The sequence below is a fragment of the Anser anser genome (assembly GCF_964211835.1).
Source record: "Anser anser genome assembly, chromosome: 5".
NCBI classification, from domain to species: Eukaryota; Metazoa; Chordata; class Aves; order Anseriformes; family Anatidae; genus Anser; species Anser anser.
In genome coordinates, this window is record NC_139725.1 from 62,400,088 (window position 1) to 62,544,266 (window position 144,179).

Sequence of the window (144,179 nt, forward strand, 5' to 3'; positions counted from 1 at the left end):
ACTTTCAGACGTGTTCAAGGTGGCTGAAGCTTCTATAGTCCTTATCGCCTTGCCCATGCAGTGCCCTGTGTCTGAGGGGAGGCGAAGAGCAAAGTGTGGGTGTTCTTGGGGTGGCTGTTTTAGTCTGAGGGCACATCAGGGGCAGGTTGCTCTGCATGTCAGGGCAAGGGCTCTGGGTTCTGGTCTTAATGTAAGTCAAATGCCAGCAGGATGGACCCCAATTCCCTTATTTTAAACCTCCACATTTAAAACAGACCATCCCGGACATGTTACCACCAAAATGTCTGTTTATTTTGGTGAAAGATGCTGCTCGGCCCCTGGTTTACACCAAGGGAGCAGGCTGGGACCGGGATGAAGAGATGTGGAGTGAGCCCCTCCACCATGTCCCTGCAGAAGGACCTGGGCAGGCATCTCTGGACCATGGTCTCCAGCCAGAACACCGCTGCAACATGCTCTGAGCCACAGGGAGGAAAGGCAGTCATGGAAGGGATGATGATGCCTTCACCACACCTCTCTGAGCTCCATCTCTCCATCACACCCCTCCGCACATTGGCTGGTCCTCACCTCTGCTAGGTGGTGAGTGAACTCTCCATACTCCCTTTTGGATATCTCCTACCCCACTCTCCCCTCACACAGCAGCACCGTGCCATGGCCCCAGGTCCCACCACCAGCCTGATGGCCAGCAGGAAGGCCCTGCCATGGGGGTACTGGGAGGGACAGGGCTGCCACAGCTTCGGGATGCTGGCAGCACCACTTCGCAGCCTTTGGAGCCCAGCTCCTTCCTCTTCCCAATGTCCCCATCAGCAATTTCAGGGCAGTGTTATGCCCGGCATTGAGCAGTGACGAGGTGTTTTTGCAAAGTGCTTAGCATGGTGATTTCTTGCTCCCTGCCTTGCCACCAAGGGCAGATTTCTGCCCGGCATTGTTCTGCTGTCTAATCTTTGTCATGTGCTCTTTGGCATCCAGATTCAGAGTAGCAACCATCCAGCGCTTTGATATTTATTCTGTGTCATTCGATCAGTTTGGGGGTTGGGGGGGCAGCCCTTTCCTCCCCCTTTTCTGCTCGGCAGTGTGGTGGCAAATAGGCTGGATACAAGGAGCCAATCACAAAATTGCTGCTGGGAGGAAAGGAGGAAAAAAAAAAAAAAACAGAGACAACATATACAGCTATATTTTATTGAATGAACAGGGTGTTCAGCTGTGGACACATCCCTCTGATGACAAAGCCATGGAAACATTCACCTGCCACCCCTGCTCATTGCAGTGTCTCCTCGGATGCCACCCCAGCATGGTCCCCGCCAAGGCATGCGGTCAACCCCAGCCCTCGGCCAAAAACTTTTGTAGTCGTATCACAGGGCATGGTAATCTCCCGCATCCCGTATCTGTAACCCAGAAGCCTCCTCCCCCTAATATTTTACGTATTCCCGAAATTTGTTTGCAAGGGGGCAGGAGAGGAGATAACGGCGGTGAGTTGAGCCGAGTGGGAACTGCTGACTGACAAAGTGTGTAGTGCAGTACGGGTGCTTTCTGGCTCTCTAATTATCCTTTTCCTTCTTGACTCCAGTATCACATGTAGCCATGTGTAGAATCATAAAATAATTATGCAGTGTACAAGCTTTCTGGGAGCATGTACCACTGTTTTCCTAATTCTTTATCGCTCCCATTGATCGTGGCGTGTGTGCATTGATCCAAGTCGGCCATCTGGTTGGGGAAGATAAGCGTGCGAGTGTCTTTGCATTGCACTGTCACTCAGGGAGGGGGGTACATTTTGGCTGTAGGGAATTACAGGGGCAGGATTAGCCCTCTTCCTAGGAGTAAACTGAATTTTAAATGTAGTGTTGCAGCTGCATGGACCATGTTGCTAACTTCTGTTTTTGCCCATAGACTGGGTAGATTTTTATTAGTATTATTACTATTATTTCCTTCTCTTTCCTGCTCAGACTATATTTGGAGATAGATATATGGCTTGCATTAAATGGAGGGGAGAAAAGGGAAAAGGAGGAATGTCCTTCTCTGCACATATTAGGCTTGTGTGTGGCTGCTGTGTTACAGGATTTTTGAAATGGCAAAACCAGCTTTTAAATGCAGGTGAGAACCCACTGGATTGAATGCATTTCACAATAAGAATCATTGGTCCAAAAAAGGAAAAAAAAAAAGATGAAGTTATCAGCCTATGACAGGAAATTAGAGAGTGGATGTTAATCAGCTCTCTTAACTTCTACTAATCAAGACAAATAACCCTAATCATGCATTATCGGGATGTGTATGTACCAGCAACAAAACAATGGAGATTTTTTTTTTTGCTTCATTTATTTTTTCTTGCCTGCCAGCTTCCCCCCTAACAATGGCCGTATCCTGCAATCACTTCAACTTAGCTGCGATATTTTATCGAAATGGCCGTTGTGTGTGCGTGTGTGTGTGCTCACACCCCTGGTCGTCCTTTTGTAAACTGTGATCGTGGCCATTGTTGTCTCATATTCTGCAAATGTATGGAAGGTGCCTCAAAAGCCTTTCCCCTAAAATTGAACAATTCTGTCAAAAAAGATTAGTTCTATTTTGTCTGCTGCTTGCTGACTATTCATGAATGTAAAGAGAGAGGGCTTGGGTGTCATACTAAGTTGCTAAGGTGGCTGGCTTTCGGCTATTGACTTGAGGATACCAAACCAGAGCCTACAAAAGAGCAGCCAGAAGGAGAGGAGAGAACTGGTCTGCCATGTGTTTCAGCTATACCTTCTTTAGCTGCCCATTTATTTCTTTTGTTGCCACAACTTTTATTGTCATACAGTTGAAAAAAATGTTAGACACAGGCTTCAGGCTGCACCAAGCAGAAAAAAGGATTAGCATATCACTAGGATCATCTTACACTGAACCAAATTCTTTTCAGGATGTATAATTAGTGAATACAGTCTCTCCCCCCCCCGCCTTTTTTTTTTTTTTTTTGAGGGGGTGGGGGGAGCCTATGGATAGGGAAAAATAGCTCAGATCTCTGGGTAGGAAATGAGAAGAAAGGAAAAGAAAAAGTTCCCCAGTTTCAGGCAGGATTTTATGCAGGCTTTTTGCTGAAGTGATACTCGTGTGTCAGGTTTAAGAAGCATTTTGCACAAACGTGTGGGAGTTGATGTTTAAGAAAAATACTTTTTTTTTTGTACATGGGTGTGCACAGTTACCTTCCCAAGGGGACCAGGAGCAGGGCAATTGTTCGCAGAGCTGGCCCCAAATGGGAGCAGCCGGGGGCGGGCAGGGGTTCTGTGCCCATGCTCTGTGACAAGGGCTTGGTATAAGACATGATGCCGAGGATGTATTACATTTTTCTCCCCGTGTGTGTTCACAGCTCCCTTCTGCCATCTGGGAACCGCACTTCTCCATGCACTACAACAAAAAACTGCTGCTTCTCCTAATGCTTGGACTTGGATTGCTCATAAAGCTGGGGTTGCTACTGAGCTGTAACTTACAGTGGTATGTGAATTTTTATAATAGGAGGGAGCTGGACAGTGGGATTAATAGTCATTTTTTTGAAAGGGAATAGGCCATTTTCGGTGATGGCAGAAATAGGTGTGAACCGTGCAGCAGGACCATGTGTGGTGTGCTCCTTGTCTGCACAGAAATGGAAGAGCTCCCGGGTGCTCCTGATACCAATGGAAAAGGCATGGCTTTTGGCTGTTGTCTTGACAGTTCAACCCCCAGATGCTTGGCCCCAAAACTCACCAATTCACATCACATTTGCAGCACCGTGTGCTTACAAAATGTGCCTCTGGGTTGCGCTGCCAGGGGTAGAAGTGTGGCTCTGCATGAGGGTCAGGGTGAAGAGGTTGCATTCAGCTCTCTGCACCCATATCAAAGCTCCCGTGCAAGTCCCGCTCCATGCTGCCTCCAAAGCTCAGCTACACCTTTGCAGTGAGCAATTTGGGGGTGCAGGAGGAGGCCACCTGAGGATGTTGTTTCCTGCTCCAGCCAGAGCAAAATTTGAAAGCAGCATTGCCCTGGGGAGGGAACAGAGCTTCTCTTTCAGCTACAACGGCTGGTAATTTCACTGTGTTTAATCACGCCGCACGTTTGACATCATTGCCTTTTCAAACTGTTCAAACCAATTGTTCCACCAAAGTAGCAATTGGGCGTGAATATTCAGAAGCTGCTCTGGGGTGCTCGGTCATAATTGGTCACATCACTCACATGGTCTCCTTCTCATTCTGATTAGAAGAGGCTAGGAATTTGCTTCATGCGGATACTTAAACACCCACACATAAAAATCTCATTAAGCACCACTTTTTTTTTTTTTTTCCTGGGGGTTACTACAGCCACTTGAACATTTGCAGTCGGAGGGCACCAAAGGGGAACAAATGAAAGGAGAAGTCAATTAAAATGGTGAACACAGGAAAAATGGTTTCTTTCTTCACCCGGTTCAGTCCCTGCTGTTGGCCCCGCTGAAACGGGGGATCGTGCACAGGTTTTGTGTTGGATGGAGGCAATGCAGTTCGCTGGAGCCAGGTGAAAGGGAGCAGTTTTAGGCTATAACCCCAGCTGCAGCTGTACCAATGTTTTCAGGGGTCCAGAGGTCCTCCTGGGAGATGGTCATGGCAGCCCAGCTGGAGACATGAAGTTCAAGAGAGGGAGCGTGATGAATACCAAGTACCCCTCAGTGGCTGTGTAACTCCAGCACCGTGGAGCTAAAATAATGTGATTAAGATCCAAGAAATATTTAGGAGAAATCATCAGTGGGTGGGTATCATCATTTATCATTTATATAAACTAATCATCATTTTATGACTGGTGAGTAACATAAATAGTGGGCATCCATTGCTCATCTCTGTGGACCTTCTCTTGACTTCAAAGGGAGGATTTTTGGTGAGGGATGTCTGCGGAGCAGACCGTCATGTCAAGCAGCCTTGTCAGGTGCTGTGGCTTATGATCTTAATTATGATCTGCTACATGTGAAATTATGAACATGAGCAACTTAAAATTAACCATTCATTTAGAGTACAAAATAAAAAGCCCAGTGTGATGTTCCTAGACCAGAAAACATTACTCCTGGTGGCCACTTCATTTAGGAAGTGGGAAATAACCCAAGATATTCAGGCGAATCCAAGAGTCTTGTTTTGAAAGACTGATGAACATTTTTGGGTAGCTCCTCACTGAAAAGTCAGGAGTGGCTCTTTGTACTGAACTCCGTGAGCTCCTTCCTGCTCCTTGCCTTCCAGCAAAACCTAACTGAAGGAGAAAAAAAAAAAGTAAAGAAAAATCAGATAAAACTAAGGACAGAAACTGCAGAAATATTGGGATGATTGTAATCTACCTCCTGTAATTTTGCAGCCCTGCTAAAAATGCAGTCAGCTGGCAAATGACCTAATTTACCAACACCCAGGCTTAGCTCCGTGGTAGCACCTAATAAAAGCCAGGCTGCAGCAGTCACCTTGGAGAGGCTTGGTTGGGGCTTGGAGCTGTGTGTCCCTAAGCATGCCTGTGAGCTGGAGCAGCCCGCGGGGCTGCCTCTGAAGCCTGCGGGATATATTTTCTGTAAATAAATGCTGTTTAATAAGTATTCTATGTGCATTTTGTTATTAGCTTGGTGCTATAGAGCCACGCAGACCCAACCTTGATTTATAAAGCTGTTAAAATGTTTGACCTTGTTTAAATAAAAGCCTCAAGGTTAATTACAACAAGCATTCTATAGACTCCCTCCCTTTTTCAGTTGCCCTAACGATTTGTGGGAGGAAAGGGTAATAAATTCTCGTCTTTTAAAAGTGGCTGCAGTGCAAAAGTGTAAGAGTTTGCTTTTCTGCCATTTTCATGTTTTACCACACTTTGATATGTGATATATTGAGCGATGAGCTGTCTCTTCCTAGGCAGCACTAGAAATGTGATATTTTTACCTAGAGTCTAACAAGAAGCAAGTGAGAAAGGAGAAAAAAAAAAGCAATTGTTGGGAATAAAGAGTTGGAGCTTTGCTCCTGGATAGGATGTATTCATAATGAGGTAAACAAAGGGAATCTTGGTTTGTTTTTCTTTTTTTTTTTTTTTTTCCTTATTGCACTGGAAACAAATTTCACAAAATAAAAACCAATTTAAGTTTCTTTTAAAAGAACTAGGAAATATTCAGGAAAGTTAATTGAAGCACATTCAAATTACAATAAACACATACAGGCACAATTATCTTCTTTTGACTAGTGTGTGGCTTAGAGATGTTTTTATCTTTTGTTTATTGCACTATTAAAAATATGGAGAGGCACCAAGAAAGGGTAGATAGCCACCATATGGAATTACATATTTCCCCTATTTATATTTAAATAACTATCCATGAGAAATTATGCACAAATCATGCAATAATTCCCAACCAAAATGACTGTTTAGAAAATAAAAATTCTGAGGCACAATATTCTTTTCATATTAAATTGCCCATTTTCTGTACATCATATACTTTTATACAATACCAAAAAAAATGCTGCCTTACAGCCCAATACAATTTGTTCTCAATGCTAATGAAGATGGATAGAGGACATTGTAATACACTGTAGTAATTCATAAGCAGTGTGGGAAAACAAGACAAACAGGCTCAGAAAGCTGGAGCATAATTTTTTGTTCCCATTTTCAGAGTGAATAGTGGTAATTTTAATAACCTGCTGGTTTGACAGATTTAATGATGTCGATTAACTTTTATTGCTCGATTCATGCCACGCTCACATTTGGGGTGAATATTTGCACTTGCAAAGTTTGAGTGGCTGTTTTGAGGCAGCAAAAGAGAAGCTCCTAACACCCTGTGGAGAACTTGGCAAGCCTGAAAGCCTTGTGCTTGGGATGCCACCCTCTCCCCAAAGAGGTACATTTCAAGCCCACGTCTCACTTTGCCACAGCATCGTCCCCCCTCGTTTGGGGACACAGGGGCCAGCTGCACACCAAAAGGCTCCTGGACCTCACAGGAATATTAACTGAATATTCAGTTAGTAGGCTGAAACATGACTTGATTTCTCCAGGTGCAACTTCTGATGAACTGGGCCTAAGCTGTGAATGCCCAGAGCACTTTCACTTGTGAAAAAGCCCCCCCAGAAGGAAATATTTTATCAGCAAAATATCCAGCTGTAATTTATGCCTCCTTCAAAAAGGAAAACTATGAAATCTCTGGACTTTCTATAACAGGAGTGAAAACTTGCAAGTCAGCTAATGTGTCAGGTTCCTTACGTGCTCAAGACGTGTCAAATTGTGCTTGTCTGTCTGTCTGTCTGGTAATTCTTTTAATTTTTATAATTCATTCACATCTCCTACCCAAGTTCTTAAATTAATCAGGCTTCCCCAAGACCTGAAAATCAAAGGGAGGAGGAGGACAGGGAGCACCACTCCAAGGGACGCTGGCAGCTGCTGTGCACCCTGAAAAAATAAAAGACCTGCAGGGTCTGCTCCTTTCCCCATAGCCACTGCACATACCTGATGATGGCCGCAAGCATGAACCTGATCTGGAGGACAGCAGTGGTCACAGTAAAAATTTCTTTTAATTTCAGAGGATTTTAGGTTTTCTCTAAAAATTAATATAGTTTCAACTGTACATTAAGGCCCAAAGGGAACCTTGCATCAGAGCTGATTTACTGCAAGCATTTTATTTGTGTATATATGTACATACAGGTGTGTTTGTGTATCTTTTTTTATTTTTTCCTGCTGTGGTGCTGAGGCAGTGGTTTAATTTAGAGGAAACTCTTCCAAGAAATTTTTGGGTCTGTCAGGAATAGGCAAGAAAATTCAGAGAGTTCAATATGAGTTTTACGCCTCATTTTCTTTTTAAAAATTAGTTATATCTCCTCTTTGATACTGTCTCGTAGACCAAAAGGCTCATCTGCTGGGAAAACTCTACTTGTTTTCCAAGGGGTGCTTCTGGCTGGTATATGGGGAATCATAAGGAGTCCTTAGTATATTAGCACTAAGGAAAAGAGTTGTCAGTCCAGTAAAAAGTGGCTTTCATGGCTTGCTGCTGTCTGTCTTGTTCTTCTGGCAAAATACATCACTGTGCTCTGAAAAGAATGGCTGATAAAGGCTTCTGCTCCATGTTAAACTCTTAGTTTTCATCTTTTCCTTGTGCTTTAAGCTCTCGTTCATTTAATTCATGTTCTGCCTCTCCATTCATTCCCATCAGCTCAAACGTGAAGTCAGGCAGAAGCTAGGATCATCATTAAATGCTCGTATGAGGTGCTGCAAGGAGGTCCTCCCCGGGGCACAACTGTGCTGCGTGCCACCTTTGGGAACAGGGCACAGCACGGATGTGTTACGTGGAAGGGTGCACAGAAAAATGAATTTCTGAACTCACCCCAATAGCTTGCCTTTGGCCTCACCAGAGTTGTTCTCTATGCCCATCTGTAAAAACACCACAGCCCTCTTTCCTCCCACATTTAATTAGCAATTATCAAGAGTGTCATTATGACTATGGTGGTATAAAGAGGTAAATGGAACAAGGTTGTCACAAAGGAATAACACCATTTAGAGAGCAACTGATAACAGTTTTCAGTTTTAAAAGTTGCCATGAAACACTAGGAATTATTTTAAGAGATGACACCACAAAATGCGCAAAAAAAAAAAAAAAAAATTTGCCACAAGCTTTTAGACTTTATTTAGGGTATTTTCTATTTTGTTTTGGTTTATTACCTGTATTATTTAATTTGTATTTCAATAAAATCCAGAATCTTGTCTGCTGCAAAACTAATTTACTAGGGAAAGCATGTTTGGGTTGAAAAATTTGAACCAGCCTATACCAAATCTTGGGAAAAGTACAGTCAGTGTATTGCAGAATAAAACTATGCTTATGTTTTCATCTGCCTTTAATATCAATGAATGTCATGGGTGGAGAATTTCAGAGCTGCACAATGACAGTCCTGCCATGCAGCTGGATTCAGGCTGCATCTCTTCTCCTTCCTTCTCTCACATTGCCCACTAATGCTGATGATCCCATTACTGGTGGATGCAATGTAGTTTGGATGCAGCCTGAGCAAGTCTGAGTTCATTGCTTCACCTCTGTGTTCTTTGGTTTCTCCTGGGACCAACCAGGAGAACAATCTTACAGCACACCAGAAGCTCAGTGTAGCATCCACGGCTCATTTGGGAATGGCCCAGTGTGATGCTTTTGGTGGCCTTCGGGTCACCTTTGGGTGTGAAAAAAGCTTGGTCTGAGCAACAGTCCCGGCCTTTTGGTTCTGGTTTCTGCACTGCCTTCTGGCTAGAGAGCAGGCAAGGACAATTTGAGTGGGAGATGGTGATCGGGAACCTTCTCCTTCCCTCCACCATGGCAAGGACACAACAGCAGCATCTATAACACACTGCTCTTAACATCTTTGCTAGGCACACCTTATAGCTCAGCTTGGGAAAACACACAGGAGACAAATGCTGTTGGCATGGCATTGGCATCGGAAGGGCATTGGCATCACTTCCAGAGTGGTAGTTTCCAAAGAACTCCATGTGAAAAGTTGTCCTCACCCTCTTTTGGACTGTGGCCCCCTGCCACACGAGAAGGGGCTACGCCTGGTGCCATTCAGGCAGCGAAGGGACCAGGGCTGTCCTTTGGCACTGCCCACCAAACCTCCAACTGGGAAATGTGGCGGGACGAGCAGCCAGCATCCCTGCCATCCCCTTTCCATCCCAGCCCTGCAGGCGAGATACAACCTTCACGGGGTTTATTTAGCAGTTTATTCTATTTAGCATTTACCTTTTTATTTTTCTTCCCCGGGTTGAATTTTCTCTGTTCATCCACAGCTCTGTTAGGGAAGGACCTGTGTGCAGTAATTTTTAATGTTTCCCTGAACAAAATTAAATCCAAGAATCTGCCCTGCAGGGCACAGAGCATCTCGTTGTCCCGTGTTTGGGCAATGCAGAGCACAGGGGGGCCCTGGCCTCCAGGCTGGTCAATACAAATAAATAATATGAAGCCCTGGAATGACTCATTTGTCGGGAGCACACCTGCATAACCCATCCCACAGCTGTGGGGCTGGAAAGGCAAATAAAACAGCTGTAACCCAAGCCTGGAGGGTGCTGGGGACTCAGGGGAGGGAAGCTGTTCTTTCAAACTGTTTGTAACCCAAGGAAGAAAATCATCAGCCTATATGCCTTTCACAGCATTTGATGACAAAATGGTTTGTGGCTTAGCCATTGTTTGAGGGCCATTCCTCAAATTCCTTGTTTACTGTCAGCAGGGTGAGTTGTGGACTCTGTGACTTTAGCTGTTAATGGGCCTAAACACTTCTGCCAACAGATTAAGCTTTGCTGAAACATTAAGAAAATTGGCCCAAACAGAGGTAGGGAGGATTCTTGTTTAGCTGTTGTTTCATTTGCATGAGAATCATTGTCTCCAAACAATAGCATTTCCATATTGCCCAAAGAGCAGGCAATTGGGTGAAACTCATTCAATTTCTGTTAAATGACATAAATTGTTTGTTTGTTTGTTTCTAGAGAGAAGGAAAAAATGCTCATTTTCAGCTGCAAGGACGAGTAGATCAGAAGTGAAATCCAACCCCCAAATACCTCCAGCTCCTGAATGACTGGGAGCTAGCAGGCTGGGATGATGCTGAAAGAAAACATGAAAATCAACAGTCGTAAGTGTGCTTAAACCAACTGCTGGCTGTGGGAAAAAATAATAAGCAAAATTTGTTCATTTGTCTTTTGTTCACTTCTTCATTGAAGAACAAGAACAAAAAAAAAAAGAGAGAGAGAGAGAGATGTGCTTTTGCTATGACTCACGCTGATTAATTTCCCAGGTGATCCATTTCCTCCTGTTGTTTCCATAAATGCTGCCCTACCAGGTACTGCCACTGCCTGAATTTCTCCTGCGTTCACTGTTCAGGAGAGGGTCAGTTTGGTGCTCAGGCAGCATGTTTTCTTTCTCTCTGTTGTTAAAAATAATAGCCTGGATTCTACAACTATTATTTGAATTATAGCAGCACCTGGAGTCATCAGCCAAGATTGCAGCCCCCTTGCAGGAGGCAACGGCCAAAAAAATAGCAAGGTGGCTCCCCAGCAAGCTCCCTGTCCCCATGGGCATGGCCAGCAGAGAAGGAGCACCGTGGGGACACAGAGGGGTGGCTCCAGGCCTCCACCAAGCCCAGGGCAGGGGGAAGAAAGGCTGGAAGCTGCCCCAAGGCCAGGCAAATCTTTGCCCCAGGTGAATGTTTGTGGTCAAACTGCATGCTCCAGGCCAACACCTACCATGTGTTGCTGTAAGGAAGAGTAGATCAGCTCGATGCCTTGGACCCAATTTTATCACTGATTAGCACCATGAGATTTACTTAAATCACCATCCGGCATTTCCTTGCTTTGGGAGATCCTGCTGTTTTCTTTATTTTCTTTTTCTTCTAGACCTAATGCTTTTGGCCATCGCTGCTGTTATTGGCAGTTACCTGTGGCTGCTTTAAATGCCACCGGATGCGAGGGGATGTTTACATTTCCCCAATTACATTGTCTTTGAACGGTTCTAAACTTGACTTTGATTAAACATGCTAATAACAAGAGAGGTTCCTTTTTTTTTTATGAATGTCACTTGCTTGAGTTGAAAAGACATGCTCTTAATACTTGCTTTTCATCTAAATCAAGAAAGCAACACTAAGCAAAAAAGTATTTAACTGTAGCATATAGGATTGTAAAGATGGTAATCAGGGACACTGGTAATTGAAGCTTTTGGGGGAGAACCTTTTTTCTGAATCCTTCAGTCTGTTTAATAGGATAAAATTAGCTTGAGTGGCTTGGTGTTTGAAGAGGTTATGATATAATTGGAGCTGCCTCCTGGGTTTGCTGCTGGACAAGGCGATCAGGTGGAGACATGGGAGGGCATGGGAACCTCTGAAGTACAAGACTCAGCTTCTGCCATACTAATTAGCCTAAATTAGCTATGCCAGTTTTCTGCTTGCTTTTGAATTTCCCTGATAATGCTTTTATCAGGAGTGTAAGAAAAGGAATATGAAAACGCGCACAAAGTTCACTGCGGAATGGCAAAAGCGGTGGCGACTGCCGACATAAGTCGCAGGCTTATTGCTGCAAGCTTCAAAAAAAAAAAAAAAAACGGGGAAAAAAAAGATTGAATAGCATTAGGAAATAACAAATGGATATCAAGTACAACCCCTAGGGATTTAGAAAGTACTATGGCTTGCGCTCTTGAACACGAAAGTTTACAAAGCATCTGTAAGAAATTGATTATCTTGAGGATTATATACATATTACTTTGAGGCCAAGCCCGCCCCCCAACACCCAGCTTTGCTCTTGAGTGTCTAACCCAAGGTGAAGGAGGCAGGTCCTCCTCGAGGCAGAACCAGCTCAGGCATCCCGTTTTGTGCTCCATCATCTGCAAGGCCTGGGAGAAGCTATTTGTATTTTGTTAGCTGTTGCCATTTTTAAATTTTCACTTCCGACCCCAATTAATCAACTTTAACCATGCAAAAAGATTTGCGGCGCGTTCAGTATAGCTTGCACAAATCTATTTTAATTGAAAATGTGCGAGGGTGAAAGAAAATAAGGAGGGCTTGTTGGTTTTCTTTCTATCCTGGAAGGGGTGGTTCTGTTGCCAGTGGACAAAGCAAGTCAGGAGAGCACTTCACCTTTGAAAGGTATCTTAGGATGCACTTTTACAGGCAAAGAGATCTCTATCCCTGGGGAAATCTTGAGGTTCTCGTGAGCTACAGATTTTTCCTTCACAAAAAGCACCAGCCTTGTTTTGGAAAGTTGTATGGGGCCAGCATTGCCCACGCCTCTAATTGCACTTGTAGATATTAGACACACATAAAGCTCAATCATCAATGACTCATTGCAGGAGCAAGCCTCATATCTGCAGTCTGCTCTGCTAATAACCACTGGGGTCGATAGGCTCTCAGAAGCCTCCAGCAGCTGGATGAGAGGGTGAAGAGAGGTCCCAGAAGGTCTTCTGGACTAGCTCTGAGGGCCTTCTGGTTCAAGAGCTCTCAGGCAGGAGTTATTTTATGTTTTCTATCAGCCCTTCTTCCATCCAGTGCCATTGACTTCTCCCCATAAGGATGTCCTAGGAAAGTTTTACAAAGAGCTGTGTGAATTTAGAATTGGATTCTGACCTCATTTGAAGAACAGAATTTGCAGGGCTTACCCATCTTTGGCTTGGTCACAGCTTTCCACCACATCTCTTGGATTATCTCAGAGACCATTAAACAGATCTGTAACAACTTCATACTTCAAGATACAATGGGTAAGCTAGCAGAGTAGTGAGCTGGTCTGAGGGACGATTTGTATAGGGGTGACTTGTGCTCCAGAGCACAATTTCTAGAAAAACTAAATTTACTTAGATACAGTCTGCATCTCGGTACTAGAAAACCAACCTGAGGGCATTGCAATGTTACTGTTCATCACTGTCTGCTTTCCATGGAAAATCAATAGGGATATCAGGGTTTTAAAAGTCTGCTAAGCCATTTTATTGTATTTTACCTTATTCTTTCTGGGGAGGGAAGTGGTTGAGCTTGCATTTCCAGCCTTGGAAATTTTTCTGCTTTCCTGCTTGAAAGCAAATTTGAAGGACCTAAGAAAATAAGTTTGCTTCACTGTCCCCTTCATTCCCATGTACAGGATACTTGCAAGTGGGTCCCCCTCTTAGCTGGGGGATCTGATCAGTGCAAAATACTGTTCAGATTCTGCTTTTTTTGGTGGGCAATGAATCATTCAGGGAAAGAGATCGAATCTTGTCTTCTCCTCTTCAGACTCCCGCACTCTCACAGCACTTCTCCTGGCTTTTTATCAGGTGCAAACACCTGGGTCCTGTAAGCCCTTCAGCTCTGGCACACACACTTTATATATTCATTCGAGTGCCTGCACACAGACAAGTGTTCGAACAGCTTCATCTCCATCCCTGCAGGCCCCAAGGCACAACGCTGGGTATTGCCTGTTCAGCTCCTCCACGTGCTGTACTGAGGTCTGGATCTTGCAAATGACTCTTCACAGGAATAACATTACTCCTGTGACCAAGTCATCTCAACACAGATCTTGCAGTAGTGGATTTATATCAGTCCACTCAGTATCTTTACATTCACAGGGTTTTCTTGGCTTATTGGCTACTCCAACTGCAGAATAAATACAGTGAAATTGTTTTTAAAATCACCTCATTCCAAAATACAGGTTCTTAAGCTTGCTGCTCTAAACTCTACAAGGAAAGTATTCTGCTCTTGCAAAGTATTATGCTTAGATTAGAGCTTTGAGAGTTGAGAGGACTTGTTTTTAATTAGAGAAATCAGAACCAGGAGCTCTTCTGCCAGACTCTCCTCTTTGGAGCACTACCCTGGTCTGATAGAAATATTTAATAGGTAGGAACCATGAGGCAAACTCCCAAATGAAAGCTGAAGAAGGGACCTCAAGATGTCCTTGAAACCAGTGAAGAATTTCTCCCTGACTTCATGGGGCACAGAATCGAGTGTAGCCCGAGTCCAGACATTGTTTTTCTGCAGCTAGCCACAGTTCCTGTTCAGAAAGGACATCCTGTCCCACAGAGATGTGCAGCATGGAAAAAACATTCTACTGGTTAAAGGAATGGACCAAACACCCATCAGAGACAGCACAGAGCCTTTCAGCAGTCCCAATGGAAGAGGAGTCAGTGCCCAGACCCCTGACCACACTAATTTCTGCTGCAGATCTAGCAAAAATGTGGCTGAGCATGATGCAGAGCTGACCCAGTCTCACACCTATTTGAACACAGGGGGTTTTTGCTCTGTCCATGGCACAAAAGGGTTTGGCTCTTCAGCACTTTACTCTTGCACTTGCCCAGGAGAGACATGAGCTGCAGAGCACGAACCAGCTCTTCTGGCGAGCTCCCCTTCTGTGTTGGCAGTGCCTCCAGCTCCTCTGACAAGAGAAAAACATTTTTGCTGTGATTTGAGGACCTCTTCTTGCTTGTCCTTGCAATGACTTCTGCAAGGCAGATCTGCTTCTGTTCAGACAACGTGATACACAACCAAGCAATAGTCACTTCAGCAGTTTTTATCTACCTGTAACCTGAAGGCAAATCAAAATCACCCCCCAAACCTGGCAGCTGGGTCACCTGCATGAGGTCTGATCTGCAAAGAACATGCCTTTGCCTGGGATGTCCCAGGAGCATGATGATGTCAAGTAAGGATTTTTCTGGAAAACAGGAGAAAAAAAAAAAAGGGAAAAAAAAGTCAACACATTTCAGGCTAATAACACCCACACTCTTTGAAACCAGTCCTGAAGACCAGACTGTAGCTGCAGAAGGGCAGGAGATAGGGCTCTGCCTGGCAGCCACAGCAGCTTCCCTTCCTCCTGGAGGAGATGTCCCAGACCTCGCCTTCTCTCAACCACCCACAAGAAACAGCCAGATGAAGCTAGTTTCCATTTTACACAAGGTGTCTGCTGGCTCGTGCCCCTGGCTGCTCAATATCATTCCACCCAAGGCCTTTGAGAGACAGAGGTGATACATCACCCTGCTGCAAAATGTTCCCTGCTCCTTCCAGGAGCAAGGGGTTTCATTCACAGTGCACCAAACCTATTGGGTTGGGGGGAGAAAAACCCCTTCTGCTTAAAGCAATTCCCCCAGGTCTCTGAGAAGTCAGCCACAGCAGTCCCAAAGTGTCTGCTGTACCCCAGAAGCTTTCAGCTGAGCATAGCAGAGGGAGGGCTGTCTCAGGGAGCGCTGGCGACGAGAGTCTCTCTTTGGCTCCATCAGGCAATCCTGCAAACAAGTCATGTCTCACAGAAGAGGAAAAATCTATTTTAGAGCTCTCTCTTTTTCTGTGTGGGTGCTTATCTCTGGTCACTGCTGTTCACCACGTAGAGAAGTCTCTGTGGCACGCATTTCTAAGAGTGCAAACTGTCTAAAATTAGCTGTTAGTTTAAAATAAGAGACTGTATAGTTCTCCAGGGAGGGGCATTCATCCTCCAAAGGAAACTGTCAAGGATTGTTCAGGATTACTCTCCAGCTGTTCAGAACTGCTGCATCCTTTTAAATTATAATGTCAACATGTCGCAAATAATATGGAATGACAATGTCTAATTTCTGTCCTGTGAGAAATGAAAAGGAAGGAAAATTGCTAGCATACTAGATACATAGCAGATTTCAGAGATCATGTAACCTTTCTAGGTGGCTGTAGGAGAATAATTAGTCAAAATATTAACGGAAATGTAATTTTCTAGCTAGCCTCCACAATCTAGAGGCTTTACATTATGAATTCCAGGCAAACGCTCTCCAGAATGGATCGTGTCATCTCTGGGGCCAAGGGATGCAGCAACTTCTCCACTGACTGGACTCTTCATGTCAAGTAGCTGTGGGGTTTTTTTCTCCCAGAAATGTTTGTTCTGGTTCCACCAGCGCTGCTGGCTTTGAGGAAGGAATTTCAATGCCAAATTGCATGGGCATGTAAGGGGCCAGGCCAACGTCATAGTTATTCCTGTCTTAACACTCATGAGCAGTCTGCAGTGAACTTGTTCCAAAAAAACAGGATTGAAATAGCCAAATGATGGAAATAGCCAGCCTGACTACGTGGGTATACAACTGAAAGCCACAAGGTTATAGCAGTTCATGTGCAACTTTCACCATGCACATGCATATACGCTATCCAAATTTTAAAGTAGATCATCAAAAGGAGATAGATTTTTAACAGACACATTTTTTACCTATTTGAGGTAATTTTAGCTCTGAGGACTGTAGAAGGCACCTATTTGGGTTATATTTGGGTAGCAGTGACTTTCTAATGCGTGGTAAATCATGAAGCTGTGGTAAAGTGATTGCTTCAATCAGATGCCTACATCCAGAATTTAAATATTCTCATAAGCTTTCAGGGTGGCTGGCTATAAAATACAAACTATGCAATATAAACAAGAAGTGTCCCAAGGTATACATTTTAATGCTCAGATTCCATATGGCACTGTATATTTTTCATGTTAAGTTAAAAAAGTACATGAAACAGAAAGAATCCAACATTTTACATTCCCTTGCAACAGGAAGCTATTTTGATAAAACCTACAAATGATCTATATTGATATTATTCTTTCCTTTCTTTTTTTTTTGTTTTGTTTTGTAAACTTAATTTGAATTTAGAAAGTCTCTAAATGGTAATTGAATCACAAGTCTGGATTAGGATTCTAGCAGCAACACTTGACTTGGTCAAAATCACTGTTATGAAGAGATGCAATTTTTACACAGTACTTCACATTGATTAAGTAATGTGTGAAAATGGAAAAAAAGTGTTCGAATCTTAATCATAGTAATTTGCATGAAATAAAAGTCTCTGTCAAGGGAATGCACATTATAATAACTCCTGGGTGTTTTGGTTGCATCAGTGAGCAAAGAAGTTGTATGCTTTTTTTTTGTCCTAATACACAAGAATTTCCTCTATTTTTAGTGTACCTTTGATTATTCTAGAATTTAGCAATGTGTCATTGTAGTTAGTGAGGGACTCTGAGACAAACGGGTGTTTTAAGAAAAGCCAAAGTTCACAGATGACTGATAATGTATATACCCGAATTAATACAGAAACATAAAGCAGTATGTTGTAAACATGGGAACTCTGTTTGAAGCTAATTAAGGCTCATTTGGTTTTGACCTGCATCAAACAATAGCACTAAATCAGAAAAGCAGATGCATTTTGGAAGCTACTGAACTGAAGAACCTTATCTGGAGCCCAGTGGAGTCAGCAGAGACCTTCTCGCTGACTTCAGTCAATCAAACCTCAGAAATGTTTGAGTCTATTTGCACAAATTGGTCTGAAGTAGAAAGGGGTTTTAGATGTGGTCCCTGGCCCATTGCATGCGCACATCAATACTGCTAAATGCCGTGATGGTGTCACTGTTATCTGTTATTGAAGCAGACCCGAGATCTCAGGAGCATTTCTCTGGGCCAGTGTGACCATTGTGCAATCTGTTCTTATTTTAAAGAGCTGCTATTTCAAAAATCAATGAGCATCAGCTACTAATTACAGAAAATCTATGTCTTGTCCCTTCAGCAGGTTTTGCATTTTTCCCATTTGTCATAGTAGCTTTGCTATGGGTTGACAGCATGGTTTCATAGCAATAACCCATAGCCACTGCCACCCCCCAGGCTCCTTTTGCATTCACCCCAGGGTAGACTTTGCCATGCAGAGTTTCTGGTAATGATCTTTACCGTACCAGATCTCAGCCCCCACACTGACCTTGCAATCAAATTGGTGCTGTGTTTTCTGAGAATGTTTTTTTCTTTAAAAAACAAAAACAAAAACAGAGGCAAGCTTTCATTCATTATTGAAGACACTTCTCATGTTGAAGCTCATTTTCTCCAGAAGCATGGTTTGGGGTATGGGATACATCTGTTCTGAATGAGCATTTGAGATCTGAGACTCCTTCTCCACCTACCAATGATCACAGAATGGGACAGGGACTCCTAGACATTTATGAACGCTCAGGATAACACCTTCCTTACAACTTAACAGAGAACATAACAACTGGTTCAGATGCTCCTGGTCAAGGAACTGAGTTTTCTAGGCATGAGTTTTTGCTATTCCATCTCTTTCATTTCATCAAGTTTTGTTTACAATGGGAGACAGACTCAAAGACCCCTTTGAGGGCCTTTTTTTTTTTTTGAGGCACACTGTATGAAATCCATTGAGACCCACCCACAGAAGTTGGTGTGATATCTCCGCATCATATCAAGAGGGATATTCAGTTATCCCCAGCCACAACGTCATTTGGATAATTGCTTCTTGCAGGGGATCGAGTCAGGTAAGGGGGAAGAAAGTGCTGAACAACTAAGCTTGGAGACGAAATGTAGGCAGAAGTTTATCTCTCATTGCTGAAGCTGCCAGTAAAGCTAGGCCCAGGAGGGGGGTTTGTTTAGGATTTATTCTGGGGGAGAAAGGCCCTGCTGTCTTCAGAGTGAGATGAGATCAAGTTCTGTTTTCAATACCTCTTACATGTTACAGATGCCGGCCAGGAGATTTTTTACATCAAAATAAAGGCATGGATGGGCCTGCACTTATAAGAGAGTTGGCATTCCTACAACAAGCATGTAGGTTGATAAGGATTTTCTTTATTCTTTTCAAAAATAACCTTTCCTGTGAAATGCACGCTAAATAACATTATTGGTTACACAGAGAAATCACATGAAAGGCTGTATTACAATAATGAAGAAAAAAGATTCTGAGACCAGAGCAACAGCAAAGGTACTCAGCGCCTCCTTGGCTTGAGGTGCTACTTCTCTGCACAACTGATGTTTTAAAACCTTGTGTTTTTTTTTTTTTTTTGCAAAATCCTATTTGCAGGGAAACTTTGTGCACAAAAAAGCACACTCTGGGTGCGACACTGGGATCATTTGTTGCTTTCACCAGGAACATCCAATGCTTGGGGGCCTTCTTGATGTGTGGGATATGTGTTGTAGTGATGGGGCCATCTCAATTTATGGGATAAGGAGAATGGTAACACACCATCCTCTATCTCTCCTCATTTGAGAACATGCCCCATATTGTGTGCTATTAATGGGGAGGTGGTAGCTGTTGTCATATCCCTAGCCCTACAAGCACACCACTGGCGTTTTACCAAAGGGAAGCCAAACCTACCGCTCTCTTAAAACATCCTAAGGAAAACAGAAGAAGGAATTCATAAGAAATAATCCTATTAATTACGGCCCATATCCTGGTCCCTGTGCACAGCCTGGAGAAACATCGTGTGTGTGAGGGAGTGGAGGCAGCGGACGGGAGGGGAACACAGCCCCTCCTTGGCTCCAACCTCCCCAGCTCCGCTCTTCCCACCATGTTCGTGGCAGCTCCCACCAAGTGTCACCCACCCTCACAGCCAGCCCTGGGTTGTCCCCGTGGGAACGTGGCCATGAGCACGTGAGGAATCACAGTGACAAAATATTGGTTCTTCTTCCCAAGGCAGTGACGAACGTGTCCTTACGGAGACGGGCTGATACAATCTGTGCTTTCCTACTCTTATATTCTGTGTTTTGTTAACACTACTGAATTAACAGGAGCCCTGAACAGTGTCCAAGGACCTTGTGGGTGGATTTTAAGGTCAGGTTGGAGAAATATATATCAGGAACGGTTAGCTAGCACTAACCCTGCCCTAAGGCAGGGGATGAAAGAGGTGGCCTAATGAAATCCCCCTGGTCCTGCATCTTGGTCTCCCTGGTTTTGAGCATTAAGATACTTCCCCTATAAACAGAGGGAGATACCACCAAGAGCCTGTGATTATTGTTGTGATGACCTCTGGGCTGGCTGCCCTCTTGGAGTTATGGCTTTGTTTCTTCCTGTACATTGTCAGGAACTGTAGACCACAAAATGCTTGTACACCAGAGATGCTCTTAGATAAAATAGGTGTTAAAATGTTTTAAAACTGGCTAGGACTCATTCTACAACTGCGCCCCAAAGCCTAAAGAGGGGGAAAGGCTTTCTCAGCAGAGAGTCCTCTGCTGTGGAAATGAAACCTCCTAGCAGCCCATCAAAACTCACCCCGGTACAAGATGCCTCAGTTTCGCTGTGTTTGCAAAAACAATTCTGACCTGTGCCTTCTCCATCCACTATTTTTTAATCTGTGGTCCAGTTTTAACCAAATTGATGGATGTGCACTAGATCTTAGGCATACTCAGTCCTTACAAAGATTGTGTAATTTGCCAATTAGGACTGTCCATGGGGAATGCAAACGGGAGCCTCAGTGGAAAAGTGACCAAATGGGAAAGGGACCAAGGACATGGGGGACCAATCTGCAGGAATCCCAACTTCATTCCCTAGTTCCCAGGCTGAGGGAAGAGCTTCTTTAAATGGCTTTCCTTTAATTGCATGGAATTTCCACGAGTCCTGATTTGTTGGCAGCTGGATTTAGCTCAGAGAGTGATCTTTAACCATTTTGAACCATTTCCATGCAAGGAAATCATGGTCTTTAGATTCCCAGATCTGCAGTGCTGCCCTGCTATGGTTGCGTGTATTGCAGGAAGAGCACAAGAGCGATCCCTGTAATAAATAAATTACCCAGAGAATTTAAAGTCAGAGTGGCTATAGAAAAGGAGAAATACATCTTCCCTGTGCATAAATACAGACATGCTGTGAGAGCAGCCACACCTGCGTGGACATATATATGAGCAGCAATACATGCCCATGGCATAAAGAACAGCAGACAGAGTGCTGGTGATACTTGGCTTTTCGGTTTATATTTAGGAGAGCTGCATGTCTCATTCATAGCATCCATCTTTCTTTTCATACTCAATTTTTTCTTCTTTATACTAATCCACAGATTCCTCCCTTTGCTAAACCAGGAATCTGAGGCACATCCCTGGAGAATTGCTTGAGTCTTGGATCCTCAAGCAAATTCAAGCTGTAGTTTGCCGCAAGGGCAATGTTATCCCTACAGAGCTTTTAGCAGCATGCCTTCTAACCCTGTTTAAGCAGCTTCGTTTTTAAGTGATGCAGCTAGTGGTATTAAGATATTCCGAACCATCATTAGTTCTATTTACTGAGCCTTTAGATGTGTGAATCACTGCAAACATCTGGAATGAACAGGTGGAATTCAACCGCACTTACTGTACATTTCTGTTTTAATGGTGTTTGGCTTCTCTTTTAATTGAACACCGATTCTTCCTAGAGACCCAAATGTTACTACAGGCATATATGAATTTAATTTAATTGGCAATGAGTTAAAAATGATTATTTCAGAGGAATTTTTGATGTTAACTAATGAGGCATCATATTCAATACATATTCTTGCCATTTTAGCCTGCCTCCCAGAGGAAGCAGAGGCAATGCAATTGCATCGTCTGTCTGTCAGGTTGCCCTAGAAGCTTTTGACCTTGTAGGTGAGCAAGTTGGGGCCGGGGTGCAGTGAATCCTCTTCTTGCATGTGGGCACAGGGTGCAGCTGAGCTGGGGTGCAACCCATGCCGGGTCAGCCTTCCCTCCGACCAGCCCCGCTCTCTCCCAGGCAGCTCCCCTAAAAATCTCTGCCTCCTGCCTGCCCTCCCAACTCTCCTCCTTTCAGCTGCCCACAGGGCAGTCTCAAGGCTGTTTCACAAACTGATGCTGCCATTTTGCTGCAGGCACCGTGCTGCTGAGCACCACTGAGGGGGCTGAGGCACTGAGGAGGTCTGTGCCATTCTCCAGGCAGCCCATGCCCCCAGGGAACCAAGTCTGCATCTTTGCAGAGACCACAGGGGTTGGGAAAACCTGGTTCCTGAATTACAGGTCTCAAATGAGTGGCTAAAACCAGCAGGGCTGGCCCCATCCTAATCCACAACAGTATTTTCTGGTCTCAGGACACCTTTTCTTCCACAACTGTTTCAGTTGTTTGAAGCCTTTTGGCAGAGACTTGAGCCTGATGTTTCTTCCAAGGTGAAAGCCCTGATCCCGTGTCCATTGGTCCCACCAGGCTGAACTCAGAATAAATAATCCAAAACAGAGATGACCCGGTCTTCAAAATGTCATCTCAGATTCATTCATTTTTACCAGTTGTAATAATTTTGATTCCTACAGAAATAAGTTATATTATAAGTATAATAACTAGCAACTTATGAGAACTTCAGGCTCAAGTCCCTGCCAAAGTCCCTCCACTGCCTCTTCCCCTGCACAATAGCAACATTGGGCTACTCAGCACAGCCTGATAGATGTGTATGATAGCCAAAAGCCTACTTTTGAAAAGCAGGATTTGGAGGGGAAGGGGAAGGATGAGAAATGCAGCCATTACACCAGCATTTTATAACATCCATCCTGTAAAATTATCATTAGATGGGTAGCGCATGCGATGAAGCAGCCAGGAGGGTGCTGTCTGTCCTGCTGATGGGATGTTAGACACAACCTATGGGAATCTTCCTCCTGTTTGCAGTGTGCCTATTAATATCAAGCCCTCGGAAGTGCCGTGACACCTGATTAATTCATCGTACTAAGTTACCTTCAGATCTTCAGCTGAACAGTGCATGAGATGCAAAATATGAATCGCCGATGTGATAACAAGTTCAGATGCAAGGGGAAAAACATGAATCTCTGGCCTCTTTGCTTGGCTGGATTTTCACTGTTCAGTGAAAATCACCCATATGTGCTGAAGAACATACAAGTTTTCTCCCTGCAGATGACTCGCTTGAGTCATTTTTGGCATTCAGAGGAAACAATTATTTTTTCATGAATATTTCTTATCCTTATCATTGATTTTTATTTTTTATTTATTTATTTATTTTTGAATTAAATTGCCAGGTTTGCCACTTAGAATCATTTGGAATTCTGATTCTAAAAAGGATTCTTTTTTCACCCCTGCATACATAGTTCAGTTACTACTTCATGTATTGAGTTAATAACAGCCCCAGTTCACAGTTCCAGTTTGTTGCCTCACTTTGGCCAAAGGATTAAACTGCGGTGTCTCACACTGAGCACAGAAATAACTCACCAGTGGTCTTCAGAATTGGGCCCATCTTAGTTTCTCCTTGACATCTGCAGACTCAATTGTTTATTTGAAATAAATGACACTTCTAGGCTGGGTTGGGAGACCTCTAGCTCCAAGCCAATAGTTTGGCAGTCAGCACACTCAGCAGGCTGGGGAGACCCCAGTTTGTGTCTTTCTGCTGCCTAAATCAAGCTGAGGATTTGAGCCTGCAGGTTTCATGAGAAACTTCTGAAGGTGAAATCAAGAAAACCATCACATTCCCCAAGCTGGCTGCCAGGCAGATGTGAGCAGTCCCCCAGCACCCACACCTGCTCCCACACACGTCGATGCTACCCCAGCAGCCTGGCCGGGGAGGTATTTTTGTGTTTGCACAAAAAAAGGCGAGCAATTACCAGGCCACACCTCCGCACACAACTTCTCATGCCTCTAAAGTTTCTAAAACTCCCAAGAGTATCAAGTATCAGGTTCCCCAAATCCTTGCTGCTCAGGAGGGAGGCATTGCATGAGCTGCAGGGATTTTGGTCCCAGGTTGACAGAGCTGGGCTGCTGTGGGCTATACACTACTTCTGTACCATCATGACATTCATGCCTCTCTTTTTGCCCTTTTGCCTTGCATTTCAAGACCATCTATATGTTTAAGGCCATTAATTATGGTGCCTTTTTCCCGAATTTTCAGTGTAATGCCGTGTCAGGGCTCAATTCCTATATTTATATATTTATTTATTCATTTTTACCCATGTTTTAACACAAATGGTGTCCTTTCCTAGTAATAGCGATTGGCATCTGGTTTTCCATCTCCCTGAACCCAGCAGTGTTGCTGCTCCAAGACTCATCTGGTTGGAAACATATAGATGGCAAACATTTACATTCAGCACATCTAACATCATCAGGGACTTAAACCCACAACACTGGCGATGCAGACAGATAGATATTTAGTCACATCAAAGCTTTTTGCTAATTGCAGACACTTCATTCTTGTTTAATGTTTCGTGTGCAAGATTAGTTGGTTGATTTAATTGGTTCAGCAAAACTTATGTTTTAAGGCAAAACATTAGTTAAAACATAATGTATTCCCTCATGGAAAATTCCCATAAAACTGAACACATCAGAAGTCAGTTTGTGCTTTGTAATTCTGTATTCAGTTCTGTAGTCAGTCTGTCTTCAGAATTGGATAGAAAACTCCACTTTCCTACTGAATCATTTGCCATTTAATAGTAATCCAGCAAGGTATTAGATCTTGCAGGATTTTTATACATGCAAAAAAACATAGGGTACAGTTATAATTGTCCTTTACAGTCTGTTTTAGTTGGGTTTGTAATATATGAATGGGTTTGTAATAGAAGAGGAACAAAAGGAGCAAAAAGTAATTGCAGGTTGAAATTTTTATAATTCTTATTTGTGTACAACCAGACCTCCATATCGACATGAATATATTGAATTTATGCACAATGTTCATGTGTGTCTGTGTGATGTGGCATGTGTAGCATAAACATTTACACATGTGTATATGTCTCTTCATATATTTATGCCCATGAACAAGCTAAGGCCTGTTAGTGCAGGAAGTTAAGTTAGAGTTACGCAGACACCTCTCAGTGAGTCACTATTTCACCAGAAAATACCCCAAATCCTTCCCCAGCCCTTGGGCAGCAGCCCAGCAGCGGTGCTGCCCAACTTGCCACCAATTCAAGGATCTGGATTTCAGGCCTGGCTCCCACACAAAAGGGGATGAGCAATTCAACCCCAGCACAGGAGCTAATCACAAGCACTGAAACCACGGCATAGATGCCAAAAAACATTTAAAGATCTCCAATATGATTATTTTTACTGAAAAGCTCCAAGAGGTTTAGAACTCAGTTTGCTGCTAAGGGAACATTTTTGACGCCCAAACACTCTGTATGTTTGCATGTATATATAGGAATATTAAAATGTTACGCACAAGGACCACCAAAAGTTTGTTTAGCTTGAAATTAGAGATTTGTTTTGCTGAGAATTTAGTCTCTTGATACTTGGCTGATCTCTTTGTACTGGCTTTTATCTTAATTGCTTTCTAAACTATAATTATGGTGCCACATCCACACTGCTATAACACCACTGTAGCATAAGTTGAGTGTGTTTCTATTATAACTTTCATTTCTTTTTTTTTTTTCTTTTCAGTGCAGATCTAAAATTTATGTACTTCAGCCATGAAAATTAGCAAACAATCCTAAGTCGGGAAGAAAATCCTTTTTTACAGTATTTGATAAAATAAAATAGTTCGCTGAATATTAAATTAGAGGCAAAAATAATTAATGTAGTTCTCTCAAATGCTGCTGGAGTAAAAGAGGAAAAGACGTACCATTCAAATATCCAGCTGAAATTTTGTATGCTATTACCCCATAAATAGAGATTCATGCATAGGAGCATTTTAATGTGTATATACCAAAGCCATATTGACACTGCAGACTATCATTACTCCTTAAGGAAATGTCATGGGCTTTCCTTTCTTATTTGAACGAGAGGTGAATTTATAATTCTTTCAACCGGTTGGTTTTAATAATGTATCGCTCTGTTATTCGCGCTTTATCCTTTCTCTAAATACCTATTTGAAGACTAAACCATATCAATCCATTAGGCCAGTAACACAGCCCAGCTTTTAAAAAGTCCACGCAGGGCTGCTAACGTGGTGTCCTATCAGCGCTAATCCCCCTCTCGGCAGAAACATTTGTTCTTTTTCTTTCATTGGAGGCTAACATTTGAGGGAAAGAAAAACACGAGCTGCTGTTTTGTGGCATCCCTTTCTCCACGCAAACATGCACAAATAACATTAGGACTGTGACCGGCGTGGATGAAAGCGGCAGGCAGCACATTTCACCTGCCCTGCTTCATCCTCGGTTATTAATCCCGCGGGTGCGTGCACCATACGATTGCTGCCAAAGTCTCGGGGTAAACTGAGGTTTATCCAGCTATGGAGCTGGGCAGGGGGCTTCTGGCCACCGTAGCGTGGTCTGAAGAGCTGTGTGTAATGTTCTGTGCAACACTCCGTGCAGTGTGGGACCTGGCGCCGAGCAGATCCTCTACGTGCAAGCCCACTTAATATCGCATTTCCACGGTGAATGTGCTCCTGCCAGAATTTTACTGAAAAAAGGAGATCTGTTGGGCTCGTGTCCACTTAGGGGCCAGATCAGTTCTGAGAGAACAAAAGCTATTATTATTATTTTTATTATCGCACTAATTTAACGTTGTCCTAAGAGGTCCCAAGGTTATAGGCAAGCTCCCTGTTAGAGTTTTTTTTGCAAAAAACATGTTAAAAAGGAACGACAATAAATATTACAGGCCACACAAGTGAATGGGAAATCTCTTGTTGCACATGGTCTGTTCAGAGTGAAATGAGAACAAATACATCACCCCCATGTTTTCCTTCCAGCAGAAAATTACTCTGAGCAGCTTCTAACTCTCCCAGCCATTATTTTCTGTTCCTTATAAAAACAATTTGATTTTCGGAAAAAAAGGGAAAGGTGCCTTCCCTGCAAGCACGGGTCTCAGCAGAGCAAAAACAAAACCCTGGCCCCCCATGGCTGGAGCCACTTGCCCCAACTCCTCGCGGTACCGCGCTGGCAGATGACGGAGATCTGAAACCTTTACAACAACATATTTCTTGAAAGCGCCGTCGCTCCATAACTCTCCCAGCCATTTCCAGCCCCGCGATATTTCCCCCCGCCGCCACCTCCTTTGTGCTCCATTCAAGGTTTTCTGAAGTGAGACAATCTTTCCCATTTTTTTTGTCTTCTGTCTGCATCAAAGTTAGGACTTTGTTAGGGATTCTTGCTATCGGCATCTGTTACCTCTTTTTCTCAGGGGCTAAGGAGGAGGCTGCTGTATGGCTGAAAAAGGCTCTCATTCAGCCTGCAATTGCTTCTCTTTGCTTCCCTGTCACACTGTCAACCTCAATCAGAACGCAATGAAAGTGATACAGAAGCAAAGCTTTGCTGCCTCCTCCTAGAACAAAGAGCGTCCCATAGCCTAGTACAGATTTCACATCCAATTTAACTCTTTGGAAAAGGATTTCAGGAAATACATAGTCAAGAGTTGAAAAAATGGAGTTGGGTCTACTATAAAGGCTAAAAGTATTATCCTGGCTTAGATAAGCTACAAAGATAGGTTGATACTATTTTCTAGCATAAACCACATTAGCTGGCATTACACATTGAGCTTTCTTTACTCGTTAAGTTGCAAGGAGATTTGAGAGGAATTTAGCAGCTACATAAAATGACTCTTTCATGATTCTAGCTTTAACAGTCATTTTAGTTGTACAAGGTGCATGAATAGCAAGGACCTAAATCATGTTGTTTAACAAATCTGGTATTAGAGGGTTAGTCTCAGTTTACTTATTAAGAATTTAGTTGAGTAAAGGATTTTAGGACTCAGTTCTTTGTGTGGATGACAATGAAACAGGCCAGGACTTGTATTTTTGGGAACCTAAATCAGCTACACATGTTTGAACTATGCTTTCGGGCCTAGAGTTGCTGTTCTGCATCAAGAATATTTTTCTGTTTGGATTCGCACTTCTGAAAATAAGCCTCATTGGGTAGGTCATAGAATAAAGAGGTATTTCACCAGGTTATCTCAAGGCACTATTTCTCAAATTTACAATAGGCTTGGGGTCGGTCCATCAACTCCCCTTTGCCTTCAAACACAGTCTCAAGAGCAAAGATAAACTTTTTTTTTTCTTTTTTCCCACTGGTCCTACTGGGAAAAAAAAAAAAAAAAAAGGATGAATTGTTACTTCAATGCATTTTTCATCCTTAAAAATGGGCTTTCTTTACAGAGGCAAAGTCCACACTAAACATGTATTACCAATTTCTGCCAGGCAGTTCTTTCTAGCAGACAACCTTGATCAGCGTGCTTCAGCATAATAACCCAGCTGCTAATAACACAGTCCAGAGCAACTTTTAATGAACTCACAGAAAAAAAAAAAAAAGAAAAGAAGAAGAAAAAAAAGGAAAAAAAAACTTTCCTAGCTAATGAAACATTTTGCTGCACAAAGGTAGGAAGGGGAAGCTGCTTTTTTAGATTTCTGTATACAAACAGCCCAGTGTGTTCTCTGATTCAGCAGCTCTGCAATCAGTAAAATGTTTAAGGAATGCTGACATCTCTTCTCTGAATAACTGAGACAGGTTTCATACATTATGATTTTGATGGAAATGCCTCTCAAACAGCTTCTAAAAGTCATCTTGCTAGGAGAGAACACATCTCTTTAGAAATTCCCCATGAACAAGAGATGATTACAAGGAAGCAGTATGACAGACACCAACATTTCATCTCTGCATACAATTATGGTACAAATTAGAAATGCTATTATGTTAGTGCTCCATAATTAAGTAAGCAATTAAAAACAAAAACAGTTCATTAACAAATTGTCATAGCTGTGCAGACAAGTGCCCAGCAAGGTCATGATAGGCAATTGCCTCAGACAACTAAATGCTGGGAGTGAGCGGCAGAAATCTGAGCACAATGACATTTGTGGGGTAGAACTCGCATATTTTGCAAATTACTTTCACTTAGGCAGCATGAGATATATGAGAATATTTGTCATTATTCCTTGAGAGAGCTCAGTAAAAATCCAAATAGAGATTGTTTCAGAAAGTTACAAGAGCAACTGGTAATAAACCTTTTTCCCTACTAATTGTACACTATCTGGGGAGGAAGACCCTCAGGAAGCTGAAATGAATATGAGCCTGTTTTTCACCATACCTCATTGTTATCTTATGATTATCTGATAATTTAATAGATTTATCTGCTTTGCTGTATTAAAAAAAATGTTCCTCTGGATATTAAATTCATTAGCTCGTTGAATAAATGTAGTCGATAGGGTTGTAGGGTCTGATTTTTTAACCTTCTGCAACATCAGCATAATATTTTCTCTCATCTACATCAGATTTATTCTCCAATTCCTTTTAAAAATATTTTTAGCTACGTCAACAAAGGGACTTAAAAAAAGCCCTATCACTGCTAAGTAGATTTGGTAAAGAAGGACAATAAAACAGCGAAACAGTTAATCGCCGTGCTAATTATTTGTCCTATTTTTCTTAATACAAATTAAATGTTTCACTTGGTTAATGACAAGTTTGATCAAACAGTTTCATAAACTGATGGATTGACTTTGAAATGAATTCAGGGGGAAAAAAATGACATGATGCAGATTTGGCAGAGGGCCGTCTCTAGTGGGAACAGATGCCCAACAAATTTGGCGACTAGTTTTGTTCTCTTCTATCTGTTGCAGTTCACAATCCTAATGAATGTTATGTTTAAATAACATGAATAAAGATAAAGTGAAAATGAATTCAACTCCAGTTTGAGCAGCAGAATAGAAATGAGCAAACTGTATTATCTTCTGCCACCTAATCTGGGTTGAATTTCCTCTGTATCTTTTTTTGTTTGTTGAAGAATCCTTTTCTTGAGTCTCCTTGGCCATTGACAAGGTCTTTTGAGATGAATATGAAAAGATAGATTTAAAGGTTAAGGCCAGGGTCAGATGGTTGCAGATGTTTTGTGAGAGATTGTTCGGTTCAGTTGTGGTACTTCTCCTGACTAAGGTATTTCAAACAGGCAGAGTCATGGCCAGCAACTGTCAGTGAATTCTGTTTGTTTCACAAATGATCCGTGCAAACACAAACACAGATGAGATGAAGTGTTTGGAGGTTTGGCGTTGTATTTTTTTTTTTTCCTGAAGGCAGGCAATGGTTTGGGTGTATTTTTTTCCCCAAAGATTCGCCTGCGTCCAGAGCCCTTGCTGGTGTTTTGTTTCTGGGGAGAAAGGGAGGGGCGATGCCCAGCTACCCATTCGCACATCTGTGAAGATGCATTTAGAAATGTGCTGCCTGCTTCTGAAATTAGTTCAGCAGAGATGCTGGGCTGCCCCAGCCGAGGTAGGAAGAGGAGGTACAGAAAAGATGCACAGAGGCTAAACCCTCCCAAACTTCACTCAGGTGAGAAAATGCTGATTGCCCACAATTGCACCATCAGAGAAAAAATACTGCACTAAGGGATGCTGATTTGTAACTGTCACAAAGGAAAAAAATAATAATAATTAAAAGAAAAGCTCTATAATGATTTATTTTGATCAGCGGTGCTGAGCTATATTCCTGTGAGACCACGGCTCTTACTCAGCAGAGCTCCCAGTGAAGTCGGGGGGATCTGTGCTAGGATCCTGAGCCACCCATCCGACACTTGGATGCTACACAAATAGCTGGGTTTTGCCTGCTCTGAAAGTGAAGGCCTACCTGTTTGCTACAGGGTTTAAAATGAGTTCTTCAAGAAAGCATAAAGGCTTCTGTAATACTCGAGGACTAAAATTCTCCCTCCATATCATCGAGTTCTCGTTGCTTCAACAGCAGCCGTGTAATAATAAAGATTATTTTGAAACAAAACCAATTGATTACTCCCTTGAATTTCGTCTGGAGGCTGATCTTTCCTGCCCTTAAAAAAAAAAAATCAGTTCTATTTCTATTTCAGCTGCCTGATGCAGAAGAGAAAGGGAAGTTAGAGTATCAAAAGGTTCTGTTTTCTCAACACCTTCTTATAATATACTGTATGTTGCAACAGGTTTTAACCCCAGCCCTGCCAGCCCTGCTTGTCTGCACAACACAGGCAGTGGGTCCTGGGACAAACCTGTGCCACACTGGGCAGCTGCTCTCCTTTTCTCCAAGCTGCTAAGATGGATTGAATATCCATGTGGTTTCAGTATATGTTCCTAGCATGTCCATGGCCAGTACATATTTCCAGTAAAGTAAATATACTGAGGATATGCCTCCCTTTAACAGGGTATCTCCTGGCTTGCCAGATTGGAAATTAAAATTCTGCCTGTAACGCTCCCCTTTTCCTTTGGGCACAACCCCACCTGGGATGTGAAATACAAGTTTTTGTGCTTTTACTTGATTAAATACTGTTGCACAGCCTCTGTGTAGAAGTGGAACATCATTTGAAGTAGGGTTGATTTCTTTTTTTTCTGCTGTGCTAGATTCATAAAATGTATGTTTTTTAATCTGTAGCTCAAGTAGTCAACCGCTTGAAAAAAAACGTCACTGACAGTTGTGGGTTTTATGCAAGTGACAGCATTAAATAGCATTATTTAAATTTGCTTCTAAATACTTGTTTGATAAGTAGGGATATGGATGATTTATTCATATCATAATTTACTAAAGCATGTTAGCTGGTGGATATTTTTTTTCCTAATTTCTACCCCACTGTCACTCTGTTTTTATATATGTTAGTTTAAAAAGATTTGCCCAACATAAATAAGAACAATTACAGAATTACAGAGCAGGATTACTTCTGAGGGGGAAAAAAAAAAAAAAACACACAACTTGTATTCTCAGTGGCTATTCTATTTGACTTCATCATTAAGAAAAGTATTCAGAGTGTCTAAGGGGTGAAGAGTGGAGGAGTGTGTTTTCTTTTCGATATGATAGCTGCATTCAAGTTATTCTTTCCTTTACAATAGATTTTACCTAGCTTTATCTTCATAGGAAGCTGCTTTCAGTTGAAAAGCAGAAGTGAATAGGAGTGTCATGACATAGGATTAACAGTACAACCGGATAGTAAATCAAATGTTTGAGATGAAAAAATGTAGAATGTGACATGCATCAGGAGAATGAACCGGCAGTGTTTTCGGAGACGAGTGAAAAGATAATATATAATTATCTGTGGAGGTTCTTGAGACCTGTACTTTAATTCAACTTCCAGAAACACACAGCCCATTTTAACCAGTCAATCTCTGTAATGAATCTAATCACAATGTAAAACATTCCCAGGAACTGTGGGCCTTGCAGAGTGCTAATTACAGACGAAACTAGTCTAAGCCTTTAAAAAAAAAAAAAAAAAAAGGGGATATAAAGAAGGAAATCCACAGTGTTTAACTGGACCTCCAATTCCAATTCAGGGTGAGTAATGCAATTAAAAGAGATCCAACAAGTGCCAGAATTAAAAAATGAGCAAAATTAAGATTTCAAGTTTTATATATTATATTATTAGACAACTGCTTAATACCCTTGCAGAAACCAGAAATAATGACCTCTTGCTTTGATCAACAATATCTACCAGAAAATATATATTGCCAACAGATCCTTCTGCTACACGATGCTGCTCTCTCAGTAATGAACCTCCACCAAAGATAAATACATTTGGACGTGTATTTGATCTTGCTATATGATTTGAATGCATTTGCAATTCTGTACTTATGGTTTAAATTCACTGTAGAGAGCAACTTGCAATACTTTTAACAGGCTCTAATCTCTCTGGTTTCAGTTTGAGACCAAGAGGCATTTCATATCATCAGCAGTGGATTTATATTGTATGCTTAGAAAATAGAAATGGATTTCCAGGGGGGTTTATTTATCAATATCTAGTCTTTATAGGAAACATTAGTTTGCATAGGAAAAGGGGTTAAAAGGAGGTTTAAATTATGTCTCTAATATTTCCTGAAAACTTTGTACAAAAATATTCTATGCCACAAAAGCCCATTAAATATTCAAACTTTAATATACATTCCTCAGTAACAAATGTACAGTTAGATAACACATAAAGAATTGTGAATGACTAATTATATTTTGCATATTTACAGCAAAGACAATTAGCAAATAGCTTTTATATGCAAAATAAATGAAAAAGTAATTAAGATGCACTAACTAGAGCAGCAATATCAAGTCTGTTGTCTTGTGATTCATTCCTAACAAACATAATAATTATGCATTCATTGTCATATAATTAAAACAGCTCTGTCCTTTAGAAAACTGGTTATTTACTGTATAATAACCTGAAGAGTGGCAGAAGTTCCTCATAATGGTGAGAAGGATAATTAAATATTTCTTCCCGGTGTCTGCTCACTCAGTAGACTTTATTATCTTAAACTTGTGGGAGAAAACAGTTCCCCGGTGGTTCCAAGCCCTCTCCCAAGCTCACCTACTGACCGCTTGGGAAAGTTGTGCCTTTGCCATTCCCTGATCCCAAACCAACTGGTCCAAACCTCCACGAGTGCTGCCGAAGTGGGCACGGTATTACAACCCACCCCGGGATGAGAAAACTCAAGGGTCCAACCCCAGGAGGATGGGGATGCTCTGGTTGGCATCTCCGGGCTGTGACCTTGGTTGAACTTCTCTGGTGTCACTGCCGGAGGTGGCCACGTGTTCCTTTTTGTGCACGTGAACATCCCCTGGCCTGATCATGCCGTGCTCTGTGCCTGGAGGCACCAGCAGACCTCCGTCCTCGCAGGACCGGGGCCGCATTCACACCCCTCAGCTCCCAGCATTGGGGCACCCCTGCTCTCCCTGTCTCTTCCTAACTCCTTTCATTCCCCAGTTCCTATTAGATCTGAGTAAAATATAATAAATCGTCCAGCCTCAACTGGAACCGTTAATCACTACACAACACAGCAATAATATCCAGTACTGTAAGCTGTCTTTATAATACTAAAATCATCAACCACTCTTTTTCTTTTTTTTTTTTGTCTGAAAATTCCTTTTTTTCCTGTAAACCTCAACTGCAGAACCCGCCGAGCTGCAGTGGAGGGAGAGCAAAGTAATTGCTTGGCTGCACGTACAGCTGGCCTGGGTCAGTAATCGGATTTCAAGGGACTTGGTAGGTAAGGAGCAGGGCAAAGGGAGCCAGTCACCAACAGGAGCTGGGACGGACGGACGTGCTGCCAGACAGACTCCATCCTCCTCTCAGAGCCCTTGATGCTGGGCTCTTGCTCTTGTCCCAGCCACTTTCCCCCATTCCTCGCAATGTTTCTCTAACAGACAGCCTTTTCTCTTCTTGCTTGGGCAAATCCAGGTGTTTCGCTGGTGGAGGGGCACGGCAGGAGCAGGAGGGTCCCCACCAGCCTCCTGTGGCCCCACACAGAGGAAGCCGGGGTGGGTTTCACTGCCTGCAGTCCCCGCTCACCTCAGCCCATTGCTGGGAGTATTTGGGGAAACCTGATACTCGCCCCGAAGGGACTGAGATGCAAAATGCACAGAAAGAAAAGAAGAAAAGGACCACAGCTCCTGGACACACACTGGAGATAACACCGAGCTTTTCGCCTCTGCCAAGAGGGTGACTTTTGCACATAATTCCCAATACTCCAGTGGAAAAATGTTAAAGTCCTTACAGGCTTTGTTACTCAATCCATTTACTCAGACATCCCCACCTGCTCGTTTCCACGTCGGGAAGCAGTGGGACTTCACCTGTCTTGAACAGAGGGACCCCGCGCTGCACTCCTGCAGCACGAGGGATTTCTTTTAAGGGAATTACACATCCTTCTAAGCTCCAGTCCCAAGGAGGTCCCCGTTGCACCCTCTTTATAATTCAGCCCTTACAACACAGAAGGGGGATGGGGCGTATTCTGTATTACTTCCTACAGAGCAAATCTTTGCTGGGCAGAGATTTCAGCACGTTTGGGCCGTGCTTACACTCCCTAAGGCTGACCTGGTGCTTAGGTGCATTCCTCAGTGGTTCTGTCTTTCTCCTTTACCCCCTTCCTGCTGATGCTGAGCACCCAAGGTTTCCTCTCCTCTTGCACAGCCAATGCCTAGCCCACTGCCTGAGTCTGAGCAAGGATGGAGGGGAAATACATGTTAGTATGGGCAACACAGTTGAGTCCCCCTCGAGATATGACCCATTTTCCCCCCTTAACCCTTGCCATAGACAGTGCTGTAAACCATCTCTACCATGTGTGGAGGAACAGGGACCATTAGCCACCCTCTAAGGAGCATTAGCCATCCTATAGGGAGCAACAGCCACCCTATAGGGAGTATTAGCCATCCTATAGGGAGCATTAGCCATCCTATAGGGAGTATTAACCATCCTACAAGGAGCGTGAGCTCCAAGAGCCTGCAAGGTGTCAGGGCAGAGCAGCTCTGTGCCCAGCTCTGTGCAGAGCTGTCAGGAAAAGAGATTTAACCTCCCTCTGTCCCTGTTTACCCAAAGTAAGAAGATTGCAAGGCTTAGCTAATGTTTGTAAGTGCCTGAGGGTTCTTATATGCTAGGCGCTATGTACATGCAAGTGTATTATAATGCATGTCATAAGTAGAATTAATAAGCCATAATGTATTAATTTATAGGTAGCATGCACTCCTGCATGATGGCCTTTCTAGCTGCTTCTTTACATCTAGCTGCTTTTGCATACAGAAAATGACTCCTGAGTTAAAATCCGGTTAAGAAAAAAGAATATAGTCCATCACTCCTGGATAGTGAGTCAGTAAATATCACTTATATAAGATGAGTCACCAGTAAGAGCTTTGATAAAAACAGGTGTTAGGGAAAGGAGAGACAGATGTGACACACGCACTCATTGCAGAAGCTGTACTTCTCTTTCTGGAAATCTGGCCTTGATTTGGGGCACTTCTATTTTCTGCATGCCCATCTGAAATTCTGGGGATCCCAGCAGCAGCTGGACACAGAACCCGAAGGGGGGACTTTTTACCTCAAAGCTTTGATGAAGAGCAACCTGAGCCCCCAGGAAAGAGCGAGGTCCTCTGCGGCCTTATGTGAAGTCAGGGCACAAGCCCAAAGCCTTTTAAGCATTCCTGACCATAGAGGCATCAATGTGTTTTAAATACCTGGAGAAGGGGAAATATGGGCAAAGCAGGCTTGTAATGCAGTAGTGGCTGCACCTGGACCCCTTAAGTGAGGGGTGGCACTGGAGGAAGCCTGTTGCAGCCTGTTACCTGCTGCAGGAAGAGGCTGGATGCCCTAGGATTTGCCAGTGGCCCAGATTCAGGCAGGTGGTGACGTCCAAGCACGACTTCAAGCGCTGGAGGAGCCTGTGGAGAGCCTGGGGACCTCGCTGGTGCTGACAAAGACAAGTGCACGTGCTTGAAGACCTTCTCCAAGAGGAGCCAAGAGGCCAAGCCGCCAAGACATGAGTGCTCACCCTTGCACTGATGTGTTTTGCATGTGCAATTCACTCCCAAATGCAGAGCTCCTGAGGCTGACCTGCTACCTCTACCCCAGCAATGAGCAAAGAGGATGCAGCAAGGCCAGCTCCAGCTTTTTCTTCGATCTCGGCTTGAAGGCAGGAAAGGGGAATGGTTTCTTTTACCTTTCCAAGGTGCCACACCTCCGGCACCTCGCCTTCTGCTGCAGAAGCCACCCCAGCCACGTCCCCCCCAGGCATGATCTCAGCAGGGCAATGGGCCAGCAGCTGGGTTTGAACAGAGCAGCCTCGCAAGGGGAGAGGAAAGGTGTGCTTACGTGGAAGGGAATGAATGTTCTCGGGCAGGGGTGGGAGGCAAAGGAATAAAACGCTCTCTTTCTCTCGCTCTGCGTCAAAGAAAGAGAGTAAATAAAATTCCAGCAGCTACAAGCTGGCTACATTATGCTGTCATAATCCAGAAATGAACATTGATTCTGAAGAAGTCGCTTCTTCAAACTTTAACGCAACAATTAAGTATTCCATTGTCATGGCTCAATTAAATGGTATGGCCTGAGAAAATTGGGGATTGTAAAGTGAGGATGGAATGTGCTTTGATCCTCTTTCCAGGGTTATTGTTTCATTAATAAATGAACATGTCATTTGTCTCACCAGAGGGAGCTCCTGCCCTCCAGGCTTTTTCCCTTTTTTGTTCAGGTTTTATAAAGATGAATTTCCAGTGCTCTGAAATACCATGGATTAGTAGTTAAGCCTGACAGCACTTCGGGGAGTAGTGGGCTTAAAGTGCCTCACACAGGTCTCCAAAGCACTTGTTTACTAATAGAGGAAATCAGCGACCGTCTGCAGCTGCTGATATCGCATTACCATTTGGAAAGACAGTAGCTGAGATAACAAATCACACAGTTTTAATAATTACTCCTGCATTCCAGTTTTTTGTTTCCTGCGTAACTGCAAAGGCTGGATTTCTTCCAAATAAACAGATAAAAACAGTATGGAACTTTTATCTTTTAATGATAATGACAACACATCATGTTTCACTAAAAGTTTCCTGCTGAATTTTTTTCTGATTTCTAGAGTTTCAATAAAATGTAATTATACTTTATAATTCCACTCTTTTAATCTTCACTTCAAAAACTATTCACGGTTAGCAAGTTTGCTAGGCATGGAGAGTGGGTGAGAAGCGGGAGTGGACGTCCCCCACATCGGGCTGCTCAGAAATTCTGTCTTGGGGTAAACCTGTCAGAAAACAGCGCAAACCAAGCTGCTTTGCATTCAGATTAATACCTAGTTTAATTTGAATAGAAAATAGCTCCATTTATGTGGTTATTAAGGAAAAGTAGCAAAACCATTTGGCAGTGAATGGATGTTTAAGCTAGGGTACACTTGCAACCTATGCCTTTATAATTCTTGTTTCTTTTTTCTTCTTCTTTTTTAATCCTGAAGGGGATATACTTTGGTATCAGGATGCTTTCCTATCAAGGCATTAAAACAAAGCAATACCTATAAAATCCAACTGGTTAATATGTAGGGAGTCAGAAAGTTCCCATTACCCCAACACCAAATTAGATTTCAGGGGTTTTGTTCAAGTAAATCTTCACATCTTGTCCTTTGCTCTGTTCAGAGAAATGCCAGCAATTTCATTAAGAACTTCTGCTGCTAAATGATTTCATGGAGTTGTTTAGGAGGGCAGAGAAGAGGAGGAGGAAAGGAATGCCACAATTATACCTTCCTCTTCCAGCTCAGAAGGGCCAGACTTAAAGGTAAGGTAAACTTTTCTCACAGCTTTTAGTTTGCTTACCATCAGCCCATGTTCCACTGGGTGATTAAAGAAAGCTTTTTTAAAGCATTACTTCAGAATGATCTTAATTGGTGCAAGGTTGAGCCCTTTCTAGGAGGGGAGGGAAAAGGTTGAATAGCCTTTTCAAGTCACATGAAAGTTTCTAGGATGAATGTACGATAATTAGATTAATAAGTAGCTTAATTTATCACAGCTAAGGATTTCAACAGCCACACATTAGAGCAAGAAAAAAAAGATTAGTGTGGTTCCAGTTTGTAAAAAATTGTACTGAAACTTGATTAACCTTAAATACAAAGTGCCTTTCTTTTTGTGTGTAAATTCAGTAGTTAAGGGGGGGAAAAAAAACACTAAAATAATCAGAAAAGTCTTGTTCCATTCCTTTGTGTTTGCTGGCTAATGAGAGATATTGGGGCTGTACAAAACAACTTTTCCCTGTGAGGTTATTCTTCCCAGAATGTGGATTTAAATGAAATCTGCAATCCCTGTGCCCATTGTGGACCCTAAGGATCTGCGAGAGGTGTGAGACAGTACGTACAGGGGTGGAAAATACCTCTAGCATCAGCCTTTTTAATTTTAAAATAAAAGGAAATGAAGCAGCAAGAAAACAGGTGAAATAGATATTCTGTCCGAATGCGAAGTTATATTCACCTTGGTGCTGGCAATGAAAAGGCAACGGCACGGAGCTATGGAAAACAACTGTAGCCAAAGCTAAGGCTGAGTACGCAATTACCAACGCCAATTAGCCGTGCAGGATTCACCCACGCCTCCGAAAGAAGGCATCGCTTGGGTCATGCTCGCTATTAACAACCCAAAACCACACGTGGCAGAGGCAGGAGCGAGTCCACCCTGCTCTCCCTGCCACCGCCGCTGCTCCCGATGGGGCCATCTCCTGACGGGCAGCGAGCCCCGCTGCGCTTTTCGCCGTCCCCATCTGCGCCGAGGTCGCTTTTGGCGCTGTCGTTATTTAGCAGAGCTCACGTCAGGTTGCATTAACCCACCCCCCCGGCGGACAAAACTTCCCCCCGGTTTTTTTGGGAAGGCACCGGCAGCGCAGCCAGCAGCACCCGCCGACGGGCCTGGAGGTCAGGGTATGGCTCCTGTCACCGCTCACAGCCGTCGTCACTCGGAGGAGGCCCTGATGCAAGCCCAGCGGTAGCGAGCTGCCTTGCCTCTGTGCTCGTGACTCCCCGCGCTGAATCCCTCTTTGAAACAGGATGATAAGGGGAAGGTTTGTTCCTCCTCTAGGAAACCGCGAATGAAACGACTCGGAGCCTAAAAAAAATAATAAGGCTGTAATGAAACGAGAAAGGAGGACGGCTTCTTTTAATTTTATCTCGCACTTAAGAGATGCCTGTGAGTGCTAATGAAAGGGAGGGAGCGGCGAGTGTAATTACAGCCCAGATAGCGCGTATTGCACGCGCTGTAATGTCTGAAAGGTTAGCTCCAGCAAAGAGAGATCATCCAAATCAAAGTGGCTGAGGGCACTCGTGCATCAGCCTGTTTGATAAGATTGATAACTGCAACCAGTAGCTTAGGAGAATCGATTTCCACCGCCGGAGATCTCCCCGGATGCTCTCATGCTTTCTTCTGTTTATATGAAAGTGAAGCTTTAAAGATGCTTTATCATCTAATGGCAAATATGACACAGAGTTACAAACAGCATCTTTTTTTTTAATCTCAGAATGGAAAATTTAATCGGGGCAGTGATTTGCTTTAATTATGTATATTGAACAAATCTGAAGAGATGAGAAGAAACTTCTTTTGCAGCCCACTGAATCCAAGTGCTTGCCTGTAATCTAAAATGGATATCTAATTATTGTTTAACATTATTTATTTAGGAGGAGTTACGACCTCTAATTTGCCTTTAAATGATTAATTTAGTGTTTAAATAAAGCTCCTTTTATTTAATAATGTTTTCTTTAACCAATCTTCACTAATGTCAATAAACTCTTTGTTTAACCTTCTTAAAGGAAACATTTTCTCAGCTCTGAGACAATTACGAATTGCCAAAACCCATATAGAAGAAAGAGCTAAGTAATTATCTAACACTACTGCGGTGTGCTTAAGAAGAGAATATTCCACACCAGCAACATAAAGCAGGAGAGGGGAAACAAGCTCGTCTGAGCACCGAGCTCCCCACCCATGGGAGCAGAGCACCCTGCTGCTCCCTCACCGTGCAGGACCATGGTGGCGAGCTCAGACAAAGGGCAAGGGACAATCGGTCACTGCCCCGAAGCTCGGCTCCATTGCTCTCAATACAATGTGTCTGCAGAGCTGGGAAGATCACAGGTAGTGCAAATGAAGGAAAGTGGGTGTCCAGGAGGCCAGGCAGTGGCAGGAGGCAAGGAATGGGGGAGAGGAAGGAGACACGGGGCTTCTAGCAGGAGCCAGACGAAACAAAAAAGCCAAGAGTGGGAGAAAGTGGTGAGAAGCCACAAGGAGCAAGGTTACAGAGGGTGCAGAGATTGGAATAAAAGACTAAAATCCAGGGTGTGTGAGAGGTTCATGGGACCGCAAAAGCATTGAGGTTGTTAGAGGCATCCAGGAGCAGCCTTTCCCACCTCCTGCTCAGGTAGGGAGGCTACAGCAGGCTGCCCAGGACTGCCTCCAGTCTGGTTTTGAAGATCTCCACGGATGGAAACTCCACAACCTCTCTGGGCAGCACGATCCAGTGGTCAACCACCCACACGGCAAATAACTGTTTTCTTACTGATTTTTCTGTGCTCGTGGATGGGATAAGTTCCCAGTCTTTGACTTGTTAGATTACTGACCCAAAAGCTCACTGTGGGACCAAGGAATGTCCCCTGCAAGTGAATGCATGGCAGGCTCACTGTTATAGTGGGAGCACTGCCTGAAGCTGCTCAGGAGCTGTGGGCAGCACTGGGGTGGAAAGCCCTGTCTCTTCCAGGTGTGCTCTGGAGAAATGCCCTGTGTGGGAAAAGAAAGGATGGACAGATGGGCCACAAACTGGGAAGAGGAAAAAAATGTAGAAAACTCTCAAAAGAGAGCAATAAATACTAGGAGAAGCTGTGAGTCCTAGCCAAGCATCAGGAGCATAGCTACAGGAGGGACTGGAAGAAATGTAGGGCCTTTCCTTAACCACACTGATAATCACCTGGAGCTCAAATGAAGGAGGTCTGAACAAGAGCTATGATAATTTCTAACTTGGGAAACATTCTGCCTAGATTAAAAGGGTCTTCCCATTCAAAGCTGTACTCTTCCTACAGCAAAAGCAGCAGCAAAGCACGGATTTTTCTGTGCAATTACTCCTTCCAGGTCCTGTGAAGATCCCAGGTAGAAGAAGGGGAAGAAGTGCCCAGGTCTGAACAGGGCTGAGCAACAGAGCTGAGGGCAGCATGAAAGCCCCAGCATTGCAGATGTACGTGGAAGAGGGAAAGGAAAATGGCTGTGTAATAAGCATCAGTAGGAGCTCCTGGGATAGAGAAAGGAGAAAGAAAGATTGGGAGAGGAGTCTGGTGATCAAAAGACTGTATCTAAATGGTCCAAGAAGGGAGTTGAGAACAAGATTATCTGTACAATTCTTACTTCAGGGCTCCTGCAAGGTGTACTGGGGCAGGCTGGGGCAGGCCCCAGGTCAGGCAGGCCCCAGGCCCCAGGGGTGAGCTCATGGCTCCATGCTGGTGGTAATGTGCCCAGAGATATGTGCTGACACTACTCTGGAGTCCAGGAGGAGCAAAGCTACCTTGGTGGGGCTTGAAGCTCAGCAAGCATTAGGTGTCCATGGCTTATTGTCCTTTTTCTGCTTTGGGAGAGGGTGGGAGCCTGGGAGCAGTATGATGGCACTGGTTCTCTGCCTGCCAGAGACAAAGGAGTCCCCCGGGGGTGTCAGCACTGCTGCTCCCAGCACCTGAACACACCCTGCAGGTCCCTTCTCTTGCTCAGTTTCTCCCTTCTCTGCTGTAAAATATTCCCCTTTGGTTTCTTCTTTTCTTAACACTGGCAGAAATCTTCTGATTATTTTCTGAAGTTTTAAAGTAAGAGTTTCAAATTGTTTCCCAACAGTATGACCAAGACCTCATCCAAGTTGTAGATGGCTAAAACACATGAAATCTCTAACCCCTGATCCTTAGCTCGTTACAGTACAAACCTAGGTTGACTCACTGGGATTGCAAATTTGCCAGGGATTAGGTAAAAGGAATATCTGTGCTCAGCTTCTTCCTTCTCTTGTCCTGACACTTGTTGTACCCCACCCCTGGAAACTCAGAGCATCTGAGGCCACACAGCAACAGAGTCCAGCCGAAGCCATCAACACAACCAGGAATCTCTTTCAACACTCACCCGCACGCTGACCTCCATGTAAGTGATGAGACTGGGGACCCCCGAGCTCCCTCCCAAAGCCAGCAGAGTTGGGTGAGCCGCTGCCTTAGCATCCCCTCGACATTGGGCCAACACATCTGGGACAAAGAAGAGTTGACTCTTGCCTTCAGCTTCGCGCCTGGTTCTCCATATGGGCTTCTTTTCCCAGTGAATGCTGCTGCACACCAGTCCCGATGTTCAAAGAGGGACAAGGCTCCCACAGCCCCTGTGTGAAAGATGAATGAAAGGACAGTGAGAAACTATGACTCTTAAAATCTTCAGACTATGACCCACCATGAAGTGTTGGCCCTGCCACACAGCAGGATAGAAAGCATAATCTCAGCTGGATTAGAGGTAAATGAGCAGATGTGGTTGCCCTCAGGCAGCCTGAGGACACACCATCTCCTTCTGGACATGGTGTGTTAAAGAGAGACCTTCTTTAAAATAACTATTTACCTTCAGGCTGCTAACTCCGTGAACAGCCAGCTGCTCAAGAAATGCCTCGTTAAATGGAGGTCAAGAAGTGCCTGGTTAAAAGGTCCTGCCCCAACTTCCATGCAGCACGGCCAAGTCCCTTGGGACTTCCTTGGTAGCACGACATACAGAGCTGACTTGCAGTACTCATTCCTCCACTCGAGTCCTCCTGGTTTTAGAGACAACATGGCTTGCCCCAGTGGACATGGGAGGAATTTTCCCAAGAAACACCCAAAAACGTCTGCTGTGATGTAAAGAAAGCAAGTCATCTCTGCCAGCCTATGTACAGTCATCAAATAGAGATGGGATGCATCCAACCTTTTATTATTATTATTTAAAAACCAAGGCATTGTGCCTTCTTTTTTAATTTCAAAGAGTTTAGAATAAAGCAAAAGATTCCCTGCACCAACCACCTCTTTGCACAGCACTTTCAGCTGCTGGAGAGCCTCACTAACCTGAACTAAGTGAAAACTTACAAATGAAAATAAATTATAAACTGCCGGTTAGCAAAGAACTTACTTTGCTTTTTCCCTGCTGTTTGCTTTTCATCAGCCCTGCAGAATTCCCCCGGTTTGCAGCGCAGGCCAGTATTACCCCCCTACAGGAATGGGTGATATTGTTTGATGAATGAATAAAATATCAGGTCAAAAGTGTCTTGTTTTTCTGTATCTTCATTATCTCCTCCATCCTCCTGAACTAGTGTGTAGCTTGTGTCTGGGATGGTGTTTTTCCTTACTGGTTATTCACTGTTTGACTTGTACGAGCAGCTACTACCTGGGAGCCCTGGCCATAGGTTAAGGTTGAAGTTGTTTGACCTTGTGCAAACATCAAATAGAAAAAAATACTCCAGAATGAGTTCAGAGTTTTGCCACATTTTGTTTTTCCCTGAGCATCTTTCCTTGCTGGACCTTTCATACAAATATTAAATCTGAAGCAGGGAATGGTTCAGTTGAGAAAACATATTTTTTCCCTTTTTTCCTTTCATCTTACATCATTATTTAAAGTAACAACATTATGATTTTTGCTGTAGGGCTGCAAATTGATGTGGATTATGGTAGTCAACTTCTACAGTAAAATGCAGAACCTGTAGCTTTTTTTGGGGGGGAGCCAATTCTGGCAATGGGAGAGGAAGAGTTGGTAGAATATTTTTTAATAGATGGCCCTTCTAAAGATGAGCAAGATGCCTTAAGAATTGTAACCACTCTCACTAGAAGAGGTGTACAAGCATCCTTTGTTTCAAACCCCGATTTATTCTCTCCTTTTCCTGTGAAGGCAGGTAATCTCAGATTATTTACCAGCACCTCATTTCCACCTCACAAAAACAACCCTCAGAGACAGAAAAAAATACTCTCCGTGATGCTGTTTTTGTTTTGCATGTGTTTATTTTCATCTTAACATTAATTGCCCCATAACGTCTGCTTGGTTTTATCAATTAGCTTTTGCAGTGGGAAAATATTTTAGCGCCTAATACATCGTAATGATTTTTTTCCCTATTTGCCGAGGGGGTTATTAATAAATGTCCCCACTGGGGTTAGAACTCTGGTGCTCTGGTGTTTGCTTTAGGGGAAATGAGGGATTGGAGGAAAATCCTAACCAAACGGAGCTGTAATTAGAGGGAAAGCAGCTGCAATTAGAACTATATGTTAGACTACACCCACTGCACGTGGGGACAAACCTCCCCTTGACTCGGGCAGGGGTGGCAGCAGAACCTCTGCCATGGCAGAAAGGGGAAGGCTGTGGGTTTTCCTTCACTCCCAGATGTTTCACCGAAGACTCAAACCGTGCACTCAGCATATTCTCTCCAAGGAAGGCTTTTTCAGTGGAGGAAATCTGGCCTGGCAAAAACCAACGGCAGACTCCTCCGGGCTGGGATTTCACCCTGATCCCTCGCTCCTAGCTATTTATTTAGCCTGAACCGCTGCCACCAGCGCTGCTGGACTCTCTGGTGAGCTGCCAGCGGAGCAGGTCCTTCAAACGCCGCAGCTCGGTGCCCATCAGACACTCGCGTGATTCCCTGCCGAGCCCTCTCCTGCGGCTGCAGGTACTCCGGGGCTGGATGGGAAAGCCTGGAAGACCTCATTCTCCTCCCTGCTGCCTCAACGGGCTTTGTTCACCGAAACGAGGACCAGACGCCGCCGTCCCTTTGGCTTTTCTGGCTGTTACGAATCTACATTCATCATCGCCGGGAAATGAAGCAGCTAACAGGCTGTCCTAGCAAAATCCAATCTTGTCATAAGATACGGGTTTCTGGAAAGCCAAACTGGAAGAAGTTGTGCAGCCTGAGGGGAATTCAGGCTGAGCTAAAATATCCGCGCTTGATTTTATCAATTAGCCAAACAACACTTTTAACATTAACCACTTTCATATACCAAGGACACATACGGAATAAAAAAATGCAACAGATGTGCAATGTTGCTTAATATGGCTTTTAGCCTAATTCATCTCATTGCAGAAATCTGTAATTCTCATGGTTTTGTTTCTGAACACCAGCTACTGTTGTAACCTGTTGTCCTTCCCTGATTTTTTTTTTTTGTAAAAAGAAAAACACACCAAAACAATTACTATTATAGCACTATTAGCTTTAAGGATTTACAGCTTTACTTCTTTCACAGCAGAGCTCAGAAATAATATAATTTGCTCTGGGAAAACCTGGCCACGTCCTTACAAACCTCTATAGGGCACCTTGTTTTGGGGCTCTCTATAGGTGCTCCAGATAGCTATTTGTAGGAAAAGGGTTGCTGCCAGCATCAGCTGGCTGGCTACGGAGAACCATGTTTGAGTGAAGCCTCCATCCCATCACACCCTCAGAAATTAGCAGTGAGGTGCAAGGACTTGCCACTCTCCCTTTTTCCACCACCTACATGGGATAGAGGAGGATTTTAGTCCATCAGCAAGCTGCATCTACAAGAAAGAAGATCTTGCCAAGCCCCCAAAAGATGCAAGCTCATCCCTGCAGCTGTTTGAGCACCCGAAAAGTCACCTAGGAGAGGATGGGGCAGGTTGTTCCCTCTGAACAGGGACAGCAGCTCCTCCAGACCCTGAATCTCTGTGTTTTGACCAGAAGGAGAGCTCTGGTGGACCTTGGGATTACCAGTTTTCCAGCGTGGTAGAACAGAATGAGTAATCTAGAGATTCTTTGTGTTGCAAAACTCTCTGAGAACCTCAGTGTGACTCCGCAAGAGACAGCCCTTCCTGGCCAAACATCTTCTCTAGACAGTCCCTGAGACTGTGAGGGAGAAGTTGGCATCACCACCAGCATTTCTGAAGCAAGGAGAGCTGACCCTTTACAAATGTGTGTCGTTCATGCCCTACTGCTCTTCCTAGCAAAAGCATCTAGGCTTTGCACAGAGGAGGTGGGAACAGAACCACAGGAACAGCTCAGCGCCTTTTGCTATAAAGCAAAATTTTCTGTCCTGACAAAAGCAAAGACGATGTTTCTACCGACTTCACAAGGGCTCGGGCTCTGCTTGTATCTACTCTGATCCTTGGCCAGGCATTCACCACAACTAAGTATTTATTCAAAAGCAGAACCTTTCTGAATTACTGTGAAACTTCTCATTCTTAAGACATCTGACCATTTGGTTTCTTTTATTCCCTCCTTAACCTTTATGTGCATATGCAATCACATCTCCCCACGTATACCTCTAATCACACACACATTATGTGCACCCTCTGTACGAGTATTACAGATCTTTAACACTCAGAAAAAAGCTTATTATTTATTTGAAATGTTGTTTTAAAGGAATACGCATTATACTAGGGAAGTAATGGCATATGTCTATGCATACACACCAACAGAAACACGTGTATTAGCAGATCTATCTATAGCATATATACACACACACAAGACAAACTTGAGATGCTCGTTAGCTAAACACAGAGGTCAGTGCTGCACCCTTTCCTCCCTGTGCTTAGGGGTGTAAAATACAGCCCTGGCTTTTAGAGCCACTTGTATTATCCCAACAGCACCCGAAACAGCACTACCTTGTGTGCGTCTGCTTTGACACAGACGTTAATTTTCACTTGCAGCTGTGGCAATTAGAAAGTGTACTTAATAGAGTGTCATGTTAATTGTTGCAGAGTTAACCAATTTCTCCATTTAATTGTCAATTGATTAACCTATTGAAATGGTAAGTGACTCAGTTTCCTTCCAGAACAAACAGCAGCCACATATTGTAGCTTCATCCAGCTGGAGGGGGTACTCTGTGATTTGCTCAGACTCAATGTGCTGGTATTTTTCTACACCTCCCTGAGCTTTTAATTAGATGAACCAATTTTACATGTATTTGTCTGCTGGAAAGGTTATCTGTGCTGGAGCTGACCTGCAGAGACAAGGTTGAGCCTAGCGGTCTTAATAGAAAAGGTTTTCAGCTATGACTGCTGTACTTGATTGCATTGTAATGGTAATTAACTTGAGACTTTGCCTCCCTCAATGTTTTTTTGTAGCTTTAACTATGCAATGAGATGTTTCCTCTGTCATATATATGCACTTATTAAGCTCTCATTGGATTCTAATATGCATGCAAATAGTCAAGAGTTTCTTAAGGCTAACACTACGCTATGTAGATTGTAGTGCCATTAAGTCACTACAAAGATGTAGCCTGCAGCAAACTTATAAGGCTTTTTTTTTTCCTGTGAGTATATGCGAGGGCTTGATTTTTCATTTTTTTTGCTTTCCTTAAACCTAAAGGAGGAAGAATTCCCTCTACGTACTTCTGTTCCTTTTTATCTGGAGGATACTCCATGCAAGAGCACATTTTAATGCTGTTTCCTTCCAGAACGAGCCTAAAACTGTGCTCTAAAAGGAAGATTGCGACATTCTTAATTCAGTTTTTCAAGTCGGTTTGTAATCCATCCCCACCCCTACTCCTTTCTCCGCGCGGCTCGTTTGAAAGCCCTCGGTATCTCCTGTGTTTCTGCATGTTCTTTTACAGTACGGCACTGTCATTTAATTACGAGACAATCCACCACAACTGAGCAAGCATTTTCATCATTGATAATGTTGGTAGCAGGCAACTGAGACAAAATGATTACAAACCTATGTTGCGCTCAATAGTCCTTTAGAGGATTTCTCTCTTAATAGCGCTGGCTCATTCATGTTTGGTTCAGTACATTTGTTCTTTAAAAAAGGCATAGATTAGAAGAGTTTCAGGGTAGGTTAATAACTCAACTGAAAATGGCTGCTTGCATTGTCAAAGTCTGTTCCTGCAGTTGCCTGGTGCTTTCTTCAGTTCTTCCACACTGCAGCTTTGGCCCAGTTGGTAAACAGCTTAAGTCCAGACATCTTTTCATTCTCTGCGCAGAGGATTGAAATAAAAATGCATATAAGTGGCGACTGACTGGCGCTGGCCTGACAATAGCCTGTAACATTATGCAAGGGTATTTACATAGGAATAAGGCCTTGGTAAAGAAGACAGGGGCAATTAATGACTAGGGCCACACATATAAGGAAAGTTTGTCCAATCCTTTCTTCAATAAAGATCTTTTGTAAAGTGCTATGGAAACTCATGGAGGCCCCCAAACAGATTAGGAGAGGGACTTTTGTGGTGTGGGTGTTTTTCCTTTTTTTTTTTTTTTTTTTTTAAACCTGAAGTTAAAAGGGCCAAATTTTGTAAAGGTAAAATGTAATTCTTCTGCAGTTTAGAATTTTTTCCATTGTAATCCCCTCACACTTCCCCCCCCCCCCCTTTTTTTTTTTCCACAGGAATTGGTTTCGTGCGGTTACATTCATAGGAAAAAGCGTGGAAAAAAGAAAGGGAACGGTGTGCCTCAGCTGGGGAGCGTGGTGGAGGCAGACAGCTCGGAAGAGACCTGTCGCAACGCTTGATTCCTTCTGCTCGTGCAGGTTTGGCACTTAAGCTAATTTGTAAGCATTTAGGGCCGGACTCTGATCTCCCTCCTGCCACAGCCGCTCCACAGAGGCTGGCGAGCGCTTCCCGGCAGACGTGAGGTGGGGAACCCTGCCGGCTGGATTTGGCCCCGTCTCCGCTGTTTTGTGCTGCTGGGTGTGGGTGTAATTCTGACAAAGCGAGGTGCCGAAGGTGGAGCATCTTCAGCAGTGGCACTGCACAGCCACAGGGATTAACCCCAAGGCCTCATCCTGCCAGACGGGATGCTCTCCCCGAGGCTGGCAGGCAGGGGAGGGCTTTCAGTACTTTCCTGTGCCTCCTGCAGGGCTCAGCTTGAGGCTTGCAGACACCAACAATGAGCCCATTTCCCTGGAGACACCAGCCCATGTCCCTCCAGGGCAAAGCTGGCACAAAAGCCGCAGCTGATGGTGCCTCACCAGGGACATGAGTGGCTGTGTTGGCACATTGTGGAGCATTGTGGACACCCATTGTTGGGTCTGAAGCTGTCGTGGCAGGCCAGCTGATGGGGCAGAGCTCCTGGGAACCTCTTCATCGATGCTGTGCCATCCTTTGGGGTCTCCTTTCCTTCTCAAGAACTCCAAGCTGCTGCCCTCTACATCTCACCTGCCCCCCTGTAGACCTTCTTTTCCTTGGTGGTCATGGCACATCTGTTGATGGCGGTTTGAGTACGCCCACACCGGTTGAGCAGTTTCACTTCCAGGATCACACATTGGTGTTCAAAGACTTTACCCTTATTGTGATGACTGATGGAGGACCCCCTGGTTGGGCTGATGCTGAAACATTTTAAACGTGTTCTCCAGAAAGCTGTAGGTTTCTATCATGAAAGTAGAGCAGGGATCCTGCTCTTAAACCCATCGCATATGTTCAAGAAATCAAACATTTGGTGGACATCAGTGAGGAAAGCCCCAGTGATGACTCTGCCAAGTTTTAAGCTGTCTATTGATCTACTCACTGAATGCTTTTCCTCTTAGAGATTTTTTATAGCAGAATATAACTCAAAGAAGAGAAAAGTGCACTTCCTGGGAGCCCGTCATGTCGCTTTCTTAAATCAAAATGATTTATAAGATCAACTCTTCCATGGGAATTAATTCCTATAACACTTGCTGGACATTGAAGAGGGGGGAACAAATGTTAATAACACAAGTGTGTGGTTCCTATGAGAGAAGTGTGCATGAAACAGAGGATGTGAATCTGCTTCAGCCCCAGAAAGCTACAGAAATCAATGCTTCATTCAAGGCTATTGATCAGTACTAAATTAATTAGACTTCAAGGCTTATGGCAGTTGATAAGACAACTTGTTAATTTAGTCAATGATAGTGTTTTCCCTAAAGCAGCAAATACCCTCTTTCTCAGAAAAGACATTTCTAGCACTTGCTACCCGACTTTCCCCCCTCCCCCTTTTATTAAAAAAAAAAAAAAATCACTTTACATTTAAATTAAGATAAGAATTGGACGGGGGAGATACTTCCATTTACCCCTATTTGCCTTCTTTTGCTCTAACGTAGGAGCAGGGTGTTGATAACATCTGATGTAATTTAATAGGACGGCAGCATAACATTTAGCTTCTTCGACCCCGGCCCATTGACAGCGATGTTCATTTGGGAAAGCTGCTGGGGGGAGGAGGAGGAGGAGGGAGCAGACCCACTTTTTTCTAACCGCGTTTTTAAAATGGCAAGCCCAGGGCTTCTGCTTCCCAGGCAAGAAGGATGCTTGTTGCTGCTGACAAAGGCACGGGCGCTGCCGGTGCTGCAAGCCGTGAATGCGACGAAGGTATCCCAGAATACCCCGGACACCGGGCCGTACTTCCTGCTGGCTGGGAAGGACAAAAGGACAAAGCCGAAGGAGTGCCGGGGTCCCACCACCAGCTCTTGGAGGCACCAGTCTGCCACCAGCAGCACTCCAACCCTCGGAGAATGCTAATAAGCCACTGAAGAGCTCGGCTTTCCTGCCATAATTCTATAGCGCCGTCGAGGACCCCATAGTGTTCACTAAATAAAGACAACTAATTGAGAATTTTTTGCACATTTTGCTCAGTGGACTTGTTGTTCAGGCAGTTTGTTGGGGAGAATGTCCCCCTACTGACAACAGGGGCCGATTGTTTTGGCAGCCGCCGGGTTAGCGCGAGTTCCTGGCTCTGAGGCTGACTTTCCAAGTATGACAAAAATGTTTAATTTTGCATTTTTTTTTTTTTAATTATGTGGCTGGGAATTATTTTGGCTTCATGGAGAATAGGCTGTCCGGTGTTCATGTTTATAAAAAAAAAATTGCTGGCAGAATTTCTCAGAATGAAACCTTTGGTCTTTCTTTCTCTTTTCCCCCCTCACTCTCTCTTTTTTCCCCCCTCTCTCTCTCCTTTTTTTTTTTTTTTAAACTGTATTTTCTGTGGTGAGGCCTACATTTTTGTGTCTGCAGGTGACACTTTGATTGAAACTAAAATTAATAAATCAGCTGAAAAGCTCACACCTACAGCTCACAGCAGGGCCTTGAAAACACGGTTATAAAGGGAGCTTTATGCCCTTGTGTAAAGAAGGAATAAATTACAGAAGCACTTGTTGCCCTTGGACTCAATTTTGCTTTGCAGCCTGGTATCTTATTTTTGGAGCTTATTGTTAATCAACAGGTTCCTTGTAGGTTTAGCAGGTGACTTTGCTATTAATCTCCTATTTGACCGCTATAGCATATTAATGAGGTAGGCTTCTGGATGTGGCTATGTCTCCAGCACGAGGAATTAGTTTAAAAGGTGCACTCTTTACTCAATTGCCCACAGTTAACGATGCTGCAGCCCAAATGCAAAGTAGCATTTTCTACAGCTTGTGTAGCATTAAGAGTGTTTTACTAACATTATGTTCCTCACTGTGCTTTTCTTCTGTTGTATACTTATTTCTTCTCCATGGAGGGCTATTATCAGGCTTACTGGTCCTTCCTTCTCTTTATGTTTTTGGGGGCTTTCTTCATTTTGTATTCCCCTAACAAAATAAAGAAATTATATATAAATGACAAAATGATATCCTTCCTTATTAATGTGCACCTTGGTTTTAATTAAACAATTTTGGAGTGCTTTGGAGGTAACGCTGGATTTAAATGAAATACTCAGCTCAACATTTCTCTTCAAAACTAGCTTAATAAATATCATTATAAAGTGCAGGAATTCAACCAGCCCCATTTCACCTTGTATTTTGGGTCTGATTTAAGCTTGGAGTGAGGATACCTATAGGGGTAGTTTAAGAACATAAAGAAAAGCCGAGGATTTAAGTCTTAAATTTGTAATTACAAGGATCTGCCGAAATACATAATATTATGAGTCGGGCTACAAAACACCCTGGTGGAAACAACAGCTTTGTTGTAATACAGTAATTTCCACATTCCAAGGAACGTGCTCTGCCACAGACGGTTATTACCGGTGTTCCCTTTCATAACTTTCAGACGTGTGGTCTACCTCCCAAACAGACACATTTTCCTATTTAAATCAGCACTGCCAGGCTTATGCATGCAGATTCCCAGCATTTTTTTTTTAACAAGGACTCTTACACGCAACTGCATATTTGTGTCAGGTTAGATGTCAGCCTGGAGTTTTAGCCTGAACCGTAAATCTGTCTTTTATAGATTAAAGTCAAAGTTATCCAGTTACTTTAGCTTGGTATTTCGGTATTCCTTTTCTTTCTTCTTTTTTAATTGGGGTGTATATGTTTAAAAATAATGGCAGGAGAAACAAAATCTGCCAGTGAGTGTATTTAAGAGCAAGTAGTGCAGGTATTGCTTACACCTTTACCACAGCAGCAGGGGCAGGGTGCTTCTCCCCTCTGCCTCTCACAAAAGCACCTGTGGAAGGAGATATGCAGCCCACACTCCAAGTCACATTAAAATTCATATTTAATTTTTCAGTAATTAATGTCAATTTACACGGAAGCCTTTGCAGTGGGGTCTATGCCTCCCTGAAATGCTGCACTGGATTGAAGCATCCCAGGGGCAGCCAGACATCACTAGAGGCTTTGGGGAAAAGTCTGGGGGGACAAATTATGGGGGAACCATGAAGTTCATCTGCAGACCTCGCCTTGGAGCAGGTAGGATGACCGATCAGGGTGCAATAGCCAGAAACATGCTCACCAGCCTGGATGTGCCCCAGAGGCACTCCCAAGGCAGGGCGCATCCAGCTCCAGCCATCCTTCCATGTGTCCCCAGGCAGAGTGACGCTGCGGGACATCCATAACCCAACCGCCTCGCTCCTTAAAGCCAGCGTGGGATCTTCCCTACCTCAGGCCAACTATTTCACAAACCTTGCTTGGAAGGAAAAAAAAAAATGTTTTTCATCTCTAAGAATTTACACAGAAACAGCCACTGACGCTAGTTTTCTTCACATATTTTTTTTTTAAGGGATGGATCACCATTAAAACTATTTTTTTGGAGGTTTTTTAGAGATTTTGCAATGCAGTCCTGTTTACCAGGGGTCAAGGAAGAGTGATTTTTTTTACTGCTCAGATCAGAATTCTTCATTAAAACACTGGCAAGCCCTTCACTGAAGTGGTGTGAGCAAGGGCTACTCTAATGCCTATTTCTAAGCAGGAACAGTTAATGTAACACTGTTTGGGAAGCCCTTCCCCTCCCCAGCCCCCATCTCCCCCAACTACTTACAGCACAAGGAGGTTTGAGCTTATTTTGTCTTTTCACAACTTAGCAAGATCAGACACATTTCTGCAATGCATATGCAGATTTTACCTCTTGTTACTTTCTCTAATGAGCTTTCACTTAATCAATTTGACAGTAGCCTTTCTTCCTTTTTGCTTCGCATCCACTAGGAAAGTATTCAGGAAAAAGTGTTAACAGTTTCAAGGGGTATTAGCAAAATGAAATGGTGGCACAGCCAAATTTAGGAAGATCGCAAGAGTGCTTTACGGAAGGAAAAAAAAAAAAGTTAAAACCAGGGATGTGGATTTAACAAAAATGTTTGTCTAGGAAATGAGCAGGACTGCAGACATCGCTCTTATTTCCCTGCAAATAATTTTAAAGGATGGTAATAATGAGGAGGAAAATCCTGATTTTATGTAATTGTGTGGTTATAGAAATGAGCACTTTCTCTGATAATAGGTAACCCTCATGAAAATAAAAATACCCTCTGTAATGAGCAATTGGGTGGTGGCCCTAGCTACAGCCAGCCATCAGGACAGGGATGCTGGAGGTCCCTGTGACCTGCAAAGCCCTGGAAGGGATCTGGGGAGCCCCATGCATCATACACAGACGGGTTATCAAAGCCAGTTGGGTATTTGATCCCATGTGGGCCGGGCTGGAGGGCAATTTGGGGCAGAAACCCCTCTGAGGGGTGTCGGGGTGAGATGGGAGGGAGGCAGCAGGGGTGCCTGGGGACCAGCGCTGCCTGGGATGGCAGGGGGATGCTGCACCCTGGTGTCAGCAGGGGGTGAGAAGCAAAACCAAGCTGGGGAATCGCCCCCAGGGTGGAAATGTTGGAGCTGGGTGAGTCAGCGTTTACGCACTCAATGTCAGCACTAAGCTGTGTCATCGCTGAGGACATCTCTTAGGCATTAAAGTCGTAATAGCGGAGTGACCAAGGACTGCTGACACATCCTTATGCATCCTCGCTGACAAGGAGTGTGAAGCTTTAGCCAGGGCTTTCAGAGTCACAGCCTGCATGGGCAGAAGGAAAGGTTCATGGGCAAGTGGTTTGGAGCTCCCTGCCATTAATGAGCCCCCTGCAGCCTGCTGGCCAGGTCTGGTTGTCCAAGAAATGTTCAGAGCCCAATTCCTGCTAACCAGTCCCTTCATGTGGCACCATCAAGTCACTGGAGAAATGCCAGCCCGAGGGATCGCAGCCCAGCTCGTGGGATCAGGCCACATGCAGGGAGTGGGACTGCGCCTAAGGAAAAGGTTTTCCTTTGTTTTCATGGGAGATTGGTGTCCTATGTGATGGAAGGTGCAGCCTTCATTCATGGGCCTCCATCCCTGGGTACAGACAACACTGGTGCTCCTCGGCTGAAAAACTCACCCCAAATCATCACTGAGATGGACAAAGAAATATAAAATAGTATTGTCATGTGGAAAATCTCATTTGAACTGAAAATAAAATCTACATTAGATTTGAATTAATCTTAGCAGGGAATTAAACCTCATGGGAAGTCCTTTGCTGAACAGAGCCACGGTTATGTGATATAACTTCCCAGGTGTGAGCTATGGTCGTGGCTGGGGGACATGTCTAAGGACATGAGGGACCTGATCCTGCTTCTCATGGTGGCACAGGTCTCCTGAACAATCTCAGATGAGTCTCTTAGCATCCCTTCCTCACCTGAAAATAAAGACAATGGGGTTTTCCTGCCCTGCTGAGATGCACAATCAAATGTGGAAACAGTGATATGGTCTGGTTCTACAAAAATGGGAACTGCCTGAGACATTGTCTGGAAATACCAAAAGGGAGCTTGTGTTGGGTGTGATGTCTGAAACCAGTGAGATATGAAAGGACAGCGCCTACATTTGTTTTCTGCAGGCAGCCCTCTCCCTCTAGCTGATGTTCTGGTTCTGTTCTCAGATGGACTCCTCCCTGCACTCCCAAGGCACAAAAAGACCTCTTTTCCACCCAACAGCAACCAGCTCGACCATGAGACAAGTGACTACCAAATCCAGAAAAATGTGAATTTCCCACCCCGTGAGACAAAGCTGCTGCTATCACCACTTTGAGAGGAAACCATCACAAAAATGTGGCTGCCATCAGCTGACACTGAGTCTACTTTTCAACATCATTGCATGCAAACTGTTGAATTATGGCCCAATAAATGCTCCAAGTGCCTGCTTCAGTAAGCAGAGTGCTAATGGCACTGCTCTTCCATATTTTGATGTTGTTTTGCCTGGTTATAAGCTAAGGGTGGTGTTCAGACGTGTCCTTATGGGAAGGAACAACACAGCCTCGTGGAGCTCAACCTTGCTCGACCACAGAGCCAAGGGAGACACACGGAGTCCAGAGAGGCTTTAGCTGGGCTTTGCTTCCCTGGCACTGTTTCCATCCTGAAACAGGGCTCCTCGCTGCTGTGGAGTCAGAGTATCCGCTCCAACATGACTTTTCCAAAATCACCTCTTTCGCATTTTTTATTATTTTCTTATTTTTAAGCCAGGGTCCAAAACCTTTAAATCAGAGGCAATTTTGTTTTCCTAGCTGTCAGCAATATTTTGGCTATTTTAAGAATGTAGGACAGGGTTAAGGATTAGTACCAGCATTTCTTTTCTGTGTATCAGAGCTGCTTAGCAGTAATTAATTAGGACATTGGGTTTTGTACTCTTGGTTCAGGTCATTTGCCTATGAGCAGCTCAAGCCTTTTACAAAGGCACGCTGCATATGTTTCTGGGTACCTTTTTGAGAGAAGATTTAAATTGGCCAGATGAATAATACTTTGCTACAAGTGTTTTGCCCTAGGCAAAAAAGGTTTTCTTCATATTATCATTGCCCAGAGCTGGAATCCTCAAGCTTGATGTGACTGGTGTTATACTGTCACATGGCAATGATGTAAGAACAGGAGCTCTCTGTGTCAGACAAATCTGGATTTAGGGGAATTATAGCAGATGTTGCAAAATGGCAACAGTTTAGCAAGTTCCTTTCATCCCGCAGTTGGGAGGCAGGTCCACAAAGTACCCCCAGACAGCGAAGAATGTTATCTTTGATCCCTTTCACTCCAGGGCAAGGAGGCTCCACCCGTCAAGGGATGCAGCGGGGCTGGAAATGAAAATAAATTTACAGTAGCTGTTTGTTTTGCAATATGGAAATCGGCCATTATTTATTCATGCTGTTTGCCCAGACATGTATAAAAGATTTTATCGGGGGTACCGTGTATTGTGCGCTATAAACAGATTAGGGCATTCAATATTAAGATTAATGGCACGGAAAAACACTTGGAAATTCATGCACGGTTAGATTATGAGACTTACAGATCCTCTCCGCCACATGTACATGCACAGCATCACAGTCATATCTTCGTGCCAAGGAAATGATTTTATAAAAGCAAAAGTTCTGTATTACATTATCCAACAATTAGGATTTTTTAGTATAGATTAATGGAAGAAACTGGAGATGCCTCTATTTATCTGCTCCTCCTTCGTTGTGTAAACAACTCATTTACACCTATACACAAACCCCAACACATGATGACGGCGTGACAGACCCAGTTGATGACCCTGTTGAGTAAGCACCGCCTGAAGTGAACAAAATGTGCCAGTGGAGGATGAATGGTAATTCTTTTCAGGAGTTTAAATCTGATTGGAATTTGGTCTGAATTTGCAAGATTTTTCCTGCATCGGCCAGTTCATTAAAAAAAAAAAAAATCTATTTGGTGACAGGTACAAAACCACCCCAGCTTTTGATTAGGTTTTAAATAAAAAAATTAAAATAAGAAATCCTTCTTACCACTTGACAGCAGCAAAGGCTCAGACATGTATGGCACGGACTCTGCTCATACCCCTCCGATGGAGCACAGCCGCCTGCCCAACATGCTCATGGCCACAGGATGCTACCCAAAGCCACCTCACCCCCACATCTTCAAGCAGTCCTTTCCCATTCCCACCTCCATTCAGGAGCTGAAATGGTGGGTTTCCAGCACATGCGTGGCAGCAAGTGTTTTGTACTGAGGTTTCCCTTGCCTGAACATGTAATAATCATTTTTAAAGAGTAGGATTCCAGGTGGACTCATTCAGGAAGGTATTTGAGGGCATGCTTTGAATATTGGAGTTGCGTCACTGTGCATCAGGTCACATACAAGCTTAAAATGTGCCTATCCTTTCACTTCTGCATGAACTCTTGTCTAGCCCTGCTTATGGAGCACTCTGCCTCACCCACACAGGAGGAACAGTGGAGAAGACAGTGTCAGTCTTCTGATGAACCATTTCCATGAGTGCCTGCGGTTCTGTGGCTCCCCAACATGTGAGATGTGAGTAGGACCAAGCTGACAGGCAGCCGTGGTGTCCACCAACCACATTGGTGGCCTTTTGGGGAAAGCATCCCCAGGAAGTTCTGCCCATATGAGAACAAAAAGGTTCTTTTCCACCTTCAGCCCAGTTTGTATGCCCCAAAACAGAGACCTGCAGCAGCCATGCCAGGGTAATACCAACACCCTCTTGTCTCTTTTGCCCTGTTGGCCTGCACCCAGGGGTGTCTCCTACCCTGGTCCTCCAAGCCAAAGCAGTGTTTGCAAGGACAGGTCCTGACTTTTGTCACTCCAGGGGAATACTTGCCCATGTCTGTCCTCCAAACTGCTCACGTAGGCACATCTTCCCACAGGGAGCACTAAAGCCCATTCCTTCAGCTCCTAATCCATGCACTTAGCGAACCCCATTTGGCTGGAGGCCCTCGGGGTGACCTTGCAACAACGTATTGCCCCCCTGCCTCTTCTACATCTCCCAAACCTTCCCCCTGTAGAACCAAAACCCTACAAGAGAAAGGCTGCAGTGAACACTTGGCCAAGCACAACAGAGCTTGGATTAGCCGAAGCCTGTAATTGTTGCCGCTGTGCCAATATCACTTGCAGCAGCTCAACACCGCAGTCATGGAACAGCCAAAATTCACTCCAGCACGCCACAGTCATAGCACAAAAATGGTTGCACCACCTATGACCCCGGTCTCACATGTTGGGAAGCATGGTACATGAGGAAAGCACAGGATCAGCAGACATTCCCATTCAGGATGCCTAATCTTGTCTACACTCAAAGTGGTACTGGCTAAAATTGGTTTTCAATTGATTTAAGTTCACTGGCACAAAGCCCCATGTAGACATTCTTAAATGGGTTTAAAAATGGCTTATCAATTTAGCTTAAGACACTTAGTAGCTAAACTAAGCTAAATCGGCATAAGCCAGGTTTAAATTGATTTATGATGTCCACAAAGAGTTTTGCACTGGTTTAACTAAATTGCTTTAAAAACACACCACCACTTTAGCCATCAAAAGTGAGTGCCTATGAGTGTAAGGATTTAGGGTAAATGTCTTTAAAAGTGAGGAGCTTATGCCCCTTTTCCCTAAACAGACTTAGTCTTTTCGAAATCAGAAACAGTCCTTTGTCAATGCTACTCCCAAGTGCCAAAAAAAGGGAAAGGGTCAGATCCTCCGTGGAGTAAATTAGGGAGATAGCCCATTTTGCATCAGCTGGAGGAAAGCCAAGCCGTGCCTTAAATTTTTAAAGAGAAAGCAGAATAGTCTGCAATCTAGGATCGATCTGGGGCTTGTGCTATTTTATTCTGCCAGTTTTTTTTTTCTTTACCTCCTCAGGTATAGCAGTTACCTACGATGCAGATATATTCCCAAAATCACACCACCTTTCACAGCACCCGGCAGTGGCTCCCCCACTTATGCTGATGTGCACAGACGGAGTTTGGAAGATATTTCAGTGCTAGCAGCCACATCTGTTGTTTTCTTGCTTAATGATTTGTAGTTAGCCAAAATAATAGAAAACAGGCAGACCTTTTTAATGTTGGCTTGCTTGACATGAGCCTATCTGAGTCAAAATGTTTATTCTGCGTTGCTCCCGCTAGCTCTGGAAATTCATGTATCTATATGTATTTGCGTGTTTTGCTTGACTAGGCACAAATTATGCTCTCAACTGGAAATATCACAAGTGTAAATAATTTGGAGATGTAAGTGTCTGAGTGAAACTCATGTAAAAGCTATTTGTTTTATGGATTTTGATCTCCAAAGTTTAAAATATGAGCAAACTTTTCATTAAGGGTTTTGCCATTTGTTTGAACACTCCTGTAGTAATTGGAAATGCAACAATTGTTTAAAAGTGGCATTGTCCATGAAAAGATTTAGTGAGGGATGAAGAAATTTCTTGAACCTAAAGACATAATCTGGTGATCCAATTCTCCCCACTGTGTCCATTCCCGTGAAACTCCATTTACTTTCTCCTCTCCGTCACCAGCTCCCCGCATCCCACCTAGCCAATCCTCTAGGTTTCCCACATTGTTTCCCCTTTTGTCTTTTCAGTCCAAACAGAAGAACAACAGACAAGGTTTCGAAGGGCAGGGAGCATCAGGGGCTGGAAGAGAATGGCTAAGATGAGGGTCAGAGTCCTAGCCCTACTGCCAACAGTTACCAGGGTTTGTGCTGCCTGGCTGGGCAGTGTTCAAAGACTTTGCTGGGCTTTGTTCCACTGTGTAGGGATTAGGCCTGGCGGTCTGAGAATTTGCCTTCTAATTAAAAAGGATAAAAGATAGAAGTAGCATTAGACTAAAACATAGCAGTGATACTTCACAGGCTTTTTTTTTTTTTCCTTTTTTTTTTCTTAGTCACAAGACAACGCACGAAGTTGTCAGGTTGTTTTATTTCTTTTGTTTTCTATGTGTATTAAAAAAAAATCATAAAAAAGACAGGGGAGGGGAGGAGGAAAAGTTTTGAAACTCTTCCCAGCTGTTCCATATGGTGAGTGAAGGCTGAATTTTGTGCACGACTTCTGTGCTCTCTGCGGCAATTTTCCTAGCTGCCTCTTGCATTTATTGACGAGGATTACCCCAGCTCCCGATCCCATTCTTTAATGCTGTACCAAAAGGTGAGGGAATTCCCCACGTCATTCTCCCTGGCCAAAGGGGTCTGTAGGAAACCTGAATTTCTTCTTACACAGCATCCCCTTTTATTCCTTTCTCTTAGCACTTTTTAGGCATACTCAAGAGCAGATACGAACCCTCCCCAAATTAACTGGGACATATTATTTTACCCGTGCAATGTGAAATATGCCAGGGGCTGCATCCAGGCAGCCATTGATTACAAAACCCATTTAATCACGCTTAAAAATCATGCGTTTTGGGAAGGAACTCAAGGCCAAATCCCCGCAAGCTGCTACTCGTGTGAGTAATCCTGTCTCCTGCAAAAGCCCTTTTCGGGGTAGCCGCCAGCATCCAGCCCCACGCAGGACGCCGAGGACGGGCGTAAATCCAGGGTCTGCCAGCGCGACAAGGGCTGCTGGAAGAAATCCCTGCCGGGTACAACTCCATCTGCCTCCAAACATCGTCCCGGGCTCTACGGATGCGCCCTCGGCACCAGCCGGTGCGCGGGGCGGCTGCGAGGACACTGCTGTCACCCTGCGAGAGGAGCCGAGGTGAGCGGTTGCGTAAGGGCCGCTGATGGGATTATATAAATTGCTTTTCAGAAGGGGAAAAAAAAAAGAGGCGGTAGGAGTTTCGTGGAAGACTTCAGAAGCTTTCAAAGCGGCAGAGCTCGGATTGCACACGAGGATAAAGGAATGCCCTTTTGTTCCCACACATCTCCTGTTACGTCACGAGGAGCTGAGTTTCTTCTGAATTTGGGCTGAATTTGCATGTGGTAAATAATTTGGAAGAGACAACAGACTGGGTGAAAATAATTCACGGCAGAGAGTTGTTGCACTTCATAATACAGGATCCTGATGGCAAAGCATTTCTAACAGGAAAGCATTTTCATTCATTATATTTTTGCACGAGTTTTCTTTCCTCCAAGATCATATTTACCCCATGTAATAATGTGAGAAGCAGGGAGAAGACTTGCAGCATTGCTTGGGCAAACATGTTGTTGTCTTCAACAAAAATAAGCACTGTTAGACTGCTGTGAGTTAGCCTGAAAGCAATACTAATGTGGCAAATTATCCCATTGATTTTAGGCAGGGTTCTTCATTGATTTTTGCTTAAAAAACTGGTAGTATGATACAGCCCAGTGTGGCTAACTTCTTAATACCAGTGCACTTGTAAAAGGTTACAAACGGGCTTGTGTCCCTGCAATTCTGCTCAGTTTTAGGGACATGGAAATTTAACAAAATCTGCATGCTGCCTTCCAGATACCAGCATTTGAAACGAGACCAGATCTTCTTTGGTGGATTTGGAAGCACACAGGTTCAATGTCCCCCCTGGACGATATTCCCTGCTCCATCCAGGCCTGCGGCCGGCTCCTCACTGCCTCCTCCCCAGCGAGGAGATGCAGGATCAGGCCACGCTTCGGTGCCGCGAGACCTCTGGTATCGATTTATGCGCTGAACGCTGCTGCAGAGAGGCCAGAGTAAAGGCGAAGGTCTGCTCCTGTCTTGTGCCCCAGAAGATGGGTGACGACTGGGAGGGGGCTCCCAGCTCACCCCATTTTGGGGGTCAGTCAGGGGAGCTCAGCTGGCTTTTTCAGCTGGTTTTGCTGCGAGGAGCAGGGATGAAAACCCCTCGGAGGTTTTATGCTCCGCGCATCCCCTTAAAACAAATTCGGGAAAGGATTTTACCATTCATCTTCCATAGGACAAGGGAAAAGATGCAGGGCATAAAGAGGAATTTTTTATTATTTAAACGGGGAATCAGAAAAACAATTTTATTTCCAAAGTGTGCTAAAAGCACTGAGCACACTCTGGTTCTGCTGGAAGCCCTAAGGGACGTGTGCGCACGAGGGCTTTCCCTGTTCTCGTCCCTTATTCACCGAGGGAAGGAGATGATCCAAGGGGGCTTTATATTTGAAAGAACACTCCTAATATTTGCATTATTGTCAACGAAAATATTTTTAAAGGCCAAACGAATATTCATTTATATTTATTTGCTTAATCTAATGATCTATTGTGATTCTCCCTTTCATCTATTCTTCCCTTGATGAGTGTGTGGCGCTCCCATTAAGATTAATAGCGGTTTCACATGCACAGTCAGGGGAGATTAGACCCCTGCCCCGGCCTCCTGCCAGCCCCATGTATGTCTTTGGATTCAAGCTCCGAACCCTCACTGATGTCAGTGAAAGCACCATGTGTAGAGAAAGGCCCGATCCTGCCGGGGGCTGAGCATCCCCCCGGCCAGCTGAGGCATTCAGAAGCGGCGGGGCACGGCGTCTCCCAAAACACATTTATTATGCTGCGAGTCCCGGCTGCCTGGGGAGCATATGTTTATGTGGGGTTACTGTTTATGTGAGCACGAGGGTGATTTTAGGGCAGAACAGCCTAGAAGAGCATATGGGGACGAGGGTGGGGTGCACTGGAGCTCTTTTCCAGCAAAATAAGACCCATAAAAATTGCCCCTGAATGCACATATCAGCATCCTTCTGCGCAAAGTTGTCTCTACGCACAGAAAATAATCTGGGGGACCACTTCTCTTCTTTCTGACCATACAACGTGAAATACCTCTGCCATCACACAGACTGGCCAAGAGATAAATGTGAGCCACCTGGTTTTAAAAATTAAGTATAATAAATCGTGCTTCTCTGCTGTGCGGGGTCTGCTCCAAAGCCCTGGCATGAGAGACCTCCTGTCGGCTTCAGTGGGATTCGGAGCAGGGCTTTTCTTCCAGCGGCATGAGAAATGCTTTTGTTGCAAGCTGGGATCCCAGTCTTGCCAGCGTTTGTGCCTGTAAGAGGCAAAAAAGCTTTTGAATTGTCCTGGTGCAAAAAGCTGCTCCCAGGTGCAGGGTTTGCAGCACCTGAGCAGACGAGGTTTGTGCTGTGCAGGGGGTCCAATTTAAGAAAACACACGTGGTTTTCTGTTGCTGCCCGCTGCATTTGCAACATCTTTCCTTTTGCAGGAGTTTACCAATATATCCTATTACGTCCTGACCTCATCAGAATAAGCATGCCGTGCTCATACTGCGGAAGACCTTCTCCTCCCATTTCTGTGGTGCATGGTAATTCCAGGAAAAGTCACTGATGTGGCCTCGTGCCTCAGTTTCCCCAGGCACAGAATGAGTGTGACAAGACCTTTGGCTTTCCAGCAGTACCATAACTCATAAGTGAAACGTGTATAAAGCTTTTTTGAGGCAAAAAGGCACAAAGGGCATTTATAAAGCTGTTTGTCAGACTACTTCCAACATTTGTCTGAACTATCTAATAGTAATACTTACTAATTTTTACTAATAATAATTTTTGTAGTCTTTAACAGAAGCATCTTTATGGGGATTCTGCAAGACTAGGGCACTCTTTCTGCCCCAACTTATAAGCAGCCCCCAAGGACTGAGTAGCGCCAAGATCCAGCCTAAGCAACGTGACCGAAGTCAGACGCGCAGAGCCAAAAAGTGAGCAGAAGTCAGAGGCTAGCATGGAAACTGCTATGCCATCTGTCCTCTCTGCTTGCTCGAAAGACACTTCGCAATTAGGGTATGACTGAGTATATGACATTGTTTTCCTGCACTGCATTCAGGCTCCGTTCTCGCCTGGTGTAATGAACTCATTATTGATCTGTGGGGCTTCCCCTTCAAGCTGCTGTACCTTTCACAGCCCATAGCCTACATTCGGGCTATAAAATGGATATTCGTGTCATGCTATCTATATCACAATATCTGTCATATGTTATGATACACTGGATAACCATCTTCTGCCAATATTTACAGGTAGCTTTCAAAGTAAACATTTCAATAGCTCCTATTTAAATATGACTATAGCTGTTTACAGTATCAGACATGGCATCTATTTGATCGATTGGATAGATATGGGTAAATGATGAATATGCCCATCTACCTAATGCCTTCCAAAACATTTGTATGGCAGTATTTCTTATTTTGGATTTTCTCATAAGTAATAATAATAATAATAAAGTGCATTTAATTGCTGCAATTTATGGTCATGGCTCCTGAGATGTTTTAATAAGAGAAAATAATCCGTAGAATTTCAGTTATTTCAGTAAACACTTGGAACGGGTACTTTAATCTCTCCAAGATCATCGTCCTTGTTCTAAGTACAAGTTCCTAAAAAGCCTGTGTTGTGATTTGCTTTTATTTTCATTTTTGGCTTAAGCAGTAGGCTTGAAAGTGGCAGCTCTGAAAGCAGATTTCTTTATCCAGAAGCCAGTTTGGAGAGCGTCCACACAGGCTGCTATTCTAAGGCACCATTTCGAAGACTGCCATCTCTACGATGGCATATGAGATGTAATTTAGTCTCTGTGTTAATTTAGCCCAGGGTCTCTCCTGAACAGAGAAGACCGGCCGTGCCAGATTGTGTTAAACTGGGGATGGCGCTTTTGTGATACGGACAACTGTCTACCAGGGATTGAGCTGAGACCACCAAACTACTTTCATTTAGATTCTCAATTTAGTCTTGAACCAAGGTCAGAAGGTAAATAGCCAGGGCTTTATCTTCCCAGCCAAGCTCCTGGTAGAGGGTCTCTTTGAAGTGGAGTGTGATCACTGGCGGTTTCAGAACTAATGTCCAAGACAGTGATGTATAATACATTTGCTTCCATTTCACATCTGCTGGTATGATGGCAGGTTAATTTAAGTACGGTTTCCCAACAAAGGAGTGTTTCTGCCCAGTTGTAGTCTTGAAAAAAACAATCTGAAATTAACTCAAAATGCCCTTTTGACACCCCCAAACACATACGTGGCTTTTTTCTTTGTTTAGTGGTGGGTTTTGGTTTTTTATTATTTATTTTTTATTTTCATTTTTTCTACTACTTTGAATGTCCATTGCTTTGGGTCTGATCCTGCTCTTATTGGAGTCAATGGCACCATTCACATTTGCTTCAATAAGTAAGGCGCTTTGACGATGCTCCTTATGTACTTGTGGCTGCACACCACTACGTGGTCAGAGGGAAGGAGATTTCTATTTGCAGGGGGCAAATTTTCTGCCATGACACGATAGTGGAGTTGGATGGACCCACTCCTCATGCAGATCTTGCACTCTCTACTTAAGCCAGTCAAGCCACAAACCTTGTGCAAAGGGATGCATTTATGTGTACCTGGTGATGCTAATTTCAGACATCCATGATATTTCTGTGTTGGCCCATTCACTTGTACCAATGTATTTTTATTTCTTTAAGGATCTGGGTTCAAAACACTGAATATTCCAGCAAGATTTATTCCCAGATCAGCTCCCTAATCCAAGTCACATCATTGCCACCCAAAAATCATTGCCAGCACAGGTACATGCCTGTGTGGGAAGCAGTGAAGAGCTGAACGGAAGGGAGGATGGCCACCAAATACCCTTCCTCTTCCAACTATGCTGCAAAACTCCTACAGACTGATTCCCCTCCCCAGTCGTATGCCACAAAGAACCACACTTCATGTAGCTCCCCATCACAGCAATGAATCTGTCCTCCTGCTTGATGCCACTTGCACCAGATGTTGCTGCATCTGGTCCGGGAGGTCCCCAAGCAGGAGCAGACCATGTCACCGGGCTGCGTCTCAAGCTGGGGCAGCGGGGAGGCTTTGTACACTTCCCTGGCACCGAAAATACCTGTAGGGTTATTTCCCACACTCACAAAAAGCATCTTGGAAATGTCTACCCTGTGGTGGGGTGCCATACCAAGGAGAAGAGCCCACGTCCAGCCAAGCAATGGCTCCAGGAACATGGAAAAGGGAGCAAAGGAAAGGTGAGCAGGAGGTACCTTCAGAAAAGGTCATCACCCATGTGCAGGGAGGACACCAGGTGGCTGCAACCCATGTTTTTCCTGCAAAGGGCTGTGGCAGAGCGTAGCTGCTCAGTGCCACTGTCTCAGAGCAAGCTGCTGCTTATCAGCCATGTGCCTGCCCAGCTCCCACCTCAGGCTGGTTCTCTGCACCAGCACCCCAAGGTGGACGATCAGGGTTTGTGTGAAAGGGAACGGGAACCACTACCATTTCTACCTTTCATATTAGTGTTTTGAGCCAGGAAGGGCTGCTGCAGAAGTGGACTTTTATCAAAATATCCCTTTTTCATCAAAGCTTTTCACTGAATACACCTGAAGTGTTTGTTTCATGCCACAATTTCTTGATTAAAATAGAGCCAGATTTCACCTCACTGGGTCTGAAGTTTTATGGCTAGCCAAGATGTGGACTGGAAAGGAAACAAAGCCCTGCAAACTCCAGCTAGTGTGCCCAGGAGCAGATGTATGCCAGGCAGCACCCACGCTCCCCAGCACCCAGATACTGACAAGCAATTCCTGACACCACGTGGCAGGACGTTTCACCACATTTAAGCACAGTAGGCTGAAGTTTTACTTTCCCTTATTAATAACGGTGAATGCATTGTAAGGGATGGATAAAACGTGTTTCTGTCCAGATGCATCCAAAAAATTGGCAATTCTGCAATAGACAGCAAAACCACAGAAAAACAAGGCTGAGAAGCACATTAAGAAGCCATCTTGTCCATTCCTCTGCCCCAGGGCAGGGTCACCTGTATTTTTCAGGCTGATGTTTGTCTAACACGTGGTAAAAAGCCCTCACAACCCCTGCAGGCAGTCTGTCCCAGCACTGAACTATCTCTATGCATGGAAAGTGCTTCTTAATGTCTAAGCTCCACCTCAGGGCTGCACCTGATGCCCTTTCCTCCTTGCCCTAACCCCTCGGACATGGAGAGCAGACTCAGCAGCCTCGCAACAGCTCTGGACACGTTTGACAACTGCTGTCATCTCATCTCTTCTTTCGTGACTCTGCTCCAAGCTAAACTTGCCAAGATTTTTCCCATTCTGATCCACTGCTCCAGTGTGGCTGTGGTTCTTCACCCATAACCTCACTCTCTTCCATCCGCACCCAGCAGAGCAAAGGCTGATCCCTGATGCCTCCATGTGGGACAATCTCTTCTTTTGACAGTAGTTATTGATAACCTGTTTCTGGTGAGATAATCTGATATTGGTTTCTGGTGAGATAATCTGGCCAAATCATACCCAAATTACAGAATTTTCCTTTAAAGATTATTCTACAGTTTTGCACCTCTTCCTTCTCGACAAATCTGCTTTGGCTATCAGGATTGTGCACGATCTGTGTTGCTTATTATTTATATCATAGTATGATCAGTTCCACCCCGTGACTTAGACATGTAAGAAAAGACATCCCTGCTAAAAAAAAATGCACGATCCCCATCTTAGGAAAACTCCTGACAGTAGCAGAAAATAAATGCAGAGGAAGGACTGATCCATGATTATAAAAGGCCTACATTTCAGTCTCATCAGCGCTAGGACTTGCCAGAGTGGTCTTAGAAAAATCATCTCCTTCTGGGGAAGATTTGCACCCCTTCTTTTGGGGTCACCAGGACAGGCGCGTATGATGCTGCTTGGGAAAGCGGAAAAGTTCTCTCTCCCTCAGGTGCTCTGAACGTCCCTGCTTCTACCCAGAAACTATACGGGGGACTTAAGCTAGGTGCCTACAACAGGCAGTGTGCGTACAGCCTGCGACATCCCTGGTGGGAATTCCCCATCTGTAACAAAGAAGGCAATTTCTGCCTAACAGTTGGCTGCGAGGGAAGAATTAATAAGCTGAAGAAGACGAGGCACTCCGATAAACAACCGGACACCGTGAAGGGCTGTGCCGGGTCACCGCTCTCCAGCTGGGGGTAGCAATCCCGCAGACCCCCCAGCGCACTGGGAGCACGTGTTTGACCAGACCCCTGACCACCCAGCCGCCCCCCTCCTTGGGGTGCCAAGGCTTGTCACATCTCGTGGCTGTCATCCCCAAAAAGACGGATGTTGAAGTCACGGCATGTCTACGCTGTGGTGCAGAGCCACCCAAGCTGGCTTCATGCCTGCTAGCTGCAGCAGGGGAAGGAGAAGGCTGTCAAACAGCTTATTAATGAAGCAAAGCCACTTCCACAGTCCAATTAATATGCCCGCATAAATTTGGCATAAATAGCATTTTCACCACCCATCATTAGAAGGTCCTTGCCTAGGTGGTACTGGAGATGACAGGGAGAAGCAGGCCCAGATGGCCCTTGACTGGAAGATAGATAATGGGATCCAGTACCTAAAAACTGAAGTTAGACTGATTGAGCCTTATTTTGTCTGTCAGAATTTCCTCCTGGATGGCTCTTGGCTCTCAGAAGCACCAGGCCAGCAAACACTTCCAGGCTCTGGATCTGGGGTGGGAATGGCCCATTAAGATAAAGAAGAAATTGGGAAGTAATTACTGACCAGAAGAAATGGCCAAGCATTGCAGTGGAGTCTCCACTGACGGAGATTTTCAGCTCAAGAACGGGTACTCATCCAAGTGAGATTCTCCAATCCAAACATGCATTAATCCACAGACATCCCCTGAAGTGCATGAAACAGCAAGGCAGATTAGACCAGCACCGTTTGTCCCTCTGGCTTTTAAATCTGTGACTCCCCATCTACCCAGGCCCCACACAGCTTCCTTCTCCACAACATGTAGCACCAGCCTAGCTCACACATGTACCAATTCTCTTCCACAAGAACCATAAAAAGATGCAGACCTCCCAAAAACGCATGTGTTTGTGCCTACCATTTCAAAACGCAGCCATCTGATGGCATCCGCAGACCAGATCAGGCATTTTGGCCGCCCATAGCAAAAGAAAAGTGAAATGGGATCCAAAATAGCCATGTTGTTCCATGGAGAGTGGTCAGCACCAGCCAGGAGGGAATATCTGCCAGTAAGGAGATGCTCAGGACCCTCCTCTGGGCTCCAGGAGACATCAGCTCACAAGCCATATCTCTCCCCTCTGGGCTCAGAGAACCAGATGCCCTTTTTATAGCCAAAAAAAAGAAGATACGGGTTCAGAAATCTGGGTTCAAAAGGTAGCAGCGTGGTGCTTATATAAACTGCACAGCTTGGTTTTTAAGGAGCCCAAGGACGTGGCTTTGCTCTCCTCAGCCTGAACCTCTCCTGTGCCCTCCCAGTGTCCCAGAGGTTTCAGCAAGGCTGTGCTGGGGACTCTCACCATCGGCCCATGGAAACTGGGACCCTGTGTGTGGACGGGACTGCAGAAACCTCCCAGTAAGAGGCAAAGCCACCCTCTGATCACAGCTGAGCACAGGCACTTGAGAAGAAAGCTCTAAAAACCTGGTGGTGGACCCTTCCAGTGCTCTCACACGGCCCATGAAACACCATGCCACCTCTTTACTTTGGACCCTGTCAGTTTTCAATGCAGCAGTGCCTGGTGGTGGTGGGCACTGGTGGTGATGGCAGTGGACTGAGTGAGGATGCCGTGGCTTCCCACTGAGACACACGAACCCACCCCACCTTGTGGTGCAAGCACAGCTGATAGGAGAGCAGGTGGATATTGGTTTAACTGTTCTGTGTCAAGTAGGAATGTCGGTCCACACCAGATGAAGAGCTGTCCTTAAATTTTGGTACAGATGAACATGGACCAAGTCAGAGCCAAACAAACTTGATTCTTCCAATCCAGATCCCACACAAACCAAACCAGTGGTATGGCTCTTACTGAGGATCAGACTGACCCAAACCCCTGCGAGTTGCACGACTCTCAAAAAGGCTGCTGCTAAATCCAAACTGTGAAATTGGGACTTGGCCCTAGACCAAGCCAACGGCTTGGTTGGACTGGGAAAAATAAAAAATTAAAAAAAAAAAAATTAGACATTGAGAAATGAGTAGCCTGCTCCCTTTCTACAGAAATCTTTTCCAAGATGTCAGTCTCAGTCAAGTGTCCCAAGCTTTTCAAATCTTTATCACTTGGTATAAAATAATAATATATACAAAAAAAAAAAAAAGTAAGAAGAAGAAATGGAAGAGTAGTGCCCTAAAATATATAAAGGACTTTTACAAATGGTACACAGAAAGCTTTCTTTGGTGGAAAGGGCAGATTTATAGTGAAGCACTTGGAACCAATCTTGTGCACCATCTCTCTCTCTAAAATTCAGTCCTCATGTATTTCTTCTCTTCCCTGCCTGCCTCTGTGTTCCTCCCACCCGTCAAGAAAAATTTGGAAATCCCATGAAAGTGAACTCTCTGAAGTTGCAGTATGAGTCCTGTTATGCAGCCAGTTCAACAGACACACACACACACACATACACAAAGGAAGCCATGGGAATTTCTTCAGAAATTCAGCAGCGCTGGTGCCACACAGTCACTGGGATGCAAAGATACAGCAGAACTACGGTACATCATCCAGGCACTTTTTTAAACGTGCCTGGAAGAGATGGCAGGGATTTCTCTAAACAGTGTTGAATTTAAATCTGAGACACAAGGTTTGGTGAAAAGGATTGCTATTTTTAATACCCACAGTTTTCTTGTGCGATTCCAGCTCTCTAAGACCCTAAGACCTTTAAATTCCATCTAGTGTCTATCACATGCCATTGAATTGGCATGTTTGCAAATTGCATGCAGTGAGATCCTTCCATACCAGCAGCTCTGTCTCAGATTCCCCACCATCCCTGCCAAACTAGTATTGCCTGCACATTTTTTTCATCTTTTCATTGAGTTCTGTGTGTCAGCCAACACATTCTTTAGAATAGGCTTCAGTAGGCATGGTAACTGGTTCCTGGTTGCAAGCTGCCTTATGCATTTGCTCCCGTTTCTTTCTGGATAATTTCCCCCCCTCCTTCTTAGGTGAGGACTTAAAACGTGTTTAGCGTTATCCGTTCCATCTGTTGTGTTTGCGATAAATAACCTAGATATAATAAAAAGTCCTAATTGAGGTAGTGATGCGGTGAATAAGCAAAGCTTGTTCATCGGGACTGGGAATCTGGACTGTTGATAGCTGCAGGTACCTCGGGGCTGCTCAGCCTGACTGCTATGTTGACTTTGTCTAATTGCAGGGGAGGAGCTAGAAAAGCAGTGAAGGGCAGTGGCACACACAGCAGGATAGCTGAAAAATACTGGCATAGCCACGCAGAGCTAAACAAACTGACTGACAAAGCTCTTGGCGTATTATTAAAAAATCTGGCAAAATGCTCATCTCTTGACAAAAATGTAGAAAGACTAGTAATGCATAACTTTATCCCATGTTGGATTTTAAAGTGGCTAATGCCAAGTTGTCTGTCAAAATTAATAGGGCATTGCTTCTTCTTATAGAATAGGAAAAAGAGAGAGATTGCACATACATTTTATTCATTTATTCATCTCTAACAAAAATGATGTATCTGCTAAAAATTTATTTAGGGAGGGCTTTGGTAGATGCTAATGTTAATTCTGAAGAAGCAATACTTGAGCAGCGACACTAGCTTATACTTACTGGAGTTAACGGATAAAACCTCCCAGTAATATCAGAAAAAGCCTGCTATCATCTCAAGCTGCAGTGCGAGGAACTTTCAGCCCACTCTGAAAAGCCCACACTGTTACCGATATACATCTCTGCCCAGATGCATAGTTTTTGCTTTTCTGGTGATTTTCATTAAATCCAACAATTTCATTTTAAAATGTGCTGCTTTGGTAGAACCGCATTGACGCGCAGGGTCTTCACAGACACTAATCCACAAACAGATTTGTTTACTCTCCACCCTAGTTAAACTTGCACTGCTTTACTGATTGCATGAGATTTTGCCTCTGTTGCTTAAACCATTGACAGCTGACACCTGGGCTTTGGGACTGCATCTCCTGGAATCTTCTGTGCTGTTTTTTTTTTTTTTTTTTTTTTAAGAAGAAATTGCACGGACCTTCTCTGAGCATCAGCTCCATTGTACAAACACTCTCACCCAGCTAAAAAATATAAAGAATTATTTTCTAAGTTGCTTTGCTATCTTTCACCTGGTGGATTACAAGTCCTGCAAATTTCTGAAGGCTCCCCCTTTCCATACAAAATGCATGAGTGCCAATACTGTCCTTCCTGCTCTGCATAAATGGCCACAGCAGCCTGTGCTTCTGCTCGTGGTTCAGGGCACCAGAGCTCCATCCAGAGCACAAACCACCATGAAACCAAAAAAAACCAACAGGGTCCTTGCAATTTAAAATGAAGACACAGCTGGCTTCCTTTCTGATTCAAGGGATTTCTGCATAGCCTGAGCACAATATTATAAGATGCTACTGAAAATAGCCTGCTGCATTTGGGTAATTTCAGGAGAGACAAAAGTCAGCAAGCTATTTTATTAGCACAGACAAATAAAGAAAAGGCGTTCCCTGGCTTAAGAAGATGATAGGGGTTGGAACTAGGTAGTCTTAAATGTCCCTTCCAAAACGAGTCAGTCTATGATAGTCCAAATGATGCTGAATTTTATTTTAATTTTTTTTTTTTATAGTAGGCTGGGACCGTCATGCACATCTATTGCAAAACTACAGGGGACTCGCTGGTCAGCACTGATGGGCTACTGCATCTATGGGGTGCAGCCACTTTGTACCCACTACCCATATACAGGCAAATACGGCACATTTTGTTGTGTTAGCGAGGTCTGGGCTTCGTCCTTTCCCAAGGAGTTCAGTAAATGTTTTTGGACGGTCCTCACAGCAGGGCTGAAGAATACATTTGAAAGCACAAGTATTTTCAACAGGTAAGGAAAAACATCCTGCACCCACAGCACCTCCGGGAGCCAGCAGCAATGCAACCCCCGGTGCATGACAAAGCATTCGTGGGGCTCACGCCTTGCAGATGCTTGGAGCCACCGTACGCAATTCAGCATTTTAAACATCCCCCCCAGCACAGGCACACTGATGCTGGGTGTTTGTAGGAGAGCTGCTGCCTCTCCTTGCTGGCGAGTCACCCCCGGAGGAGTGTGAGTAAACGTTGACACTCGTTGGAAAAAAAAAAAAAAAGGGGGATCGTGCAAATGTTCTTCAAAGGCTGATGGAATAAACATGTAAATACAAGATGGGCTGATTTCCTACTGTTCATGTTTGCTCACTGTGAACATTTGGTTCACTTGGCTTTCCTCATTATTTCAGCTGGGGAAAGTCACTATATGAATTAATAGCAGATTTCCCTGCTGAAAATAAATGTTTACCAGTTATTTTTTTTCCTTTTGGCAGAGACCAGGCTTTTTTGTCTGACTGCCTCCTTTTTGGCCTGCACATCCCTGAGGTGTGTAATTAAAGTGAGGGAATTTGCACATAGTGCTTTAGGGGCTTAATGAATAGAAAACACAGGATATTTCATTGATTTGGTGCACACGATATTGTCAGAATGTACAATTCCTTTGTAAATGGCAAAAAGAGAGCCACAATAATATATGTGCACTCAACCCTGTGTGCAAAAAAATATAAAAGAATAAAAATTTTAAAAATATATTAAACAAAAATAGAAGAACTGTATCTGTTTCCAAATCCTAATATAAAATACATTCAAAAGAGCAATTCAGATTAAAACAGAATAGGCAGGAGCTTCAACATGGTTCAGAATTAACAATCAAGCTATACTTTCCCAAGATATAATTTCACTTAGAGTAGGTGTGAAAATCTTTGAAAAATTCATTATACAGAGCCACATGTGAAAATAAGATTTGTGTTCATAAAAGATTCTTCAGCTGCTCTTAAAAACATAAAAAGTATGTTAAATAGCATGTGTGTATAATGTATAAACAGCATGCAATGTGTGCAGGGAGTAGGCATCTGTGGTATGTCTCACCTGTTCTGTGGATTGTGGGTTGAAATAATGCCCTGTGAGTTGGGACAGGAGGCAACATGGGAAAATAAACTCCTAGTTTCTGGAGAGGACCTCTAACAAATTCACGGTGTAGAACTGTCATGACGGTCACGTCGATATAAATACTTTTTCCCCCTACAGAAAGAAAAAGGTATGGACCCTTTGGACCAGGTGGAGAGGTACAGAGAGCAAGAAGCACACACCATAGCTACAGCTTTCCATTTGGCCCAACTCAACCCAACCCTGCTAGCTTCTGCCCCAGCAGATGATGAAGCACAAGGAATACATTTCCAGCAGTCCCTGCCATGTCTCCAAGTACAGTACCATCTCTGACATCAAGGCAGAAAACAACTGAAGAAGACCATCTGCATCTCCTGAGCACCAACGAGAACATCCCATACTTCCTATACACTATTTCTGTAGGTTGTGAATACCAGTAGTCTGGCCAAGAATCTGCACAAGTGCCAAAACAGAAATAACCCGAGTGCAAGGAGCAAAAGAGGTTCACCAGTCCCCAGTTCAGCAGAGCGCAGTGCTAGCCTGCCTAGGACTGAAGGCCCAAGGCAAAAGCTGATGCTGTGATCCTCTGCTTAACAGATGGATGGTGACATGCTGGAACAGATTATCTGGTGAGACAGTGCAATTTCCAGCACTGGAGGTCTCTGAGGTATCTTGCAGCCCTATTGCTCAATGAATCTATAATTCATCATTTCATGAGTGAGTCAAGACACTCCCTCAACTCTCAAAACAGCATGCAAAGGACAAATTGCTCTTTTTGCATCTCTTCCCACTAAGCAGAAGGGAAAATAAGACATGGGGTGAGAATTCAGAGAGGAAGGAGAGAGTTCAGCATCTCCCCACACCCCTATTCTGTCCATGCTATAAAGCTTTGTACGTGCTTATTCACATCCAAAAATGCATGTGAGAAAATAATTTTTCTCTTCTTTCCTTTGACCCTTCTGATATCTTTTTCACAGCAGAAGATTAAGTTCAATTTCAAGAATCCATTGGAGAAGAAATGCATGTAGAATTGAAAAAGAAGTATTTTATCATTAAAAGAAGACATCCCAGGGCGTGTTGGGGGATACCAGCAGAGAGAGGCTGTTTTCTTGGGACCTCAGACCTCATCTTCCCTGAATTTCCAGCTCTGTCTGGCACACTTGAAAAAAAAGCAGCTAATTCAAACAGTTTATTTCAGGCTAGTATGATTATTACACTGCTTTTCTATAACTGGCAGGATTGTGCAACGGGGATTGTGAATTATCTGAACTTCAGGCTACTTATTCTAACTGTAAAGGACCTTCCCAACCTTCTCTCATTCTCAGCCCACCAGTATGATGGCTTCATCAGCACAAAGCTATCAAAATGGCTTCATCATTTAAACCAGATCTAACATTACTTAGAGCCCAAAGCAACAGCAGGATCTACTTGTGACAATGCTGTTTGGAAACTGTTAAATAAATTAATAATTAATTCATTGGCATCTCATCCTATTATTTCTCTGATCTGGGAGGACAGAAGCAAAACTCAAGCGCATCATCCTAGCTTTCTGTGGACATCCATCTCTGTCTCACAGCTGCCTGCTCAGCAGAGCCACAAAGGCCAGCCAAAGTCGAGGCAAGGTCAGTCACGTTGGGTCCTCAGTACTGCCACATTCACTGTCAGCCACTTGCTAAAGAGCAGGGCATTTCCAAAACAAGCCTTTGTGTTATGAGGTCAGTATATCTGATACCAGTTTTGGGGCTGCCTTTTTAATTTAAAAAGAATAAGAAGAGAAAACAGCGCAAGAACACTCAAAGAACATCAGCAAGCACAATATCGCACGTGTAGAGCTGGGAGGGAGAAGTCTATTCAGCTACATTAACTCTCTCCAGCTGCAAGTGTTTCTTTGCCTGGTGGCCATGCAGCAATGTTTGTAGGATGTGAGGACTGCTTAAGGAAGGTGGATTCAGCTGGCACCCCAAGGACGGAGTTAGCAATGCTCTTCAACAGTCAGTGCACACAGAAACTTTGCCATTTATATATAATGGTTATGTGACATTCCCTGATCTTAAAATAACAAAGCATTTTAATCACAGAGACTTTGACCTTTTGGTCAAGTGGAACACTTGCTATTTAATTTCTTTACTTTTCATACAACACATTAGATCCTCCCTGTAAAGTAGCTCGGGAGACTGCTCAGCAGAGAAAGGCTGATTTTGTGGTAAAGCAACCACACACAGTACGGTTCAGTTCACATCCGTGTACAGCCCTGCTGGCTGAATTCAGACTACTGGGCACCTACACTCCGAAGTTTGCCTAAAGATTAATTTATGTATTTTTTCATCTTGCTTCTTCCAGCCAGTGGCACCAAGTGGCACCAAGCAGTCAGATTTTGAGGACCAAAAGTAGGAATAAGACCAAGAAAGCGCATCCCATGATCGCACATGAGAGGTAGTTTGCACAGATGTATGATCTCAGTTGATTCAGGAAGGCAGGGCAGACGTGCTAACAGCCCTAATTGCACCCCCCTCTAATCCTAGGCTACGTTTGGGACCTGCTGAGGTTCACGCACCTTTATAAGTCCCACACACAAACAGCAGAAGAAATCTGTCAGATCGGCTGAGCCTCTCCAGATAGCACATTCCTACATTTGCCTACCCGCCAGGAAAGAATATGATTTATATTTCTTCACACGTGGTCGTTGAATGTTGTCAAGCACCATTAGAGTGACAGTAATGAAATGGGGTTTTGCAGAAAATCCCCATGACACCAGCAGCAGACACAAAGACTGGAGGAACTACCTCCCACTCTGCCTGCAGGAGAACGACACCACAGCCTGCTGCATCCCAAATCAGAGCTGTGGTCCTCGGGCTAGAGGAATTCCTCTAAATGGGCATTGCTATCAGGTTGCTCATCCTTCCAGGAGATGGTCTCCAGGAGCTGACCATCATAGCTACATGGACTCATCTGCGTGCAAATGGCCACGGCAGCTCTGGTGACAGCATCGTGGCAGCTCTGATGGCCATGCAGCTCTGCTGACAGTGGAGGGAAAGAGATGTGGGGTGGCGTGTTGGAGGCAAGGTGTCCCCTTCAAAGTCCTCCTATCTCCCACCCAAAGTGCTCACATTTATCCACACCACACTTAAAGCTTTCCTGCAAATCTACCTCACCCCATCCCCATATGATCACCAGGAAAAAATTGCTCACCCATTGGAAGCAGTACTGAAATTCTCATTCAGGGCTCAGTCTTTTCCAAATGAACCTCTCCAGCTGCTGGGTCATGATGGAATTAGTCTTTTTTACTCTACAGCCAGGACATCTGACCAGGGGGGAGAAGAGAAAAGGGACATTCATTCTGGTGGTCACTAAAAATCATACTAGGAATCAATAAATAGTACCTCTTCTCTAACCAAAATCGTGCAGTGTTGTATTAATGTCATCACATACAGCTTAGAAATAAGTTATTTCTGGCCTGCCCTGGTGCCCTCAAAGAAATGCCGACACCAGATATCTTCAGAAGGCTGTCAAGGAAAAGGCCTTTGTGCCAGTCACGTACCACTGGCTGCCACCATGCTAATCAGGCAGCAGGGTGACCAGACACAGCCTCACCTCCCTTCCAGCCCCGTCTTTCACGGTCTCATAAGAACACCTGAGCAGAATTAAGGGAGGCCATGCTCCCCAGCGTGTAGATGTGAACAGCCAGGGGAGCCTGAATGCTTCTGTGGAAGGGGCTGACTCTCTTCATCTCAAACCAGCACAGGTCCGGTCCCTAGAGATACTCTAAAAATCCTAGTGAACATAAATGGGCTGAAGACATAGGTTTGTAACTCCCCTCCTCTCTCATTTTATGCTGTTTAACTCGCTACAAACTTCGCTCCCCTCCCTGCTCCAGCACAGCGCCCAGCAGCACGAGGCCCTCCGGGTAGGAAGCCTTCCCACCTCGCTCGCAGCCAAGAAGCGGGAATTGCAGTGTGCCTCGGGACTTGCACAAACCACTGCCTGCTCCTCAACTTTCAGCCTTCCCCTCTTCCCCCCACCCCCCCCTTTTCCCGGGGCTCTCATTGCAAGCTGATCATGTTCCTGGATACCGCAGGTCATGGTCTTCCCACAGCCCCAGGAGCTGCAACCTGCTGCGGCCTGCAGTGCCAGGAGGCAGCCAGCTCCCTCCCTCCCTCCCTCCCTCCCGAGTGACAACTCTTTGTGCTTTGCAGTTCTGTTTTTCAGCATTTTCCTCAAGGGTCCAGGCCCTGCAGGTTTTTCCTGTGAGGGCAGAAGCTGCCGGTCATGTAAGCACCAAACTTAAATTCACCGAGCTTCAGCTTTTCCCCTTCTGCTCATTTCGGGATGGCTCATGAGGAACTGGGAAGCATTTGAGGCTAGGTTTTAAAACCGAGCTACTGAGCAGAGACTGCCAAATTTCAGCCCACAGCAAATTCTTAGAACCGAGCTGTAACCCTTCAAAACGGAGACTGCTAACATATGGTTGTGTCAGTGGGAGCTTCTGTAATGCAATTTATTGTTGTGTAGGCTCTTTCAAGCTACTAAACATGAAAGGTAAAAGGAACATTTACTCTTCGATGGGAGTTTAATCTTAGATTTACCTCATTTGAAACAAAACAATCATTTGCATCTCTAATACATAAGCAAGCACCTGTAAAGAGTGCTTGCAAATAGAGACATTTTGTTTCTGTCATCACATCCTTTGTTCCTGACCGGGGGTTTTGCCTAAGAAAGGGCAGCAGAATTCAGTCCTCCAGAAGACAGCATGCACAAACCCCACTGATATCACTAGAAAACAGTGATAAATAAAGGAAAGGGCTCTCATGAAGTGGAACAGATATTCACAGCTAACATGAGGCTTGTGCGAGGTTCATTCTGTTGCATGCATATATAATATACAATTTAATTCCTGCATGCTTTGCCTTCCATGCCCTTTTTATATCTAAGCATTACAGCGTATGGTTAAGGCTTCAAACAGAAGTAATCTCCTGTTGAAGTGAAAGTGCTTGATCCTGCACAAGCAATAAAAGATAAAGCTATTCCACACGATGGTGAAGTGTGCTCACAACTCAGCCTCCTCTCCACAGCTTAAGCAAAGGGATGCCCAGTGGTGCATGATCCTTTTGTGCGGCCCACTCCAGCCCAATCAAATCGGCATGATGAGCTCCTTGACACCACAAAGCACCTCTTCTAAAGAAGGATGCCTACAGATTTTCGGAGTTGAGGGTGTTTCAAGACAAGTCCCTTTACTTGGTTTAGGCTGGGTCTAGCAAGATGACAAGTGCTGTGTCCTAGGCCCAGTCAGATACCTGTGCAAGGCCCACCTTCAAGCCTGGCCACAGAGCTAGGAGTTTCCTTGTAGGGAAAGATATAGGGGGAGCTCAACACTTTTTTTTTTCCCCTCTCATGTAATTTCCAACTACAGAGGTTGGAATCCCTGTAATCACTCATCAGACCATAATTCAAGAACACGATCTCAGGCTCTGACCTAGCGGTGTCCCCAGCTCAATTTCTTGGTCTGAACCCATGATGCAAGTACCTACAAGACTTCATCTTGTCATAAAGTCTTTTGCTCCTCTTGAGGGGTTCTGAGTTAAGACCCAGATTGCAGAAAGCATTATGGGTATGTCTTTTTTTCCACCAGGGCAATTAATTCAACTTGAAATTTCACTCAGGCTAACACACTGAAATATAGCTCAGGTATTCATCTATATGAATGAACAAGACACTTCTATGGCTCTGAAGTGGGCCATACAGAAGCACATATGCCACAGATTAAAGACTAAAAATTAGGAAAAAGTAGATGTATTTTAATAACTTTAGGAAATGGAAATGGTCCTATTTTCTTTCTGTTATGTGATGAGTCTGAAACCTATCAATTGACTTCACATAACATCAATGTTAATTTTCAGAGCTGAATCTTTTAGCAGAAATTCCTATCCAATATGCATACTGAGGATCTCCACATGACTCCTCAATATCACGCAGGTGAACCAGCTCCAGCTTCCATCTACAGAGGACCACCAACTCTATTGCTTCTATAATACACATGATCATCTCCAGCTAACATCATGAGATATTAAAAATTGCCTTTTTTTTTTCTGATAGTTTGCTTTGCTGTCCCCTAACTACGAAGCAATGAGTGCCCTGGTTACTATAAAAGTCATGCACACGTCTTCTGCCAGCATGGTGTCATGTCTTCTGTCAGTCTGTTATTTAGTACTCAGTGTTCCTATTATCTTCAAACTGGCTCTGGATCTGTTCCAAAGATTGCAATGTTATTCATGGAAACTTTGTTAGAGGGTACACAGCCTGCTTGAGCAATAGGTTGAAACAATGCAGTTTCGGGGTGGGGGGAGATATGGGGATTGGTCTTTTGGAGGGCAAAGACACAGGGGGTTCGTATCTATATGTGCCAATTCTCAATCTGAGAGTCCATGTTAATCTGTCTGGATAAAAAGAATTCTACATGGTGAGGAAAATGTGAAGCACTGATATATGGAAAGAGGGAATTTGCTCTCCTATACAGGAATCTCCAGGAGAACTCCCAGTCAGATTAAGTCCCTTCTCTGCTTTGGTTATTTGCCAATTTATTACCATCTCTGCTCTTCCAAACAAACAAATAAACAGAGCAGAAACCTGAGACGTATCCGTATCCAGCTTTGAGATGAGACATTAGCAAAACTTTCATAAATGATCATTTTCCAGAGCTAATTTGGCTACTTCTTTGTCTTCCCAAATCCTGTCACTCTAAATCAATGTAAGAACTACCCTCTCTGGACTGCTCAGTTTTACTACTACCCGAATTATTCAAGCATATTAGCAGAGTTCTAGCCAAGAATACCTTGTGGTCTGATGTAAAGTCTTGTTTTCCTTGATTAAACCTCCATTTCCTATATTTGCTAGAACAAGCAATTGAATACTTTATTAGAAAGAGTATGATTTATTTTTGTTAGTTAATATATTTGCTTCATGGCAGAGCCTCAGGGGATGAATATTTTATTTCACTGACAGCCCTAAAGGGACAGCACTTATAAAGTCTGATCTCAGCCTATTCTAGAAGTCTGCAAGCAGCATTTTGCAGTGCAGAGGCAAATTTTCAGATGCTAAGAAAACTTCTGTTCATGAAAAACAACAACAACACATAATTTTCACCCTTATACTTTAGTATTGCAGTTTTGATATCTGACTTTGTGTCTGAATCCGTCCTTTTCTGTGGATAATCAGTGTTGTCAATGCAATAACAAATCCAGAGAGCACATATGCTTGCCTTGGGGAATCAGGATGATAGTTTTTGCATCAGCCAGGAAAACTTTGCATGGATTTATCTGCATAGTGTGAAGACAGGTAGGAGCACTTGGCCCAGGCACATGCAGGCTGCAGGACCCGTATTGCAGAAAAGGCAGCATGCAGGCAGTGAGCACAGATTCGGGCTGGGGTGGGAACCTGCTGAAAGTATCTGTCCTCTACCTGAGTCCTGTTTCTTTTTTTCCCAGACCCATAGCTGTAATGAAGGGAGACTGTGAGGCTTTTTGTCTGACCAGCACCCACTACACGCAGATGACCTTATCCTGCCACTCTGCACAGCCTGCATTCACTCTCAGTCCCTCGCTACCAACAGAGGCCCAACATTTTCTTTGAAACAGATCATCTGGATGCCTGTTTCAATAGGACTATTCGTTTACCTCAGCCTGAGCAGTCTGGGCCTTGACTCATTCAGTATTTGGGCTATTAGCAATAAAAGAGTAAACTGAATTGGTGTGTAATGTAGTGATATTGATGCCACATTAAATTTCCAATGAGATCAGGACCCTGCTGAGCTGGGTGTGACATAAACACAGTGTAGGAGTCACTCCATACTATGGAAAGCTTAAAGAGTAGGAAATCAAAGCACACAAAGGGTAGGATGGAAATGCATCCAGGGCCACACAAAGGTACAATAACAAAATCAGAAGAAAATCCACAATTTTGTGCCTTCCCTGCTGAAGGACCTAGAATCACTCTATGAACAAAGAACATGTAGGAAAAAAAAATAATAAAGTTAAAATGGATATAAAAATTGATCCTATTTAGATTGAACCAGCATGTTCATCGTTGCACTGTCTGAGCCATGGATCCAACCATGGAGCAGATGGGCAATACAGTATCTCCCATGACCCACTGCATGGAGAAGTAGTGTAGTCCCAAACCTCTCTAAACTGTGTGCACAAACTTCTGCTGCCTGCTATCTCTGAAATCAGACCTGGATTCAAAATGCACAGCTTCTGCTTGTCTTTTCTTCCCAGGAACTTACTGTAAGGATAGAGGCAGTGTATTTAACAAAGCTGTTATGCAGTTTACTGATTGTGATTATTCAAGGCAAATGCTTTGAAGTAACAGCTTAGTGCAGAGTGACAGTAAACAAGATGTAGAGATATACCTAGATGAGAAGAAGAATAAATGGCAATTAGAATTGATATTCTAGATGTAGGAAATGCCAGTGAGACCTCAATCTCCAGCAATGACACTCTGCATTCATATTGCTATGTACCTTCAAGATCTCCGGGATGCATTATAAATGTCAATTAGACATCACTGAACCCCCAAATGGCACGTGAATATTAGCCTAATTATTGCATAGCTGCAGCAACTGAAGAACAAAGAGATGGAGGTCCCCATGTAGACCTCCAGTTCTAGTGCTTAGGGTTCACCTACAGCCTCATCTAAGTTCCAATTGATGAAGAGCAATTCAGACCAGCTCCTGTCTTCCAACACAGTGAATGTGGAAGAGTTGGAGGCAGTGTTCACACAGGCCACTATAAGATTACGTTTGATAGTGTTACCTCCCCTTCTATTCATTGCACTGGGAACTAAGGACTAGCAATCCTGGACAATGTGGGGCTGAACTGCTCCTCGCAGTCCTGAATAACATGCAGCTGTGTCCACCTTAGGTATGGGTACCCATGGGGGTACCTGAGTCCAGGTCCGAAGGATTTGCTCAGAAACAGAGCCCAGATGGACCCAGGAACAGCTGCTTTGGGTCTGAAGGAGAAGGTAAATGTGCAAGTTACACACCCAGTACTTCTCTCAAAGCCCATGTGGGATGCAAATCCTCACCGGAAGCACAGAGATCCCTGAAAGGTGTCCTAGGAGATGTGCCACTTTGTAAACTCATCACCTGAGCACAAACTGAGGAATAGTCAGCAGAATTGTAATGCTCTCTGCTACTTTCTTGTAGCGCCTCTTACTCACATCAGTTGAACCTCATTGCTGTTAGTTTTCAATAGTCACGACAATGACTATACTGATTTTAATTTTCTGACTTCCATAAATCTGCCTTCTTGGCCCCAAGACGCATAGGCTGTAATAGGGGAAACCCTTAGGGGAAGCTAGTGCAACTCCACTGATTTTGGTGGTGGAGGTTGCATAGAGACCGTGAAACGTCTCCAAGCAAACTCTAAGGGTTAAACACAAACATAAGCAGACAGTGCTATGGCTTGTCCAGGCAGCTGCCACTCACTGTCATAGAACTGCCAGCTTTTGCTGCAAATACCGCAGCCTACTTAACCCGCGTAAATTATATGATTTCATCCAGAAATTTCCTCTGTAAACAGCCAGAGATGAACAAGGAGGTGGTCAGTATGGCAAAACAACAGCCTGCCTTCAGGGTGCCAGAGGCTCCTTCCTAGCACTGCAGTGAGTGACAGCCTGTAAAATATTGTAGAGTTAAGACTCACCCCAATATTAACTTTCTCACTTATATTTCCTCTTGAGCATTCCTGCATCTGAAGTCTGTGAAATGCCACTGTTCCGAGGGGCAAACCAAAGAATTATGACTTATCATGAATACTATACACAGAACATTGCTCTCTTTTTTTTCCTTTTGTTCTTTCCAAAATCTATTTTTTAGAAAAATTATTAAAACTAATTGCATTATTTAATCCCATCACATAAAATCCTCCAGTGTTTCATTAATCAATGTAATCAAGCCAATCAAAATAGATAAAGGAGATCTTTTAGCAGGCTTTGATGAGATTTTATCAAAATCTCACTGCGTATTGTAAAGCCTTAGCATCCTCAGAAGCAAACTAACTGTGGAATGTGGAAGCTTTGTCAAGCAGGCACTAATAAAGCAGATGATGCTTGGACCATTTTAAGAGGCTCTCCATATTAAACTAATAACAACGATGGTTTTGTATTATATTAAAAAAATATAAAAGCAAATGGAAGTTGCATTCATTTTATCTACAGGAAGAGATTGCTATGTAAGCAATCACATTTTTAAGTAATGAAGAAGATACATGTCTGTGAGTCAGCAGACCATAAAGCCAGAATACTACAAGGAAAATGCAATGGGTAATGCAAAGGTTATATCAGAACAGCTGTGAGTGAAGAGCCTTATTAAAAGCACAAACCATTTCCTTTTAAATGCGGTACTCTTACTCCACATCTGAATCATAAATAAATATCAATCAACAAGCTGTGCCTTGTGCAATATTTCTGCTGTGTCTTTCCTTCCCTCTTCAGGTCATAGCTCCCATTCTTCATGCTTTTGCATTGACGAGTCAGGAATATGAGCTATTAAATCACTACCTCAAGAATGGAAATAAAAAGGGTGCTGATTTAATGCAGCACCACACAAGCAGGACATGTGTATAGTAGGTAGATACTACAGTAGAAACACAGACTGCGTTACCAGATTGAGTAAATGCCTTCCCATATACCTTGGCTAGAAGAGATACAGTCAGAATCCCACCTAACGGACTTCAGTGAACAAAGTAAAAAATGCCATCTTTATTAGCTTCCCAGACACAGCAGTTACAGAAGCAGATACTACTCCACAAATGTAAAGTCTAGCCAACACATAAAATCCTAAATTCTTGGATTAAATGATCCCTATGTGATCTAGATCTATAAACTGATGCAAGGCTGCTGCCCCTGACAGGAAGTCCTCTCCTACCACTGGATTTCTAGTAGTAGTAGTAGCAGAGATGGTGTTGACAGACTCTCGGGCACCTTGTTGACAGAAATAGTGTTTACTTGCTCAGAGACCTCCAGTTCACAAAGTACAGGTCATCCCTGAAATTCAGCGGGTGTGGTGGTTCACCACAAATACTGTGCTGCCCCCCAGGCCTCATCCTGCCTGGCCCATTTCTTGTGTGCCTGAACCAGCTGTGGGGTAAGGAGACACCAATTGACACCCAGGAGTTAGGTGCAACGCTCCTTAGGATATGATGTCCCAGGAAACCTCAGGCACTTCCTCGCTTGGCTCGGTCCAACCTGGCAGAAGAGACCCCAAAAACCTGACAATCCAAGGAATTTGAGGAGCCAAAGTAACCAGCCTGACAATTAGCACCCACATCGCCTGTGAAGCAGAGAGTTGATAAATGGGCACTGACATCTCTTACAGCTACATCTACTCTTGCTCCCACTGGATATTTTGCTGCTTTTTTCCATTTTGAAGACTCTTTGGGACTGAGCTGCAGCTTTCCCACCTCCCCTTTGTGCTCTGAGGCTACAACATGGAGACAGGCAACAGGTAGAGGCCAACCCTGGCCATTTTCACAATGACCTCAGCATTTTGGAAGGCACTGTTAGAACTTAACAATGTCAGGAGTAACATTATTATTATTTCCAGTAGAAATAATCAAGGAGGATGATCTTGGTTTTCATTTGAAATCAGGCAACCCGGCACCACTTGATTGCTTAGAAAGCCACTGGATGGAGATCGTAGGTAGCAACCCAACAGCAGCAAGGTCTAATGAATGCTGTAATTTCACCTTCTGTTGTGCTTTCATTTCAATTCCGTCACAAATAATTTTGAATGGAATTAAGCTCATCTCCCTCACAAGTAGACTGGGTTTTTTTCCTTCTTGGTTTTCTTCCCCGTGTTTATCCAAGCACCCAACCAAGAGCTCAATTCCAAAATGAAGCCAGGACCAAGAGAAGGAAAACGTGTTAGTGGCAAAAGTAACTGAGCTCACCGTAGTCTGTAAAAACCAAAATTGGAGGCCATGGTGGAGCATCTGTATGCACCTGTACCCTGGTCCACCTGTCTTTGGTAGCAACGGGATCGCTCTGTACTCAGAGGAGTGTCTGCTGCTAGCTGGACATGATATGCCTAATGTGCTCACTTTAAAATAAAGCCGGAGTTTTGCTTTGAGAGAGTGTTATATTTTCTCTTGAACTCAACCTTGTGTTACCAGACCTCATCCGTAATCCCCCTGGTACCAAAAAGTCACTTCACATTAGCTGAAAGCGGAGCTTTCTAGTTACGGATGCGCAAGGTCAAACTATTCTCAAAATCTTTTCTGGCAAGTTAAGACACAAAAATATTCACTGGAAAAATCACTATAGTTCTACTGAAGTGAATGGCATGCCATCAGCAGAGGATGTGGCTTATTCTTTACAGACATTATAACCTGCAGATGAATTTATTATCTTAACTATTTAATTAACCAATAGAACCAGCCGTGTTCTTATTACTGCCATCAGAAGGAAAAGATTCATTTAATCACAGCATTCAATGATTGGAATAATAAACCTGGAAATCTAGGGGCTGTGGGTGGGGGCTTCCCAATGTCCCAACTTCATCTTACTTTGTTCATTCCATCAGAATGGTTGAATGTCGTTAAGGTTGCTGAAGGACAGTCTGGGTTACTCTGCCCTCACCTTAGCTGTGTTTCTGTGATATACATGCTTTTGAGGGCAAATAAATCCATAGGCTACACCCCACAACTGGAAGTCTCCACTTGCTCATGCTTCCCCATGGTCTGTGCTATGGTTGAGCAAGTTTATTGTTATTCACCCCACAAACCATCACTCACTCCTATGCAGAATGATGGCCAAAAAAGGATGTTTCTGAGAATTTAAGGCTGTCTCTCGGGATGCTCTGTTAGCAAAACCATGCCTGGCATTTTTATGTAGTAGTCTTTTTATGAACAGCTGATCAATCAAAAGATCTTCTAATTTACTCTTTTTGCAAAAAGCTTTGCCTGTTAACACTGGGGAAGGCAAAATTTCTCCCTTGTTGCACTGTCAGCAAGGCAACTGCGGGTGGTAGTGATTTCTAGAGCATCGGGATAGATGCTTCCAGATGCTGGCACCTGAGGCTTGCTCTGAGCAGGGGAGATCCTGTTCTGCACACACCTTTTCCCTCCACAATTCACAATTCCACCAGTGAAACAAAGATAGCAGAACCCGTGGAAGTCAGAGAGAATAAAAGTGTATAAACATGATGCAAAGCTGCTCATATTAAAGCAATTAAGGAATTAAGGTTTGTCAAAGCATGTGAGGAGTACTAAGCAATTATTTTATTTCTTGACAGACAGAAAATCTGAGTATCATGCTATCCAAAACTATGTATGGGTGTGGACAAAATCTGGAAAATAAAACATTCTTAATTCATTTGGATGTCTTTAAGGAAGATTTTATTTTGAAAATGCCATGTGCTTTCTTTCACTACTTCTAAATTAAAGTTTTATTTTTCATTTTGAAATGGAATTTTCCTATCAAAAATAGAGTAAAAAAAAAAAAAGGTGCTTAAAAGAATAACATAGCCTGATAATAAAAAGCCCAGCTCTAGAGTAGATGACTGGGTTGGAACTGGATGAGTTCTCTAAGAAATACCCTAAAATGAGTGCATTTGGGGAGAAGATTGGGCTAAAAACTTCTCTGTGGTTCTGCAGAGAGCAGGTTATGCCAGTTATGAGCCAGGCAAGCACTCAGGGAAGAATTTGCATGCAGAGACATTCCCAGGTGGGCCAAGCAATTTATGAGGAGCCAACCTGCAGGTTTGGCCGCCTTACATGGGGAGGGGTGAGGAAGGAAGAGAGAGGGAGAGCAATGGGTTTAAAGGCTGGAAATTACAGAAAGGAAAGGCAAGTGTAAAAATTTCTTTCGCCATACTCAAAGGAAACACAGAGTAATTAATGTGCAAACTGACATTTGATAGATTTATAAATGTTCCTTCGGGACAAACACTTGAAAGTATTTGATCCGCACTGTGATATTTTTATTGGTTTTAGTAAGTTTGGAATCCAGCCTCTCCTTCCCTCTCCCAAACCACACACACACAAAAATTGGACCTCAGACGAGGACAAAACTGGTGCCACTTCCACAGCCACAGCCGCCGGGGTCACTGAGACACTGACTGCGTGGCTCTTTTTCACTTTCACCAGCAGGAAACTGGCAACGTTAGAGCACAATGGGATTTCAGGGAAAGGCGAAAACTGCCAAAGTCTTTAATTCATATAGGCCAAATTATCCTATGTGCTGGGGCTGGTGTTAATGAATTAAGATACCCATGCTCTTGCTCAGGATGCCACTGCTTTTTAGAGGCATGGGGATGCAAGTCTCCAAGGGGGTTGTGCCACCTCTAGCAAATCTAGGCACATCTGACAATATTCTCCATCTTTTTAAAAGTGAGAACTTTCTGAGGTATACGTCTGTGATTTCTTGGTTCCCAGCAAGGGAACCAGCTCGCCTAAACAAAACTGGTTCTAATTAAGGCAAGCGGTCAAATTAGGCCCCTGAAATTGTATGGTCTTATACTTGCAGCAGAGCTCCGTCAAAGTCAGGGAGCTTTTGGTGCACTGAGGGCAAAAGCAACCCTTTGGGAATGTTTCTGGTGCTTGCTATCGGAATGTGCACCTTGCACTCTTGATCTGCCTCAGATGTGTAGCCACATGAGATTTTACACGTCCCTCAGTTAAACCTGAGCAAAATTTAGCACTCTGGGACATCCTGCAGATCTGTCCATTTGCCCATTTCTCCATGGGTCTCAAAACCACAGAAATGGTGCTTCACCAAGGACAGCACAAGTGTCTTCTGAAATTTCTTCCCTGGGAGATGCTGTGAGTGTTACTTGGATTTTCAAGATGTAAAAAAGATGTTTTGGCACTAGACTGCTCTTCCCACAACCTCTTTGCTTGGCCTTAACTTATAGGACAATTCCTCCCTTGCAAAAAAGTCATAATGCAGCCCTATAGCATCCAGGTATGGTGTGAATTCATTTGTTAGCACTGGCAAGGTATTCAAATGATAGATTAATTTTGTAACAAAACATAGCTATATTATTTGATAATGTATAGAGTAACATTTGATAATGTATAGAGTTTCATTCAGCATGAAGGTCTCTTACCAGCTCACTCATAAACACCCAATTACTGAACATCCTTTTTTTTTTTTTTTAACATTTATAATATCCTTGTCTACATTTCTCCAAGTTTCCCAGCTGCACTTCTCAAAACCATGCATCACAGTTTGACTTTTCCACTTGAGCTTGGTCATTCCTTCAAGTTTTTGAGTCATGTGCAATTTTGACAAAATGGCCACCTTTGAAGCCAAAATCCGCACATGTCCAAGGCAGGGTGCTACAATGTGAAAGCCATCCTTGTGGGAGCATAGAGACTCATTTCTCTCAGAAATATTTGTCCACAAAATGAAGCCCACTTGGGCTGCAGATTTAGCTCTAATTTAGTGTGTTAAAAGTTCCCTCTTCCATCGGTAAGAATTGTACGTCTCACACTGGAGAGCTTTTCTGAATGACAAGCATGTGGCCTTTATATTAGCTCTTTTTTTTTTTCCTAATAGGCTTTATATAATAACTCCTTTAACAATCCAAGCACAGAAGTAGAAACTAGCTACAGTGCAACAGGATGTCCCGAAAATAAAATATTTTGTCAAAAAAATGTCCTCCAGTTGAAAAATTCTTATCTATGTGAAAGGAATTCACCTTCTTCCTTTTGTTCTACTTCTTTAGTTTAAAAAAAAAAAAAAAACTGTAAGTTAAGGGGAGATGGGCAATTATACAGCATGGTCTGCATTTCTTAGCAATGCATTTGTAAAAAATGTTGGAATGTCGCATTTCAATAAAATATTTAAATTGCTTACATAGCCTGCAAATGTCTGTTCTAGGCAGACTAGAGAAAGAGCTGCAACTCATTCTGAATTTCTCATCAGATATCAAATGTGGATTTTTGGCCTGAATAGATTAACTGGCAGCAATTGCCCTAAATATGGAGCTGTGGAAACCTGCTCACCACTGCTCCAGAGCCGGGCTCTGCCCCTTCTCCCCAGCTCCTCTCCAGCAGGATGAGCCCTGCGAGATGGAGCAGAGAGCATCAGCATGGCTCTGCCCCTCGCACGGCATGGACCCCTCTCAAGAACCCATCCCTGTCCCAATCCTAGCAGTAGCTTCTAGGAAATTACCTGCCTGCTGCATCTGCTCTCCCGCCTGCACCTCATCCTGATGGTGCTGGGTTTTCACGTAGGAGGAGAACTTGAGGACTTGGAGGGTTTTTTCCAGGTCACACCCAGAGCACAAAATGCTCCACAGGCAGACACTGGCACGGTTTAGGGTGGCCAAGGTGAGAGCCCTCAGAAAGGGCTCTGCTCTCAGGGGATAGGTTGTCAGCACCCCCCAAACTCAGGGCCCGCCGGGTGTTTGAGGTCACCGCATTAATTCAAGATGCCCTGGAGACCGAGGCAGCCACATCACCAGTGCTAAAACCAGGCACCAAAAAATGATCACAAGGAGTCTGGGAAAAGAAACACAGGCCAGGTTGTGATATTTACAGGTGCCTACATTTCAGCTGTGGACCTAAAAAGCTTTAAAGGAGGCTTCACCATGCACCAGGAGGCAGCTGAAGAGCTGAGCATCACAGGGTAGAGCAGCTCAAGCTGCACACATGGCTTTGTTGCCTAAATACAGGTGTCCCGTGCCACCTGAGATGTCCCTGGTGTCCCAGCTGGCCTCCGCAAGCCCTATGCCAGACATAGCGGTGCTGTGTGGGTCTTGGGGACCCCCCCTCAGGTGGCAGCCACATCCAGGGAAAGGAACCAGAGCTGGGGGTACACGGGGCAGGGCTCAGGAGTGATGTAAAATATACCTGAAAGGCATTTCTGCTCCCAAGGGAAGAACCTCATCGCAGCGCTTATCAGTGAGCACGCACAAAAGGATGGTTTTTTCTCAGTGACCTGTCGGTATCGAATGTACCCGCACCATTGATATGAAAATAAACACGTCCAGGGCAAAACTGGGTGCATCTGGTACAAGTTCCTGCTTCTTAGAGAGAATGTAAAGACAGAGACACGCACCAGCCTGCCACCAACCTCCCCATTACAGGGACAGCCTTCCTTCGGAGAGAAATTATCGGACAACCAGCCCCTAGCACTGCCATCCCCGGACAGTAAAGCAAAATCTCCAGAACCTCCTGATGCCAGAAATCCCTTCACTAGCTGCCGGCCGAGTAGGCGAGGGGGAGATGCAGTGCGTGGGGGAGCGGAGATGAGAAGGAGGAGGTGGGCACAGGGCCGTCCCCGGGGACTCGCGTCCTCCCGTCCCATTAAGCCCGCGGGCAGATCAGCCGGGGCTGCGGGAGCAGGCAGCGGGGGGAGATGAAAGGCTCCTGGAAGGAATCAGGTGCAGAGGGTGGGCAGATGCTGCTAAAGAGCAAAGAGACGCGGCCAGGCTCATTTGTCTGGAAGGGAACCAGCAGGAACTTTCTTTTTATCTCCAATTGCGGATGTTAGGGCAGTTCCTAAAGGCCACAGCCACTTTGGACCCCACCGCTCCCGCGCGGGGAGGGAAGCTGCGTTGTGTTTCATTCTGCAGGTAGAAAACCCCCTGTCCGGGGTGGCTGTGGACCCGCTATCTCCCACGGGAACCCATCGGGCTCTGCCTCTCCCAGCCAAAACCCAACCGGGCACCGTCGTGTCCGTTTGTCCAGCCGGTGGCTGAACACAGCCCCGTGCTTCTGGCCCTCTCGGCCTGCCTGAGCCATGGCCGGATCCGGCCCTGCCCCAGACCGAGGTTTGGCCACGCTCCACCTCGCCCGCGTGGGGCTTAGCGGGGCACCCCTCGGCCAGGCAGGGTGAGCGGGGCATGGCCCCCGTCTGTCTGTCTGTCTGTCTGTCTGCCTGGGGATTAGCCTGGTCCCACCTGGGCTGCCCCCAGCTCTGCTCACCGGGATGCGTGGGCAGCTGTCCGTCCGTCTGTCCGTCTGGCTGGCTGGGGGAGACGGATGGGCACTGCTCTGCCCTTCCTACCGCTATGTCTGTCCGTCTGTCTGTCTGTCTGGGGGAGACAGATGCCCTTCCTACCTTTATGTCTGTCTGTCTGGGACAGATGGATGGGCACAGCAGTGCCATCCTATGCCCTATGACCATCCCGTGTCCACATCCGTCTGTCTGTCTGGGAGGGCAGCCACCCACAGCCACTCCTGTCCACGAGGGGATGCTGGCCACGGTCCTGTCCGTCTGCCTGGTGGGGGGGCCTGGCACAGGCCCCCGCACCCCCCGGCGGTGATGCAAAGCCACCCAAGGCCGAATGGGCAGGATGAGGCCCGGGGGCCTCCCGCATTGTGCTCCCAGCATCCCGGGAGGGACAGCAGGCAGGGCACACACACACAAAAAAATAGTAATAAAATAATAATACACCTTCAGGTCCCCACAGCCAGGCTGCAACGCACCCCCCTCCAAAAAAAAAAAAAAAAAGTGAAAAAAAAGTGAAACAAATGTGCAACAAGGGGGGATTGATCATGGTTTCTTTCCTTTTTTTTTTTTTTCCTTTTTCTTTTTTTTTGATGGGGAAACTGCGCTGCTGTGATTTAATTCTTGTATTTGCGGTTACCGAATGAACTTTCCTTCCGAGGGAGGGGACTTTGTGTAAGCGGGGAGCGGCGCGCACCGCCCCGCGCCCCCAGCCCCAGCCGCGAGCACGGAGCCGGGCTCCGGGTACCGGGCGGCCCCGGGCAGCCTCCGGCCCACTCCTAGGGCGAGAAAAAGGAAAATATAAAATAAAAATAAATAAATAAAAAGAATAAATAGAAAGGAAAAACAAAGACAAAAAACTTAACAGCCAGCGCTCGGCGTAAATACACTTCAGGGGCACACCGAGCAAATGAAAGTTTAATTTATTTTTTTTTTCCGCCCCAAATTGGTGCCTGAAGGGCAGGTGTCGCTTCGGCGACCGGCCGGGTTTGGCAGCTTTGGGATCGTGCCGGGGGCCCCGAGCTGTCCCCGGGCTGGGGGGCACGGATTCGTTTGCAGACCTCGGTTTTAGCGCTGCCCCCGCTCCGCACCGCCGCGCTCCCGCCCGTCCTGCGCTCGGCTGCTCCCAAAGTCCCCTCCGAGAGCAACTTCTTGGGGCCGTGCATCCCCCAAAAAGCACCGGGGAGGGGGGCAGAGGCCCGGCGGAGCGGGGGGGACGAGCCTCGCACCCCTCAGGTACGGGCGCTGGCGCTGACATTGATGTAACTACATTAGAGTTAATGGCAGCAGCCTGCTCCTCATTATTAATTGTCTTTGTGTTTGGATAAAGTATGTAATCTTCTCCTCAACCACACCATTAAAATAGGTTGCCTTTTCAATTAAGAACTGTCTTGAGCGCAGCAGTCAATTTTCCTAATGAAGATGCATTATATTTTCACTTTTTTTTTTTTTTTTTAATAATGGGAAAATCCCACGTTTTCATTAGGCGTGATTACGGAGAAAGTACAAGAGGGGGGTTTGTCTAAACTAAATGTGGCCCGTGTAGTGTATTAAATACCAGGCTTTTAAATAAATTGAAATTTCATACAGATAAGACGCGAGGTTGGGGTACAAATACGGTCAGATTCGCTTCCTTCAGATTAAAAAAATGCAGGGTCCATTCTTTCAAACGCACTTATCAGATAGAAAATCATGATTAAAACTACTACAGTCGACTCTTAGCCGCAATTACTCGGGTAAACTTTTCGCTCAGCCTAGTTTGCCTACATTAAACCTGAGGATGATGCTTTAAAATAGACTTGCGCTTTCTGCTAATGTGCAGCTTTGGGGAACAAATAGCACAGTTTAATCATGCAGAAACACACGGGAGCCAGAATCGTCTCACAATTAATTTACCAAAATAAACCCGAAGCTGCCTGCATTGTTTAATATTTAGCTTCCACTCCCCTCCTACCCCTGGAGAAAAAACAGCCCTAGTTCTTTAGAAAGGAGGAAGGTTTGGGGAGCTTTTAGGGACTTGGGGTTTTTCTTCCTTTCTCTTTGCATTGGAAAATAAATATTCCATAGCGTGAAGGCAAAGGGTTAAATTTTACATAATGGAAAACACTTAAAAAAAAAAAAAAAGAAAAGAAAAGAAAGTAAAGAGGGAAAAAAAAAGCCGAGGGGAAAAAAAAAAAAAAGAAAGTGTGCTATTTGTGAGGCTGACAGGCTGCAAGGGGACGGGGTCTGGATTTCCCCGCAGTGTTGTAGTTGTGGGATCTTTGTTACCGGACACACAGCCACTCGCGGGCACACAAACCAGAGGAAAATACCATCACCGACACACAGTCGGGGAAGGGGGGAAATTAGCTGTAGGCTGCGGAGCTGTTTTTTTTAAAGTTTGCGATATAGAAACCCGCCCAGCAATGACTGCCTGCAAAGGAAAATGAAGTTAAGCACAGGAGTAATTTCTTATTCACATGGTAACAACAACAGTTGGTTTCTGATCTTTTGCGAGCTTTCTGCATTGGGGCTTTGTTTGGTTGGGGGGGCTGCTCTGGGGGTTTGGGGGGCATTTTCCTAATGAACATTTGTTTCTCCACCAGCCAGCGGCTAAAGAAGATCTGCAAAGAATGGCAAAGAAGATTTTCGATTAAAACCTTAGCCCATCTCCACGGATTACTTTATATCGATTCTTATATATATGGCTGCAATTGATGGGCTTTAATTAAAAATCCAAAGGGGGGAAAAAAGTTCTTTCTGGGGCTCAATAAAAGGAGCTTTTCATATACGGGAAATAAAGGTTGTAAAAGGTTACAAACGAAAGACTAGTTTAAAGCTTCTCTGCGGTTTTCTTTTCTTCTTTCTTACAAAACCCTTTTTCTGGCTCTTTCTCTCCCTGCCCCCCTCCCCCCGACCCCTTCATTTCTCCCAAGTTTGCCAACACGCGAGATACTGGACGGGAACCGTTATTTTAATATCTGGCTTGGGGAGCTATAATCTGATTGCTGTAGGAAGCTGCTCATCAAGGTAACTTCGTGGCCTGGAGAGGGGAAGAAAAAAAAAAAAAAAAAAAAAAGATGCAAACTGGCAGAATTAGAGCCAGTTTGGTGGGCACACGGACACACAGCCGCATGGACAGATCCACGGCCCCGTTCCCACGCGCGTACCCCACGCACCCCCCGGCGCAGCCACCCCAAAGACTTTTTTTAATTGTTATTTTGCATTAGTGCTGGTGGTTTATTTCTCTCTATAATTTTTTTTGGGGGGGTGGGGGGTCCTCTCCGCCCCCCCCCATACAAGACCTTCCTCCAGGTGCAGGCGCTGACCTCCCTTTCCCCGCTCTCGGGCATCATTTTTGGGAGCTGCCTGGCCCCGAGAGGAGCTGCGCGAATCGCGGATCGCCCCCGATCGCCTCCGCCATCCCCTCCTCTCCTCCCCCCGGCCCTCCCCACTCAAATTATGAAACTTGGTTTCATCTAGGCGAAGATGCTGCCTTATTTCTTTTTTTTTTTCTTTTTCTTTTTTTCCCCAGGAAAACAAACCCAAACACCCCCCTCCCCAAAGGAGGTGCCGGCTCTGCCATGCCTCTCCCAGGCGCTTGGAAGAAGGTGGGGGGGGGATTTTTTTTTCCTTTTTTTTTTAGCATTCCGGCATTTTTAAACGAATCCGACCCTTTTTCGAAGTGGCATGGCTTTGCCGAGGGCTCTGGCATTGCACCCCGAAAAGGGAAACTTGGGAGGGGGGGAGTGTCGAAAGAGAGAAAAAAAAAAAATCCCGCAATTGAATTGCAGATAAACTTCCAGGAAAGTACGGAATGTTTTAACGAGACACAAATCCGATGAGGGGAAAAGCTTAAAAGTGCGTAGCATGCATCGCTTTGCGGAGCCGATCGGAGATGCAAAGATGACAAATAATAAATCGGCTCGGTCGGGGGGGGGGGGGTCGCTTTCCTTCCTCAACTTTTCGCCCAACCTGCACAAACGCCTCGGTTCCCTGTCAGCACACCCAGCCGCAGCGCGATCAGCCTGGTGGGCAACACACACGGCAACCAAAAAAAAAAAAAACACCCTCGCAAAACGCTCGCGTTAGTAAAGAGGAGTTGGAAATTACACCGGAGGAAGGAGAAGGAGAGAGAGAGAGAGAGAAGGAGACCAGAGAGACACAGCTATGCAGAGAGAGAAAAAGGAATGGATCTGTAACCCGGTTGGCATCGGAAGTTGGAGAACTTACTGAGAAGCAGAAGTTAGAGTTTCTTTTCATCCCAGAAGCAGATTTTGGTTCTCTGAGCACAAAGTTCTGAGAGTGCAAATCACACAGATCCACTCACTCCCCGTTAGCCCGGGCTAGTCTGGCTCTCTGGGACCGTACCTGCTCTGAAACGCTTTCCAAATGGACCAGAAGAGATTGGAAAGTTTTGGTTTTTCTTTAAAAAAAAAGAAAAAAAAAAAAAAGAAAAAATATCAAAATAATAATAAAAAAATAAAAACCCCTAGATCCTACAGCTGCAACATTTTTTTTTTTTGGTGCAACTTTTCCACGAGCTGCAGAAGGCTGGAGGCAGAGGCAGCTGCAAAGTGTGTGCAGGATTGCTCCAGGAAGAAGGTTCCCCCTTTTTCCCCCTCTCAGATCCAATCTTTGCGAGAGCCATTCCGACACATTGCTAAGCTAAAGGGAAATTCTCTTTGATAAAGCGGTGTTCCCAGCTTCTGGGTTTTAAAACCTAAATCTATATTCAAATCTGGCTGAAGGTGTGTTCTGGGATTTATGAAAGCCTCTTAAAGGGGTAAATTTACCAAACCGTGACAAAATCATCACAATCTTACTTTAGACATCTGAAGTGGATGAGAATTTTAAAGAGACCCTTGTTTATTTAAGTAACGCTGTCCGGCTCTGCCACTTGTTTTCTTGGCAGAGGGAATTAGCCCGGGCTGCTGGGGCCGGGGGGAGCCGGGGAAGGCCGGGGCTGTGCCGGTGCCCCCCGGCAGCAGCGGGTGGCGATGCCCGCTGCCCTCCCTGCGCTCCCGGCCACCTTCCCAGGCACCGGCAGCGATGCTTCTGCCTTGCTCAGCCCTCCTGGCGGCCTCAGCCCGGCTTCTTCCAGCCCCCGAGCACCCCCTTTTCTTTTTTTTCTTTTTTCTTTTTTTTTTTTTTTCTCCTCGTCTGTTCCCTCCTCCCCCCCCTTCCCTTTTATTTTTAATCGATTTCGAAAATACCCTCCCGGTCAGGATACACGGCAACGAATTATCTCCCTCATTCTTCCAAGGTGGATTAAGGTTATTAAATAATATGTGGGGGCGGGAGGCGATGGCAAAAAGGGGGGGGGGGGGCGGTGGGGAGGGTTGAATCGGGATATTTATTACTGTTGCTCTGCTACAGGAGAGGCTGAGGGGCCGTGCCGACATGCGGGGAGGTGAGAGGGAAGGATTTTCCCGGCGCGGATTTCTGCGCAAGTGTGGCAAGGGGGGGAACAAGGGAGGGGGGGATTGCAATGGGGCAGGGGGCTGCAGCCGCCCCTCGCCACCCTCCCCCACCCTAAAATTAAAAAAAAAAAAATAGAAAAACAAACCCAAAAGAAAGCCAACAAACGAAAAGCCCCTAAAAAGTCTCACGGCTCTGAGAAAAGGGGGGAAAAAAAAGACCCCAAGGACTGCAGGCGCAGCGCAGCGGAGGGCAGGGGGAGCGGCGCCGGGGGGTGTCGGGGGGGTCGGGGGGCCGGGGTCTTTCAGCCCCCAGCCGGGCCGCCCCCGGGCACCAACTTTCCGCGAAGTCTGGCAAAAAAAGGAAAAAAAAAAAAAAAAAAAAGCGTCCAAAGTGTGGGAGCGGCTCCGCCGGGCTGCGGCTGCTTTTGTGCGAGGGGTTATTTTTGTTTGTTGGTTTGTTTGTTTGTTTTAATTTCCCCTCCTCTCTCCTCCCTCCTTCCCTTCGCCCCCCTCCTTCCTCCTCCTCCTCCTCTCTGGGAGGAAAAAAATAAATAAATACAGAAACAAAACCCAAAAACCCAACAACCCAACCCCGAGCATCCCAAACCTGCTCCTGCAAAGCGCCAGCTCGGGCTGCACCGGCAGCGGTCGGTGGTTGCGCTAAGTCCAAGGACAACCACATTTGATTGCACACAGCCAGCCAGGCTCGGAGAGAGCCACAAAGAGGCGAATTAATTGCTATAACTTCATTAACATAGGTCACCCCGTTAAAACGAGGGAGCCGCTGCGTTGTCCCCTTATTGTCACAAGTGAGGAAAGTGCGCACAGAGCCGGGCTGACCGCTCCTTCCCCGAGCTTCCCCTGATCCTGCCTTGTCCCCAAGCTTCATTTTCGGGTTTCTTTTACCCGGGAGAAGTTGGGCAGGGACGGATGCTTGAGAGAGGCACGGCTGGGCTCGGCTCGGCAGGGGGGAGCCCCCCAGCCCCCCTCCGCTGCACCGAGTTTATTCCTACGAAAATATTTCCACGTCCATATTTGCAAAAGGCAACGCAGCGCTGCTGCAGAAGTCTCGTCCTGCACCACCAGCCATCTCTATATATCTTAAATGTAGACTTATAGACATGTGGGTGCGGTAGGGCCCGGGGGGGGCCGGAGCTGGGGCACCCCCTTACCCCACTCCCCCTACCCGTGGGCAGGTTTCCCCTACAGCTTTCCCCTCTCCCAGCTCCGCTCTGCTCAGCCGAGGCTCCCCGCCGCCCCCCCGCAACGTTTACTTATATATTTTAATATCTTTTGTTGTTATTATTACTCCCCCAACCCTCCGCTTTTTATCGTGCCCCCCCCCCCCCTTCTTCTCCATCCCCGGGCAATAGGCTAACGCGAGCCGTGCTTAACGTCCATCACCTTAATTTGGACAATGACTTCACGCGCTGCGCTCCATAATGTATATTTTTAAACCGAGCAGGTTCTTTTAATGTATATTCTCGTGTCATTTTGGTGGCTGTTATTTCTCGCTTGATTGTCCCCCCGGTACAGCAGCGGCCTGTTTTTTCCTCCCCCTGTTGTGTGTTTTTATTATTTTCCCCCTGGCTTAGATGTGTCAATCACTCTCTCCCTGCCATTGGTTGGAGAGTTTGCGTCAAAAAGTTGCCAGAGAGGCGCTTTCTCAGCAAAGCTCCCCGAGAGAGGTAGAGACCTCAGCTCCAACGCACCCCGCCACTATTATAAAAAATAAAATCACTTGACCAGCTCCGGCACCGGCCAGCTCTGTATGTACCGAGCCCAGACCCCGAGCATCCCCGCATCCCTCTCCCGCACCGTCCCCTCCCCTTTCTCCCCCATTTATTCTTCTTTTTCAAACATTTTTTTTTTCCTCCCCCCCCACCCCCCCCCTTCCGATGTCGTGGGCATGTGCATGCGGCGAGCTCTCTAACCTCCCGCTTTGTGCTTTCTCTCCCAGCTCAGCCCGAGCCCTGAATTTGGCGAGGACCCGGCCGGCACCGCTCGCCCCTCGCCCCCCACCCTGCCCGAGGCTCGCAGGTAAGTCGGACCCGCTCGCCTCTTCCCCCCGGGAGCGGGGGGGCAAGGCTCGGGGGGGGGGCATTTTGCCGAAATACAGCGGGAGGATGGGAAAAATTATTACCGCTATTATTTTTATTATTTTTTTTAAGAGCGTGTGTGAAGGGGGCAGCGGCGTTGGGAGAGGGAGGCTGCCCGGGAGAGCTGCGGGGATGCTCCGGGGAGGCCGGGCCGGGCCGGGCCGGGTGGAGGGAGGCTGCTCCGGAGACAGGGGATGATGCAAAATGCAAAAGGGGCCGAATCCGGGAGCGGAGGAGACGGTCCGGAGCTTCCCACGGCTCCCGTCTCCCGTGGGCAGGCGGAGGTCGGGCTCGCTGCTCTGCGGGCAGCGTTACCTCGCCGCGGTTTCCTCGGGTGTTTTATTTTCCCCGGCCTGATCCTTTGGCCTTTCGTTATTCCCCGGCACCAAGGTGAACTTGGAAAATTAGAAATAACCGGGGGGAAATTTCCCCCCCTCCCGTCTGCCGCCCCGGACCCCCCCATCCTTGCGCCCAAGCACCCGCGGCAGCCGGGGAGAGAAACGGGCAGCGCGTTTTGGGCCGGAGCTTCGGGCGGGGGAAAAGGATGGCGAGAATTGCACCCAGCTCGGAGAAGGGCTGGAGGTGTTTCCCACCTCCCCGATTTTATTATTTTGATTATTATTGTTATCATCGGCCGTGGGAACGCGCTTCCCCAAGGCAGCGCCGGGGCGCAGGGCGCCCTTGCTCCGTGCCCCGGGCTCCATCCCCCGGCTCGCACCGCACCGACAAAGAGTCGGGAAAGTCCTTGTGCACCGGCACAAGTTTCGTTAGAGCACAAAACCTCCTCCGCCTGCCGAGATTGATTTGGATTTCGGATCCCCCGAGAAGTTGAGAGTTATTATTTATTCCTTTAAAAAGGGGAAGAAGAAAAAAAAAGATGCAAATCCAGTAAAAGAATAAATAAAAATAAGAAATCAAAGGCGGTTAGGAAGGCGATCGGGTGGCGGTGGGGAGGCAGAGATGGGTCAAAATGCCCGGCGGCCCCCGGCAGACCCTTTCGTTTGGCCGCTCCGGAGCGGGGCCGGGGCCGCGGAGCTGCGCGCAGGAACCGGGGGCGAAGCGCGGAGCCGGGGGGGGCCCTTCCCCGGCACCCCCTCAGCGGGGGAAAAAAAAAAAAAAAATCCCGTGCTGGGAAACGCCAACCCCAAATCCTCCCTTTGGGGGAAAAAAATTTACAAATAGGATAAAATAAATGTAAGAAACGCGGTGGAAGCGAGCTCTTGGGAGGGGGAAAGGCAAAGCAAAAGAAATTCCCCGTCCTGGCTCAGCACCGCGCCCCCCTCTCCTCCCTGCCCGGGGATGGAGCCGTGGCTGCCCGGGCCTCATCCTGCCCTCCCGGCCGCGGCTCGCTGCCTTGCATTAATCAGCCCGGGCCATCAGCGGGGCTGGGGCCGGTGGCCCGTAATTAGGGAGCGTGTGCCGCCCGGATTATCTCGTTAGTTTATCAAGAAAACATTTATTATAATTAATTCTCGGACGGGGTAATTATTATTGAGCGAGGGCAGAGCAACTGGTAGCCGGGATCTTTTGCGGAGCGAGGGGGGAGGAGGGGGAAAGGTGACAGATTGCGGAGCGGAGCCGTTGCTCCCCGCTTGCGCGGCCGCGGACGAGCGGCTCCGCGGGTGGCTGCGCCGGGCCGGCTCCTGGCCGCGCTGCGCCGCCTTTACGCGGATGGAGAATTGGGGAGGGAGAAGGGGGACGCTCGTTTTTTAATTTTTTTTTAGCGTTTTAAATTTTACGGGGTTCGTTTGCTCGTTTTCAAACGCGCCCCGAAACCACTTTTGCTCGCCCGCGCAACCGGTGGCCACCAAACTGGCGGCTCCGGGGAGGGTGCGGAGCGGGGAACCCCCCCCGGCAAAGCGGATCCTCTTCGTCCCCCCCCTCCCCGGGCACGGTGTTAAAAGCGGGGCCCGGCTCCTTGCCCCCGTTGAGCGAGGCCGAGCCGCGCAAGATGCGCGCCCGCGGAGCCGCTCGGCACAGCCGGGGACGGCGATGGGGAAGGCGGTGGGGGTGCGGGGGGGGTGGTGCCGGAGCCCCCCGGCATCTCTCAGCCCTCCCGGAGCTGCGGCTCCGCTCCTCTGGCCGCTCTTTACCAAAACACCGAGTTTTGGGGGGTTTGGGGCAAAAAGTTGCGCTCGACTCCCTTTTTTTCCGACGGCCCCCGCGCGTGGAGGGAAAGGCGAGATTCGGCGAAAAAAAAAATTTAAAATCCACTTTTTCCACGGGGACCAACCTTAACCCTTTCAGGAGCCGGGGGGTGGCCCCCGTCGGGTATTTTTTTGTGCTGGGGGCCCCCCAGTCCCGCTTCGGAGCCCCCCCGGGGTGACCGCAGCCGGGGGGGGAGCCGCTGGCCGCCCCCGGGCCGCTCGGCGAGGTGTTTGTTTAGCTCCAGCCCCGTCATCAAGAGTTTCTTGAAAGCCTAATAAATCTGTTACTTGCCTCCAAATCTAATTACCCGGAGTACTAATTAGGTGCAAATGGCCGGTGGAAATTACTGCAGGCGTGGACTGATGGCGGTAGAGCAGAAAAGTTTGGCTCTGCCCGAGCGGGCATTTGAGCTCTGAAATGCAGCATCGTCGGGGGGAAGGGCAGGGGGGGAGTCTTGAATGTTGCCCAAACCTGGGATAATTAAAGTCCTTGCAAGAGACTAGGGGAGAGATAGGTTTCTTGAATTGTTTCTTTGTTTCTCACCCTTGGGCTTTGTTATCTGCATTATTTATTTAGCCGAGGGGTTCTTTGTGTCTGCGAATGGCCCCAATCAAGTTTTGCTTGAGACAATTAGCTGGTGCCCGGCCGGGAATCCTATGCAAATGCCCCGGGCAGCCGTACAATGCGGGCAGTTGAAGGCATGGGGGGTTTTGTTCGGGCAGTAATTACTGGATGGGACTTGCTCCCCCCCCTCCCCTCCCTGCCTGCCTTTTTGGGGAGGGATGCGTTTATCTGCTCAGTCTCTCCCGGCTCCCAAATCCGGCTGGGGGCCGGTTTAAGAGCTGGAGGATCGGCGGGGGAAGGCAGCGGGGATAAAAGCCGGGGGGCAGCCACCTCCCTGACCACCCCCCCCCCTTCTCCCCTCCGCAGGCACCTGGCGGCCCCCCCCGGCCGACGGCACCCCCAGGCACCGCCCGGGGCAGGCAGGGCGCTCGGGCGGCTCCCCCTCGCCCGGATTTCGGCCAACTCTCCTCCCCGCTACAACTTTAGCATGATGTCTTATCTTAAGCAACCACCTTATGCAGTCAATGGCCTGAGTCTCACAACCTCGGGCATGGATTTGCTGCACCCGTCCGTCGGTTATCCCGGTAAGCCACGTTTTTTCTCCCCTCTCCCCCCGGTTCCCCTTTTTCCCTTTGCCCCGCGGATTTCCCCCAGCAGAAGCCGCCGGGGACCGCGGTGCCGTGGGGTCCCCCTTTCTCCCTTCCCTTTTCACTTTTATTTTTTATTTTTATTTTTATTTTTTTTTACCCTTTATAACCTTTCCATGGGGTTGCAAAAAGGGGCCACCCCGCTGCTGGAGGTGGGGGGCAGCCTCTTGCAGGGAGGGTTGGGGAGGAGGCACCGGGATCGCCGCAAGGATGCGGCTGGGGGCTGGCTGCGGGTCACCAGGGAGAGCGGGCGGGGATGGGGCAGGGGGGGTGTCCCTGGGGGGTCCCCCGGGAGCTGAGCACACTGAGTGACAGCCAGGGCTCCCGGCTCCTTTCGCAGCCACCCCCCGAAAGCAGCGGCGGGAGCGCACCACCTTCACCCGGGCGCAGCTGGACGTGCTGGAGGCCCTTTTTGCCAAGACCCGCTACCCCGACATCTTCATGCGGGAGGAGGTGGCGTTGAAAATCAACCTGCCCGAGTCCAGAGTGCAGGTAGGAACGGGGGGGCCCTGTCTGCTTCCCCCCTCACCTTCGGTCTCCCTGAGACCGCAGCCCTTTGGGGCTGCTTTAGGGGATGGGGCCAGCCCCATCGAGCCCACTGAGGGATGCTCACATATGGGTGAGGGTGTCTGGGGGGGGGGGTCAGAGCGGTGATTTGCCCCTTCTGGGTTGCAGCCTGGCCTCCCCTTCCTCGCTGAGCTCTGGGGGTTGGTGCAGAGCCCTCGGCCTTCCTGGGCTGGGGTGGTCTCCCCAAAATCCCCATGCTCTGCACCTTGCTTTGGCCACATACCAGCTGGTCTCGCAGGCCCATGTAGAGGCCACAAAGCATCCCCAGGCACCCCCGCATCCTTGGTGCAGGGCTGGGGTTCCCTTTCACGCCAGTGAAAGACCGGGAAGCTTCCTTTGCTTTTGGAGGGGTTTTGGAGAGGGGAGGTCTTGGGACTCCTCTGCTGAGGCTGGGCTGTGCTAATCCAGACACCATCCTGGTGGTGCTGCTGTGGGGCAGGAGGGGGGCCCGAGGACCCGTGCTGCCCCTGTCATGGATCCAGGGCACCCTTCAGTTGGGGTGGGCAGCTGCTATGTTGCCCGTGCCCCCCACCTCCCTGCGAGGATGGCTCTGGTCACAGAGCTGCCTGGGCTGGCCCCCTGCAGAGCATGGCCATGGGGACCAGGACCCCCCTCCCCATGCTCAACCCCAGCCTTTTCGCCACAGCTCCCTGCTAGGAGAGGTTGAGGTGGGTTGGGGGCCACCCCTGTTTGGGGTTGGAGAGCAGAGAGCCTGTTTAGGGGTAAATGAGACATCTGCAACTGCGCCCCCAAACCCCTGCCTCAGTTTCCCTAATTGTTCCCCCCCCCTTTGCTCTATTGTTTTGAATCTCAGGCTTCAACAGGCCTTAAATGGTGATTTCTGGGGGTCCCCAGCTGGCAAACTGCAAAAAGGGAGTGTCCTCCTCTGCTTCCCCCAAAAGTGACCACATTAAGCAGTTTGGTTTGCCCGTTTCCCCTCATTATTACTGCTAATGATCTCAGGGAGGGGGAGCCTTGCATAGCCCCGCTGGCCGGGGAGCGCTCCCCGTGCCCTGTCTCCAGCGCCGGCTCTCAGCCCTGGGGTACCTGCGTGTCCCTAAGGTGAGGCTTTTCTCCATCCCTCCATCCTCCCCTCCCTCTCTCCCGGTCTCCAGGTGTGGTTCAAAAACCGCCGGGCCAAGTGCCGGCAGCAGCAGCAGCAGCAGCAGAACGGGGGCCAGAACAAGGTGCGGCCGGCCAAAAAGAAGAACTCGCCGGCCCGGGAAGTGAGCTCGGAGAGCGGGACCAGCGGGCAGTTCACGCCCCCCTCCAGCACCTCGGTCCCCACCATTTCCAGCAGCAGCGCCCCCGTGTCCATCTGGAGCCCGGCGTCCATCTCCCCGCTCTCCGACCCCCTGTCCACCTCTTCCTCCTGCATGCAGAGGTCCTACCCCATGACCTACACCCAGGCCTCAGGTTACAGCCAAGGATACGCTGGCTCGACCTCCTATTTCGGAGGGATGGACTGTGGATCTTATTTGACCCCTATGCACCACCAGCTGCCCGGACCTGGGGCCACCCTGAGTCCCATGGGTGCCAACGCGGTCACCAGCCACCTCAACCAGTCTCCGGCCTCCCTCTCCACCCAGGGCTACGGAGCCTCCAGTTTGGGCTTTAACTCGACCACCGATTGCTTGGATTATAAAGACCAAACCGCCTCCTGGAAGTTAAACTTCAATGCTGACTGCTTGGATTATAAAGACCAGACATCCTCATGGAAGTTCCAGGTTTTGTGAAGGCCCGTGGGGAACCTTTGTGATCATACGAGAAACCGCGACGAGAACGAACACGCTGGGCCGAACGCTCCAGTTTTAGTCAGGTCTTGGTTAAATTAAAGAGAAAATAACTAAAACGGACAAATGAACAAACAAACAAAAAACCGACGACGACAACAGCAACAAAAGAGGGACAGTGCTGGTGTGACCACGTTCAGACTCATCTCCTGCTCAGACGCTCTGGAAAAGGAATAACAAAGAGGAAAACGGAGGAAGAAGGCCTTAAACGGACAGATCATCTAGTGAGCAGAAAACAGACAGACCAATCTGTGTTCTTTATAGTTTTAGGCAAATTGTTGGGTTTCTTTGTTTGGAAGAGGTGGGAGATCGTTCCACCTATGGGCCAGTTTAAAAAAAAAAAAGTCTAGGTTTTTATTTCTTTTTTGTGTGTGCGTGGAAAGATCCTTCACCCAGAGGTTTCCAATGTGTTAGCCAACCCTTGGTTAAAATATTCGGAATGGACAGCATCTCTCTCTTTCTCTTTTTCTCCCTCTTTCTCTCCCTCCCTCCCTCTTTCTCTCTTGAGCTCATTCAACTGTTTCATGCCCAACTTGCTCAAGTTGGCACCGAGAGAACTTGGTTCAGGGCTGTGTGGGTTGTGTGACTGATTGTCCTAGCTGCACTACTTTATTTAAAGAAAAAAAAAATAATGTTCATAAGGAGTCAATATGTAGTTTTTAAGAGACAATCAGTGTGTGTCTTATATAAATGGTACATCTGTGGTTTTTAATCTGTGCTAGACTTCAAAACTGTGATCTCCTGTATTGTATGCAACTACGAACTCCGCACCAGCGGGAGTTCTGCTGTGATTTAAATAGGTTATAATTATAAGTGAAATTCAGAGCAACTGAGTTACCTATTATCATCTTTTTAAAAATACAAAAAAATATATATTAGAAAAAAAAAACACACAAAAAAAAAATGATCGCCTTTCACCAGAGGTGAACTGCACTGAAACTTTTTACAACAAACTGTCTTTGAATGAAAGAGAAAAGACCGAAAAAACCACCCAAGGACATTAAGCTCCTCTGGAGTTCACTTGCTGCTGGCCACGCTGGCGGTAGCCTTCAAATCAAACAGGACTTCGGGCAGTTGCTCTGACCTGGACGAATTTAAACCGAGAAATTCATTGTCGTTTATGCTTGCAGATGTTAACTGAGAAAAAAAAAAAAGATATATATGCATAAACCTTTTTTTCCTGGATTTGGCAGATATGTATAATTATATTAAAATGGTTCTAGCACACTCGATGGTTGTCTTCCATTTCCATCACGCCCGCGAGGGCCGAGCAGGGCGATGCCGCGGGCTCCGCCTGGTTCCGTGGGCAGGGGGAAGAAATCCGCCTGGGGATTTCTTTGTGGGCAGTGAAAGAAGCAAAATGAAAAGTGATATTTATTTATTTATTGATTTTGAAAGGGGGGAAAAATAACACAACAGGCATTTCTAACCTATACCTTTTCCCAAATCTCATCTTTTGGCGGAGGGATGGCATTTGTCAGTCGCGTTTAGGGAGAGCCCTGAATTTCTCAGGGTAATATGGGGGAAGAAGGGGACTGGGAGCATCGTGCAGGACTTGTGTCTGAGCTGAGGTCCTGGGGAAGGAGGGGGACTGCTTTTTAAGCTACAATTTCATGAGCTGAATCTGGAACAGACCCCAGCTGTCCCCGCTCTTGGTGGCTCTGTTTCTGTCCCTCCTTTACGCGTGCACATGGGACCGCATGAGCCCTGAAGCTGGTTTGGATTTAATGCAGCAAACAAATGAACCGGTGGAAAGAGAGAGGCAGGTGGAGGCAGCAGCCTGCTCCGTGCTCCTCTCCCCAGCGGGTTCCTGCCCATGAAGCTGCTTGGAGGCACCAGCATGCGGCACCGGTGGCCACTGTCACCTCACCGTGGTGCTCAGCAGTGCCGGGAGCGGGGAGCACGGTATCTCCTCATGGCCCTGAGCATCCCTTGGATTCACTTGCCCCATGTGAGGTCCATGAAACACCCAAGGAGCCTCCTTCCTTTGGCTGCCTCTGTTTACATATTGCTGGGCCCCAAAACTGCCAGCAGTGGTTATCCCTTATGCCGAGCACCCTCCGGCGCTCAGCGAAGCAGCCAGCTATGGATGAAGGCGAGATGTCGTGCTGCTCGGCGCCCAGTTTTGTGCATTTTTATGGCTTTCATCTGGTTGAAGACATACAGGGGAGGCTCGGGAGGTGCCTCGGGATGGCTCCGGGTCCCCACCACCGGCAGCTCCCAGGCAGTGAGGCGTGAGGTTCCCATGCTCTGCTGACGTGGTGCGAGCCGATGGAGTTGAACCCCCCCAAAAAAAAAAAATATTCAAGCAAAATACACTCCATAAAACCAAATCCTTGTTGAACTGGGGTGCTGCACCGCACCTGCCTGGAAAAGCTCTTTGTTTTGTGGGCTTTTGATTATTTTTTTTAAGCCTCTTTAGAAGCACTTTTACCATTTTCCTTTTCCCATCTTATCTTTTGCTGTTCTTTCCTGAGTGGTTTCCTGTCTTTTAGGGATGAGCTCCTTCAGCTGGAGCTCACTTTTATCAGAAAAGCTAATTCGCACTAGGAATTTCTCTGGATTTTGCCCAGCGTTTTGCACTTTCCACATTGTCTCTACCTGTTTTCTGATTTTAATTTAAACGGGCGCTCACGTGGGCAAAGGGCAAAATCCCAAGGTGAGCCGGCAAATGCAATATATTATTTAAAGAATGTTTTAACTCCTTTTTCATTTTTAACATTTTAGGTCTTCCTTCCAGCTAAATTTCTTTCCTCTGAACTGAGGATGCAGAAGGGGACTCTGGATCGAATACAATCACTAGGAAAGCCAGGGCACCTTGTCGGTTTAGTGTTGGGAAGCCAGATTTAGGGGCAAAGAGCTGATTAGCAGTGTGTTAGATTTGAGGTGCCCCCAACCCTCCGAAACTACATATTTAGGCAAATCATCTCCCTGTCTGCAAGGTGAAGTTTCCCACTGGAGGAAAAAAAGACAGAAATTGAAATAAAAAATAAAAATAAAAAATAAAACAGTCAGGAATTATTGACTGCCCAGCCCTCAGCCACACAGCACTGACCCTGCCCCAGGCTCAGCTGGGGCAGAGCCCCAAAACAGGGACAAGTTTTGGGGTGATCACATTTTTGGAGGAGCCCGACATGCCCAGGGCTGCCAGTTTCCAAGGAGATGGGGGATAAATATGGCTAAATCTGGATTTAGGGACTCACAGCAGAGCTTCCCTGATGGGAACAGAGGGACACCCCCCCCCCCCCAGAGCCCCCCCACAGCCTTGGGTCTGGGGGAGGAGAGCTGGAGGGAGGGTGAGGTTTGGGAGGTTTGGGGATGGGCTTGGGGTTGGGTCTGACTTTGGAAGGATTGGGTCTGGCTTTGGGTTTGGCCTTGGTCTGGGTCCTGGACCCCATCCAGTTTTGGGGACTGAGAAAGGAGACAAGACACCAGAAGGACTCCCCACCTTTGCTGCCTTCTTCCTCTCCCTTTCTCAAGGAAAGGGGATGGATGAAGAGCCCCCGTGCCTACCCCCCATGCTGTCTGCATAGACATGCATGGAGCAAAACGGTGCATGTTTATAAATGCACATAGCACAAACACTGATATCAATGTGCACAGATACATGCATATAGCACAAACATGCACATAGAAATGCAACTCTAAGAAAGCAGATAGCACAAACACACACACCAATGAGTATTTACAAACCCAAGTGGCACCAACCCCTAGTATAAATGCAGCTATTGATGGGTATCTATAAATGTCTATTGCCTAAATGCACCTAGCACTGTGGATATATACTGATAGGTATACAAGGGCACATAGCACAGATGGCTACAGCAAAGCCCACAGCACCAGTGCCTGCAGGTTCAAACAGCTCTGCCTGTGCCAGGGGCTGTGCAGGGGCTGGGGGCTGGGGTCAGGGCACCGTGAGGGGCTGGGCTGGTGAGGGGACATGCTGGGGGCTGGGGGAGAGAAAGGGAAGGGAATGAAGGGGAAATAGAGAATGAGAGAGAATGAGGGAAAGAGGAAAAAGGAAAAGGAAAAGGAAAAGGAAAAGGAAAAGGAAAAGGAAAAGGAAAAGGAAAAGGAAAAGGAAAAGGAAAAGGAAAAGGAAAAGGAAAACGGAAAACGGAAATGGAAAACGGAAATGGAAAACGGAAATGGAAAACGGAAATGGAAAACGGAAATGGAAAACGGAAAGGAATAAGATGGTAAAGAGGAAAGGAAAGGAAAGGAAAGGAAAGGAAAGGAAAGGAAAGGAAAGGAAAGGAAAGGAAAGGAAAGGAAAGGAAAGGAAAGGAAAGGAAAGGAAAGGAAAGGAAAGGAAAGGAAAGGAAAGGAAAGGAAAGGAAAGGAAAGGAAAGGAAAGGAAAGGAAAGGAAAGGAAAGGAAAGGAAAGGAAAGGAAAGGAAAGGAAAGGAAAGGAAAGGAAAGGAAAGGAAAGGAAAGGAAAGGAAAGGAAAGGAAAGGAATCAGAGCTGGCTGTCTCTCTGCTTCTACTAATGCTGTTGCACCTCTGCTCTGTGGCACAGAGGAGGGAGGTGATGGTGGGGGGAAAAGAGGTGGCAAACAGACAGATAGACATATAAACGCTGCACAAACTGTAAAAATCTGCTCTGAGAGTCAATTTTGACTTTTAGGCTCATGAACCATTAATAAAAATCTCCTTACACTGAAATGGCTCTCAAATGCCGTGATAGCGGATTACAAACTCCTAATGGAGATGCTGTATGACCAAATATTCTCTAAGCAGCAAGGTCTAACGTACCGGGGGTGGCTGGGCCACCTGATTATCAGCTTATCGGCAAATACTTCTTAGTGCGGGATGTGCCAAAAAGAAAGCATCTTCCTCGGCACAGTCCCTTCCCCGTTCTTCATTTAAACAGATTTGGGATAAGCATCATGTGGCCCGGGGACCATATGATGACCTGTGGCAACAAGAACCTGTGGCTCTAGCCTTGTCAACCCTCACAAACAGGGGTAAGGAGCCTGGTACTTATTCTGCTGTGGGTGCCGGTAAGAAGAGATGTTATATATCTGCCAGAGCTGCTGTCATCTAGAACATGCACGGCCTGAGCCTCCATGGGTACCCCTTGTCCTACGTGGGTCTGGGGCAAGGCGGGCCCAGTGGGGCCAGGCCCTCCTGCACCCTCATTTGCTTTAAAAGCAACAAATTGCAAACACTTTTGGGTCCAGATAAAAGTGGACTTTTAGCTGATCTATCTCCTGACACAGCTGTTAAAAGCAAAGTGTCCCTCCATCCACCGTGCCACAGCTGTGGAAAGACATGTAACCACACTCTGATGTGTCTCGCTGATTTTTGGGGACCCTGTGGACCATGACAGCTCTTTCACGAGACGTTGGGCTGCATGTTTGACCCCTCGGGATAATCAGGCTCCTCTGCAGCAGGGAAATACCCGGAGCCAGCTCCCAGGGAAGCCCGTCTGGGTGAGGGCATCGCCCCGGGGGCTGCAGAGCTGCTGAGGGGCTGCGAACGAGGAGGAACGAGATTAAAGTGCAAGGAGCTGCCAGGGTGTTTGCTCAGCGTCCCGAGGAGGAGGCACCGTGGGGTTGGCTTTATTTAACATTTTTATTAGCGACATGGAAGAGCATGCAGGCAGAATTGTTAAGCGCCGGAGCTGGCGAATGGAGAGAAGTGATAGAAAGAGGCAGCCAGAGGATGGAAAATAGCAGGGCGGGGTGGCAAAGGCTGAGCAAATGCATCTGGAGAGAGAAGCAGCCCTGCCAGAGGAAGGTGTTTGGAAAGCCAAGCCATGAATGGCCTGTGAGTGCTCTGCCTTCCTGATGGGCACGAGGTTGCAGGAGCTGGGTACTGGTGAAGGACGGTGAGAAGGGTGATGGAGTCCAAAGGGCTTCAGCCCTGGATCAGTGGGGGATGAGGGCAGCAAAATTGCCACTGGAACCCTGGAAATCCTGAAATCAGGTGGGAGAGGAGACCATTACTGAAATGATGTTGTCTGGTCCCAGGGCCAGGCTTTGAAACTGAATTTGGAGAATTAGGATGGGATCGGGAAGAACCACGCAAGCAACTCAAGGAGTGGGGAACCTCCCTGGGAGTGGGGTGTCTGGGAAAGTCTGTCAGTGCTTGGAGCTACCCAGGAGAAGCTTGAGATGATGTGAGTAAATTTGGTGAGTACATCTGGCAAAGGCACCCAGGCTGACAAGTTAAAATTACATTAATCCACACTGGACATCAGAGACAAATAAAAATTAACCACTGACACAAACTGCCTTAGGATATGGAAGATATGAAAGTTTTTTTTCAAGTATTATGGTCAAATAACTGGGTACTTTTCTGAAAGATAAGCGGGAGGTGTCTGCTCCTGTCCGTAATTACTTAAAATAGAGCACGGCACAACCCTTGCTGAAACCAGCCATGTTACTCTTGCTCTTTCAGGGCTATATGCAGGACTTCTGGGAGGATGGAGTACCCATCAGACAATTCCTCGGAAAATTTGCTTCTGAACCATCTCTGGACACAGCAAATCAAACACGGATGGTGCAGCAGAGGGCTGTGAGATGGGCACCAGAGACCAGGGGCCAGTGGTGTGGGTGTCCTGTGCTGCTGTGATTTGTGTTACAGCAGGACCTGGCGGCTTACCCAGGACACATCTGGCAGAAGAACAGCATGCCACCAGCATCCAGCCCTTCCCATGTGCATGGAAGAAGCCCTCTGCAGCTCAGTTTTTGGGAAATGCCTTGCAAGAATCTCCCGGAGCAGTTTGGGTCAGCCCTCCTTTGCTTCTGCTCTCACTTTTTTCCTTGGCCAACTTCTCCCCTGCTGCAGGGAGCGGTGATGTGGTGCCAGCCTTTCCAGGTGTGCAAACTTCCCACCCCTTCTGGCAGAGAGCTCAGGGCACCGAGCAGGTACTGCCAGGGCTGAACTAAACTGCAAGAGGCTGCCAAAGCTCACTTCTGGCTCCTGGCCTCCCACATCAGCGGGGAGAGAGGTGACTGCAGAAGGGGTTGCAGAGGGAGGGCTGTTACTTTCCCTGCGTTTTGGGGGGGGATGCATTTCACTATTTTGGGTGTTTCCTATGCTCTAATGGATCATCCAGGTCTGCTGCAAGTCTGCAACATTGCAAGGGCTGGTGGGCTGCTGCAAAATCAGTAATAGAGTGCTGGAGCAATTGGGGGTTGCTGGGAACAGCTATGCAGGTGCTGTGGTCTCTCTGTGGTATTACTCTGGTCCCCATATAATTGAGAGCAAAATTAGAGCTTCACTACATCTATTTAATTACTTGCATTGACACAACCCTATTAAAATAGTCCCCATATTACCGATTTCCCTGGTAAAATCCCAGTCTCTGCCATTGCATTTTCTACTTGGATGGCATCACTGGCTAGTGAGGGCCTACCCAGGCTCCCTCGCTGCCTTACTGTCGGGTCACACTGCAACAACCAAAGGCAAAAATCGCATCAGCAATACCAAAGGCAGAAACAGCAATGCCCTGCGGTCTGCCTTGGCCTGAGTGCTGGCTCTGTCTGTGCTGTGGCTGTGGTTGGGGTGTCAGGCTGATAAGCTGCCCCATTGGGCTGCAGGCGTCGTGCTTGCTGGGCTGGGGACGCGGCATCACGGCCCGATAAGGGACCTTACCCCAAATCTCTCTGCACAATGCCACACGTGGCTCGTGTAGGTGGGCAGCATGAGATGAGCCCCACATCGATGGGCACGGGGCGAATCCACCCGCCGTGTCTGGCGCTCGGGCAGCGAGGAGCCGAGGTGCTGCAAATGCATGAGGTGGGCTGAGCCGAGCGGGAGAGACAGAAATCATCTGCACGACCCCCCGGCAGCACCAAAAACGTGTAGGTGTCCTGATAACCAAGAGAATTCAGTGGTGCTCGTGGGCTCACACTGGGGATCTGGGAATCTATGACTGTAACTGTCCCCATTATTAGTAGCACACTCTTTACTCACTCCACTGTTTATTAGAGAGTGATTAGATATTATACAGAGTCATATTACTTGTGGAGACCAGGCACGATGTGCTTATTTTTTATTTGCCTTCAAATCAGGGAAATCCACAAGCGGCTTTACTTCTAGACCCAGCCACGCTAGCCTGTTCTCGGCGCTTTAAAATTAAAGCAATCACAAGGCTGCCCTTAGGTTTCCAGTGACTTATGCGAGAAACCAAACACACGAGAACAAAAGGACAAATGAAAAACTGGGGTTTCAGGCTGGAATTTGTACCGCGAGCAACGTGATCGAGTCAACTTACTGTTCATGTGTCAGGAGAGGAGAGGGAAGGGGCTGTCCTGATTAGATCTCATTTCCTACCTGTTTACTGTAGGCATTTGCATAATGATCACCCTGCAGAGTTGTTAGCATATTATAACACCGGTTCCTGAACCCGTTAAAACACAAAAACCACGCAGACTGCTGCTGTTTACAGCAAATCTCCTCCTGATTGCATCCGAGCGGATGTGGCCAGCGCGTGGCCCCGACTACTTGAGATGGCTGCGAGCCTCTTCCAGATGTCGTCAGAGAGATAAACACAAAGTGCTTTATTTTCTGGAAAAAAAAAAAAAAGAAAGAAAAAAAAGAAAAGAAAAAAAAAAGAAAAAAAAAAGAAAAAAAAGAAAAAAAGAAAAAAAAGAAAGAAAAATCAGGGGTTGGGAAGGGATCTAAAGGTCCTCCAGGGGTCATTTTCCATTTTTGTTCCTTGTTGGAGGAAAAGGACGTCTCCGACACCCCATATTCCTGGTCCAAGTGCTAAGATGGTGATAGCAGCCAATAGGTTTTGAAGTAGAAAAATAAGATGATAGACACGGCAGCTCAGCCCTCCCCAGGCACTCACGTTCCTGCAGGATACGTGCTTCACCACAACTTTCACCCATGCAGATCTTCATGTAGAGAATGACGATTTACAGACTGCAAACGTGGTGGGAAGCTGAGCTTATTTGTAAATCGTTTGCTTTCAGGGAGGAGAGATGAGCGTGCCATTGTTTTGGAAGAGTTCCTTGTCAGCCGAATTACAAAAAGGCAGATAAAAGGGGAGGGACAAGGGGCAGACATGACCGTGCTGTTGCCAAAGGGTGGCAGAGGACCGCGAGGCCTGAGTACCCAAGCAGCGAGGTGTCAGCAAACAAACCCCGACGGGTTCGCCTTTCAGCAGACCCGCTCATCTTTTTGCTCTGACAAACAGGGCCACAACGTGGATCCTTACAGATCCCTCAGTTGCTCACAAAACTTACTCGATTTCTAATCCTACAAAGTGAAGCCAAGGTGCTCACAGACCACCTGAACCAGCTTGCTTCCACCTGTCCACTTTAAAGCACATTTTCCATTTCCGCATCCAACCGTTCATAGCAGCATGGGGTAAAAGTGGGCTTCAGATGAAATAATATAGCAAAGAATCACTGGATATCCGTTGTCAGCTAAGTCTGGTTCAATCTTTTAATGATTTCTGGTACCCCATACTTCTCTAGATCGCTTACAAGAATACCACAGGGGTTGGTGCCAGAGCATGCCGGACTCGTGGTGTGCTACACATGTGGTGCTTGTCCCATGTCTGCTCTGCTGGTTGTTTGCAGAAGGTTGTGAGGCTGGTTTAATGAGATTTCCTCTTCACAAATTCGCGTTGGTTGGTTCCTGTTAGACAACTTTCTGCGTAAATAGAATTTTAAGTCTTCCAACAATTCAGGTTTGAAGGGACCTTTGCAGGGTTTTGTGTCCCTTAGCGAGGATGCCCTGGAACCTCAGCTTCCAGCCAGCTGCTGCAGCCTGGCATTGTCTCCTTGCACAGCCTGCTTCTAGCCTACCCTTATTCCACACCAAACATGTCCCCAGCGATCCTTCGCGTTGTCTGGAAGTCCTCTGGGAAAACTGTGGGGTGGCCTGGGGATTCCCATCACACAGCATCAGCCCAGGGACAGCAGAGATGGTGTCAGTGCCTGTTGTACATGGGGTGGCCGTGCCTCATGGATGTCTGCCTCTTTGTTTCTACGTGGAGTCCTCAGTTCACGTTCCCCAGTAGTGTCGGCATTAAGTGACTGATCCCCAGAGCTCCTGTGGAGCATTATTGCTGTTTGCCCTCGGTATCGCTCCCCGTGCTGTGGGCTTGGTTCTGCTGCTCAGCACCCTTGGACACGTCTCACAGGTCAGCCTGCCCCCGATGAGGGACTCTGCAGCGTCTGCAAGGCAGCACCATGGTGCCAGAGTCCCCACCTCTGTAAAAAACACACCACTTCCAGCAGCCTGGGACCCACCTGCCCGCTTCCTTCTCTAATGATGAATGCTCTCCTCTCTATCTCCCTCTCTCTACCCCTGGGATCAGCCAGGCATCTCAGGCACATCTCATGTCCCCAGAGGCCAGCCGCTGCTGACACCACAACACCGTGCTTTCTCCCTGGCACCCGTTAGCAGGTGGCTCAATCCCAAAAAAAAGGGGGCAGCCCCTGGAAGCCGCTGCCTTTCTGCCACGAGGCCGTAGCTGCAGCGAGTGGCACAAGAGCCTGGCTCTCCTGCTGGAACCGCACTTCGCTCTCTCATTATGCAACTGCTGTATTTTAATAGAAACCCCTTTTTAGGCGGTTTCAAAAACAGTTGGTCTTTTTCTTTTCCTCCTTCTGTCAAATGACCAACTTAATAATTCACTAGTTGTGCTGGGATTAGCCACTTTGGGCCACACTCTGGATTTCTTATCTTTAATGTAGTTCTCGACGACATCTTCTGCACTTAATCCCCTGACAAAACTCCCTTTGATTCCCATGACAGTCGCTCACGGAGATCAAACGCAGAACGCTGCTCTGTCAGGTAGAGCTGGGCGAATAATTTGCGACAAATAATTTACCCACAGACTTTCTTCCTCATTTTCTCTGCGCAAATTGTCCATTTGGCTGAGGCTCGGGACTGCTGGTGGATTTGTTTCTGGCCGCACGAGTCTGAATTCAGTGCCTGGCTCACGAGGAAGAGCCTGCGAGTGCATTTCAAGAGCCTTGGTTGTGCTTTGACCTCGCTTGGCTCCAGCTTTGGTTTTTGGCAGTGCCAAGCCCATCCTGCCCCACGAATAAAATCAACACACGCCCCAATGTGCTCAGCGCTCCTGAGTCACCGTGCTGTGTTTCTGTGCAGGATCAGAGGAGCGTGACTTTGAGCTGAGCGCCACAGTGCAAATAATCTCTAATACTACCTTAAATCTCCTGTTCGGGGGATGTGCTCTAATGTATGCACCTGATACGAGTTTTATCACTTCCCCTCGCCAGAACAGTCTCCAAAAGCCAAGCGGAGGCTAGACGGGGATGTGCAGAGATAACGAGACCTGGTTTTCACATGGGATCTGTTCTAGCAGGGACGAGGAGCTACCCACGCTCCCAGCATCACTGCCCAGCACCATCTGCGCCCTACATCGCACAGCTGGGGACCGAACACACATCCCCTCTCTTTTCAGCTTTGCATCGCCACAGCCTCCATCCCAGTTTAACCATTTGACCGAACATTAATGGCATCTCCGGGTGTGTCACTTCAAGTATTTTAGGTAGAGAAAAGGTTAGGAATTAGAATTAATTAGGAATTAGCCATGAGAAAGTGCTGGTATAGACCAATTCGCACAATATTTGTAACTGTGATTTTGTAAACGAGAATGTTTGAACTTGCAGTTTGTGTCAACTTTACCTTTTTCCTTCCCCTTTTTTAATTAAATGCCTGTGACTCTCAAAAAGCACAAAGGTGGTAACTTTAAGGTCTCCATCTATTTTCCAAACAGCCCTGGTAACGCCTGCAGGGAGCAGAGAGCAGTGCTGCCTTACCAGGGCCCACAGAGACGCTTCATTAACCCAATTAAGCAGGTGGATGGAGAGGGCCTCTCTGATAATTTACACCTTACTAATGAAGTGTGTGACTCTTAATCTCCTCCAAACAAGATACACTCATGAAACACTGGTGCAAGGAAAGGGGAAATTAATTAGGTGAAAAAACTATGAGATTATAGTAGAGGGATTCCAATGAGGCAACAGTAACATGGCTGGTGATTCATTTGTGCCTGTCTTAAATTAATGGCTGAGCTGACAAGCAAATAAGACCCAGCATTGTTTTGGCTTAAAAGACATCCTCATCAGACCTAGCACGAGGCACCTGATTTTATGGCATGACACACCATTTTCTGAGCCCCAGCTGCCTGGACAGCCCTGGGAGAAACAAACCCAGTATGAGCAGAGCCTGGCCTCTTTTCTAAGACATCTAGAGGAGCTACTTATTCTATGCAAATATTTCCCATACAGTAATAACTTTGTGCCATAGAAATATCTGCCTGGCTGCCAAGCCTGTGTTTGGGCTGCAGTGGGGTGTTGGGGATGTGGTGGCTGGTCGCTAAGCAGGCATCCCACCAAGCTGAATGCTTAACATTTTCTTCAGCCCAGGGTAAAATAAAAGGATGATGTGAGCTGTTGCTTTGCCTGGTGCTACTTGAAAGGCCGGCGTCAAGCCCTTTATGACCCAGCTGCGGGTTGATTTCCTTTATCTGTGTGCGGTGCCATCGAGTGATGCTGTGCATCAGCCTTCATGGTAGAGATGAACTGGCTCGACCCATGGCCAGCGGACACCTTCGGCAGCCTGAGAGCTGGCTGCTCAAAGCAGCATGACTACTCCTGGCCTCCAGTGGTGCTGGGAGACCCTTGCAGAGGTTCCTCTCCTACTTGGGTGCTGGTGGGTGCTGACCGAAAAATTGTGTGTAAACATGACTGAGAATTTTTGTTCTTTTTGTCCTGAAAAGTCGCTTGGAAAGGCGCTGTTCATTCTGTGGTCATGCATGGTAACTGCCTCCAGGGAATGGGGTCTTCAACGTTTCGGAGTGAGAATGCTGCAGAAATGCATTTTATCAGTCAAATTCAACGTGTGGGTACTGAAAGGTTCCCAGAGTAGCAGATCTGAGCAGCTTTAACATTGGAAACTGTATTTTGTCCTAAAAAGAACTCGATGCGCCCAAGGATTTCAAAGCTTTTGGCAAACATGAATTAAAGCAGTAATTAATTAAGCTCTGCGGCACTCCTGTTTGATAAACAAGAGATACATTATGATCAGTTAGTATTGCCAACTGCAAACATTCACTAACTGTGAGTCCAGCTCCCCAAAATTATGAGATTGGCTTAAAAAATCATGAGATTAAAAACCAAAATTGTTGCATTTTCTTTATCCACCATCTGGCTTCTCAGCCTCTAGGGTAAACATGCCTCGTGTTTTCAACTACAAGGGCTAGCCACTTACTTAAAAACATGAAAACTGAGATTCTTGTGCTTCATAATGACTCCAACAGCTGAGGCTTTAGGAGAAAAAACTAAGAATCCTAAGACTCGTCACGAAATCAGAAGAATTTGCAATAATGATCACTTACAATGGAAAGGGTTTTGGCTCAGCAGCTATTTCTGAATTCAGCAACCCAGCACAGGAGCTGCTAGGCAAGGAACAACGAAGACTGACCCTCCTGGTCGAAATAGCAGGAGCATTTAGGTGGATGAAATACAATTACAGAGGCACGATGTCATGTAGCCCTTGCTGGAATTTAGCCAGGGTGTGACAGATAAACACATCAGTTCTTGTGAAAACTCTTCTGGGATTGTTAATTATTACAAATGATCGTTCCTGTCTCTCTGGAAGATGATTGCAGGCAATGCTTCAATGTCAGGCGCTGTCTGGGGGCAATAGCTTCGTACCAAGCCACGGATGTGAATGTCACCCCTGAAGCCCTGCTCCCCTGGATTCGCAGCCCTGACAGACAGTGTGTGTGTCGGGAAAATCCTGGCTCAGGCTGATCCGACTTAGCCCGTGAGATGGGGCCGTTTTGGTGGCAGGGCTGGCAGCCACCGCATTACTGTCTGGAGAAGAACTTATGCGGCAGTGGGAACGGCAAATTATCCAGAGGGAAAGTAGCTGCAGAAGGGCCGTGGCTGGCTGGAACCAGGAAAACAGATTTCAAACTAATGTAAACAGCTTGGATTTATCACCAGGCTTGCAGGTTCAAAAATAAATATCACCGTTTCTGTGGTTCAAAAGTTGGTTATTTTCTACCGACACTTCAAAAAATGTAGTTTTCCAGTGACCTTGGAAACCACTTTAAATACATTTTTCAGTAAGTTAAAAACCTGAAGTTAATAAAAGGGAATCAGGGAAAGAAAGAAAGTTTCAATTCTTTAAGCAGGTCTATTTGTCACAGAAGAGAAAATGAACTTGAGGCCACCTGAGCATCCAAGCACATGTATTTTAGAGAAAACTAGCTCTAATGTCTTCGCCGCAGCAGGATCCCCATACACGTCAAGAAGCCATTTTCTCCAAGGAGGAACATTACGCTGTGCTCAGGATAGACTCTGATCTTTGCACCTAAACCTATTTAAGCGATACTAGGGGCTTTTGTACTGCTATGAAATTACTCTGGGCCAGTGAGGGCACTCGCTGGCTGTGTACTCCCCTCTCTTCTGTGGAAATCGAAGTACAAACAGGTTGAAAAAAGCTACAGACAAATTCATGCAGCGAGCACCAGCTAGGGCTACTTAGAGAAAAGATACTGCCTCTGGCTTGGGAAGCTCAGTGCTGCAGGGAATAGAGGAGATAAGGAGGAGGGCTTGCCCTGGCTTTACATTTTCTCTCTAAGCATCTCTTGCTGACGACCTCTGGTGGCCTAGATGGACCTTCGGGCCAACTTGTGCGTGGTCACTTGTGTTCTCCAGGTGTATTTCCACCCTGCCCAGCCCAGAGGAGCATTTCCAGGAGAAGCTCCCAAACACAGGGGCTGAGGACAGGAGCAATGCTGGTGCAGAAGAGTATTGGTTAACACTGGAGCCACGGACGTCATGCTGCCGCCCTCTGTTTGGACCCGACTCCCTGCTTTTCAAGCAGTGTTTGTGTATTGAATAAAGCATTTCAAAGGGTTATGCTAAATAGGTGTCTGGGGCTCGCTAATTAATGTCAACATCCATAAATGCTGTGTGTCTCACTCTTGGATTGCCAATGCCCTGACTACAGACCGAGTATCTTATCAAGTTACTTGCTTTCTCCAAAAAGATGTACCAGCAGGTCATGTGTAGGTTAAATATGGCAGCTCTCTAACTACTCAGGAGCTACTTTATCCTGTGTGCAAACCTGGTTTATAAAGCTTATCAAGAAGAGAGGCTTGGTATCACAGTCTAGTACTCATAATTAATCCTGGAGACAGTGCGGATTTAGGTTCATTGGGGCTGACTTCAAATTAAAAAGTCACTATTAGCATGTGAAACAGACACCATATGTTACATATTAACACTGTAGATGTTACAGAATGTTGTGTATTTCTTTTTTTTTCAAGTCAGATAGCTATAGACATGCCCTTTCCAATGGAAGTTGGGTTATCTACCTATATTAGTCTTACCTTCTAGTGGTCTCCATTATGGGTGGCAGCAGATGTCTTTACAGAGATCTCTACTGCCAGGTCTACTCATATGCACACATCCATACAGAGAAGTTCCTTATTTTTATAGGTTTTTACATTTTGATATATAAAATTATATTTGTAAGTGTATTTACATGCATATTATTGCATCTAAATTACAGTACTGCTCAGTACACACATACACACTGATTAAAGAGAAATGGCAAGCATACAGAAAAACATGATACATTTACACCAACAAATAGAGAAATCTCTAAGTATCTGGTTTATATCTTTACAGCAGTATTTTTCTCTTGCTTTCTGTCAACATCTGTAGCTACCTTGATCTATGTACAAGTTCAAAACATAGAGGGAAATATTGCCTAAGAACATATTTGGCAGCAGCCTGTAAAAGCTCATTGTACTAGGAGTTAATACAATGTTCTCAGTGTCTTCAGTCATCTGAAATTTGAGTTTAAAGTTCTTGCACAATCACAGCCAACATAAAATGCAGCAGGAAATCGCCATTAGTCAAATGTGTTCGTCTAATCCTGCTGCAAAATGGAGCTTTTTCATTTCTATCCCGCCACGGGTTAGTTTGTGATTTCATATGTCAGATACATCAATTCTGCCAAGGAGAGGAGATGGGCAAGAACAAATTAAAAATATAGACTCCTTTGCTGCAGGGGAAGTTGAGAGGGCAGGTCTTTGTGGAGAACAGTAATAATGATCTCATTTAAGAGAGTTTCTGGGTCTGATTCTTTGCTGCCCTTCTTCATACTTAATTAGTCACTGGCAAATTGAGGGGCTAACCAGCAAATCCAAAGGAATATTCACTCTTCTCTGCTGAAATTGCATAGGGAGAGTGCAAGGAGGGAGACAGCCCACGTACTCCGACGTTTTAATGCCAAGAAAGAGCACCAGCTGGTTGCCAATGGGAAAACCTGCCATTTCTTTCACTCTTTCTGTCCTTGTCTTGTTTTGTTCCTGTCTCTCACTCTCTCCCACTTTCTTCTTTCTAATTCTCTCCCTTCATTTGCGCGACCACTGGGATAAATACAGCAACAGCCCCTCTCTTCCCAGAGACTCATTCTTGGGAGGATATTAGCGTGTGCCACACTCTGCTGCCGATTTGTCTTAAGGTAATTATTATTAATGGCTGTTGTTGTTTTTCCTGCAGAAACTGTAATATAGACCCTTTTGTATCATTGGCTGAAGCCTGTTGTTTCTGTAGGAAAAACAATAGGCCCGCAGATTAGGACTGCATATTATGGCTCTAGTAGCACAGCAGGCTTTTGGTATTGGTACCAATCCTATCAGTTCCTGGCATCCTTCCCCCTTTACTCCTGGTAATTAATCTTTTCATGAATGCTGTCACATTTAGAGCCATTTCATTAAGTTTCTGGTTCCTGCACTTAGGCAACTCACTGCATCCCTCACCTGCGCCAGCGGCTGGAGGGCCATGGAGAGGGGCGATGCCGGCGGTGGGTTCGCTCTCCCCGACCATGCCTTCCTCGCTCTGGTAAACGTTCTCCCATAAATGAAGCCACGCAAGGATGACAGACAGGCAGCCGTGTGGTTCAGACAGCCCGAAAGGGCAAAATTGAGCCATCAAAAATTAGGAAAAGCCCCTATGAATGAAGGCAGGGGAATGTGATGCCTCTTTCCTTAACAGCCTGATAGGAAAGGGGTATGCACATTCTGCTGTGATGGTTTCACATAAAATAGCACAGATTTCTTCAAGCAAGGACAGCATTTTGCGACAATCACCTCCTCCAACCATATACCAACACTTTTCCTTCCTCCCGCTCAACAAATCTCCGACCCGCCTCCCCCAAATGCACCAACTTCAGACCTTTCTGTGAAGCAGGAGGCTTTCTAGAGGGAAACGAGGTTTAAAACCGCTTTTGCTGGTATTGCCCCAGACTGCTATTCTTGGTTTTGAAAGGGGAGCTGGGCCCGATGGCTGCAGACAGCGTGAAGCTGCTGCATGCATATTCGTAGGGTGCAGCAGCGGGGTGAGAGACAAAAGCTTGTATTCCCAGCCCAGCCTCAAGTGACCTCGTGCAACCCCTTAATTACTGCAATTACTTGCCTCCTGAGATGACATTATTAGGCCTTGCTCGGTATTAAGGGCTGTGAAGTTCACGGAATTATTCGTGCCGGTTGTTGAAAGAGCAGCGAGTAAAACACGGGGCCATCTTGTGGCTTCCAAACCAGCTCAGGGTCAAAAGGGGATGGCCGCTGGCAATCCTTGGAAACTCAAAGTTGGAGGTGTCTGGCCGTTTTGCATTTGGGGATGGGATTTTTGCAGCGTGACATCTGCACCGCTTCACCGGTGACGTGCAAAGAGCAGTGCTGCAACGCGGCTGCACCCAAGGATGTGTTAGCAGCGACAGAAAACAGCAGTTCCTCCCCCGGTAGTGTCCATCTGCTAAATTCTGTGCTTCTCTCCCAAATCAAACACGAACACTCCTAAATGGTAAAATACTAATAAAAAAAATAAATGCATTAGAACTGACAGCTGCAGGAGCCAATTTTTAGCATTAGCAACACTAATTCAAAAAGCTGAAAAAAAAAAAAAAAAGGAAAGCTGGGGCATTTTGCTGGTCCTTGAGAAAAAAAAAAAAGTAATAAATAATAATAATAAAAAAAAACACCAGAAAGAACTGCAAAATTCACCCTGAGGCACAGAATAAGCATCAAGGATCTTAAATGAAGTATTTAGCTATTGAGGAAACGACAGCAAGTGTAAACAGGAGACTAAATGGAAAAAATTAAACTGGCTTAACTGCAGTCTTTGCTACAATGAGAGCTGTAACTGCCTCTGCTGGGGGATGCTGGGATGGAGCGACAGCTCTCCTGTCTTGGTGTTCATACCCGGTGTGAAAACACGGCTGTCAATGAGCACCTTCTGCTTTTGTGGTCAGTTTTGACCCTGAGGATCCCATTTGGCTGCAGCAACACACAAGGATGCCAGCACTCGGCCCCGGCTGACCTGCGGAGGGCAGGAGGGTTGTTCCTGCTCCTGAGGATCTGCTCTCTGCCCGCAGCCCTGCACTGAGGTCTGCAGACATGGGGAGCCCCCAGGCAGCTCCTCCGCTCGGGATGTTGCTGCTGAACATGGATTTGCCCTCCAGTCCCAAATGGTGTGGCCAGGGAAGTGGTGGGAGGGAGGGAGCGTCAAGGGAGCTACGTGGAGGAGAGGGGTAGATTTGGCTTATGCACTGGGGCAGGCACGTCGATCTGCCCGCAGCAGTTTTGGATACGAAAGGACAACAGAAAATCTCGTCTCCTTGATTTTCAAGTGGAAAGAGATGCCGTGACTAGGCAGACAAATAGGAGGGGAAAAAATGATGTCCGCTTTCAGCACAGGAGATTCAACACAGGCTGCACGGTGTGGGTTTTGGTGACCTTTACTCCTTTGTGAGTAATTGAACTACTGTATATGTGCAATATTGTGTTGAGCTCTTCTCCACCACTTTAGTCCAAGGGGAAAACCTTGCCCTCCCTCCAAAATCTGCCTCGTAATTGCATTATGCTATATTGGTTTTTTTTTTGCTTGATTGGCTGTTCTTTTTTTTTTTATTATTTTCTTCTGTTTTATTGGTCCACTGACCTCTCTGTAACCAACCAGGTAAAATATTTCCATTATCTCAGAACATGGAAATCTTCAAAGAAGAGGTAGGAGAGGAGGTGAGCTCTCCTTGCCTCCTTTCCCTGCCCCTGCCTTTCCTTGGCTGTTCATCACAAAATGAGTCCACACGCCCATTGCATCATGGCATTGAGCCTGTTTTATGTTTTGCCTTCTCTTTTAAATTATTTCATGTTGCAAACCTGGCGATTATTTCATGCTGTTTAAACTATATTTGCAGTCTTTGATCAAATATAAGTAGACCGGAGCAAACTGCTGATAGAGTGAAGATATTGTTCTCCGTGTTTCTCCTTTTGCTTTGTTCATTACATTATGCGTGTAAGCTTGCATAAAATGTTCATTGTGGCAACGCGCCTTTGTTATTAATTCTTGTGGTGCCACATATTTTCAGGAAACCTAATTCATTCACAAATGGGGTGATTAGGTAATCTATGCCAGAGTGTTTGGGTGCATTTTACACACAACACGGACACGTACAACACACAATTACATGTACACCAAACACATACTTATCCATATAAATAGAAGGACCAAACAATCATGTCCTGTTTAAGCCTAGTTCAGGAAAACATATGTAGTTTAGCTTCCAGGGCCCATTCTCAAACTAAAATTTTGTTGACTGTGCTACCTGGAGACCTGGACACAACAGCAGAGAGATGCAACAACAGGTAGCAATAACCAGCCCAGGATTTTAAGGCAAGACACGTCTAACAGCCCAGGATACCCCACACAACAAGTGTGTGATTCCTATTTCAGGAGTTAAATACTTGTGTCATGCAGCAAGGAGACAGGAGGTGAGAACTGATTTGTGGTGCCTGATCCCTAGTCTGGCTCCTACTTGCTCCGTTTATAAACCACATGCATCCGGACATGACCATGCTATACGGTTGTGCTTCTTCTCAGAAAGAACAGGTACCCAGTCCTACCAGTTGCCCATCTAGCCCAGATGGCCCCAGCCTTTTGAATCCATTTCCAGGATCCGCACAGCCAACATCTTCTCTACCAGGAACCCCAAGGGATATCCCTTTGTTAGCTTCCATAGCTGCTTCTATGCCTCTTACGAGGGGCTTTTTCATCCCTAAATAATTTTATTTCGATGTGTGGGGCAGCCAACACTCCATGATGGGTTCCAGTAACCTAGTTTGTACCTTGCAAGTTGTGTTCTGATATTTAAAAGCCCCAAACTCTTCCTTGGAAGGCATCTTCTCTTTCTAGCCTTGGTAAATAGAGTGTCCAATTGCAAAATGCTGATATTGTGCAGCATGGAAAAGGCTTTTTTCCCCCTGAGTTTTATTGTATACAATTGATTATACACCATTTTTCTCTCCTTCTGAAACCTGCACAATTGGACTCATGTTGCCAGAAGAACCTGCTGTTACCCAGCCCCGGGGAGAAGAAACAGAAAACAGGAAGAAAGCCATGTTTTAAAGCTCTTAAAAGTTTAAAAAAAAAAAAACACATTCCTCTATAAAATGTATTGCAGATGTATGTACCGGGGGCCTCCTGATTGTCACACAGCACTGGGGCCACCCCAGCAGTCTCTGTGAGCTTAGGTGTAACCACTTCCAGGCAGAGATAAGCTTGCTGCCCTCCCTCTCCCAGGACACCACTGCCTTTCAGACTCAGGATTGCAGCGTCTTTTTGCACAGCACAGCCTGCCAAGCTGAGGGCCACAATGTCCTTGAGTGAACCAGAAATACCTGGGAATTAAATGAAACTCAAGAAAGGGTTTCCTGAACCCCACCTTCCTGCAGGGTTTGACTCCCGGTCCGGAGGGTGGGGACGAACAGAGGAGTTCCAGCTGCAGAAGCGTGGCAGGAGGGAGAAAAGCAAGCTGGAGACGTGCCCCAAAGATGACATTTTTGGCTGTTGTGGTCCAAGGCTTGGGCTTTTTTCCCTGGATGTGGCAGGCCTTGGGATGCCCTGGCTCTGCACAGGGAGCACACACAACATAAAATGCACACACACAGATACCTGCTTGTGGCTCTGCTCCTGGCTGGGCAGAGCTGGAGCCACCTCACCATCATGACCCTTGTCTGCATCCTGCTGACACAAAGCTGCCAGGTGAATGATCCTCGCTGAGCATCGGGTGAGCCGAGTTTAACTGCAGAGCATTACAACTGGTGGGAATGGTTGGAGCCTCCACATTCTTCTTGGAGGAAAGGGGATAATGCTAAAGATACTATAAATATATATATATATATAGAAAAAATACAACCTTCCTCTCACTGATTTTATCAACACAAAAATAAGAGTATGTAGAAGAGGACCCACCATTTTTACAGGGGTTCAAAGACTGGATCAACATTTGGGTGGCTGTTATTGATTATTCCCCCTGAAAAAGGAGATCAGAACAGGCTGTTTGCAGAACCCAAAGCAGCCTTCCAAACCCTGAGCATTTTCAGGGTCAGAAGCCTCCCACGTATCCTCTGCTCACAATTATTTATAAATACACACGCACACATGTGCCCTAGCCGTGAGAATTTCCATGGCTAGGAGACCCCAGATCATCCTCCAGTCAAGATTACACTTAAACACATACACACAGATTTTGCTGAAGGGAAAAAAATGGCGAAGATTTTCTCCATTTTTCCCACCAGACTATTATAGCTGATAAATCATTATGATTTCCTGAATTACCGGCATGTAGGATGGCATTACAACAGTCTTTGCCCATCTCAGTCTCACTCCCCGAGAACGTGAAAACACTTTATGTGACTTAGTTATTTTTCCAGTGACTGACAAATGCTTAGCGATTGAGAAGGAGCAATAAATACACGCTGCTGGTATATAGAGTAGCCTTCCGAAAAGGATTTCAGGGCCGAATCCTGGCTCTGTTTACACTGTGTAAATCAGGTGTAACTCCAGTAAAGCTAATAGACGTAGTCTGGTGTCAAACCCGCACGGATAAAAGGATCAGGCCCTCTAAGCTTTAAAGTTATGAGTCTTTTCAAACTGCAGATCTACTGTCAACATTTCAGTGATTACTTCCCTTTTTTTCGAACACACAAACATAAAATAGTAACAAGATTATCAGATTAAAGAGCCAAAGAACAGCCAGTTTATTATACTCTTGCGTCTAAAACGCTCCAATCTTATAGGTTTCCTTCCCACTCCACAGCTTGAGGGGGGAGATTGGTTTGTTTTTATTTGGTTTTAATTTTTTTTTTAATCACAGTCTAGTATAGCTATGTAAGAAAATAAACCAGCCATAATATTAAGAACTGCACCATGTAGTCAGCAAGAAAAAAATATTCCCAACCCCCAAAGCAAGCATTCTGAGCATTTTAACTTAAAAAAAATAAATAAAATGTTTCATTCTTTCTGTCAGTCCACATGAAGAAGAAATGACAGGACAAACAGAAAGAAAAGGACAGAGCTGTTTAAAGCTAAAAATGTGCAAATGCTGCATTCCTTCTAGGAGAGGCAAGAAACCCACTGCACCCCACCTTCGGTATAAATTATTTAAATCGGAGATGGTCTGCGCTAAGGGTCCTGAACAGATTGCATAACTGTTGCACAACTAATGTGTACAAGTGTGTCACTAATTTAATTTTAATTTTACTGTATGAGTTCGTATAAGATCCCCCAGCTGTCATGTGCTCATCATCTGTCACAGAACTATCACTAAGCCATGCTGGGCTAAGACAGGATTATAAACGATGAACTGCCATGTGCTCTAAATCTTCTTATTTGCCTAGCCTGGAAGGTATGCCCTGTAAAATTTGATTGGCAGGGCGCTCTGTTCTGTCGATTGACTTTGCAGGCCGCTCCCGTCGGCGCCTCGAGCAGCTCTCCGTGCCTCTGCCGCCCGTCACCCGCCGGCTGCGGCACGTGCCTGACCCCAGCCCCTCGCCGAGGCTCCTGCCCGCTCGCCCCGGTGGCACGTGCGGCTCCCGGGGGCATATGGCCGGCTAGTTGTGTGCAGAATAGGGTAACCGAAGCCAAGCAGCCCCGCGCTGTTATTACGGCAGATGGGGGAAGCGTGGCATTCAATATTAAGACAGATGCCACCTCCTTATTCCACCTGTCTGGAACTTGGACATGGGACAGAATGAACTGTCTGCCTAATAATTAAGGAGACAAAGGCTGCATTTATGAAGCTCAGCAGAGCACCGTAGCTGCGAAGCATGCACAGATATAACTGTCGGCTGTAACAATAAGGAAATGTAGACTACTGCTCATCAGATGTTTGGATACGTACGCGCAATTACAGTAGGAAACTGTACTGTTCCCAGCTGCTTTCGTAGCCTTTTATTTAGGCTGGTTGTGTATTAAATTAAACGGGAGGAACAAGTTGGCTGGCATTATTACTATTATAAATAACGCTGCAAAATTACAGTGAAGTTCCTTAAATAACAAAGCGCCTACCGTTCCCCCTAACAGTCGTTGCTGCTATTGTGCTGTGCCCTTTCTTGCAAATTTGCTCTTTGCTTCTCAGTAGTCAACTGTTTTTGTAACAGCCAGGGAGAAGAAAAACATTCTTTCCAGGACGGCTATTATTTTCACGTATTTTTACACAACAATTTGCCTCCTTTCTTTGGCGTTGTTAAAAAAATGATAACTGTGTAAAAAAGAAGGCCTGGCTTCTTGGCATTTATGCTATGTTACGTTTCTGTTATTTAATCCTACTTAATTTGGGACCAATTACTGTCGAACCCGCCGTGCTTTGTGACGGGAACGATTGTGCTGGAGAGGGCCTGATCCTCCCTGGGTGTGAGCCTGGGCTCGCCGTGGCCATGCTGGGTGCTTGCAGCAGGTCTCTGGCCCTCGCGTGTCCCCGTGTCCCCGGGGGGACACCGCAGGGACTGGGGCTGGGGTCTGACACCAGCGGAGGCTCAGAGACACGGGCTGGGTTTGGGTCTTGGCCCTCCTGAATGAGGTGAAATTAGGTGCTTGGATATAAACCGAGCAGGTGAGGGGGTGTTGGCTGGGCAACAACACTTCTCTGTAGCAGCAATATGCAATTAATGCCCGTGATCGAGAACCAAACGTGATCCGGGAGGTACGTTTAGTGTCTACTTAGCTACCTCCAGCCCTCTTTTAAATGGCCCGTACTGATGTGATCACGCCCATCCTTAAATCTTTCTAATTAATTTTACTCTCTTTTGAATCAATGAATTCAAAGGCAGCTTAAAAATCATCTGTGTGTCTGTTCTGGGATTTATTTGTAAATGGCAATCAGAAAAAAGTTGAGTAAGTAGCAGAGAACGAAAATATAGAAGCAAGTATGAAGGGAATGTATACTGTGTATACATTATATACAAGATTAAGGACACGCAGAGTGCCCATTGTCTCAGCATGCCATGAAAGTGGGCTTTTATGTTTTTCTACACTTATTTGTGCATTCGCAATGGCACATATAGATTATCTTTATAAATAAAAACAAATAACTGAATTTTCAATGATAGATCACACGCAACACAATAAGCAGTTTGATCTTCACATTTATGTGTGTATATAGATACATACTCATTTCTAAACATATACATGTATATATTTACAGTATAATATGGTTATCTACACATCATAGATATATACAATATATACAATATATATATTCAATTATATACACATATATGTATACACATATATTATGTATACACATATTATATATGTATATATACAGGCATGATGAACCTATTGAAATTCTGTGATAATACTCATAGATCGTTCTGCAACAATTTATCACAAACACATTTAAACCAAACAGCTCGTCCTCAGTAAAAAACAACGACCAGATGTATTCGATTCCCCAAAGCACAGGAATCACATGCAACAAATTGAAAAAAGTAATCAAAGCCCAAACTTTCTTTCTTTTTTTTTTCTTTTTTTTTCTTTTTTTTGGGGTAGAAAAGACAGCATTTAAAAAGACACAGATACATATTACAAGATGGGGATCAGTTTGAAAAGATCCCACAATATCTGTTACCAAGAGCTTTGTTAATCTTTAAAAACCTAGAATGATTATTTATATGGAGGCTGTGAATTAACTAGGTTTTAATAAATAGCTCACGGGCATGTGTGTTAAGATTGTGGTTTTTGTTTTTATATGTGTCTGGTTTTGGAAAAAAAAAAAAAAGAAAGAAAAAAGGAAGCTATTATTTGTTAATTTTTTCTGTAACAATTATTTCAAATTAAAAGCCCATCTGACGAAAGGCATATGGATGGAGAGGGGGTTCAGTCCTAATTGAACAGCCCAGGACTCGTGAGGTTAATTACAGATATTAACGCTGTTGTTCTTCAGCTTCTTGCCCTCATGAAGGCTCCAGCTTCCAAATGACCTGGCTCCAACAATAAGACTCTCTTTAGCCCATTAACTAATTGATAAAAATGTGAGTGTTTAGAATGAGTCTAATTAAATCACCGAGCCTTACAATTACGAGTCCATTTGGTAGCTGTCGGGAGATGGGTAACCTCAGCTGGCATTGTAGGCGAATAAAAGATAAAAATAAAAGGGAGCTTAACCAAAGATCATTTTGAAAGCTGTTCATTTGAAGACAAAGTACACATTTGCCTGAAATGTATACATACACCACTTCAGACTAGCACAGTGTCTTGAAAAGAAAATGGAGCGTTTAGCAATCATGATTTTTTTTTCCAGCACATGCATGAAATTCTCTCTAGCCTGTGTGATGGAATGAGCTTCTTTTATAATCATTTCTGAGTTATGGGGAATAACTAGATGCTCTGGGAGCACCCAAATGGCTGATACCAGGTTCACCACTATTATTAGCATTTTTTTCCCCACTCTTTCATTACAGCAAGCTCTCGGCAGATGACATCCCTAAGTCCCCATTCTGGTTGTGGCTGCTGCTCTAGGGACAGCCAACGGCTCTCAAAGGACTTCACAGGTGGAAAGGTTGGACAGAACAGGAGTCTGCAATATCAAGAGGGATGGGAGATGTGAACAGGAGTGATATGCACTGTCTCACGGGAGTATCAACCAGAATTGCCATTTGATAAATTCGAAACGAATGAAAGGATGGCTTTTTCAGTGTTAAGCTACTGAACTCATTGTCAAAGGAAGCTGAGGATGCTAAAAGTTTAAATCAAAAAGCTTCTTAACACATTGATGGAAGAAAAATCCACTCCTAAAGAGTGAGAAGACAAAGCTCATTAGGTCAGTGAGCTATGGAGACCGTGCTGTGGCCTCTGAAATACGGCCTGGGTGTGAACTGCACTTACAGCTTTCCTCGGCTTCCTGCACCTCTCTGGGGTGGGCGGCTGGGTCCACCAAAATGTATCTCTGCCCGGTGCTGAAACAGCCAGCTTAATGATTTACAAGTGCTTGTGCATCGAATGGGACTCCCTTCCCTTAGAGTTTGTTTTCCCATTATTTCCCAGCACATACATCTAAAAAAACAAAACTCAGTACGACAAACAAACCTCAAACACCTTTGTATGTCACTATGAATAAATCACGCTGCTCGATGCCTGGCATGCCTCTTTGCTGACCATTAAAACGTTACTTACTGGGTGATACTGGGGGAGCTTGGAGGATGAACTGGTTAATGTGTGTGGTTTGATCAGAGAGAGCTACTCACAGCATTAAAACCAAATGCAGCGTGTAATTCACAGCTCTCAGATGTCCTCTACTGCAACTGCTTTCTGCACAAGCAGGGAAAATATCTGACCTCTGTTAGCAAGCAGGAGAAGCCACCTCCTCATCTTCCATTTTCATAGCCTTTCAAATCTTTCTCCTTTTTCCTTTTACGAGGAAACCTGGCTGTCCCCATCAAAGACAGGCATTCAACCTTCTCTTCGCTTTTCTGTTTCTGCTTCCATCTTTCTCACCATAATGTTCTTATTGTTAATGCTCTTGGGAAAATTCCGCTTGATTTCCTGGGCTTTGGGTTCAGGCCCCGCAGAGCAAGGGGTTGTCAGTGGAAATCCTGCACCAAGCAAGGCATCGGTCGTCAGGATCTGGGTCTGGGCTCAGATGGCATTTCAGGTGTTGCGACCAGGCAAGGCAGAAAGGCAGATTTGGATCTAGTCGGAGCTTAGTTCATTTCCGGCTTTATCGATATTTAACCAGCCTTGGATGCCACCCAGGAGGGACTTGGCAGCCAGTTCAGAGCGCGGAGCACAGGTGTGATGTGCTCCTGCCAGTTTGCCTTGCTCAGAAGATGGGCAGCTGTGCTCGGCACTACACCACGCTTCCAAGCAGCCTTCCGGGGTAGCCCAAGGTAGGGCCTGCATCCTCAGATTAGCCTGGAAATGGCAGAGACGAAGATAACCATGCGAGGGTCCTGGAGAAAAGAGGGGATCTCTTGGGTATCCCAAGATGAAAGAGAGCATTTCCAGACATTGCAGCTATTGGGATATTCGGGGCCAGGGGTACAGCACTTTACAAAAGACTTGGAGAAAAAAAAAAGGGACAGGGGTCTTTTAATAGACGGAGCAGGCACCGTTGTACAATTCTTCAAGACTGTCTCCATCTGCCAAGCAGCATAGCTTCTGCCTTGTCTGGATTGACCTCCAGCCAAATGGCTTTGATCCACAGCTCTGTCTCGGCCAGACCTGGAAAGAGGAGGGAAATGGCACAGACAGACAGGGGTAAGCGGGGCACGGAGCTGGGCACTGCCAGCGGGTGAGTCTATGGCCCAGAGAGCTTCTCCACCCCTTTCCAAGGAATTCACATGTCTTCTGAGGAAGATAAATTGAAAGAGCAAGTCTGATGGGATGGGACAAGCTGGAAGTGGAGGAGGTTCTGGTCTAGCTTCTAACAGAATGGAGAGGCTGACTCGAGGCCCCTTGAGCTCTGCTCCAGATGTCTGTGTATGCACTGACACCATGATATAAATCTCTGTGAAACTCAAGTAATTAGTAAGGAGGTTCTGGTAGTTAAAACCAAAAACACAGGGAATGGAGGTGGTTGAAAAATTCTGTATGTTCCATATTTTTCATCTGCTCCAAATTTCCACAGATTATTTTAGAGCAGGAATTCATCTTCCGATACAAATTCAAAAACATCCTTTTTTGGAATGAGGTTTTGTGCATGGATTGTGAGGGCCAGCAGAGGGAGGAAAGGACCATTCAGCCCATTGTGCACAGGCTGACATTTTCAGTCATTCCCCTTTTCCTCTGATGGTGAAGGCTATTTTAAAATGGAAAGAGAATCCTTGAAAGATACAAGATGTTGTAAACACACTTTTGTGAAAAGCCTTGCACAAAAGTGGAAAACAGGTGCACATGCATTAAAAAACAACAACCTACTCTAAGAGCTTATCGGAGCTAGGTAGTGAACTGCTGCAAGAATTGATGCCTTGGCTACCCCTCCTCTCTTCCTTTCCCTACCTCGGTGATGCCCTTCCCGTAAAGCTCTCGTGCCTCCCCCTGCAGCCCCTCCGTGCACCTCTCCCTCCTCCATACAGCTCCCATGTAACAGCTGCTACCTGTTCTGCCAAATCACCCCTGCTCCAAAGAGCCACAGCTCCTGTGGCTGAAATAACAGCACTGCCGGGCAGAGGGCTGAGATAAAAGCCAAACACTTTGCAATATGCTTTGTCCTAGGGTACCTGAAGGGTGGCAGCTCGACTGGATTCAACTGCTGAGGATCATATGCAGTACTAAAGCACAGGTATGAACGACAAGGTATTAAAACAGAAAGAAACATAATTCAGCTCAGCCGCAGATTCAGATTTGCTAAGAAGACACCTTCTGCATAGTTAAAATCTCAGTGTTTTTCGTGCTAGTCAACCGAGCAAAAGGGACATAATACAGAAGATTGAAGAATGTGAATGTGCACAGAGGGGAGCAAAATCATTTAGAAAAGCCTGGAGTAATATCTGAAATGAAGTGTTACCATGCCAGTCACTTTTCTAAAGACAAAGAAACTACTTACAAATATAAAGTTCCAGTCCTGGGCACATATGGCATAACTGCAGGGTAATAAAGAAATGGCCCATTAAGGAATGAAATGCTTGTTTAGCATCTACCACGCCTGCTCTGTCTCAGGACTTATCATAATAATTGTTTGGTAACACACTAAAAATACTTGTATGCATTCCACCATAGGCCAAGGAGAATAAAGAGAATAGGTTTCAGTTTTAGACAAAACAACACAGCCCTAAGAGTTAGGCAACAATGGGTGCGAGCCAATAACATGTTAGGTCTTTGATGGTTTTGAACTTCGAGATGTAAGGGCACAGATCAGACAGTGATATATTCTAGGGATTCTTGTACCTATTGTCTGACAGAACTGATCAGGATGAGAAAATACCGAATGCAATGTTTACATACATTTAAAACTATGGTCCCACTAACTTTGAACTTGACAAAGTCAACAAAATATTGAGAAAATCCTGTTCATGTAGAGATGCAGCTTGATATAGCTATGGGAAGCAGATGAGCATATTCTGCACGCACAAACACACTTGCTTTAATGTACGTAGATTTTGAAAGTATGAAATCTTTTCCCAACAAGTCTGACACACTTTCTCCTGCTCTGTGCAAAAGATGAGAAGATCCAGTCAGACATTTGTACCCCAAAGAACCCCTGCAGGCATCTGCCCGTGCTTTAAGAAACACGGTCCCCTAGTTTTATCTTCTCCCCCCTACGACAAAACCTCATCCCAACGCACTGTTACAGTGGTTTGCTGCAGAATCTCTTTGTTCCCCTGCAGGCCAGCCCATCTGCCTCCGAGAATCTAGACTCGATCACAAATGTATTTTTAATGCACTGGTGAAATCATTCACTTAAAATTATCTCGTTTTCCCTTTGGAAATTTTCAATTAAATAAACACATAATAATTATTTCCTTTAATTACTCATCTCTGCTTACCTGGAGCTAGGGCACCTTTACCCTTTTACACATCAGAGAGCTGTCAGATTGATTAATGAGTATTTATTTGTTTCTTATTTTCAAAACATACCTATGTACTAGGGGCATTTCATGGAATACTGCTGGTGTCAAAGGGAAATTTTTCCCTAGAAGTTGACAGCACGGGCTCAGTTCCTCTGCAGTGCTCGGGAGCCTTTTCTAATGCAAACAAGCTAGCTGCAGCAGTTATGGTGAGCATCTAGATGTGTTGTGCAATATCCAAGGCTTTCCCTCATTGTACCACACTTAACGAATGTCAGTATGGTTTGTCAGCAAGGCATATCCCCTGACTGGAGGATATAGAAGATGGGGTAAGGTTACTTCTTACAGCCATATTACCCCAAACAACCCACTAGCAATTCCCACGCACACCTAACCTACTTGCTGTCTCTGCTGAGACCGCCTCGAGCAATGGGATGGGAGAATACGTTTCCTGAGAACCTCCAGCACTAGGGAGGTCTAATTCAGTTCTCAAGCTCTACAGCCAGCTGTTCCCAAGCCCCTGCTAACCTGTAAAGTTAGTGCTGGAGTGCAAGAGCTTTTATAAATATCTCCATGCCTGAATGGTCTAATGGCAGAACCTCTGGGCAGCCTCGTCTCAAAATACTAAAGGCAGAGATGAGCACAGCAAGCATTATATGAGAGAGAAAAGGTCATGTGCACCTTCTTAGCCATGAAGGATGGGGTCCTGAACCCACTACCCCAAGCATCTGTCAGCCCAGATCCTTGCAAGTGACAGCCAGCCCCAGCCCTGCCCAAACATCAATGAAGTTCTGCTGTTTCTGTCCCTCCTCACATCCCCACAGATCTTCCCACAGCTCCTCAAACCTGCTGATTTTGCCTTGGAGAGCAGCATGCAGCCAGCCAGCTGGGATGGAAACAAGAAAGGCGATGGACAGTACCTCTTAAGTTAGCATCAATATGACCGATAAACTAAATTATTTTAAATGAAACCATGAATTTCAAACTGAAACTCCCACTCCCAGCCCTTCAAGCCTTGCCTGGTCTCACCTGCCTCCTTCCAAGCTCCCACCCAGACCCTGTTAAGCTGCACTTGTAAAATTGAATATTGATGCCCTAAGGAGGAGGGCAAATAAAATCGATCTCTGTTACACTGCTGAGCAGCCTCAAGCACTGGTGAAGCAGGGAAAGACTCTGTGACTTTTACCTCCCACAGAATCCCCTCAGGCAGGAAGGAAACCAGGTTGGGCTGTTTGTTCTTTAAATCTCAGTTCCATGTGGTGCAGCCATGTAGAGAGCTTTCTTGTACCAAAGGAAATAGATAATATTTTAAATCTCCTAAATATCACGAGACCTTCAACTGTATCCTAAAATACTCCATATTTGCTTCCTTGGAAACGCAGCCCTGATGCAAATTTTCTGAGGCACTGAACTGGGGGACTGTACCTATACCATGGGGCTAAATACACCTTCCTGTATCGGTCTTGTAGTTGAGCACTTTCTTGAGATGTCTTGTTAGAATTGAGTCCCAACTTTTTTTTTTTTTTTTTTTTTTCAGAAGTGTAGGTTTCTTTTCCAATGATCACAAATAACCAACCTCTTAAAAACAACCCTCCCACCAAAAAGGTCAAAATGCGTCTCTGCAGTCAGTTTATTCTTTTTTTCGCCAAGTTATTTGACTGTGCTCTTTCCACAATAGCCTCAGCCTTCACTAAAATAAGGTTCCTTAAACTGTTCTTCCAGTGGAAGACGTCGTGCAAATCTACATGTGAACAGAAAGTTCTGGCAGAGGACAAAAAAGATCAGCATCCTCTGCAACAACCAGCAATCAGGTTACAGGTATTCTATGAAAAATGAAACATGGCATAAACAAAAGATTTTACAAATAACCCTTCAATAAACATGACTAAACTGCTCACATGTGTGAAGCTAGTCATGTACATATACATTTGCAGGATCAGGGCTTACAGAACCAGGACACAGGGGGAGTTAGAAGATAATTATCCAAAGAGACCTACAATAAATATCTGTGGGCCAAACAGCACCATATGTACTGTATATTGATTTGATAGTAAAGGGATTACTTGAGTGATAGTGTCTATTCTGTATATTATTAAAATACAACAGATGGGAAATTGGCATGCCATGTAAAATACAAAATTCAATATTCACCCAAGTGGGCTGATAAATTACCATAAACCATTTATGAATATCCCTCAACCATGAAGCCTAATAATAAAATAAAATTAAAAAATAGAACTCTCAGCCCAGCTCTATCAAATGGCAGAGACAGAGGCATCCTCTGGAATAAGGACCCTGGTCTGCTTTCCAAACTGATCCTAGGCTGTGTCTTCTTCTGCAGATGGTCCCATCAGACCCAATACAAGGTACATTACTACTAACGATAAAAGAGGGAGTCTTTGATTCCATCCTGAAGAGGAATATTAATCATGAGAGAGGTTGGCATGAACTGGGGGGTTTAAAGAAATAAATCGGAAGATACATGGTAGTAATACATATTTTATTACACTGTTTTTCATGACCAGTGAGTAAAAAAGGAAAACTGAAACCGTTTGATTGGGCAAGAATGGGAAGAAGATTTGATCGTGCTAGACAAAGACATCAGCATATTGAAAGCACCATGACTACAGGATTCATGCAGAACATTTCACCTAAGGCAGCCAATACAGCACAGTCCTCTCCGATCACCCCTCAATTTGCTGAAAAGACTACTAAACAGAGACTTCAAAAAATAACCTCTAGCAGGGCATAGCATCATTCTCAGCCTTCTTTCTAAGCAGACTGCTGTTTTACGTTGGCCGTGATGTGGACAGCAACAGTCATGTATGTGTTTGGACATCGGGCATATTAGGAATATCAGAAGGAAAAAGATTAGAAACAAGCCTCCAGTCCCCAGTGCCCCATGGGTCTGAAGTGCCTCTTTTCACATTCCTCCAGACAAGGGGATCTCCATGCACACAGAAACGAACAGTGGCCTGCTTTGAATCCCACATGCATGGATTATACAATAAGTAAGAATTAAAGCAACTAAAGTGTCTGGAAGCCCCAAAGGAGGTTGTTTTCTGATCAAAGAAAACTTTTAGCTTGGTCCATGTGGGGAGTTTTTTTCTCCAGTGAGAACAGATTTGGTACTGGGGACTCAGGGAGAGAAGGGGAGCTTGAGGGTTGCAGTTTCATTTCTGCAAGAATCAACCTCAGTAATTCTGGCTAGGAAGTAGATGGAAACATATCTCTACCCAGATGATAGCATTCAGCATGGTCCAGTCAGTAAAAAGGAATTTGTCTCACAGAGAAGAGCTCATACAAGACCTTAAGCGGGCAGCCAAAATGATGCATGAAAATTAGGAAGGGATGGATATCCTCTGTCTTCCTTCTGTTAGTTTAGATGACTGATAGACTCTTTCGTCTAGACTGAATTATTGCACGTTCCTGATAAACCTGTCTGTAAGCTGTTAAGAGTATTGACAGGAAGTTAGCCAACATGGCACCATCTGGACCAGGTCTAGCCACTCTCCTTGACCACAGCTAGTGATGACCATGCCTGTCATTTTCAGAGTTATTAATCAGAAAAGGAAAAATGACCCCACCTCACATTTCTACCAGTGAATTGTTCTAGAAGTAATAATATAGCGGCAGAGTAAGTGAAAAGCTGAAGATCTCACAAGATCTCACTCTCCAGAAAAGAGAGAAATTCTTTTTTGAAATTTGGAAATTCTGCATGTTTTTTCTCCAGTATAACTCTGATGAATTCTTCCTTTTGTGCATGTGCGTGTGTGTGTGTGTGAGAAATATAGTTGCATCCAAAAAAAAGGCATCTAGACAAAAGAATGCTTATTTTAAGTGTCTCAGCTGAGAAAAAAAATAAAAATTAAAGGCTTGCTTTCAGCCATAGCAACATTTTCGGAATGAAGCAGAAATAAATCAAAAGGAATTTATAGTTAGGGGATTAATCCTTAAATGAGGCACAAAAATAAATTACCTGATTTTTAATATTTCTTAGCATCCATCAGCTTCTTTCAGCTTTCTCCTTGAAAGAAAGGCCACCTGTTAGAACACCAAGATATGGATTTATCTATCAGTCTTTGGAAAAAACGCACTCATTTCTGCTCTTCAGAGATGAATTCAGTATTGTACATCTCTGCATTTTACTCTGCTCTACCTGTAAACTGGCACAGCTAGAATAAGTCCCACATATATGAATACGATTCCTCTGCTAAACTCACTGCATCCCTAGGATACAAACCTCTCTGTTATTAAATTCCAAGAATTTAGAGGATGGCTAGACTGGAACGCTAGAATTGCCTTCCTGGTTTTATCACTGACTTCATCTGTTAACCAGAATATTTTATCTCTTTAGCTTTCTATTTAGTTTCCTATGCTTTTTCTTGCCTATGGAGACCACAGTCCTTGAGGATTTCTTATTTACAGACTTTGACACCTCTATGCCCCAGGCTCCACTGAGGCCATAAGTCATGTCATATGACAAATAATAACTGTACAGCTCACTATATCAGTATGTGTCCTAGCTTCTACATAGGAGATATGGGAAAGAATCGTGGAATCACAGAATCACAGGATGGTTTGGGTTGGCAGGGATCTCACAGCCCATCTAACTCCAGCCCCTACCATGGGCAGGGCCCCCTGCCCCCAAGCCCCGGCTGCCCCCAGCCCCATCCAGCCTGGCCTTGGGCACTGCCAGGGATGGGGCAGCCACAGCTCCTCGGGGCGGCCTGCGCCAGGGCCTCACGGCCCTCATAGTGAAGAATTTCTTCCTTATATCTAAGCTAAACCTACAGTCTTTCAGTTTAAAGCCATCACCCCTTGTCCTATCACTGCACCCCCTGACACGGAGCCCCTCCCCAGCTGTCCTGGAGCCCCCTTTAGGCACTGGCAGGCCGCTGTGAGGTCTCCCCGGAGCCTTCCCTTCTCCAGGCCGAACACCCCCAGCTCCCTCAGCCTGTCCCCACAGCAGAGGTGCTGCAGCCCTCTGAGAGTCCTTGTGGCCTCTTCTGGACCCACCTGAATGCAGGGCTCCAGGTGGGGTCTCACAAGAGCAGAGCAGAGGGGGACAATCCCCTCCCTCGCCCTGCTGGCCACTCTTCTTTTGATGCAGCCCAGGGTACATGTGGCTTTCTGGGCTGCAAGCACACGTTGCCAGCTCATGGTCAGCTTCTCATCCACCTGTACCCTGGGTCCTTCTCCTCAGGGCTGCTCTCAGTCCATTCTCTGCCCAGCCTGTGCTTGGGACTGCCCCGGCCCAACTGCAGGACCTTGCACTTGGCCTTGTTGAAGCTCACGAGGTTTGCACAGGCCCACCCCTCAGGCCTGCCTAGGACACTCTGGAAGGCATCCATTCCCTCCAGCATGTCAACCGCACCACACAGCTTGGTGGCATTGGCAAATGTGCTGAGGGTGCACTCAATTTCACTGTCCACATCACCAACAAAGTTGTTAAACAGTACCAGCCCCAATACTAACCCCTGAGAAATGGAAAAGGAGGGGAAAGGTGCATATGTCCTTCCATGGTTGTGCATGAAGGTTTCTTGGAAGCAGAGGAAACAGCTGAAGACATCCAAAGTCATCTCTTGAATCCAGCCCTTGTGATACCAGTGCTGAGCAGAGCTGTGATTCAGAGCATTTCGTTTGAACTCGAATACCTTACAAATGTGAACTAGACTTCACAGCAGCTTCTCAGGTGTATCCTGACATTTTTTCCTTCTTTTCTTCTTTGCCTAGCGTACAAAATCACTGGATTATCAACACACAACACCTCAAGACACCCTCCTAAATCCATAGTAGATGAGTGTCCTGACTTTCAAGATCTTGCAGCTGTCCCTGTTGATCCTGCTTAGTCTAAGGTAAAAAGCTCCATGAAGCTCCTCTGTTTCCATTTTATACATTGACTTGAACTTTGAGACTGCTGGGACATAAGCTGAAGATATGTCTTTTTTCTTGGCAATGGGCATGATGTATAGACAAGAGTAGCCGCTCGCACACCGCTGATCTCAGTTTTGCTTCTATGGTTGTGAGAATGGGAATCTGGCCCATTCTCCATCCTTTCTGAGGGAATGTCATCCATGCTCTGGTCACTACATTATCCTGCCAAGACTATGCCATCTTTCTTTACAAATAAAGGCTGTGATATTCCATACTCTTACCTGCCATGCAATCTGGGTCTTTTTCCTCCTTCCAAGAACAGTAACTTCTACCTGAAACATTCAATTTGCATGCAGAAGTCTGATCACACAAATACAGGTTTGTCTTTGTTACTTTGCCATTTGCTTTACAAATGACACAAGCAATGTTGCTTTTGTAGTTGCATAGGTTTTTGCACCCCAAAGTGGCAGTGCACTAATGTGTCATTTCTATAATTAAGAAATACAGAGTGATTCAGTAGCAAAGAGAAAAGAAGACAGAAAGAAAGAGAAGCCCCCTGCAACATAATTGGTCACTGCTATGAATCTGTACTCAGGGGACAGATAGCACGACCAGAGGTAATAGCTTACACACGTATTCTTGAGCTGTGCAATAGATGGAAAAGTGTCCCAGATGGATTGGGCAGGGGCTTAGTTCCGGGATTATGATGAGACAGTGGGTAATTATTGAGTGGCATTGCCTCAGCGCTGATTATATCTGCAAGCTTGTTCCTTTCCTTCAGAGGAAAGCATTGATAAAGATAAACCATGCTGCTCTATGTCCTTCATGTAGCACAAAACAACACATTTCAATCTAACAGGATCAGGTCTCCACTTTGATCACAATCTGTTACCTAGATGTCTTTGCAAATTAATCAGCCCTGCTTGTTTAGCTCCAGTCAGTTTGTACTGCTAAATTAATAAATGTACTAGGAGCAACAGAATACATAATTAAATTCTACAGTTTAATCTCCACATAACAATTTTGACCTTAGTCTGGGGCCTCTGTTATAGCCAGCAACACATTGAATAGACACAGACCTTGCAATGCAGCTTACACTAACAATCTACCTTGAACGATTACTCAGGGGCATCACAATCAAGAGCTACTAAAATCAGAGAAAGCAGGATGCACAATTAAGAAAACAAAATTGTAGCCAAAGCTTCTGGCTATATAAAATAAAAGGGAGCTAATGCAGCATAGGCATATGTCTACCTCGAAAAATATAGGAAGATACTCTGCCTTGGTTCAGTTAACCAGGAAAAGTCAGTCTGTACTTCCAGCATTTGTGTCAAATGCAAAGCAAAGCAGCTTGAATTTCTGCGATTTCCAGAAGAGCAGAGGACAGCTAATGTTCTTCCCAAGAACACTTGCAAACTTTTGAGAAGAACAGACCATGCCACGAAGAGGATTTCTGCAGCAGCCTTGTCGAAAGCAACATCACTGAATTATTAATGCTGTTTGGAGTATTTATATACAGCAGACACCCTTCTCCCACATTACATGCAACTTACGTTAAAATCTGTCATCTTGCCCACTAGTAGATACATGCCTTCCCATGTGGAAACTCAGTGCTTTCTGGCAGGAGCTGTCAAGGGCTTTGTTCTACATATCTACACATCCACATCAGCTGCAGATTACCCAGAAAAGATCAAAGACGCCTAATGTAAAGGGAAGAGAGAGGTAACCGTTGAAGACAAACAGACAAAACTCCCAGCTTGTTGGGTAAATGCTCTTTTAGGTCTTGGCTTTACATTGCCATGTTCTGTTGTCAGTGTTGTTTACTTGCAGCGGCATGGGTTTAACTCCAGGCTCTTCAGGGCACGAGTGGTATTTTCTGCCTTTGCCAAGTCTCCACACAGCTCCATGGACTCCAGCTAGAGACTCCCAACACCGGTTTAGTAAACCAGCCCCAGATGTTTTCTTCCAGAACACAGGAAACACCTTGATAGTCACTAAACAAGAAAGAGCCGGTAAGGCACACTTTCAAAGTTTACTTAGCTTGACGCATCTCCCAGGACACCTGATTAGCACTAAGAGCTTGCTGTAGGCAGTCTCTGAAGCTTCTTCTACATAGGAACGTAAAATGGGAGCATATATAAAGTTACTGCGTGTCCTGAAAACCCTGATCTCGATTCCCACTCAATGGACATCACAACAGCTAGATTTTCCTATATCCACACCAAAACCTAGCTGATTACTTTGAATGAGATTAATTACCATTGAGTCCCTTCTTTCCAGGGACTTGCCTTGCATCTTTCTGAGGTTTCTTAGCTAAATAATCAAATAAGTCACAGACTATGCTGCAATGTGTTGATCATGTCAGGTATTTCCTTGTTGACTTTTTGTTTTGAGCAGTAACATGCTTCATAATTACTAGGAGGTATGCACACACAATAGTGAGACACGCTAGATTAAGCTCCATCATGGACCCCCAGTACCCGTGCTTAACTTGCCTGCCTTGAGGAGAAAGATCAAGAGTCCCCCAGACAAAGAGGGGTTCCTGACTGCCACACGTTCAACACACTGGGCTCTAACATAAAGGCACTGGTGAAGAATTAGAAAATCTCATAGCCTGATTCAAAATCAGCCTAATTCATCTGAACCAGTCGGTTTTCACTGTTCATTTTGGGTACAGCAGACTGCAGACACCAATGATGTGATCCTACCGCAGTTGGGCCAGATCCTCAGTCACTATATAATGGATTACTAGAAAATGCTCCTGTTATACAGAGCTGTGATGCAAATAATAAACTAAAACATTTGCTTTAAAAGTCAGCACATTTGAAGAAATAAAAGCAGAACACCAATGAAAATATCTGTCAATAATTGTATTTGTGTATTTCCTTTAAAATACTTGGATTTAAAACCAGCTAGCTGCCTTAATGCTCTGTGATTGGACATAGTATCAGAAGCTTAAAAAACAGTTTGGCAGCCAATGTTTAGTGGACCACATGAGTGGTAAAACATACTGACTGAGCTTGCTCTCTAATACCTTGACTGTGGTAGCTGGCACTAGAAACCTCTAAAGAATGGAAGGTAAATAGCAATATTATTCGCATATCTGTAAACAAATTCAATGTGATTGATCCAAGTGTGAGGAACACTCAAAGAATTCAAAATAATTTCACCTTGGTGGTCAAACTCTCAAACTATATGGAATAATGGCATGGGATGGCGTAGAATTATAGCTGGCAGTGCATGTTCCTCTTAACCTTGCAAATTCTTCCCCCTCACCTCTGCTGGCAAGATGTAGAGTCTCTGCGCATTCACAGTAAAAAGCCTCTGGCCAAAGACCATGCATACATTTTTTCACAGTTTATGGCACAAGCTCATTTACTATTTACCTCTTTGTGCTTCTCCAGTACTCACCAAGGATTTGATGTAACTCACTCAAATGGTGCAATGGGTGAACTAGAAACTTGCTGAGTCAGGTACATTTTTTTCTGGAAGAAGAAGTTCCCAGCCCATCACAGGATCACATCAGTCTTGATCTGATGGAAGCACAA

At 45.5% G+C, this 144,179-nt stretch overlaps 1 protein-coding gene and 3 long non-coding RNA genes across 12 annotated transcripts; 3 read left to right on the top strand and 1 right to left on the bottom strand.

The window, feature by feature from the left end:
- The first annotated feature begins 8,421 nt into the window (after positions 1 to 8,421).
- On the top strand, positions 8,422 to 20,377 carry LOC310900001. Of its 2 annotated transcripts, XR_014584768.1 has the most exons (4): positions 8,422 to 10,097; positions 10,217 to 10,259; positions 10,414 to 10,556; positions 18,870 to 20,377. It is a non-coding gene; the product is annotated as an uncharacterized lncRNA (long non-coding RNA). The 2 variants fall into 2 exon arrangements; XR_014584769.1 differs by lacking the exon at positions 18,870 to 20,377 and having other exon boundaries at positions 10,414 to 14,254.
- A 15,038-nt stretch (positions 20,378 to 35,415) lies between these two features.
- Positions 35,416 to 97,009, bottom strand: LOC310900002. The gene is made up of 3 exons (XR_014584770.1): positions 95,940 to 97,009; positions 42,290 to 42,533; positions 35,416 to 39,262 (listed from the first exon to the last, which is right to left on the bottom strand). It is a non-coding gene; the product is annotated as an uncharacterized lncRNA (long non-coding RNA).
- Positions 47,021 to 52,245, top strand: LOC310899740. The gene is made up of 3 exons (XR_014584604.1): positions 47,021 to 47,184; positions 47,472 to 47,623; positions 48,486 to 52,245. It is a non-coding gene; the product is annotated as an uncharacterized lncRNA (long non-coding RNA).
- A 1,575-nt stretch (positions 97,010 to 98,584) lies between the features above and the next one.
- OTX2 (orthodenticle homeobox 2) lies at positions 98,585 to 106,174 on the top strand. 8 transcript variants are annotated; one of them, XM_083837185.1, is made up of 5 exons: positions 98,585 to 98,898; positions 99,090 to 99,169; positions 102,307 to 102,524; positions 102,907 to 103,079; positions 104,270 to 106,174. In XM_083837185.1, the coding sequence occupies exons 3-5, from the start codon at positions 102,428 to 102,430 to the stop codon at positions 104,888 to 104,890; spliced, it is 891 nt and encodes a 296-aa protein (XP_083693311.1). In that variant the 5' UTR covers positions 98,585 to 98,898; positions 99,090 to 99,169; positions 102,307 to 102,427; the 3' UTR covers positions 104,891 to 106,174. The 8 variants fall into 8 exon arrangements, with proteins under 8 accessions (XP_083693311.1, XP_083693315.1, XP_083693316.1 ...); XM_083837189.1 differs by lacking the exons at positions 98,585 to 98,898; positions 99,090 to 99,169 and adding an exon at positions 99,235 to 100,709; XM_083837190.1 differs by lacking the exons at positions 98,585 to 98,898; positions 99,090 to 99,169 and adding an exon at positions 100,733 to 100,741.
- The last annotated feature ends 38,005 nt before the right edge of the window (positions 106,175 to 144,179 follow it).

Coding starts and splice junctions, on each gene's coding strand:
- OTX2 (XM_083837185.1), top strand. CDS start 102,428: ATGATGTCTTATCTTAAGCAACCACCTTATGCAGTCAATGGCCTGAGT. Junction 102,525..102,906: donor CCCGTCCGTCGGTTATCCCG/GTAAGCCACGTT, acceptor AGTGACAGCCAG/GGCTCCCGGCTCCTTTCGCA. Junction 103,080..104,269: donor TGCCCGAGTCCAGAGTGCAG/GTAGGAACGGGG, acceptor CCCGGTCTCCAG/GTGTGGTTCAAAAACCGCCG.